Genomic DNA, 144,179 nt, shown 5'->3' on the forward strand with positions numbered 1-144,179 from the left:
TGCGATGAAACAAGTTTCAGGTCGCTAGCATGTATAGAAAAAAAGTTACCTACCGATATCTGAAAAACAAACAAACGGACTTCGACTTCGTGTTTCGAGCAATATCAAAACAAAGACGGCCGTTTCCGGCGTAATTTGACGCGCTGAATGCGATAAAACAAGTTTTAGGTCGCTAGCATGTATAGAAAAAAAGTTACTCACCGATATCCACGAAACAAACGAACGGAATTCGACTTCGTGTTTCAAGCAATATCAAAACAAAGACGACCGTTTCCGGCGTAATTTGACGCGCTGAATGCGATGAAACAAGTTTTAGGTCGCTAGCATGTATAGAAAAAAAGTTACCTACCGATATCTGAAAAACAAACAAACGGACTTCGACTTCGTGTTTCGAGCAATATCAAAACAAAGACGGCCGTTTCCGGCGTAATTTGACGCGCTGAACGCGATAAAACAAGTTTTAGGTCGCTAGCATGTATAGAAAAAAAGATACTCACCGATATCCACGAAACAAACGAACGGAATTCGACTTCGTGTTTTAAGCAATATCAAAACAAATACGACCGTTTCCGGCGTAATTTGACGCGCTGAATGCGATAAAACAAGTTTTAGGTCGCTAGCATGTATAGAAAAAAAGTTACTCACCGATATCCACGGAACAAACAAACGGAATTCGACTCCGTGTTTTGAGCAATATCAGAACAAAGACGACCGTTTCCGGCGTGATTTGACGCGCTGAATGCGATAAAACAAGTTTTAGGTCGCTAGCATGTATAGAAAAAAAGTTACCAACCGATATCTGAAAAACAAACAAACGGACTTCGACTTCGTGTTTTAAGCAATATCAAAACAAAGACGACCGTTTCCGGCGTAATTTGACGCGCTGAATGCGATAAAACAAGTTTTAGGTCGCTAGCATGTATAGAAAAAAAGTTACTCACCGATATCCACGAAACAAACAAACGGAATTCGACTCCGTGTTTTGAGCAATATCAGAACAAAGACGACCGTTTACGGCGTAATTTGACGCGCTGAATGCGATAAAACAAGTTTCAGGTCGCTAGCATGTGTAGAAAAAAAGTTACCAACCGATATCTGAAAAACAAACAAACGGTCTTCGACTTCGTGTTTTAAGCAATATCAAAACAAAGACGACCGTTTCCGGCGTAATTTGACGCGCTGAATGCGATAAAACAAGTTTTAGGTCGCTAGCATGTATAGAAAAAAAGTTACTCACAGATATCCACGAAACAAACGAACGGAATTCGACTCCGTGTTTTAAGCAATCTCAAAACAAAGACGACCGTTTCCGGCGTAATTTGACGCGCTGAATGCGATAAAACAAGTTTTAGGTCGCTAGCATGTATAGAAAAAAAGTTACTCACCGATATCCACGAAACAAACGAACGGAATTCGACTTCGTGTTTTAAGCAATATCAAAACGAAGACGACCGTTTCCGGCGTAATTTGACGCGCTGAATGCGATAAAACAAGTTTGAGGTCGCTAGTATGTATAGAAAAGAAGTTACTCACCGATCTCCACGAAACAAACAAACGGAATTCGACTCCGTGTTTTGAGCAATATCAGAACAAAGACGACCGTTTCCGGCGTAATTTGACGCGCTGAATGCGATAAAACAAGTTTTAGGTCGCTAGCATGTATAGAAAAAAAGTTACTCACCGATATCCACGAAACAAACGAACGGAATTCGACTTCGTGTTTTAAGCAATATCAAAACGAAGACGACCGTTTCCGGCGTAATTTGACGCGCTGAATGCGATAAAACAAGTTTGAGGTCGCTAGTATGTATAGAAAAGAAGTTACTCACCGATCTCCACGAAACAAACAAACGGAATTCGACTCCGTGTTTTGAGCAAAATCAGAACAAAGACGACCGTTTCCGGCGTAATTTGACGCGCTGAATGCGATAAAACAAGTTTTAGGTCGCTAGCATGTATAGAAAAAAAGTTACTTACCGATATCCACGAAACAAACAAACGGAATTCGACTCCGTGTTTTGAGCAATATCAGAACAAAGACGACCGTCTCCGGCGTAATTTGACGCGCTGAATGCGATAAAACAAGTTTTAGGTCGCTAGCATGTATAGAAAAAAAGTTACTCACCGATATCCACGAAACAAACGAACGGAATTCGACTTCGTGTTTTAAGCAATATCAAAACAAAGACGACCGTTTCCGGCGTAATTTGACGCGCTGAATGCGATAAAACAAGTTCTAGGTCGCTAGCATGTATAGAAAAAAAGTTACTCACCGATATCCACGAAACAAACAAACGGAATTCGACTCCGTGTTTTGAGCAATATCAGAACAAAGACGACCGTTTCCGGCGTAATTTGACGCGCTGAATGCGATAAAACAAGTTTTAGGTCGCTAGCATGTATAGAAAAAAAGTTACCAACCGATATCTGAAAAACAAACAAACGGACTTCGACTTCGTGTTTCGAGCAATATCAAAACAAAGACAGCCGTTTTCGGCGTAATTTGACGCGCTGAATGCGATAAAACAAGTTTTAGGTCGCTAGCATGTATAGAAAAAAAGTTACTCACCGATATCCACGGAACAAACAAACGGAATTCGACTCCGTGTTTTGAGCAATATCACAACAAAGACGACCGTTTCCGGCGTAATTTGACGCGCTGAATGCGATGAAACAAGTTTGAGGTCGCTAGCATGTATAGAAAAAAAGGAACTTACCGATATCCACGAAACAAACGAACGGAATTCGACTTCGTGTTTTGAGCAATATCAAAACGAAGACGACCGTTTCCGGCGTAATTTGACGCGCTGAATGCGATAAAACAAGTTTTAGGTCGCTAGCATGTATAGAAAAAAAGTTACCTACCGATATCTGAAAAACAAACAAACGGACTTCGACTTCGTGTTTCGAGCAATATCAAAACAAAGACGGCCGTTTCCGGCGTAATTTGACGCGCTGAATGCGATAAAACAAGTTTAAGGTCGCTAGCATGTATAGAAAAAAAGTTACTCACCGATATCCACGAAACAAACAAACGGAATTCGACTCCGTGTTTTGAGCAATATCAGAACAAAGACGACCGTTTCCGGCGAGATTTGACGCGCTGAATGCGATGAAACAAGTTTTAGGTCGCTAGCATGTATAGAAAAAAAGTTACCAACCGATATCTGAAAAACAAACAAACGGACTTCGACTTCGTGTTTTAAGCAATATCAAAACAAAGACGACCGTTTCCGGCGTAATTTGACGCGCTGAATGCGATAAAACAAGTTTTAGGTCGCTAGCATGTATAGAAAAAAAGTTACTCACCGATATCCACGAAACAAACAAACGGAATTCGACTCCGTGTTTTGAGCAATATTACAACAAAGACGACCGTTTCCGGCGTAATTTGACGCCCTGAATGCGATAAAACGAGTTTTAGGTCGCTAGCATGTATAGAAAAAAAGGTACTCACCGATATCCACGAAACAAACAAACGGAATTCGACTTCGTGTTTTAAGCAATATCAAAACAAAGACGGCCGTTTCCGGCGTAATTTGACGCGCTGAATGCGATAAAACAAGTTTTAGGTCGCTAGCATGTATAGAAAAAAAGTTACTCACCGATATCCACGGAACAAACAAACGGAATTCGACTCCGTGTTTTGAGCAATATCACAACAAAGACGACCGTTTCCGGCGTAATTTGACGCGCTGAATGCGATAAAACAAGTTTTAGGTCGCTAGCATGTATAGAAAAAAGGAACTTACCGATATCCACGAAACAAACGAACGGAATTCGACTTCGTGTTTTAAGCAATATCAAAACAAAGACGACCGTTTCCGGCGTAATTTGACGCGCTGAATGCGATGAAACAAGTTTTAGGTCGCTAGCATGTATAGAAAAAAAGTAACTCACCGATATCCACGGAACAAACAAACGGAATTCGACTCCGTGTTTTGAGCAATATCACAACAAAGACGACCGTTTCCGGCGTAATTTGACGCGCTGAATGCGATGAAACAAGTTTCAGGTCGCTAGCATGTATAGAAAAAAAGGAACTTACCGATATCCACGTAACAAACGAACGGAATTCGACTTCGTGTTTTAAGCAATATCAAAACAAAGACGACCGTTTCCGGCGTAATTTGACGCGCTGAATGCGATGAAACAAGTTTTAGGTCGCTAGCATGTATAGAAAAAAAGTTACCTACCGATATCTGAAAAACAAACAAACGGACTTCGACTTCGTGTTTCGAGCAATATCAAAACAGAGACGGCCGTTTCCGGCGTAATTTGACGCGCTGAATGCGATAAAACAAGTTTTAGGTCGCTAGCATGTATAGAAAAAAAGTTACTCACCGATATCCACGAAACAAACAAACGGAATTCGACTCCGTGTTTTGAGCAATATCAGAACAAAGACGACCGTTTCCGGCGTGATTTGACGCGCTGAATGCGATAAAACAAGTTTTAGGTCGCTAGCATGTCTAGAAAAAAAGTTACTCACCGATATCCACGAAACAAACAAACGGAATTCGACTCCGTGATTTGAGCAATATCAGAACAAAGACGACCGTTTCCGGCGTAATTTGACGCGCTGAATGCGATAAAACAAGTTTTAGGTCGCTAGCATGTATAGAAAAAAAGTTACTTACCGATATCCACGAAACAAACGAACCGAATTCGACTTCGTGTTTCGAGCAATATTAAAACAAAGACGGCCGTTTCCGGCGTAATTTGACGCGCTGAATGCGATAAAACAAGTTTTAGGTCGCTAGCATGTATAGAAAAAAAGTTACTCACCGATATCTGAAAAACAAACAAACGGACTTCGACTTCGTGTTTTGAGCAATATCAAAACAAAGACGACCGTTTCCGGCGTAATTTGACGCGCTGAATGCGATAAAACAAGTTTTAGGTCGCTAGCATGTATAGAAAAAAAGTTACTCACCGATATCCACGAAACAAACAAACGGAATTCGACTCCGTGTTTTAAGCAATATCAAAACAAAGACGACCGTTTCCGGCGTAATTTGACGCGCTGAATGCGATAAAACAAGTTTTAGGTCGCTAGCATGTATAGAAAAAAAGTTACTCACCGATATCCACAAAACAAACAAACGGAATTCGACTCCGTGTTTTGAGCAATATCAGAACAAAGACGACCGTTTCCGGCGTGATTTGACGCGCTGAATGCGATAAAAAGTTTCAGGTCACTAGCATGTATAGAAAAAAAGTTACTCACCAATATTCACGAAACAAACGAACGGAATTCGACTCCGTGTTTTGAGCAATATCAGAACGAAGACGACCGTTTCCGGCGTAATTTGACGCGCTGAATGCGATAAAACAAGTTTTAGGTCGCTAGCATGTAAAAAAAAAAGTTACTCACCGATATCCACGAAACAAACGAACGGAATTCGACTTCGTGTTTTGAGCAATATCAAAACGAAGACGACCGTTTCCGGCGTAATTTGACGCGCTGAATGCGATAAAACAACTTTTAGGTCGCTAGCATGTATAGAAAAAAAGTTACTCACCGATCTCCACGAAACAAACAAACGGAATTCGACTCCGTGTTTTGAGCAATATCAGAACAAAGACGACCGTTTCCGGCGTAATTTGACGCGCTGAATGCGATAAAACAAGTTTTAGGTCGCTAGCATGTATAGAAAAAAAGTTACTCACCGATATCCACGAAACAAACAAACGGAATTCGACTCCGTGTTTCGAGCAATATCAGAACAAAGACGACCGTTTCCGGCGTAATTTGACGCGCTGAATGCGATAAAACAAGTTTTAGGTCGCTAGCATGTATAGAAAAAAAGTTACCAACCGATATCTGAAAAACAAACAAACGGACTTCGACTTCGTGTTTTGAGCAATATCAAAACAAAGACGACCGTTTCCGGCGTAATTTGACGCGCTGAATGCGATAAAACAAGTTTTAGGTCGCTAGCATGTATAGAAAAAAAGTTACTCACCGATATCCACGAAACAAACAAACGGAATTCGACTCCGTGATTTGAGCAATATCAGAACAAAGACGACCGTTTCCGGCGTAATTTGACGCGCTGAATGCGATAAAACAAGTTTCAGGTCGCTAGCATGTATAGAAAAAAAGTTACTCACCGATATCCACGAAACAAACGAACGGAATTCGACTTCGTGTTTCAAGCAATATCAAAACAAAGACGACCGTTTCCGGCGTAATTTGACGCGCTGAATGCGATAAAACAAGTTTTAGGTCGCTAGCATGTATAGAAAAAAAGTTACTCACCGATATCCACGAAACAAACAAACGGAATTCGACTCCGTGTTTCGAGCAATATCAGAACAAAGACGACCGTTTCCGGCGTAATTTGACGCGCTGAATGCGATAAAACAAGTTTTAGGTCGCTAGCATGTATAGAAAAAAAGTTACCAACCGATATCTGAAAAACAAACAAACGGACTTCGACTTTGTGTTTTGAGCAATATCAAAACAAAGACGACCGTTTCCGGCGTAATTTGACGCGCTGAATGCGATAAAACAAGTTTTAGGTCGCTAGCATGTATAGAAAAAAAGTTACTCACCGATATCCACGAAACAAACAAACGGAATTCGACTCCGTGTTTTGAGCAATATCACAACAAAGACGACTGTTTCCGGCGTAATTTGACGCGCTGAATGCGATAAAACAAGTTTTAGGTCGCTAGCATGTATAGAAAAAAAGTTACTCACCGATATCCACGAAACAAACAAACGGAATTCGACTCCGTGATTTGAGCAATATCAGAACAAAGACGACCGTTTCCGGCGTAATTTGACGCGCTGAATGCGATAAAACAAGTTTCAGGTCGCTAGCATGTATACAAAAAAAGTTACTCACCGATATCCACGAAACAAACGAACGGAATTCGACTTCGTGTTTTAAGCAATATCAAAACAAAGACGACCGTTTCCGGCGTAATTTGACGCGCTGGATGCGATAAAACAAGTTTTAGGTCGCTAGCATGTATAGAAAAAAAGTTACCAACCGATATCTGAAAAACAAACAAACGGACTTCGACTTCGTGTTTTAAGCAATATCAAAACAAAGACGACCGTTTCCGGCGTAATTTGACGCGCTGAATGCGATAAAACAAGTTTTAGGTCGCTAGCATGTATAGAAAAAAAGTTACTCACCGATATCCACGAAACAAACAAACGGAATTCGACTCCGTGTTTCGAGCAATATCAGAACAAAGACGACCGTTTCCGGCGTAATTTGACGCGCTGAATGCGATAAAACAAGTTTTAGGTCGCTAGCATGTATAGAAAAAAAGTTACCAACCGATATCTGAAAAACAAACAAACGGACTTCGACTTCGTGTTTTGAGCAATATCAAAACAAAGACGACCGTTTCCGGCGTAATTTGACGCGCTGAATGCGATAAAACAAGTTTTAGGTCGCTAGCATGTATAGAAAAAAAGTTACTCACCGATATCCACGAAACAAACAAACGGAATTCGACTCCGTGATTTGAGCAATATCAGAACAAAGACGACCGTTTCCGGCGTAATTTGACGCGCTGAATGCGATAAAACAAGTTTTAGGTCGCTAGCATGTATAGAAAAAAAGTTACTCACCGATATCCACGAAACAAACAAACGGAATTCGACTCCGTGATTTGAGCAATATCAGAACAAAGACGACCGTTTCCGGCGTAATTTGACGCGCTGAATGCGATAAAACAAGTTTCAGGTCGCTAGCATGTATAGAAAAAAAGTTACTCACCGATATCCACGAAACAAACGAACGGAATTCGACTTCGTGTTTTAAGCAATATCAAAACAAAGACGACCGTTTCCGGCGTAATTTGACGCGCTGGATGCGATAAAACAAGTTTTAGGTCGCTAGCATGTATAGAAAAAAAGTTACCAACCGATATCTGAAAAACAAACAAACGGACTTCGACTTCGTGTTTTAAGCAATATCAAAACAAAGACGACCGTTTCCGGCGTAATTTGACGCGCTGAATGCGATAAAACAAGTTTTAGGTCGCTAGCATGTATAGAAAAAAAGTTACTCACCGATATCCACGAAACAAACAAACGGAATTCGACTCCGTGTTTCGAGCAATATCAGAACAAAGACGACCGTTTCCGGCGTAATTTGACGCGCTGAATGCGATAAAACAAGTTTTAGGTCGCTAGCATGTATAGAAAAAAAGTTACCAACCGATATCTGAAAAACAAACAAACGGACTTCGACTTCGTGTTTTGAGCAATATCAAAACAAAGACGACCGTTTCCGGCGTAATTTGACGCGCTGAATGCGATAAAACAAGTTTTAGGTCGCTAGCATGTATAGAAAAAAAGTTACTCACCGATATCCACGAAACAAACAAACGGAATTCGACTCCGTGATTTGAGCAATATCAGAACAAAGACGACCGTTTCCGGCGTAATTTGACGCGCTGAATGCGATAAAACAAGTTTCAGGTCGCTAGCATGTATAGAAAAAAAGTTACTCACCGATATCCACGAAACAAACGAACGGAATTCGACTTCGTGTTTTAAGCAATATCAAAACAAAGACGACCGTTTCCGGCGTAATTTGACGCGCTGGATGCGATAAAACAAGTTTTAGGTCGCTAGCATGTATAGAAAAAAAGTGACTCACCGATATCCACGAAACAAACAAACGGAATTCGACTCCGTGTTTCGAGCAATATCAGAACAAAGACGACCGTTTCCGGCGTAATTTGACGCGCTGAATGCGATAAAACAAGTTTTAGGTCGCTAGCATGTATAGAAAAAAAGTTACTCACCGATATCCACGAAACAAACAAACGGAATTCGACTCCGTGTTTCGAGCAATATCAGAACAAAGACGACCGTTTCCGGCGTAATTTGACGCGCTGAATGCGATAAAACAAGTTTTAGGTCGCTAGCATGTATAGAAAAAAAGTTACCAACCGATATCTGAAAAACAAACAAACGGACTTCGACTTCGTGTTTTGAGCAATATCAAAACAAAGACGACCGTTTCCGGCGTAATTTGACGCGCTGAATGCGATAAAACAAGTTTTAGGTCGCTAGCATGTATAGAAAAAAAGTTACTCACCGATATCCACGAAACAAACGAACGGAATTCGACTTCGTGTTTTAAGCAATATCAAAACAAAGACGACCGTTTCCGGCGTAATTTGACGCGCTGGATGCGATAAAACAAGTTTTAGGTCGCTAGCATGTATAGAAAAAAAGTTACTCACCGATATCCACGAAACAAACAAACGGAATTCGACTCCGTGTTTCGAGCAATATCAGAACAAAGACGACCGTTTCCGGCGTAATTTGACGCGCTGAATGCGATAAAACAAGTTTTAGGTCGCTAGCATGTATAGAAAAAAAGTTACCGACCGATATCTGAAAAACAAACAAACGGACTTCGACTTCGTGTTTTGAGCAATATCAAAACAAAGACGACCGTTTCCGGCGTAATTTGACGCGCTGAATGCGATAAAACAAGTTTTAGGTCGCTAGCATGTATAGAAAAAAAGTTACTCACCGATATCCACGAAACAAACGAACGGAATTCGACTTCGTGTTTTAAGCAATATCAAAACAAAGACGACCGTTTCCGGCGTAATTTGACGCGCTGAATGCGATAAAACAAGTTTTAGGTCGCTAGCATGTATAGAAAAAAAGTTACTCACCGATATCCACGAAACAAACAAACGGAATTCGACTCCGTGTTTTGAGCAATATCACAACAAAGACGACTGTTTCCGGCGTAATTTGACGCGCTGAATGCGATAAAACAAGTTTTAGGTCGCTAGCATGTATAGAAAAAAAGTTACTCACCAATATCCACGAAACAAACAAACGGAATTCGACTCCGTGATTTGAGCAATATCAGAACAAAGACGACCGTTTCCGGCGTAATTTGACGCGCTGAATGCGATAAAACAAGTTTCAGGTCGCTAGCATGTATAGAAAAAAAGTTACTCACCGATATCCACGAAACAAACGAACGGAATTCGACTTCGTGTTTTAAGCAATATCAAAACAAAGACGACCGTTTCCGGCGTAATTTGACGCGCTGGATGCGATAAAACAAGTTTTAGGTCGCTAGCATGTATAGAAAAAAAGTTACCAACCGATATCTGAAAAACAAACAAACGGACTTCGACTTCGTGTTTTAAGCAATATCAAAACAAAGACGACCGTTTCCGGCGTAATTTGACGCGCTGAATGCGATAAAACAAGTTTTAGGTCGCTAGCATGTATAGAAAAAAAGTTACTCACCGATATCCACGAAACAAACAAACGGAATTCGACTCCGTGTTTCGAGCAATATCAGAACAAAGACGACCGTTTCCGGCGTAATTTGACGCGCTGAATGCGATAAAACAAGTTTTAGGTCGCTAGCATGTATAGAAAAAAAGTTACCAACCGATATCTGAAAAACAAACAAACGGACTTCGACTTCGTGTTTTGAGCAATATCAAAACAAAGACGACCGTTTCCGGCGTAATTTGACGCGCTGAATGCGATAAAACAAGTTTCAGGTCGCTAGCATGTATAGAAAAAAAGTTACTCACCGATATCCACGAAACAAACGAACGGAATTCGACTTCGTGTTTTAAGCAATATCAAAACAAAGACAACCGTTTCCGGCGTAATTTGACGCGCTGGATGCGATAAAACAAGTTTTAGGTCGCTAGCATGTATAGAAAAAAAGTGACTCACCGATATCCACGAAACAAACAAACGGAATTCGACTCCGTGTTTCGAGCAATATCAGAACAAAGACGACCGTTTCCGGCGTAATTTGACGCGCTGAATGCGATAAAACAAGTTTTAGGTCGCTAGCATGTATAGAAAAAAAGTTACTCACCGATATCCACGAAACAAACAAACGGAATTCGACTCCGTGTTTCGAGCAATATCAGAACAAAGACGACCGTTTCCGGCGTAATTTGACGCGCTGAATGCGATAAAACAAGTTTTAGGTCGCTAGCATGTATAGAAAAAAAGTTACCAACCGATATCTGAAAAACAAACAAACGGACTTCGACTTCGTGTTTTGAGCAATATCAAAACAAAGACGACCGTTTCCGGCGTAATTTGACGCGCTGAATGCGATAAAACAAGTTTTAGGTCGCTAGCATGTATAGAAAAAAAGTTACTCACCGATATCCACGAAACAAACGAACGGAATTCGACTTCGTGTTTTAAGCAATATCAAAACAAAGACGACCGTTTCCGGCGTAATTTGACGCGCTGAATGCGATAAAACAAGTTTTAGGTCGCTAGCATGTATAGAAAAAAAGTTACTCACCGATATCCACGAAACAAACAAACGGAATTCGACTCCGTGTTTTGAGCAATATCACAACAAAGACGACTGTTTCCGGCGTAATTTGACGCGCTGAATGCGATAAAACAAGTTTTAGGTCGCTAGCATGCATAGAAAAAAAGTTACTCACCGATATCCACGAAACAAACAAACGGAATTCGACTCCGTGATTTGAGCAATATCAGAACAAAGACGACCGTTTCCGGCGTAATTTGACGCGCTGAATGCGATAAAACAAGTTTCAGGTCGCTAGCATGTATAGAAAAAAAGTTACTCACCGATATCCACGAAACAAACAAACGGAATTCGACTCCGTGTTTCGAGCAATATCAGAACAAAGACGACCGTTTCCGGCGTAATTTGACGCGCTGGATGCGATAAAACAAGTTTTAGGTCGCTAGCATGTATAGAAAAAAAGTTACCAACCGATATCTGAAAAACAAACAAACGGACTTCGACTTCGTGTTTTGAGCAATATCAAAACAAAGACGACCGTTTCCGGCGTAATTTGACGCGCTGAATGCGATAAAACAAGTTTTAGGTCGCTAGCATGTATAGAAAAAAAGTTACTCACCGATATCCACGAAACAAACGAACGGAATTCGACTTCGTGTTTTAAGCAATATCAAAACAAAGACGACCGTTTCCGGCGTAATTTGACGCGCTGAATGCGATAAAACAAGTTTTAGGTCGCTAGCATGTATAGAAAAAAAGTTACTCACCGATATCCACGAAACAAACGAACGGAATTCGACTTCGTGTTTTAAGCAATATCAAAACAAAGACGACCGTTTCCGGCGTAATTTGACGCGCTGAATGCGATAAAACAAGTTTTAGGTCGCTAGCATGTATAGAAAAAAAGTTACTCACCGATATCCACGAAACAAACAAACGGAATTCGACTCCGTGTTTTGAGCAATATCACAACAAAGACGACTGTTTCCGGCGTAATTTGACGCGCTGAATGCGATAAAACAAGTTTTAGGTCGCTAGCATGTATAGAAAAAAAGTTACTCACCGATATCCACGAAACAAACAAACGGAATTCGACTCCGTGATTTGAGCAATATCAGAACAAAGACGACCGTTTCCGGCGTAATTTGACGCGCTGAATGCGATAAAACAAGTTTCAGGTCGCTAGCATGTATAGAAAAAAAGTTACTCACCGATATCCACGAAACAAACGAACGGAATTCGACTTCGTGTTTTAAGCAATATCAAAACAAAGACGACCGTTTCCGGCGTAATTTGACGCGCTGGATGCGATAAAACAAGTTTTAGGTCGCTAGCATGTATAGAAAAAAAGTTACCAACCGATATCTGAAAAACAAACAAACGGACTTCGACTTCGTGTTTTAAGCAATATCAAAACAAAGACGACCGTTTCCGGCGTAATTTGACGCGCTGAATGCGATAAAACAAGTTTTAGGTCGCTAGCATGTATAGAAAAAAAGTTACTCACCGATATCCACGAAACAAACAAACGGAATTCGACTCCGTGTTTCGAGCAATATCAGAACAAAGACGACCGTTTCCGGCGTAATTTGACGCGCTGAATGCGATAAAACAAGTTTTAGGTCGCTAGCATGTATAGAAAAAAAGTTACCAACCGATATCTGAAAAATAAACAAACGGACTTCGACTTCGTGTTTTGAGCAATATCAAAACAAAGACGACCGTTTCCGGCGTAATTTGACGCGCTGAATGCGATAAAACAAGTTTTAGGTCGCTAGCATGTATAGAAAAAAAGTTACTCACCGATATCCACGAAACAAACAAACGGAATTCGACTCCGTGATTTGAGCAATATCAGAACAAAGACGACCGTTTCCGGCGTAATTTGACGCGCTGAATGCGATAAAACAAGTTTCAGGTCGCTAGCATGTATAGAAAAAAAGTTACTCACCGATATCCACGAAACAAACGAACGGAATTCGACTTCGTGTTTTAAGCAATATCAAAACAAAGACGACCGTTTCCGGCGTAATTTGACGCGCTGGATGCGATAAAACAAGTTTTAGGTCGCTAGCATGTATAGAAAAAAAGTTACTCACCGATATCCACGAAACAAACAAACGGAATTCGACTCCGTGTTTCGAGCAATATCAGAACAAAGACGACCGTTTCCGGCGTAATTTGACGCGCTGAATGCGATAAAACAAGTTTTAGGTCGCTAGCATGTATAGAAAAAAAGTTACTCACCGATATCCACAAAACAAACAAACGGAATTCGACTCCGTGTTTCGAGCAATATCAGAACAAAGACGACCGTTTCCGGCGTAATTTGACGCGCTGAATGCGATAAAACAAGTTTTAGGTCGCTAGCATGTATAGAAAAAAAGTTACCAACCGATATCTGAAAAACAAACAAACGGACTTCGACTTCGTGTTTTGAGCAATATCAGAACAAAGACGACCGTTTCCGGCGTAATTTGACGCGCTGAATGCGATAAAACAAGTTTTAGGTCGCTAGCATGTATAGAAAAAAAGTTACTCACCGATATCCACGAAACAAACGAACGGAATTCGACTTCGTGTTTCAAGCAATATCAAAACAAAGACGACCGTTTCCGGCGTAATTTGACGCGCTGAATGCGATAAAACAAGTTTTAGGTCGCTAGCATGTATAGAAAAAAAGTTACTCACCGATATCCACGAAACAAACAAACGGAATTCGACTCCGTGTTTTGAGCAATATCACAACAAAGACGACTGTTTCCGGCGTAATTTGACGCGCTGAATGCGATAAAACAAGTTTTAGGTCGCTAGCATGTATAGAAAAAAAGTTACTCACCGATATCCACGAAACAAACAAACGGAATTCGACTCCGTGATTTGAGCAATATCAGAACAAAGACGACCGTTTCCGGCGTAATTTGACGCGCTGAATGCGATAAAACAAGTTTCAGGTCGCTAGCATGTATAGAAAAAAAGTTACTCACCGATATCCACGAAACAAACGAACGGAATTCGACTTCGTGTTTTAAGCAATATCAAAACAAAGACGACCGTTTCCGGCGTAATTTGACGCGCTGGATGCGATAAAACAAGTTTTAGGTCGCTAGCATGTATAGAAAAAAAGTTACCAACCGATATCTGAAAAACAAACAAACGGACTTCGACTTCGTGTTTTAAGCAATATCAAAACAAAGACGACCGTTTCCGGCGTAATTTGACGCGCTGAATGCGATAAAACAAGTTTTAGGTCGCTAGCATGTATAGAAAAAAAGTTACTCACCGATATCCACGAAACAAACAAACGGAATTCGACTCCGTGTTTCGAGCAATATCAGAACAAAGACGACCGTTTCCGGCGTAATTTGACGCGCTGAATGCGATAAAACAAGTTTTAGGTCGCTAGCATGTATAGAAAAAAAGTTACTCACCGATATCCACGAAACAAACAAACGGAATTCGACTCCGTGTTTCGAGCAATATCAGAACAAAGACGACCGTTTCCGGCGTAATTTGACGCGCTGAATGCGATAAAACAAGTTTTAGGTCGCTAGCATGTATAGAAAAAAAGTTACCAACCGATATCTGAAAAACAAACAAACGGACTTCGACTTCGTGTTTTGAGCAATATCAAAACAAAGACGACCGTTTCCGGCGTAATTTGACGCGCTGAATGCGATAAAACAAGTTTTAGGTCGCTAGCATGTATAGAAAAAAAGTTACTCACCGATATCCACGAAACAAACAAACGGAATTCGACTCCGTGATTTGAGCAATATCAGAACAAAGACGACCGTTTCCGGCGTAATTTGACGCGCTGAATGCGATAAAACAAGTTTCAGGTCGCTAGCATGTATAGAAAAAAAGTTACTCACCGATATCCACGAAACAAACGAACGGAATTCGACTTCGTGTTTTAAGCAATATCAAAACAAAGACGACCGTTTCCGGCGTAATTTGACGCGCTGAACGCGATAAAACAAGTTTTAGGTCGCTAGCATGTATAGAAAAAAAGTTACTCACCGATATCCACGAAACAAACAAACGGAATTCGACTCCGTGTTTTGAGCAATATCACAACAAAGACGACTGTTTCCGGCGTAATTTGACGCGCTGAACGCGATAAAACAAGTTTTAGGTCGCTAGCATGTATAGAAAAAAAGTTACTCACCGATATCCACGAAACAAACAAACGGAATTCGACTCCGTGATTTGAGCAATATCAGAACAAAGACGACCGTTTTCGGCGTAATTTGACGCGCTGAATGCGATAAAACAAGTTTCAGGTCGCTAGCATGTATAGAAAAAAAGTTACTCACCGATATCCACGAAACAAACGAACGGAATTCGACTTCGTGTTTTAAGCAATATCAAAACAAAGACGACCGTTTCCGGCGTAATTTGACGCGCTGGATGCGATAAAACAAGTTTTAGGTCGCTAGCATGTATAGAAAAAAAGTTACCAACCGATATCTGAAAAACAAACAAACGGACTTCGACTTCGTGTTTTAAGCAATATCAAAACAAAGACGACCGTTTCCGGCGTAATTTGACGCGCTGGATGCGATAAAACAAGTTTTGGGTCGCTAGCATGTATAGAAAAAAAGTTACTCACCGATATCCACGAAACAAACAAACGGAATTCGACTCCGTGTTTCGAGCAATATCAGAACAAAGACGACCGTTTCCGGCGTAATTTGACGCGCTGAATGCGATAAAACAAGTTTCAGGTCGCTAGCATGTATAGAAAAAAAGTTACTCACCGATATCCACGGAACAAACAAACGGAATTCGACTCCGTGTTTCGAGCAATATCAGAACAAAGACGACCGTTTCCGGCGTAATTTGACGCGCTGAATGCGATAAAACAAGTTTTAGGTCGCTAGCATGTATAGAAAAAAAGTTACTCACCGATATCCACGAAACAAACAAACGGAATTCGACTCCGTGTTTCGAGCAATATCAGAACAAAGACGACCGTTTCCGGCGTAATTTGACGCGCTGAATGCGATAAAACAAGTTTTAGGTCGCTAGCATGTATAGAAAAAAAGTTACCAACCGATATCTGAAAAACAAACAAACGGACTTCGACTTCGTGTTTTGAGCAATATCAAAACAAAGACGACCGTTTCCGGCGTAATTTGACGCGCTGAATGCGATAAAACAAGTTTTAGGTCGCTAGCATGTATAGAAAAAAAGTTACTCACCGATATCCACGAAACAAACAAACGGAATTCGACTCCGTGATTTGAGCAATATCAGAACAAAGACGACCGTTTCCGGCGTAATTTGACGCGCTGAATGCGATAAAACAAGTTTCAGGTCGCTAGCATGTATAGAAAGAAAGTTACTCACCGATATCCACGAAACAAACAAACGGAATTCGACTCCGTGTTTTGAGCAATATCACAACAAAGACGACTGTTTCCGGCGTAATTTGACGCGCTGAATGCGATGAAACAAGTTTTAGGTCGCTAGCATGTATAGAAAAAAAGTTACTTACCGATATCCACGAAACAAACGAACCGAATTCGACTTCGTGTTTTAAGCAATATCAAAACAAAGACGACCGTTTCCGGCGTCATTTGACGCGCTGAATGCGATAAAACAAGTTTTAGGTCGCTAGCATGTATAGAATAAAAGTTACTCACCGATATCCACGAAACAAACGAACGGAATTCGACTTCGTGTTTTAAGCAATATCAAAACAAAGACGACCGTTTCCGGCGTAATTTGACGCGCTGAATGCGATAAAACAAGTTTTAGGTCGCTAGCATGTATAGAAAAAAAGTTACTCACCGATATCCACGAAACAAACAAACGGAATTCGACTCCGTGTTTTGAGCAATATCACAACAAAGACGACTGTTTCCGGCGTAATTTGACGCGCTGAATGCGATAAAACAAGTTTTAGGTCGCTAGCATGTATAGAAAAAAAGTTACTTACCGATATCCACGAAACAAACGAACCGAATTCGACTTCGTGTTTTAAGCAATATCAAAACAGAGACGACCGTTTCCGGCGTCATTTGACGCGCTGAATGCGATAAAACAAGTTTTAGGTCGCTAGCATGTATAGAAAAAAAGTTACTCACCGATATCCACGAAACAAACAAACGGAATTCGACTCCGTGTTTTGAGCAATATCACAACAAAGACGACTGTTTCCGGCGTAATTTGACGCGCTGAATGCGATAAAACAAGTTTTAGGTCGCTAGCATGTATAGAAAAAAAGTTACTTACCGATATCCACGAAACAAACGAACCGAATTCGACTTCGTGTTTTAAGCAATATCAAAACAGAGACGACCGTTTCCGGCGTCATTTGACGCGCTGAATGCGATAAAACAAGTTTTAGGTCGCTAGCATGTATAGAAAAAAAGTTACTCACCGATATCCACGAAACAAACAAACGGAATTCGACTTCGTGTTTTAAGCAATATCAAAACAAAGACGACCGTTTCCGGCGTAATTTGACGCGCTGAATGCGATAAAACAAGTTTTAGGTCGCTAGCATGTATAGAAAAAAAGTTACTCACCGATATCCACGAAACAAACAAACGGAATTCGACTCCGTGTTTTGAGCAATATCAGAACAAAGACGACCGTTTCCGGCGTAATTTGACGCGCTGAATGCGATAAAACAAGTTTTAGGTCGCTAGCATGTATAGAAAAAAAGTTACTCACCGATATCCACGAAACAAACAAACGGAATTCGACTCCGTGATTTGAGCAATATCAGAACAAAGACGACCGTTTCCGGCGTAATTTGACGCGCTGAATGCGATAAAACAAGTTTCAGGTCGCTAGCATGTATAGAAAGAAAGTTACTCACCGATATCCACGAAACAAACAAACGGAATTCGACTCCGTGTTTTGAGCAATATCACAACAAAGACGACTGTTTCCGGCGTAATTTGACGCGCTGAATGCGATAAAACAAGTTTTAGGTCGCTAGCATGTATAGAAAAAAAGTTACTTACCGATATCCACGAAACAAACGAACCGAATTCGACTTCGTGTTTTAAGCAATATCAAAACAAAGACGACCGTTTCCGGCGTCATTTGACGCGCTGAATGCGATAAAACAAGTTTTAGGTCGCTAGCATGTATAGAATAAAAGTTACTCACCGATATCCACGAAACAAACGAACGGAATTCGACTTCGTGTTTTAAGCAATATCAAAACAAAGACGACCGTTTCCGGCGTAATTTGACGCGCTGAATGCGATAAAACAAGTTTTAGGTCGCTAGCATGTATAGAAAAAAAGTTACTCACCGATATCCACGAAACAAACAAACGGAATTCGACTCCGTGTTTTGAGCAATATCACAACAAAGACGACTGTTTCCGGCGTAATTTGACGCGCTGAATGCGATAAAACAAGTTTTAGGTCGCTAGCATGTATAGAAAAAAAGTTACTTACCGATATCCACGAAACAAACGAACCGAATTCGACTTCGTGTTTTAAGCAATATCAAAACAGAGACGACCGTTTCCGGCGTCATTTGACGCGCTGAATGCGATAAAACAAGTTTTAGGTCGCTAGCATGTATAGAAAAAAAGTTACTCACCGATATCCACGAAACAAACAAACGGAATTCGACTCCGTGTTTTGAGCAATATCACAACAAAGACGACTGTTTCCGGCGTAATTTGACGCGCTGAATGCGATAAAACAAGTTTTAGGTCGCTAGCATGTATAGAAAAAAAGTTACTTACCGATATCCACGAAACAAACGAACCGAATTCGACTTCGTGTTTTAAGCAATATCAAAACAGAGACGACCGTTTCCGGCGTCATTTGACGCGCTGAATGCGATAAAACAAGTTTTAGGTCGCTAGCATGTATAGAAAAAAAGTTACTCACCGATATCCACGAAACAAACAAACGGAATTCGACTTCGTGTTTTAAGCAATATCAAAACAAAGACGACCGTTTCCGGCGTAATTTGACGCGCTGAATGCGATAAAACAAGTTTTAGGTCGCTAGCATGTATAGAAAAAAAGTTACTCACCGATATCCACGAAACAAACAAACGGAATTCGACTCCGTGTTTTGAGCAATATCAGAACAAAGACGACCGTTTCCGGCGTAATTTGACGCGCTGAATGCGATAAAACAAGTTTTAGGTCGCTAGCATGTATAGAAAAAAAGTTACTCACCGATATCCACGAAACAAACAAACGGAATTCGACTCCGTGATTTGAGCAATATCAGAACAAAGACGACCGTTTCCGGCGTAATTTGACGCGCTGAATGCGATAAAACAAGTTTCAGGTCGCTAGCATGTATAGAAAGAAAGTTACTCACCGATATCCACGAAACAAACAAACGGAATTCGACTCCGTGTTTTGAGCAATATCACAACAAAGACGACTGTTTCCGGCGTAATTTGACGCGCTGAATGCGATAAAACAAGTTTTAGGTCGCTAGCATGTATAGAAAAAAAGTTACTTACCGATATCCACGAAACAAACGAACCGAATTCGACTTCGTGTTTTAAGCAATATCAAAACAAAGACGACCGTTTCCGGCGTCATTTGACGCGCTGAATGCGATAAAACAAGTTTTAGGTCGCTAGCATGTATAGAATAAAAGTTACTCACCGATATCCACGAAACAAACGAACGGAATTCGACTTCGTGTTTTAAGCAATATCAAAACAAAGACGACCGTTTCCGGCGTAATTTGACGCGCTGAATGCGATAAAACAAGTTTTAGGTCGCTAGCATGTATAGAAAAAAAGTTACTCACCGATATCCACGAAACAAACAAACGGAATTCGACTCCGTGTTTTGAGCAATATCACAACAAAGACGACTGTTTCCGGCGTAATTTGACGCGCTGAATGCGATAAAACAAGTTTTAGGTCGCTAGCATGTATAGAAAAAAAGTTACTTACCGATATCCACGAAACAAACGAACCGAATTCGACTTCGTGTTTTAAGCAATATCAAAACAGAGACGACCGTTTCCGGCGTCATTTGACGCGCTGAATGCGATAAAACAAGTTTTAGGTCGCTAGCATGTATAGAAAAAAAGTTACTCACCGATATCCACGAAACAAACAAACGGAATTCGACTCCGTGTTTTGAGCAATATCACAACAAAGACGACTGTTTCCGGCGTAATTTGACGCGCTGAATGCGATAAAACAAGTTTTAGGTCGCTAGCATGTATAGAAAAAAAGTTACTTACCGATATCCACGAAACAAACGAACCGAATTCGACTTCGTGTTTTAAGCAATATCAAAACAGAGACGACCGTTTCCGGCGTCATTTGACGCGCTGAATGCGATAAAACAAGTTTTAGGTCGCTAGCATGTATAGAAAAAAAGTTACTCACCGATATCCACGAAACAAACAAACGGAATTCGACTTCGTGTTTTAAGCAATATCAAAACAAAGACGACCGTTTCCGGCGTAATTTGACGCGCTGAATGCGATAAAACAAGTTTTAGGTCGCTAGCATGTATAGAAAAAAAGTTACTCACCGATATCCACGAAACAAACAAACGGAATTCGACTCCGTGTTTTGAGCAATATCACAACAAAGACGACTGTTTCCGGCGTAATTTGACGCGCTGAATGCGATAAAACAAGTTTTAGGTCGCTAGCATGTATAGAAAAAAAGTTACTTACCGATATCCACGAAACAAACGAACCGAATTCGACTTCGTGTTTTAAGCAATATCAAAACAGAGACGACCGTTTCCGGCGTCATTTGACGCGCTGAATGCGATAAAACAAGTTTTAGGTCGCTAGCATGTATAGAAAAAAAGTTACTCACCGATATCCACGAAACAAACAAACGGAATTCGACTTCGTGTTTTAAGCAATATCAAAACAAAGACGACCGTTTCCGGCGTAATTTGACGCGCTGAATGCGATAAAACAAGTTTTAGGTCGCTAGCATGTATAGAAAAAAAGTTACTCACCGATATCCACGAAACAAACAAACGGAATTCGACTCCGTGTTTTGAGCAATATCAGAACAAAGACGACCGTTTCCGGCGTAATTTGACGCGCTGAATGCGATAAAACAAGTTTTAGGTCGCTAGCATGTATAGAAAAAAAGTTACTCACCGATATCCACGAAACAAACAAACGGAATTCGACTCCGTGATTTGAGCAATATCAGAACAAAGACGACCGTTTCCGGCGTAATTTGACGCGCTGAATGCGATAAAACAAGTTTCAGGTCGCTAGCATGTATAGAAAGAAAGTTACTCACCGATATCCACGAAACAAACAAACGGAATTCGACTCCGTGTTTTGAGCAATATCACAACAAAGACGACTGTTTCCGGCGTAATTTGACGCGCTGAATGCGATAAAACAAGTTTTAGGTCGCTAGCATGTATAGAAAAAAAGTTACTTACCGATATCCACGAAACAAACGAACCGAATTCGACTTCGTGTTTTAAGCAATATCAAAACAAAGACGACCGTTTCCGGCGTCATTTGACGCGCTGAATGCGATAAAACAAGTTTTAGGTCGCTAGCATGTATAGAATAAAAGTTACTCACCGATATCCACGAAACAAACGAACGGAATTCGACTTCGTGTTTTAAGCAATATCAAAACAAAGACGACCGTTTCCGGCGTAATTTGACGCGCTGAATGCGATAAAACAAGTTTTAGGTCGCTAGCATGTATAGAAAAAAAGTTACTCACCGATATCCACGAAACAAACAAACGGAATTCGACTCCGTGTTTTGAGCAATATCACAACAAAGACGACTGTTTCCGGCGTAATTTGACGCGCTGAATGCGATAAAACAAGTTTTAGGTCGCTAGCATGTATAGAAAAAAAGTTACTTACCGATATCCACGAAACAAACGAACCGAATTCGACTTCGTGTTTTAAGCAATATCAAAACAGAGACGACCGTTTCCGGCGTCATTTGACGCGCTGAATGCGATAAAACAAGTTTTAGGTCGCTAGCATGTATAGAAAAAAAGTTACTCACCGATATCCACGAAACAAACAAACGGAATTCGACTCCGTGTTTTGAGCAATATCACAACAAAGACGACTGTTTCCGGCGTAATTTGACGCGCTGAATGCGATAAAACAAGTTTTAGGTCGCTAGCATGTATAGAAAAAAAGTTACTTACCGATATCCACGAAACAAACGAACCGAATTCGACTTCGTGTTTTAAGCAATATCAAAACAGAGACGACCGTTTCCGGCGTCATTTGACGCGCTGAATGCGATAAAACAAGTTTTAGGTCGCTAGCATGTATAGAAAAAAAGTTACTCACCGATATCCACGAAACAAACAAACGGAATTCGACTTCGTGTTTTAAGCAATATCAAAACAAAGACGACCGTTTCCGGCGTAATTTGACGCGCTGAATGCGATAAAACAAGTTTTAGGTCGCTAGCATGTATAGAAAAAAAGTTACTCACCGATATCCACGAAACAAACAAACGGAATTCGACTCCGTGTTTTGAGCAATATCAGAACAAAGACGACCGTTTCCGGCGTGATTTGACGCGCTGAATGCGATAAAACAAGTTTCAGGTCGCTAGCATGTATAGAAAAAAAGTTACTCACCGATATCCACGAAACAAACGAACGGAATTCGACTCCGTGTTTTGAGCAATATCAGAACAAAGACGACCGTTTCCGGCGTAATTTGACGCGCTGAATGCGATAAAACAAGTTTTAGGTCGCTAGCATGTATAGAAAAAAAGTTACTTACCGATATCTGAAAAACAAACAAACGGACTTCGACTCCGTGTTTCGAGCAATATCAGAACAAAGACGACCGTTTCCGGCGTAATTTGACGCGCTGAATGCGATAAAACAAGTTTGAGGTCGCTAGCATGTATAGAAAAAAAGTTACTCACCGATATCCACGAAACAAACAAACGGAATTCGACTCCGTGATTTGAGCAATATCAGAACAAAGACGACCGTTTCCGGCGTAATTTGACGCGCTGAATGCGATAAAACAAGTTTCAGGTCGCTAGCATGTATAGAAAAAAAGTTACTCACCGATATCCACGAAACAAACGAACGGAATTCGACTTCGTGTTTTAAGCAATATCAAAACAAAGACGACCGTTTCCGGCGTAATTTGACGCGCTGAATGCGATAAAACAAGTTTTAGGTCGCTAGCATGTATAGAAAAAAAGTTACCAACCGATATCTGAAAAACAAACAAACGGACTTCGACTTCGTGTTTCGAGCAATATTAAAACAACGACGGCCGTTTCCGGCGTAATTTGACGCGCTGAATGCGATAAAACAAGTTTTAGGTCGCTAGCATGTATAGAAAAAAAGTTACTCACCGATATCCACGAAACAAACAAACGGAATTCGACTCCGTGTTTTGAGCAATATCAGAACAAAGACGACCGTTTCCGGCGTAATTTGACGCGCTGAATGCGATTAAACAAGTTTTAGGTCGCTAGCATGTATAGAAAAAAGGTACTCACCGATATCCACGAAACAAACGAACGGAATTCGACTTCGTGTTTTAAGCAATATCAAAACAAAGACGACCGTTTCCGGCGTGATTTGACGCGCTGAATGCGATAAAACAAGTTTCAGGTCGCTAGCATGTATAGAAAAAAAGTTACTCACCGATATCCACGAAACAAACGAACGGAATTCGACTCCGTGTTTTGAGCAATATCAGAACAAAGACGACCGTTTCCGGCGTAATTTGACGCGCTGAATGCGATAAAACAAGTTTTAGGTCGCTAGCATGTATAAAAAAAAAGTTACTCACCGAAATCCACGAAACAAACGAACGGAATTCGACTTCGTGTTTTGAGCAATATCAAAACGAAGACGACCGTTTCCGGCGTAATTTGACGCGCTGAATGCGATAAACCAAGTTTTAGGTCGCTAGCATGTATAGAAAAAAAGTTACTCACCGATCTCCACGAAACAAACAAACGGAATTCGACTCCGTGTTTTGAGCAATATCAGAACAAAGACGACCGTTTCCGGCGTAATTTGACGCGCTGAATGCGATCAAACAAGTTTTAGGTCGCTAGCATGTATAGAAAAAAAGTTACTCACCGATATCCACGAAACAAACAAACGGAATTCGACTCCGTGTTTCGAGCAATATCAGAACAAAGACGACCGTTTCCGGCGTAATTTGACGCGCTGAATGCGATAAAACAAGTTTTAGGTCGCTAGCATGTATAGAAAAAAAGTTACTCACCGATATCCACGAAACAAACGAACGGAATTCGACTTCGTGTTTTAAGCAATATCAAAACAAAGACGACCGTTTCCGGCGTAATTTGACGCGCTGAATGCGATAAAACAAGTTTTAGGTCGCTAGCATGTATAGAAAAAAAGTTACTCACCGATATCCACGAAACAAACAAACGGAATTCGACTCCGTGTTTTGAGCAATATCAGAACAAAGACGACCGTTTCCGGCGTGATTTGACGCGCTGAATGCGATAAAACAAGTTTCAGGTCGCTAGCATGTATAGAAAAAAAGTTACTCACCGATATCCACGAAACAAACCAACGGAATTCGACTCCGTGTTTTGAGCAATATCAGAACAAAGACGACCGTTTCCGGCGTAATTTGACGCGCTGAATGCGATAAAACAAGTTTTAGGTCGCTAGCATGTATAAAAAAAAAGTTACTCACCGATATCCACGAAACAAACGAACGGAATTCGACTTCGTGTTTTGAGCAATATCAAAACAAAGACGACCGTTACCGGCGTAATTTGACGCGCTGAATGCGATAAAACAAGTTTTAGGTCGCTAGCATGTATAGAAAAAAAGTTACTCACCGATCTCCACGAAACAAACAAACGGAATTCGACTCCGTGTTTTGAGCAATATCAGAACAAAGACGACCGTTTCCGGCGTAATTTGACGCGCTGAATGCGATAAAACAAGTTTTAGGTCGCTAGCATGTATAGAAAAAAAGTTACTCACCGATATCCACGAAACAAACAAACGGAATTCGACTCCGTGTTTCGAGCAATATCAGAACCAAGACGACCGTTTCCGGCGTAATTTGACGCGCTGAATGCGATAAAACAAGTTTTAGGTCGCTAGCATGTATAGAAAAAAAGTTACCAACCGATATCTGAAAAACAAACAAACGGACTTCGACTTCGTGTTTTAAGCAATATCAAAACAAAGACGACCGTTTCCGGCGTAATTTGACGCGCTGAATGCGATAAAACAAGTTTTAGGTCGCTAGCATGTATAGAAAAAAAGTTACTCACCGATATCCACGAAACAAACAAACGGAATTCGACTCCGTGATTTGAGCAATATCAGAACAAAGACGACCGTTTCCGGCGTCATTTGACGCGCTGAATGCGATAAAACAAGTTTCAGGTCGCTAGCATGTATAGAAAAAAAGTTACTCACCGATATCCACGAAACAAACGAACGGAATTCGACTTCGTGTTTTAAGCAATATCAAAACAAAGACGACAGTTTCCGGCGTAATTTGACGCGCTGGATGCGATAAAACAAGTTTTAGGTCGCTAGCATGTATAGAAAAAAAGTTACTCACCGATATCCACGAAACAAACAAACGGAATTCGACTCCGTGATTTGAGCAATATCAGAACAAAGACGACCGTTTCCGGCGTAATTTGACGCGCTGAATGCGATAAAACAAGTTTCAGGTCGCTAGCATGTATAGAAAAAAAGTTACTCACCGATATCCACGAAACAAACGAACGGAATTCGACTTCGTGTTTTAAGCAATATCAAAACAAAGACGACCGTTTCCGGCGTAATTTGACGCGCTGAATGCGATAAAACAAGTTTTAGGTCGCTAGCATGTATAGAAAAAAAGTTACCAACCGATATCTGAAAAACAAACAAACGGAATTCGACTTCGTGTTTTAAGCAATATCAAAACAAAGACGACCGTTTCCGGCGTGATTTGACGCGCTGAATGCGATAAAACAAGTTTCAGGTCGCTAGCATGTATAGAAAAAAAGTTACTCACCGATATCCACGAAACAAACGAACGGAATTCGACTCCGTGTTTCGAGCAATATCAGAACAAAGACGACCGTTTCCGGCGTAATTTGACGCGCTGAATGCGATAAAACAAGTTTTAGGTCGCTAGCATGTATAAAAAAAAAGTTACTCACCGAAATCCACGAAACAAACGAACGGAATTCGACTTCGTGTTTTGAGCAATATCAAAACGAAGACGACCGTTTCCGGCGTAATTTGACGCGCTGAATGCGATAAACCAAGTTTTAGGTCGCTAGCATGTATAGAAAAAAAGTTACTAACCGATCTCCACGAAACAAACAAACGGAATTCGACTCCGTGTTTTGAGCAATATCAGAACAAAGACGACCGTTTCCGGCGTAATTTGACGCGCTGAATGCGATAAAACAAGTTTTAGGTCGCTAGCATGTATAGAAAAAAAGTTACTCACCGATATCCACGAAACAAACAAACGGAATTCGACTCCGTGTTTCGAGCAATATCAGAACAAAGACGACCGTTTCCGGCGTAATTTGACGCGCTGAATGCGATAAAACAAGTTTTAGGTCGCTAGCATGTATAGAAAAAAAGTTACTCACCGATATCCACGAAACAAACGAACGGAATTCGACTTCGTGTTTTAAGCAATATCAAAACAAAGACGACCGTTTCCGGCGTAATTTGACGCGCTGAATGCGATAAAACAAGTTTTAGGTCGCTAGCATGTATAGAAAAAAAGTTACTCACCGATATCCACGAAACAAACAAACGGAATTCGACTCCGTGTTTTGAGCAATATCAGAACAAAGACGACCGTTTCCGGCGTAATTTGACGCGCTGAATGCGATAAAACAAGTTTTAGGTCGCTAGCATGTATAAAAAAAAAGTTACTCACCGATATCCACGAAACAAACGAACGGAATTCGACTTCGTGTTTTGAGCAATATCAAAACAAAGACGACCGTTACCGGCGTAATTTGACGCGCTGAATGCGATAAAACAAGTTTTAGGTCGCTAGCATGTATAGAAAAAAAGTTACTCACCGATCTCCACGAAACAAACAAACGGAATTCGACTCCGTGTTTTGAGCAATATCAGAACAAAGACGACCGTTTCCGGCGTAATTTGACGCGCTGAATGCGATAAAACAAGTTTTAGGTCGCTAGCATGTATAGAAAAAAAGTTACTCACCGATATCCACGAAACAAACAAACGGAATTCGACTCCGTGTTTCGAGCAATATCAGAACAAAGACGACCGTTTCCGGCGTAATTTGACGCGCTGAATGCGATAAAACAAGTTTTAGGTCGCTAGCATGTATAGAAAAAAAGTTACCAACCGATATCTGAAAAACAAACAAACGGACTTCGACTTCGTGTTTTAAGCAATATCAAAACAAAGACGACCGTTTCCGGCGTAATTTGACGCGCTGAATGCGATAAAACAAGTTTTAGGTCGCTAGCATGTATAGAAAAAAAGTTACTCACCGATATCCACGAAACAAACAAACGGAATTCGACTCCGTGATTTGAGCAATATCAGAACAAAGACGACCGTTTCCGGCGTCATTTGACGCGCTGAATGCGATAAAACAAGTTTCAGGTCGCTAGCATGTATAGAAAAAAAGTTACTCACCGATATCCACGAAACAAACGAACGGAATTCGACTTCGTGTTTTAAGCAATATCAAAACAAAGACGACAGTTTCCGGCGTAATTTGACGCGCTGGATGCGATAAAACAAGTTTTAGGTCGCTAGCATGTATAGAAAAAAAGTTACTCACCGATATCCACGAAACAAACAAACGGAATTCGACTCCGTGATTTGAGCAATATCAGAACAAAGACGACCGTTTCCGGCGTAATTTGACGCGCTGAATGCGATAAAACAAGTTTCAGGTCGCTAGCATGTATAGAAAAAAAGTTACTCACCGATATCCACGAAACAAACGAACGGAATTCGACTTCGTGTTTTAAGCAATATCAAAACAAAGACGACCGTTTCCGGCGTAATTTGACGCGCTGAATGCGATAAAACAAGTTTTAGGTCGCTAGCATGTATAGAAAAAAAGTTACTCACCGATATCCACGAAACAAACAAACGGAATTCGACTCCGTGTTTCGAGCAATATCAGAACAAAGACGACCGTTTCCGGCGTAATTTGACGCGCTGAATGCGATAAAACAAGTTTTAGGTCGCTAGCATGTATAGAAAAAAAGTTACCAACCGATATCTGAAAAACAAACAAACGGACTTCGACTTCGTGTTTTAAGCAATATCAAAACAAAGACGACCGTTTCCGGCGTAATTTGACGCGCTGAATGCGATAAAACAAGTTTTAGGTCGCTAGCATGTATAGAAAAAAAGTTACTCACCGATATCCACGAAACAAACAAACGGAATTCGACTCCGTGATTTGAGCAATATCAGAACAAAGACGACCGTTTCCGGCGTCATTTGACGCGCTGAATGCGATAAAACAAGTTTCAGGTCGCTAGCATGTATAGAAAAAAAGTTACTCACCGATATCCACGAAACAAACAAACGGAATTCGACTCCGTGTTTCGAGCAATATCAGAACAAAGACGACCGTTTCCGGCGTAATTCGACGCGCTGAATGCGATAAAACAAGTTTTAGGTCGCTAGCATGTATAGAAAAAAAGTTACTCACCGATATCCACGGAACAAACAAACGGAATTCGACTCCGTGTTTCGAGCAATATCAGAACAAAGACGACCGTTTCCGGCGTAATTTGACGCGCTGAATGCGATAAAACAAGTTTTAGGTCGCTAGCATGTATAGAAAAAAAGTTACTCACCGATATCCACGAAACAAACAAACGGAATTCGACTCCGTGTTTCGAGCAATATCAGAACAAAGACGACCGTTTCCGGCGTAATTTGACGCGCTGGATGCGATAAAACAAGTTTTAGGTCGCTAGCATGTATAGAAAAAAAGTTACTCACCGATATCCACGAAACAAACAAACGGAATTCGACTCCGTGATTTGAGCAATATCAGAACAAAGACGACCGTTTCCGGCGTAATTTGACGCGCTGAATGCGATAAAACAAGTTTCAGGTCGCTAGCATGTATAGAAAAAAAGTTACTCACCGATATCCACGAAACAAACGAACGGAATTCGACTTCGTGTTTTAAGCAATATCAAAACAAAGACGACCGTTTCCGGCGTAATTTGACGCGCTGAATGCGATAAAACAAGTTTTAGGTCGCTAGCATGTATAGAAAAAAAGTTACCAACCGATATCTGAAAAACAAACGAACGGACTTCGACTTCGTGTTTCGAGCAATAATAAAACAACGACGGCCGTTTCCGGCGTAATTTGACGCGCTGAATGCGATAAAACAAGTTTTAGGTCGCTAGCATGTATAGAAAAAAAGTTACTCACCGATATCCACGAAACAAACAAACGGAATTCGACTCCGTGTTTTGAGCAATATCAAAACAAAGACGACCGTTTCCGGCGTAATTTGACGCGCTGAATGCGATAAAACAAGTTTTAGGTCGCTAGCATGTATAGAAAAAAAGTTACTCACCGATATCCACGAAACAAACAAACGGAATTCGACTCCGTGATTTGAGCAATATCAGAACAAAGACGACCGTTTCCGGCGTAATTTGACGCGCTGAATGCGATAAAACAAGTTTCAGGTCGCTAGCATGTATAGAAAGAAAGTTACTCACCGATATCCACGAAACAAACAAACGGAATTCGACTCCGTGTTTTGAGCAATATCACAACAAAGACGACTGTTTCCGGCGTAATTTGACGCGCTGAATGCGATAAAACAAGTTTTAGGTCGCTAGCATGTATAGAAAAAAAGTTACTTACCGATATCCACGAAACAAACGAACCGAATTCGACTTCGTGTTTTAAGCAATATCAAAACAAAGACGACCGTTTCCGGCGTCATTTGACGCGCTGAATGCGATAAAACAAGTTTTAGGTCGCTAGCATGTATAGAAAAAAAGTTACTCACCGATATCCACGAAACAAACGAACGGAATTCGACTTCGTGTTTTAAGCAATATCAAAACAAAGACGACCGTTTCCGGCGTAATTTGACGCGCTGAATGCGATAAAACAAGTTTTAGGTCGCTAGCATGTATAGAAAAAAAGTTACTCACCGATATCCACGAAACAAACAAACGGAATTCGACTCCGTGTTTTGAGCAATATCACAACAAAGACGACTGTTTCCGGCGTAATTTGACGCGCTGAATGCGATAAAACAAGTTTTAGGTCGCTAGCATGTATAGAAAAAAAGTTACTTACCGATATCCACGAAACAAACGAACCGAATTCGACTTCGTGTTTTAAGCAATATCAAAACAAAGACGACCGTTTCCGGCGTCATTTGACGCGCTGAATGCGATAAAACAAGTTTTAGGTCGCTAGCATGTATAGAAAAAAAGTTACTCACCGATATCCACGAAACAAACAAACGGAATTCGACTCCGTGTTTTGAGCAATATCACAACAAAGACGACTGTTTCCGGCGTAATTTGACGCGCTGAATGCGATAAAACAAGTTTTAGGTCGCTAGCATGTATAGAAAAAAAGTTACTTACCGATATCCACGAAACAAACGAACCGAATTCGACTTCGTGTTTTAAGCAATATCAAAACAAAGACGACCGTTTCCGGCGTCATTTGACGCGCTGAATGCGATAAAACAAGTTTTAGGTCGCTAGCATGTATAGAAAAAAAGTTACTCACCGATATCCACGAAACAAACGAACGGAATTCGACTTCGTGTTTTAAGCAATATCAAAACAAAGACGACCGTTTCCGGCGTAATTTGACGCGCTGAATGCGATAAAACAAGTTTTAGGTCGCTAGCATGTATAGAAAAAAAGTTACTCACCGATATCCACGAAACAAACAAACGGAATTCGACTCCGTGTTTTGAGCAATATCACAACAAAGACGACTGTTTCCGGCGTAATTTGACGCGCTGAATGCGATAAAACAAGTTTTAGGTCGCTAGCATGTATAGAAAAAAAGTTACTTACCGATATCCACGAAACAAACGAACCGAATTCGACTTCGTGTTTTAAGCAATATCAAAACAAAGACGACCGTTTCCGGCGTCATTTGACGCGCTGAATGCGATAAAACAAGTTTTAGGTCGCTAGCATGTATAGAAAAAAAGTTACTCACCGATATCCACGAAACAAACGAACGGAATTCGACTTCGTGTTTTAAGCAATATCAAAACAAAGACGACCGTTTCCGGCGTAATTTGACGCGCTGAATGCGATAAAACAAGTTTTAGGTCGCTAGCATGTATAGAAAAAAAGTTACTCACCGATATCCACGAAACAAACAAACGGAATTCGACTCCGTGTTTTGAGCAATATCAGAACAAAGACGACCGTTTCCGGCGTAATTTGACGCGCTGAATGCGATAAAACAAGTTTCAGGTCGCTAGCATGTATAGAAAAAAAGTTACTCACCGATATCCACGAAACAAACGAACGGAATTCGACTCCGTGTTTTGAGCAATATCAGAACAAAGACGACCGTTTCCGGCGTAATTTGACGCGCTGAATGCGATAAAACAAGTTTTAGGTCGCTAGCATGTATAGAAAAAAAGTTACTCACCGATCTCCACGAAACAAACAAACGGAATTCGACTCCGTGTTTTGAGCAATATCAGAACAAAGACGACCGTTTCCGGCGTAATTTGACGCGCTGAATGCGATAAAACAAGTTTTAGGTCGCTAGCATGTATAGAAAAAAAGTTACTCACCGATATCCACGAAACAAACAAACGGAATTCGACTCCGTGTTTTGAGCAATATCACAACAAAGACGACTGTTTCCGGCGTAATTTGACGCGCTGAATGCGATTAAACAAGTTTTAGGTCGCTAGCATGTATAAAAAAAAAGTTACTCACCGATATCCACGAAACAAACGAACCGAATTCGACTTCGTGTTTTAAGCAATATCAAAACAAAGACGACCGTTTCCGGCGTAATTTGACGCGCTGAATGCGATAAAACAAGTTTTAGGTCGCTAGCATGTATAGAAAAAAAGTTACTCACCGATATCCACGAAACAAACGAACGGAATTCGACTTCGTGTTTTAAGCAATATCGAAACAAAGACGACCGTTTCCGGCGTAATTTGACGCGCTGAATGCGATAAAACAAGTTTTAGGTCGCTAGCATGTATAGAAAAAAAGTTACTCACCGATATCCACGAAACAAACAAACGGAATTCGACTCCGTGTTTTGAGCAATATCAGAACAAAGACGACCGTTTCCGGCGTGATTTGACGCGCTGAATGCGATAAAACAAGTTTCAGGTCGCTAGCATGTATAGAAAAAAAGTTACTCACCGATATCCACGAAACAAACGAACGGAATTCGACTCCGTGTTTTGAGCAATATCAGAACAAAGACGACCGTTTCCGGCGTAATTTGGCGCGCTGAATGCGATAAAACAAGTTTTAGGTCGCTAGCATGTATAAAAAAAAAGTTACTCACCGATATCCACGAAACAAACGAACGGAATTCGACTTCGTGTTTTGAGCAATATCAGAACAAAGACGACCGTTTCCGGCGTAATTTGACGCGCTGAATGCGATAAAACAAGTTTTAGGTCGCTAGCATGTATAGAAAAAAAGTTACTTACCGATATCTGAAAAACGAACAAACGGACTTCGACTCCGTGTTTCGAGCAATATCAGAACAAAGACGACCGTTTCCGGCGTAATTTGACGCGCTGAATGCGATAAAACAAGTTTTAGGTCGCTAGCATGTATAGAAAAAAAGTTACCAACCGATATCTGAAAAACAAACAAACGGACTTCGACTTCGTGTTTTAAGCAATATCAAAACAGAGACGACCGTTGCCGGCGTAATTTGACGCGCTGAATGCGATAAAACAAGTTTTAGGTCGCTAGCATGTATAGAAAAAAAGTTACTCACCGATATCCACGAAACAAACAAACGGAATTCGACTCCGTGATTTGAGCAATATCAGAACAAAGACGACCGTTTCCGGCGTAATTTGACGCGCTGAATGCGATAAAACAAGTTTTAGGTCGCTAGCATGTATAGAAAAAAAGTTACTCACCGATATCCACGAAACAAACAAACGGAATTCGACTCCGTGTTTCGAGCAATATCAGAACAAAGACGACCGTTTCCGGCGTAATTTGACGCGCTGAATGCGATAAAACAAGTTTTAGGTCGCTAGCATGTATAGAAAAAAAGTTACCAACCGATATCTGAAAAACAAACAAACGGACTTCGACTTCGTGTTTTACGCAACATCAAAACAAAGACGACCGTTTCCGGCGTAATTTGACGCGCTGAATGCGATAAAACAAGTTTTAGGTCGCTAGCATGTATAAAAAAAAAGTTACTCACCGATATCCACGAAACAAACGAACGGAATTCGACTTCGTGTTTTGAGCAATATCAGAACAAAGACGACCGTTTCCGGCGTAATTTGACGCGCTGAATGCGATAAAACAAGTTTTAGGTCGCTAGCATGTATAGAAAAAAAGTTACTTACCGATATCTGAAAAACAAACAAACGGACTTCGACTCCGTGTTTCGAGCAATATCAGAACAAAGACGACCGTTTCCGGCGTAATTTGACGCGCTGAATGCGATAAAACAAGTTTTAGGTCGCTAGCATGTATAGAAAAAAAGTTACCAACCGATATCTGAAAAACAAACAAACGGACTTCGACTTCGTGTTTTAAGCAATATCAAAACAAAGACGACCGTTTCCGGCGTAATTTGACGCGCTGAATGCGATAAAACAAGTTTTAGGTCGCTAGCATGTATAGAAAAAAAGTTACTCACCGATATCCACGAAACAAACGAACGGAATTCGACTTCGTGTTTTAAGCAATATCGAAACAAAGACGACCGTTTCCGGCGTAATTTGACGCGCTGAATGCGATAAAACAAGTTTTAGGTCGCTAGCATGTATAGAAAAAAAGTTACTCACCGATATCCACGAAACAAACAAACGGAATTCGACTCCGTGTTTTGAGCAATATCAGAACAAAGACGACCGTTTCCGGCGTGATTTGACGCGCTGAATGCGATAAAACAAGTTTCAGGTCGCTAGCATGTATAGAAAAAAAGTTACTCACCGATATCCACGAAACAAACGAACGGAATTCGACTCCGTGTTTTGAGCAATATCAGAACAAAGACGACCGTTTCCGGCGTAATTTGACGCGCTTAATGCGATAAAACAAGTTTTAGGTCGCTAGCATGTATAAAAAAAAAGTTACTCACCGATATCCACGAAACAAACGAACGGAATTCGACTTCGTGTTTTGAGCAATATCAGAACAAAGACGACCGTTTCCGGCGTAATTTGACGCGCTGAATGCGATAAAACAAGTTTTAGGTCGCTAGCATGTATAGAAAAAAAGTTACTTACCGATATCTGAAAAACAAACAAACGGACTTCGACTCCGTGTTTCGAGCAATATCAGGACAAAGACGACCGTTTCCGGCGTAATTTGACGCGCTGAATGCGATAAAACAAGTTTTAGGTCGCTAGCATGTATAGAAAAAAAGTTACCAACCGATATCTGAAAAACAAACAAACGGACTTCGACTTCGTGTTTTAAGCAATATCAAAACAAAGACGACCGTTGCCGGCGTAATTTGACGCGCTGAATGCGATAAAACAAGTTTTAGGTCGCTAGCATGTATAGAAAAAAAGTTACTCACCGATATCCACGAAACAAACAAACGGAATTCGACTCCGTGATTTGAGCAATATCAGAACAAAGACGACCGTTTCCGGCGTAATTTGACGCGCTGAATGCGATAAAACAAGTTTTAGGTCGCTAGCATGTATAGAAAAAAAGTTACTCACCGATATCCACGAAACAAACAAACGGAATTCGACTCCGTGTTTCGAGCAATATCAGAACAAAGACGACCGTTTCCGGCGTAATTTGACGCGCTGAATGCGATAAAACAAGTTTTAGGTCGCTAGCATGTATAGAAAAAAAGTTACCAACCGATATCTGAAAAACAAACAAACGGACTTCGACTTCGTGTTTTACGCAATATCAAAACAAAGACGACCGTTTCCGGCGTAATTTGACGCGCTGAATGCGATAAAACAAGTTTTAGGTCGCTAGCATGTATAGAAAAAAAGTTACTCACCGATATCCACGAAACAAACGAACCGAATTCGACTTCGTGTTTTAAGCAATATCAAAACAAAGACGACCGTTTCCGGCGTAATTTGACGCGCTGAATGCGATAAAACGAGTTTTAGGTCGCTAGCATGTATAGAAAAAAAGTTACTCACCGATATCCACGAAACAAACGAACGGAATTCGACTTCGTGTTTTAAGCAATATCAAAACAAAGACGACCGTTTCCGGCGTAATTTGACGCGCTGAATGCGATAAAACAAGTTTTAGGTCGCTAGCATGTATAGAAAAAAAGTTACTCACCGATATCCACGAAACAAACAAACGGAATTCGACTCCGTGTTTTGAGCAATATCGGAACAAAGACGACCGTTTCCGGCGTGATTTGACGCGCTGAATGCGATAAAACAAGTTTCAGGTCGCTAGCATGTATAGAAAAAAAGTTACTCACCGATATCCACGAAACAAACGAACGGAATTCGACTCCGTGTTTTGAGCAATATCAGAACAAAGACGACCGTTTCCGGCGTAATTTGACGCGCTGAATGCGATAAAACAAGTTTTAGGTCGCTAGCATGTATAAAAAAAAAGTTACTCACCGATATCCACGAAACAAACGAACGGAATTCGACTTCGTGTTTTGAGCAATATCAAAACGAAGACGACCGTTTCCGGCGTAATTTGACGCGCTGAATGCGATAAAACAAGTTTTAGGTCGCTAGCATGTATAGAAAAAAAGTTACTCACCGATCTCCACGAAACAAACAAACGGAATTCGACTCCGTGTTTTGAGCAATATCAGAACAAAGACGACCGTTTCCGGCGTAATTTGACGCGCTGAATGCGATAAAACAAGTTTTAGGTCGCTAGCATGTATAGAAAAAAAGTTACTCACCGATATCCACGAAACAAACAAACGGAATTCGACTCCGTGTTTCGAGCAATATCAGAACAAAGACGACCGTTTCCGGCGTAATTTGACGCGCTGAATGCGATAAAACAAGTTTGAGGTCGCTAGCATGTATAGAAAAAAAGTTACCCACCGATATCCACGAAACAAACAAACGGAATTCGACTCCGTGATTTGAGCAATATCAGAACAAAGACGACCGTTTCCGGCGTAATTTGACGCGCTGAATGCGATAAAACAAGTTTCAGGTCGCTAGCATGTATAGAAAAAAAGTTACTCACCGATATCCACGAAACAAACGAACGGAATTCGACTTCGTGTTTTAAGCAATATCAAAACAAAGACGACCGTTTCCGGCGTAATTTGACGCGCTGAATGCGATAAAACAAGTTTTAGGTCGCTAGCATGTATAGAAAAAAAGTTACCAACCGATATCTGAAAAACAAACAAACGGACTTCGACTTCGTGTTTCGAGCAATATTAAAACAACGACGGCCGTTTCCGGCGTAATTTGACGCGCTGAATGCGATAAAACAAGTTTTAGGTCGCTAGCATGTATAGAAAAAAAGTTACTCACCGATATCCACGAAACAAACAAACGGAATTCGACTCCGTGTTTTGAGCAATATCAGAACAAAGACGACCGTTTCCGGCGTAATTTGACGCGCTGAATGCGATTAAACAAGTTTTAGGTCGCTAGCATGTATAGAAAAAAGGTACTCACCGATATCCACGAAACAAACGAACGGAATTCGACTTCGTGTTTTAAGCAATATCAAAACAAAGACGACCGTTTCCGGCGTGATTTGACGCGCTGAATGCGATAAAACAAGTTTCAGGTCGCTAGCATGTATAGAAAAAAAGTTACTCACCGATATCCACGAAACAAACGAACGGAATTCGACTCCGTGTTTTGAGCAATATCAGAACAAAGACGACCGTTTCCGGCGTAATTTGACGCGCTGAATGCGATAAAACAAGTTTTAGGTCGCTAGCATGTATAAAAAAAAAGTTACTCACCGATATCCACGAAACAAACGAACGGAATTCGACTTCGTGTTTTGAGCAATATCAAAACGAAGACGACCGTTTCCGGCGTAATTTGACGCGCTGAATGCGATAAACCAAGTTTTAGGTCGCTAGCATGTATAGAAAAAAAGTTACTCACCGATCTCCACGAAACAAACAAACGGAATTCGACTCCGTGTTTTGAGCAATATCAGAACAAAGACGACCGTTTCCGGCGTAATTTGACGCGCTGAATGCGATAAAACAAGTTTTAGGTCGCTAGCATGTATAGAAAAAAAGTTACTCACCGATATCCACGAAACAAACAAACGGAATTCGACTCCGTGTTTCGAGCAATATCAGAACAAAGACGACCGTTTCCGGCGTAATTTGACGCGCTGAATGCGATAAAACAAGTTTTAGGTCGCTAGCATGTATAGAAAAAAAGTTACCAACCGATATCTGAAAAACAAACAAACGGACTTCGACTTCGTGTTTTACGCAATATCAAACCAAAGACGACCGTTTCCGGCGTAATTTGACGCGCTGAATGCGATAAAACAAGTTTTAGGTCGCTAGCATGTATAGAAAAAAAGTTACTCACCGATATCCACGAAACAAACGAACCGAATTCGACTTCGTGTTTTAAGCAATATCAAAACAAAGACGACCGTTTCCGGCGTAATTTGACGCGCTGAATGCGATAAAACAAGTTTTAGGTCGCTAGCATGTATAGAAAAAAAGTTACTCACCGATATCCACGAAACAAACGAACGGAATTCGACTTCGTGTTTTAAGCAATATCAAAACAAAGACGACCGTTTCCGGCGTAATTTGACGCGCTGAATGCGATAAAACAAGTTTTAGGTCGCTAGCATGTATAGAAAAAAAGTTACCAACCGATATCTGAAAAACAAACAAACGGACTTCGACTTCGTGTTTTACGCAATATCAAAACAAAGACGACCGTTTCCGGCGTAATTTGACGCGCTGAATGCGATAAAACAAGTTTTAGGTCGCTAGCATGTATAGAAAAAAAGTTACTCACCGATATCCACGAAACAAACGAACCGAATTCGACTTCGTGTTTTAAGCAATATCAAAACAAAGACGACCGTTTCCGGCGTAATTTGACGCGCTGAATGCGATAAAACAAGTTTTAGGTCGCTAGCATGTATAGAAAAAAAGTTACTCACCGATATCCACGAAACAAACGAACGGAATTCGACTTCGTGTTTTAAGCAATATCAAAACAAAGACGACCGTTTCCGGCGTAATTTGACGCGCTGAATGCGATAAAACAAGTTTTAGGTCGCTAGCATGTATAGAAAAAAAGTTACTCACCGATATCCACGAAACAAACAAACGGAATTCGACTCCGTGTTTTGAGCAATATCAGAACAAAGACGACCGTTTCCGGCGTGATTTGACGCGCTGAATGCGATAAAACAAGTTTCAGGTCGCTAGCATGTATAGAAAAAAAGTTACTCACCGATATCCACGAAACAAACCAACGGAATTCGACTCCGTGTTTTGAGCAATATCAGAACAAAGACGACCGTTTCCGGCGTAATTTGACGCGCTGAATGCGATAAAACAAGTTTTAGGTCGCTAGCATGTATAAAAAAAAAGTTACTCACCGATATCCACGAAACAAACGAACGGAATTCGACTTCGTGTTTTGAGCAATATCAAAACGAAGACGACCGTTACCGGCGTAATTTGACGCGCTGAATGCGATAAAACAAGTTTTAGGTCGCTAGCATGTATAGAAAAAAAGTTACTCACCGATCTCCACGAAACAAACAAACGGAATTCGACTCCGTGTTTTGAGCAATATCAGAACAAAGACGACCGTTTCCGGCGTAATTTGACGCGCTGAATGCGATAAAACAAGTTTTAGGTCGCTAGCATGTATAGAAAAAAAGTTACTCACCGATATCCACGAAACAAACAAACGGAATTCGACTCCGTGTTTCGAGCAATATCAGAACAAAGACGACCGTTTCCGGCGTAATTTGACGCGCTGAATGCGATAAAACAAGTTTTAGGTCGCTAGCATGTATAGAAAAAAAGTTACCAACCGATATCTGAAAAACAAACAAACGGACTTCGACTTCGTGTTTTAAGCAATATCAAAACAAAGACGACCGTTTCCGGCGTAATTTGACGCGCTGAATGCGATAAAACAAGTTTTAGGTCGCTAGCATGTATAGAAAAAAAGTTACTCACCGATATCCACGAAACAAACAAACGGAATTCGACTCCGTGATTTGAGCAATATCAGAACAAAGACGACCGTTTCCGGCGTCATTTGACGCGCTGAATGCGATAAAACAAGTTTCAGGTCGCTAGCATGTATAGAAAAAAAGTTACTCACCGATATCCACGAAACAAACGAACGGAATTCGACTTCGTGTTTTAAGCAATATCAAAACAAAGACGACAGTTTCCGGCGTAATTTGACGCGCTGGATGCGATAAAACAAGTTTTAGGTCGCTAGCATGTATAGAAAAAAAGTTACTCACCGATATCCACGAAACAAACAAACGGAATTCGACTCCGTGATTTGAGCAATATCAGAACAAAGACGACCGTTTCCGGCGTAATTTGACGCGCTGAATGCGATAAAACAAGTTTCAGGTCGCTAGCATGTATAGAAAAAAAGTTACTCACCGATATCCACGAAACAAACGAACGGAATTCGACTTCGTGTTTTAAGCAATATCAAAACAAAGACGACCGTTTCCGGCGTAATTTGACGCGCTGAATGCGATAAAACAAGTTTTAGGTCGCTAGCATGTATAGAAAAAAAGTTACCAACCGATATCTGGAAAACAAACAAACGGACTTCGACTTCGTGTTTTACGCAATATCAAAACAAAGACGACCGTTTCCGGCGTAATTTGACGCGCTGAATGCGATAAAACAAGTTTTAGGTCGCTAGCATGTATAGAAAAAAAGTTACTCACCGATATCCACGAAACAAACGAACCGAATTTGACTTCGTGTTTTAAGCAATATCAAAACAAAGACGACCGTTTCCGGCGTAATTTGACGCGCTGAATGCGATAAAACAAGTTTTAGGTCGCTAGCATGTATAGAAAAAAAGTTACTCACCGATATCCACGAAACAAACGAACGGAATTCGACTTCGTGTTTTAAGCAATATCAAAACAAAGACGACCGTTTCCGGCGTAATTTGACGCGCTGAATGCGATAAAACAAGTTTTAGGTCGCTAGCATGTATAGAAAAAAAGTTACTCACCGATATCCACGAAACAAACAAACGGAATTCGACTCCGTGTTTTGAGCAATATCAGAACAAAGACGACCGTTTCCGGCGTGATTTGACGCGCTGAATGCGATAAAACAAGTTTCAGGTCGCTAGCATGTATAGAAAAAAAGTTACTCACCGATATCCACGAAACAAACGAACGGAATTCGACTTCGTGTTTTAAGCAATATCAAAACAAAGACGACCGTTTCCGGCGTAATTTGACGCGCTGAATGCGATAAAACAAGTTTTAGGTCGCTAGCATGTATAGAAAAAAAGTTACTCACCGATATCCACGAAACAAACAAACGGAATTCGACTCCGTGATTTGAGCAATATCAGAACAAAGACGACCGTTTCCGGCGTAATTTGACGCGCTGAATGCGATAAAACAAGTTTCAGGTCGCTAGCATGTATAGAAAAAAAGTTACTCACCGATATCCACGAAACAAACGAACGGAATTCGACTTCGTGTTTTAAGCAATATCAAAACAAAGACGACCGTTTCCGGCGTAATTTGACGCGCTGAATGCGATAAAACAAGTTTTAGGTCGCTAGCATGTATAGAAAAAAAGTTACCAACCGATATCTGAAAAACAAACAAACGGACTTCGACTTCGTGTTTCGAGCAATATTAAAACAACGACGGCCGTTTCCGGCGTAATTTGACGCGCTGAATGCGATAAAACAAGTTTTAGGTCGCTAGCATGTATAGAAAAAAAGTTACTCACCGATATCCACGAAACAAACAAACGGAATTCGACTCCGTGTTTTGAGCAATATCAGAACAAAGACGACCGTTTCCGGCGTAATTTGACGCGCTGAATGCGATTAAACAAGTTTTAGGTCGCTAGCATGTATAGAAAAAAGGTACTCACCGATATCCACGAAACAAACGAACGGAATTCGACTTCGTGTTTTAAGCAATATCAAAACAAAGACGACCGTTTCCGGCGTAATTTGACGCGCTGAATGCGATAAAACAAGTTTCAGGTCGCTAGCATGTATAGAAAAAAAGTTACTCACCGATATCCACGAAACAAACAAACGGAATTCGACTCCGTGTTTTGAGCAATATCAGAACAAAGACGACCGTTTCCGGCGTAATTTGACGCGCTGAATGCGATAAAACAAGTTTCAGGTCGCTAGCATGTATAGAAAAAAAGTTACCAACCGATATCTGAAAAACAAACAAACGGACTTCGACTTCGTGTTTTAAGCAATATCAAAACAAAGACGACCGTTTCCGGCGTAATTTGACGCGCTGAATGCGATAAAACAAGTTTTAGGTCGCTAGCATGTATAGAAAAAAAGTTACTCACCGATATCCACGAAACAAACAAACGGAATTCGACTCCGTGATTTGAGCAATATCAGAACAAAGACGACCGTTTCCGGCGTAATTTGACGCGCTGAATGCGATAAAACAAGTTTCAGGTCGCTAGCATGTATAGAAAAAAAGTTACTTACCGATATCCACGAAACAAACGAACCGAATTCGACTTCGTGTTTCGAGCAATATTAAAACAAAGACGGCCGTTTCCGGCGTAATTTGACGCGCTGAATGCGATAAAACAAGTTTTAGGTCGCTAGCATGTATAGAAAAAAAGTTACCAACCGATATCTGAAAAACAAACAAACGGACTTCGACTTCGTGTTTTAAGCAATATCAAAACAAAGACGACCGTTTCCGGCGTAATTTGACGCGCTGAATGCGATAAAACAAGTCTTAGGTCGCTAGCATGTATAGAAAAAAAGTTACTCACCGATATCCACGAAACAAACAAACGGAATTCGACTCCGTGTTTCGAGCAATATCAGAACAAAGACGACCGTTTCCGGCGTAATTTGACGCGCTGAATGCGATAAAACAAGTTTTAGGTCGCTAGCATGTATAGAAAAAAAGTTACCAACCGATATCTGAAAAACAAACAAACGGACTTCGACTTCGTGTTTTACGCAATATCAAAACAAAGACGACCGTTTCCGGCGTAATTTGACGCGCTGAATGCGATAAAACAAGTTTTAGGTCGCTAGCATGTATAGAAAAAAAGTTACCAACCGATATCTGAAAAACAAACAAACGGACTTCGACTTCGTGTTTTAAGCAATATCAAAACAAAGACGACCGTTTCCGGCGTAATTTGACGCGCTGAATGCGATAAAACAAGTTTCAGGTCGCTAGCATGTATAGAAAAAAAGTTACTTACCGATATCCACGAAACAAACAAACGGAATTCGACTCCGTGTTTTGAGCAATATCAGAACAAAGACGACCGTTTCCGGCGTAATTTGACGCGCTGAATGCGATAAAACAAGTTTTAGGTCGCTAGCATGTATAGAAAAAAAGTTACCAACCGATATCTGAAAAACAAACAAACGGACTTCGACTTCGTGTTTTAAGCAATATCAAAACAAAGACGACCGTTTCCGGCGTAATTTGACGCGCTGAATGCGATAAAACAAGTTTTAGGTCGCTAGCATGTATAGAAAAAAAGTTACTCACCGATATCCACGAAACAAACAAACGGAATTCGACTCCGTGATTTGAGCAATATCAGAACAAAGACGACCGTTTCCGGCGTAATTTGACGCGCTGAATGCGATAAAACAAGTTTCAGGTCGCTAGCATGTATAGAAAAAAAGTTACTTACCGATATCCACGAAACAAACGAACCGAATTCGACTTCGTGTTTCGAGCAATATTAAAACAAAGACGGCCGTTTCCGGCGTAATTTGACGCGCTGAATGCGATAAAACAAGTTTTAGGTCGCTAGCATGTATAGAAAAAAAGTTACCAACCGATATCTGAAAAACAAACAAACGGACTTCGACTTCGTGTTTTAAGCAATATCAAAACAAAGACGACCGTTTCCGGCGTAATTTGACGCGCTGAATGCGATAAAACAAGTTTTAGGTCGCTAGCATGTATAGAAAAAAAGTTACTCACCGATATCCACGAAACAAACAAACGGAATTCGACTCCGTGTTTCGAGCAATATCAGAACAAAGACGACCGTTTCCGGCGTAATTTGACGCGCTGAATGCGATAAAACAAGTTTTAGGTCGCTAGCATGTATAGAAAAAAAGTTACCAACCGATATCTGAAAAACAAACAAACGGACTTCGACTTCGTGTTTTACGCAATATCAAAACAAAGACGACCGTTTCCGGCGTAATTTGACGCGCTGAATGCGATAAAACAAGTTTTAGGTCGCTAGCATGTATAGAAAAAAAGTTACTCACCGATATCCACGAAACAAACGAACCGAATTCGACTTCGTGTTTTAAGCAATATCAAAACAAAGACGACCGTTTCCGGCGTAATTTGACGCGCTGAATGCGATAAAACAAGTTTTAGGTCGCTAGCATGTATAAAAAAAAAGTTACTCACCGATATCCACGAAACAAACAAACGGAATTCGACTCCGTGTTTTGAGCAATATCAGAACAAAGACGACCGTTTCCGGCGTGATTTGACGCGCTGAATGCGATAAAACAAGTTTCAGGTCGCTAGCATGTATAGAAAAAAAGTTACTCACCGATATCCACGAAACAAACGAACGGAATTCGACTCCGTGTTTTGAGCAATATCAGAACAAAGACGACCGTTTCCGGCGTAATTTGACGCGCTGAATGCGATAAAACAAGTTTTAGGTCGCTAGCATGTATAAAAAAAAAGTTACTCACCGATATCCACGAAACAAACGAACGGAATTCGACTTCGTGTTTTGAGCAATATCAAAACAAAGACGACCGTTTCCGGCGTAATTTGACGCGCTGAATGCGATAAAACAAGTTTTAGGTCGCTAGCATGTATAAAAAAAAAGTTACTCACCGATATCCACGAAACAAACAAACGGAATTCGACTCCGTGTTTTGAGCAATATCAGAACAAAGACGACCGTTTCCGGCGTGATTTGACGCGCTGAATGCGATAAAACAAGTTTCAGGTCGCTAGCATGTATAGAAAAAAAGTTACTCACCGATATCCACGAAACAAACAAACGGAATTCGACTCCGTGTTTTGAGCAATATCAGAACAAAGACGACCGTTTCCGGCGTGATTTGACGCGCTGAATGCGATAAAACAAGTTTCAGGTCGCTAGCATGTATAGAAAAAAAGTTACTCACCGATATCCACGAAACAAACGAACGGAATTCGACTCCGTGTTTTGAGCAATATCAGAACAAAGACGACCGTTTCCGGCGTAATTTGACGCGCTGAATGCGATAAAACAAGTTTTAGGTCGCTAGCATGTATAAAAAAAAAGTTACTCACCGATATCCACGAAACAAACGAACGGAATTCGACTTCGTGTTTTGAGCAATATCAAAACGAAGACGACCGTTTCCGGCGTAATTTGACGCGCTGAATGCGATAAACCAAGTTTTAGGTCGCTAGCATGTATAGAAAAAAAGTTACTCACCGATCTCCACGAAACAAACAAACGGAATTCGACTCCGTGTTTTGAGCAATATCAGAACAAAGACGACCGTTTCCGGCGTAATTTGACGCGCTGAATGCGATAAAACAAGTTTCAGGTCGCTAGCATGTATAGAAAAAAAGTTACTTACCGATATCCACGAAACAAACAAACGGAATTCGACTCCGTGTTTTGAGCAATATCAGAACAAAGACGACCGTTTCCGGCGTAATTTGACGCGCTGAATGCGATAAAACAAGTTTTAGGTCGCTAGCATGTATAGAAAAAAAGTTACCAACCGATATCTGAAAAACAAACAAACGGACTTCGACTTCGTGTTTTAAGCAATATCAAAACAAAGACGACCGTTTCCGGCGTAATTTGACGCGCTGAATGCGATAAAACAAGTTTTAGGTCGCTAGCATGTATAGAAAAAAAGTTACTCACCGATATCCACGAAACAAACAAACGGAATTCGACTCCGTGATTTGAGCAATATCAGAACAAAGACGACCGTTTCCGGCGTAATTTGACGCGCTGAATGCGATAAAACAAGTTTCAGGTCGATAGCATGTATAGAAAAAAAGTTACTTACCGATATCCACGAAACAAACGAACCGAATTCGACTTCGTGTTTCGAGCAATATTAAAACAAAGACGGCCGTTTCCGGCGTAATTTGACGCGCTGAATGCGATAAAACAAGTTTTAGGTCGCTAGCATGTATAGAAAAAAAGTTACCAACCGATATCTGAAAAACAAACAAACGGACTTCGACTTCGTGTTTTAAGCAATATCAAAACAAAGACGACCGTTTCCGGCGTAATTTGACGCGCTGAATGCGATAAAACAAGTTTTAGGTCGCTAGCATGTATAGAAAAAAAGTTACTCACCGATATCCACGAAACAAACAAACGGAATTCGACTCCGTGTTTCGAGCAATATCAGAACAAAGACGACCGTTTCCGGCGTAATTTGACGCGCTGAATGCGATAAAACAAGTTTTAGGTCGCTAGCATGTATAGAAAAAAAGTTACCAACCGATATCTGAAAAACAAACAAACGGACTTCGACTTCGTGTTTTACGCAATATCAAAACAAAGACGACCGTTTCCGGCGTAATTTGACGCGCTGAATGCGATAAAACAAGTTTTAGGTCGCTAGCATGTATAGAAAAAAAGTTACTCACCGATATCCACGAAACAAACGAACCGAATTCGACTTCGTGTTTTAAGCAATATCAAAACAAAGACGACCGTTTCCGGCGTAATTTGACGCGCTGAATGCGATAAAACAAGTTTTAGGTCGCTAGCATGTATAAAAAAAAAGTTACTCACCGATATCCACGAAACAAACAAACGGAATTCGACTCCGTGTTTTGAGCAATATCAGAACAAAGACGACCGTTTCCGGCGTGATTTGACGCGCTGAATGCGATAAAACAAGTTTCAGGTCGCTAGCATGTATAGAAAAAAAGTTACTCACCGATATCCACGAAACAAACGAACGGAATTCGACTCCGTGTTTTGAGCAATATCAGAACAAAGACGACCGTTTCCGGCGTAATTTGACGCGCTGAATGCGATAAAACAAGTTTTAGGTCGCTAGCATGTATAAAAAAAAAGTTACTCACCGATATCCACGAAACAAACGAACGGAATTCGACTTCGTGTTTTGAGCAATATCAAAACAAAGACGACCGTTTCCGGCGTAATTTGACGCGCTGAATGCGATAAAACAAGTTTTAGGTCGCTAGCATGTATAAAAAAAAAGTTACTCACCGATATCCACGAAACAAACAAACGGAATTCGACTCCGTGTTTTGAGCAATATCAGAACAAAGACGACCGTTTCCGGCGTGATTTGACGCGCTGAATGCGATAAAACAAGTTTCAGGTCGCTAGCATGTATAGAAAAAAAGTTACTCACCGATATCCACGAAACAAACAAACGGAATTCGACTCCGTGTTTTGAGCAATATCAGAACAAAGACGACCGTTTCCGGCGTGATTTGACGCGCTGAATGCGATAAAACAAGTTTCAGGTCGCTAGCATGTATAGAAAAAAAGTTACTCACCGATATCCACGAAACAAACGAACGGAATTCGACTCCGTGTTTTGAGCAATATCAGAACAAAGACGACCGTTTCCGGCGTAATTTGACGCGCTGAATGCGATAAAACGAGTTTTAGGTCGCTAGCATGTATAAAAAAAAAGTTACTCACCGATATCCACGAAACAAACGAACGGAATTCGACTTCGTGTTTTGAGCAATATCAAAACGAAGACGACCGTTTCCGGCGTAATTTGACGCGCTGAATGCGATAAACCAAGTTTTAGGTCGCTAGCATGTATAGAAAAAAAGTTACTCACCGATCTCCACGAAACAAACAAACGGAATTCGACTCCGTGTTTTGAGCAATATCAGAACAAAGACGACCGTTTCCGGCGTAATTTGACGCGCTGAATGCGATAAAACAAGTTTTAGGTCGCTAGCATGTATAGAAAAAAAGTTACTCACCGATATCCACGAAACAAACAAACGGAATTCGACTCCGTGTTTCGAGCAATATCAGAACAAAGACGACCGTTTCCGGCGTAATTTGACGCGCTGAATGCGATAAAACAAGTTTTAGGTCGCTAGCATGTATAGAAAAAAAGTTACCAACCGATATCTGAAAAACAAACAAACGGACTTCGACTTCGTGTTTTACGCAATATCAAAACAAAGACGACCGTTTCCGGCGTAATTTGACGCGCTGAATGCGATGAAACAAGTTTTAGGTCGCTAGCATGTATAGAAAAAAAGTTACTCACCGATATCCACGAAACAAACGAACCGAATTCGACTTCGTGTTTTAAGCAATATCAAAACAAAGACGACCGTTTCCGGCGTAATTTGACGCGCTGAATGCGATAAAACAAGTTTTAGGTCGCTAGCATGTATAAAAAAAAAGTTACTCACCGATATCCACGAAACAAACAAACGGAATTCGACTCCGTGTTTTGAGCAATATCAGAACAAAGACGACCGTTTCCGGCGTGATTTGACGCGCTGAATGCGATAAAACAAGTTTCAGGTCGCTAGCATGTATAGAAAAAAAGTTACTCACCGATATCCACGAAACAAACGAACGGAATTCGACTCCGTGTTTTGAGCAATATCAGAACAAAGACGACCGTTTCCGGCGTAATTTGACGCGCTGAATGCGATAAAACAAGTTTTAGGTCGCTAGCATGTATAAAAAAAAAGTTACTCACCGATATCCACGAAACAAACGAACGGAATTCGACTTCGTGTTTTGAGCAATATCAAAACGAAGACGACCGTTTCCGGCGTAATTTGACGCGCTGAATGCGATAAACCAAGTTTTAGGTCGCTAGCATGTATAGAAAAAAAGTTACTCACCGATCTCCACGAAACAAACAAACGGAATTCGACTCCGTGTTTTGAGCAATATCAGAACAAAGACGACCGTTTCCGGCGTAATTTGACGCGCTGAATGCGATAAAACAAGTTTTAGGTCGCTAGCATGTATAGAAAAAAAGTTACTCACCGATATCCACGAAACAAACAAACGGAATTCGACTCCGTGTTTCGAGCAATATCAGAACAAAGACGACCGTTTCCGGCGTAATTTGACGCGCTGAATGCGATAAAACAAGTTTTAGGTCGCTAGCATGTATAGAAAAAAAGTTACCAACCGATATCTGAAAAACAAACAAACGGACTTCGACTTCGTGTTTTACGCAATATCAAAACAAAGACGACCGTTTCCGGCGTAATTTGACGCGCTGAATGCGATAAAACAAGTTTTAGGTCGCTAGCATGTATAGAAAAAAAGTTACTCACCGATATCCACGGAACAAACGAACCGAATTCGACTTCGTGTTTTAAGCAATATCAAAACAAAGACGACCGTTTCCGGCGTAATTTGACGCGCTGAATGCGATAAAACAAGTTTCAGGTCGCTAGCATGTATAGAAAAAAAGTTACTCACCGATATCCACGAAACAAACGAACGGAATTCGACTTCGTGTTTTAAGCAATATCAAAACAAAGACGACCGTTTCCGGCGTAATTTGACGCGCTGAATGCGATAAAACAAGTTTTAGGTCGCTAGCATGTATAGAAAAAAAGTTACTCACCGATATCCACGAAACAAACAAACGGAATTCGACTCCGTGATTTGAGCAATATCAGAACAAAGACGACCGTTTCCGGCGTAATTTGACGCGCTGAATGCGATAAAACAAGTTTCAGGTCGCTAGCATGTATAGAAAAAAAGTTACTCACCGATATCCACGAAACAAACGAACGGAATTCGACTTCGTGTTTTAAGCAATATCAAAACAAAGACGACCGTTTCCGGCGTAATTTGACGCGCTGAATGCGATAAAACAAGTTTTAGGTCGCTAGCATGTATAGAAAAAAAGTTACCAACCGATATCTGAAAAACAAACAAACGGACTTCGACTTCGTGTTTCAAGCAATATTAAAACAACGACGGCCGTTTCCGGCGTAATTTGACGCGCTGAATGCGATAAAACAAGTTTTAGGTCGCTAGCATGTATAGAAAAAAAGTTACTCACCGATATCCACGAAACAAACAAACGGAATTCGACTCCGTGTTTTGAGCAATATCAGAACAAAGACGACCGTTTCCGGCGTAATTTGACGCGCTGAATGCGATTAAACAAGTTTTAGGTCGCTAGCATGTATAGAAAAAAGGTACTCACCGATATCCACGAAACAAACGAACGGAATTCGACTTCGTGTTTTAAGCAATATCAAAACAAAGACGACCGTTTCCGGCGTAATTTGACGCGCTGAATGCGATAAAACAAGTTTCAGGTCGCTAGCATGTATAGAAAAAAAGTTACTCACCGATATCCACGAAACAAACAAACGGAATTCGACTCCGTGTTTTGAGCAATATCAGAACAAAGACGACCGTTTCCGGCGTAATTTGACGCGCTGAATGCGATAAAACAAGTTTTAGGTCGCTAGCATGTATAGAAAAAAAGTTACCAACCGATATCTGAAAAACAAACAAACGGACTTCGACTTCGTGTTTTAAGCAATATCAAAACAAAGACGACCGTTTCCGGCGTAATTTGACGCGCTGAATGCGATAAAACAAGTTTTAGGTCGCTAGCATGTATAGAAAAAAAGTTACTCACCGATATCCACGAAACAAACAAACGGAATTCGACTCCGTGATTTGAGCAATATCAGAACAAAGACGACCGTTTCCGGCGTAATTTGACGCGCTGAATGCGATTAAACAAGTTTTAGGTCGCTAGCATGTATAGAAAAAAGGTACTCACCGATATCCACGAAACAAACGAACGGAATTCGACTCCGTGTTTTAAGCAATATCAAAACAAAGACGACCGTTTCCGGCGTAATTTGACGCGCTGAATGCGATAAAACAAGTTTCAGGTCGCTAGCATGTATAGAAAAAAAGTTACTCACCGATATCCACGAAACAAACAAACGGAATTCGACTCCGTGTTTTGAGCAATATCAGAACAAAGACGACCGTTTCCGGCGTAATTTGACGCGCTGAATGCGATAAAACAAGTTTTAGGTCGCTAGCATGTATAGAAAAAAAGTTACCAACCGATATCTGAAAAACAAACAAACGGACTTCGACTTCGTGTTTTAAGCAATATCAAAACAAAGACGACCGTTTCCGGCGTAATTTGACGCGCTGAATGCGATAAAACAAGTTTTAGGTCGCTAGCATGTATAGAAAAAAAGTTACTCACCGATATCCACGAAACAAACAAACGGAATTCGACTCCGTGATTTGAGCAATATCAGAACAAAGACGACCGTTTCCGGCGTAATTTGACGCGCTGAATGCGATAAAACAAGTTTTAGGTCGCTAGCATGTATAGAAAAAAAGTTACTTACCGATATCCACGAAACAAACGAACCGAATTCGACTTCGTGTTTCGAGCAATATTAAAACAAAGACGGCCGTTTCCGGCGTAATTTGACGCGCTGAATGCGATAAAACAAGTTTTAGGTCGCTAGCATGTATAGAAAAAAAGTTACCAACCGATATCTGAAAAACAAACAAACGGACTTCGACTTCGTGTTTTAAGCAATATCAAAACAAAGACGACCGTTTCCGGCGTAATTTGACGCGCTGAATGCGATAAAACAAGTTTTAGGTCGCTAGCATGTATAGAAAAAAAGTTACTCACCGATATCCACGAAACAAACAAACGGAATTCGACTCCGTGATTTGAGCAATATCAGAACAAAGACGACCGTTTCCGGCGTAATTTGACGCGCTGAATGCGATAAAACAAGTTTTAGGTCGCTAGCATGTATAGAAAAAAAGTTACTTACCGATATCCACGAAACAAACGAACCGAATTCGACTTCGTGTTTCGAGCAATATTAAAACAAAGACGGCCGTTTCCGGCGTAATTTGACGCGCTGAATGCGATAAAACAAGTTTTAGGTCGCTAGCATGTATAGAAAAAAAGTTACTCACCGATATCCACGAAACAAACAAACGGAATTCGACTCCGTGTTTCGAGCAATATCAGAACAAAGACGACCGTTTTCGGCGTAATTTGACGCGCTGAATGCGATAAAACAAGTTTTAGGTCGCTAGCATGTATAGAAAAAAAGTTACCAACCGATATCTGAAAAACAAACAAACGGACTTCGACTTCGTGTTTTACGCAATATCAAAACAAAGACGACCGTTTCCGGCGTAATTTGACGCGCTGAATGCGATAAAACAAGTTTTAGGTCGCTAGCATGTATAGAAAAAAAGTTACTCACCGATATCCACGAAACAAACGAACCGAATTCGACTTCGTGTTTTAAGCAATATCAAAACAAAGACGACCGTTTCCGGCGTAATTTGACGCGCTGAATGCGATAAAACAAGTTTTAGGTCGCTAGCATGTATAGAAAAAAAGTTACTCACCGATATCCACGAAACAAACGAACGGAATTCGACTTCGTGTTTTAAGCAATATCAAAACAAAGACGACCGTTTCCGGCGTAATTTGACGCGCTGAATGCGATAAAACAAGTTTTAGGTCGCTAGCATGTATAGAAAAAAAGTTACCTACCGATATCTGAAAAACAAACGAACGGAATTCGACTACGTGTTTTAAGCAATATCAAAACAAAGACGACCGTTTCCGGCGTAATTTGACGCGCTGAATGCGATAAAACAAGTTTTAGGTCGCTAGCATGTATAGAAAAAAAGTTACCAACCGATATCTGAAAAACAAACGAACGGACTTCGACTTCGTGTTTCGAGCAATATTAAAACAACGACGGCCGTTTCCGGCGTAATTTGACGCGCTGAATGCGATAAAACAAGTTTTAGGTCGCTAGCATGTATAGAAAAAAAGTTACTCACCGATATCCACGAAACAAACAAACGGAATTCGACTCCGTGTTTTGAGCAATATCAGAACAAAGACGACCGTTTCCGGCGTCATTTGACGCGCTGAATGCGATAAAACAAGTTTTAGGTCGCTAGCATGTATAGAAAAAAAGTTACCAACCGATATCTGAAAAACAAACAAACGGACTTCAACTTTGTGTTTTAAGCAATATCAAAACAAAGACGACCGTTTCCGGCGTAATTTGACGCGCTGAATGCGATAAAACAAGTTTTAGGTCGCTAGCATGTATAGAAAAAAAGTTACTCACCGATATCCACGAAACAAACGAACGGAATTCGACTTCGTGTTTTAAGCAATATCAAAACAAAGACGACCGTTTCCGGCGTAATTTGACGCGCTGAATGCGATAAACAAGTTTTAGGTCGCTAGCATGTATAGAAAAAAAGGTACTCACCGATATCCACGAAACAAACGAACGGAATTCGACTTCGTGTTTTAAGCAATATCAAAACAAAGACGACCGTTTCCGGCGTAATTTGACGCGCTGAATGCGATAAAACAAGTTTCAGGTCGCTAGCATGTATAGAAAAAAAGTTACTCACCGATATCCACGAAACAAACGAACGGAATTCGACTTCGTGTTTTAAGCAATATCAAAACAAAGACGACCGTTTCCGGCGTAATTTGACGCGCTGAATGCGATAAAACAAGTTCTAGGTCGCTAGCATGTATAGAAAGTAAGTTACTCACCGATATCCACGAAACAAACGAACGGAATTCGACTTCGTGTTTTAAGCAATATCAAAACAAAGACGACCGTTTACGGCGTAATTTGACGCGCTGAATGCGATCAAACAAGTTTTAGGTCGCTAGCATGTATAGAAAAAAAGTTACCTACCGATATCTGAAAAACAAACAAACGGACTTCGACTTCGTGTTTCGAGCAATATTAAAACAACGACGGCCGTTTCCGGCGTAATTTGACGCGCTGAATGCGATAAAACAAGTTTCAGGTCGCTAGCATGTATAGAAAAAAAGTTACTCACCGATATCCACGAAACAAACAAACGGAATTCGACTCCGTGTTTTGAGCAATATCAGAACAAAGACGACCGTTTCCGGCGTAATTTGACGCGCTGAATGCGATAAAACAAGTTTTAGGTCGCTAGCATGTATAGAAAAAAGGTACTCACCGATATCCACGAAACAAACGAACGGAATTCGACTTCGTGTTTTAAGCAATATCAGAACAAAGACGACCGTTTCCGGCGTAATTTGACGCGCTGAATGCGATAAACAAGTTTTAGGTCGCTAGCATGTATAGAAAAAAAGGTACTCACCGATATCCACGAAACAAACGAACGGAATTCGACTTCGTGTTTTAAGCAATATCAAAACAAAGACGACCGTTTTCGGCGTAATTTGACGCGCTGAATGCGATAAAACAAGTTTCAGGTCGCTAGCATGTATAGAAAAAAAGTTACTCACCGATATCCACGAAACAAACGAACGGAATTCGACTTCGTGTTTTAAGCAATATCAAAACAAAGACGACCGTTTCTGGCGTAATTTGACGCGCTGAATGCGATAAAACAAGTTTTAGGTCGCTAGCATGTATAGAAAGTAAGTTACTCACCGATATCCACGAAACAAACGAACGGAATTCGACTTCGTGTTTTAAGCAATATCAAAACAAAGACGACCGTTTCCGGCGTAATTTGACGCGCTGAATGCGATAAAACAAGTTTTAGGTCGCTAGCATGTATAGAAAAAAAGTTACCTACCGATATCTGAAAAACAAACGAACGGAATTCGACTACGTGTTTTAAGCAATATCAAAACAAAGACGACCGTTTCCGGCGTAATTTGACGCGCTGAATGCGATAAAACAAGTTTTAGGTCGCTAGCATGTATAGAAAAAAAGTTACCAACCGATATCTGAAAAACAAACGAACGGACTTCGACTTCGTGTTTCGAGCAATATTAAAACAACGACGGCCGTTTCCGGCGTAATTTGACGCGCTGAATGCGATAAAACAAGTTTTAGGTCGCTAGCATGTATAGAAAAAAAAGTTACTCACCGATATCCACGAAACAAACAAACGGAATTCGACTCCGTGTTTTGAGCAATATCAGAACAAAGACGACCGTTTCCGGCGTCATTTGACGCGCTGAATGCGATAAAACAAGTTTTAGGTCGCTAGCATGTATAGAAAAAAAGTTACCAACCGATATCTGAAAAACAAACAAACGGACTTCAACTTCGTGTTTTAAGCAATATCAAAACAAAGACGACCGTTTCCGGCGTAATTTGACGCGCTGAATGCGATAAAACAAGTTTCAGGTCGCTAGCATGTATAGAAAAAAAGTTACTCACCGATATCCACGAAACAAACGAACGGAATTCGACTTCGTGTTTTAAGCAATATCAAAACAAAGACGACCGTTTCCGGCGTAATTTGACGCGCTGAATGCGATAAAACAAGTTTTAGGTCGCTAGCATGTATAGAAAGTAAGTTACTCACCGATATCCACGAAACAAACGAACGGAATTCGACTTCGTGTTTTAAGCAATATCAAAACAAAGACGACCGTTTCCGGCGTAATTTGACGCGCTGAATGCGATAAAACAAGTTTTAGGTCGCTAGCATGTATAGAAAAAAAGTTACCTACCGATATCTGAAAAACAAACGAACGGAATTCGACTACGTGTTTTAAGCAATATCAAAACAAAGACGACCGTTTCCCGCGTAATTTGACGCGCTGAATGCGATGAAACAAGTTTTAGGTCGCTAGCATGTATAGAAAAAAAGTTACCAACCGATATCTGAAAAACAAACGAACGGACTTCGACTTCGTGTTTCGAGCAATATTAAAACAACGACGGCCGTTTCCGGCGTAATTTGACGCGCTGAATGCGATAAAACAAGTTTTAGGTCGCTAGCATGTATAGAAAAAAAGTTACTCACCGATATCCACGAAACAAACAAACGGAATTCGACTCCGTGTTTTGAGCAATATCAGAACAAAGACGACCGTTTCCGGCGTCATTTGACGCGCTGAATGCGATAAAACAAGTTTTAGGTCGCTAGCATGTATAGAAAAAAAGTTACCAACCGATATCTGAAAAACAAACAAACGGACTTCAACTTCGTGTTTTAAGCAATATCAAAACAAAGACGACCGTTTCCGGCGTAATTTGACGCGCTGAATGCGATAAAACAAGTTTTAGGTCGCTAGCATGTATAGAAAAAAAGTTACTCACCGATATCCACGAAACAAACAAACGGAATTCGACTCCGTGTTTTGAGCAATATCAGAACAAAGACGACCGTTTCCGGCGTAATTTGACGCGCTGAATGCGATAAAACAAGTTTTAGGTCGCTAGCATGTATAGAAAAAAGGTACTCACCGATATCCACGAAACAAACGAACGGAATTCGACTTCGTGTTTTAAGCAATATCAGAACAAAGACGACCGTTTCCAGCGTAATTTGACGCGCTGAATGCGATAAAACAAGTTTCAGGTCGCTAGCATGTATAGAAAAAAAGTTACTCACCGATATCCACGAAACAAACGAACGGACTTCGACTTCGTGTTTCGAGCAATATCAAAACAAAGACGGCCGTTTCCGGCGTAATTTGACGCGCTGAATGCGATAAAACAAGTTTTAGGTCGCTAGCATGTATAGAAAAAAAGTTACTCACCGATATCCACGAAACAAACGAACGGAATTCGACTTCGTGTTTTAAGCAATATCAAAACAAAGACGACCGTTTCCGGCGTAATTTGACGCGCTGAATGCGATAAAACAAGTTTTAGGTCGCTAGCATGTATAGAAAAAAAGTTACTTACCGATATCCACGAAACAAACGAACGGAATTCGACTTCGTGTTTTAAGCAATATCAAAACAAAGACGACCGTTTCCGGCGTAATTTGACGCGCTGAATGCGATAAAACAAGTTTTAGGTCGCTAGCATGTATAGAAAAAAAGTTACCTACCGATATCTGAAAAACAAACGAACGGAATTCGACTTCGTGTTTTAAGCAATATCAAAACAAAGACGACCGTTTCCGGCGTAATTTGACGCGCTGAATGCGATAAAACAAGTTTTAGGTCGCTAGCATGTATAGAAAAAAAGTTACCAACCGATATCTGAAAAACAAACAAACGGACTTCAACTTCGTGTTTTAAGCAATATCAAAACAAAGACGACCGTTTCCGGCGTAATTTGACGCGCTGAATGCGATAAAACAAGTTTTAGGTCGCTAGCATGTATAGAAAAAAAGTTACTCACCGATATCCACGAAACAAACGAACGGAATTCGACTTCGTGTTTTAAGCAATATCAAAACAAAGACGACCGTTTCCGGCGTAATTTGACGCGCTGAATGCGATAAACAAGTTTTAGGTCGCTAGCATGTATAGAAAAAAAGGTACTCACCGATATCCACGAAACTAACGAACGGAATTCGACTTCGTGTTTTAAGCAATATCAAAACAAAGACGACCGTTTCCGGCGTAATTTGACGCGCTGAATGCGATAAAACAAGTTTCAGGTCGCTAGCATGTTTAGAAAAAAAGTTACTCACCGATATCCACGAAACAAACGAACGGAATTCGACTTCGTGTTTTAAGCAATATCAAAACAAAGACGACCGTTTCCGGCGTAATTTGACGCGCTGAATGCGATAAAACAAGTTTTAGGTCGCTAGCATGTATAGAAAGTAAGTTACTCACCGATATCCACGAAACAAACGAACGGAATTCGACTTCGTGTTTTAAGCAATATCAAAACAAAGACGACCGTTTCCGGCGTAATTTGACGCGCTGAATGCGATAAAACAAGTTTTAGGTCGCTAGCATGTATAGAAAAAAAGTTACCTACCGATATCTGAAAAACAAACGAACGGAATTCGACTACGTGTTTTAAGCAATATCAAAACAAAGACGACCGTTTCCGGCGTAATTTGACGCGCTGAATGCGATAAAACAAGTTTTAGGTCGCTAGCATGTATAGAAAAAAAGTTACCAACCGATATCTGAAAAACAAACGAACGGACTTCGACTTCGTGTTTCGAGCAATATTAAAACAACGACGGCCGTTTCCGGCGTAATTTGACGCGCTGAATGCGATAAAACAAGTTTTAGGTCGCTAGCATGTATAGAAAAAAAGTTACTCACCGATATCCACGAAACAAACAAACGGAATTCGACTCCGTGTTTTGAGCAATATCAGAACAAAGACGACCGTTTCCGGCGTCATTTGACGCGCTGAATGCGATAAAACAAGTTTTAGGTCGCTAGCATGTATAGAAAAAAAGTTACCAACCGATATCTGAAAAACAAACAAACGGACTTCAACTTCGTGTTTTAAGCAATATCAAAACAAAGACGACCGTTTCCGGCGTAATTTGACGCGCTGAATGCGATAAAACAAGTTTTAGGTCGCTAGCATGTATAGAAAAAAAGTTACTCACCGATATCCACGAAACAAACAAACGGAATTCGACTCCGTGTTTTGAGCAATATCAGAACAAAGACGACCGTTTCCGGCGTAATTTGACGCGCTGAATGCGATAAAACAAGTTTCAGGTCGCTAGCATGTATAGAAAAAAGGTACTCACCGATATCCACGAAACAAACGAACGGAATTCGACTTCGTGTTTTGAGCAATATCAGAACAAAGACGACCGTTTTCGGCGTCATTTGACGCGCTGAATGCGATAAAACAAGTTTTAGGTCGCTAGCATGTATAGAAAAAAAGTTACCAACCGATATCTGAAAAACAAACAAACGGACTTCAACTTCGTGTTTTAAGCAATATCAAAACAAAGACGACCGTTTCCGGCGTAATTTGACGCGCTGAATGCGATAAAACAAGTTTTAGGTCGCTAGCATGTATAGAAAAAAAGTTACTCACCGATATCTGAAAAACAAACAAACGGACTTCGACTTCGTGTTTCGAGCAATATTAAAACAACGACGGCCGTTTCCGGCGTAATTTGACGCGCTGAATGCGATAAAACAAGTTTCAGGTCGCTAGCATGTATAGAAAAAAAGTTACTCACCGATATCCACGAAACAAACAAACGGAATTCGACTCCGTGTTTTGAGCAATATCAGAACAAAGACGACCGTTTCCGGCGTAATTTGACGCGCTGAATGCGATAAAACAAGTTTCAGGTCGCTAGCATGTATAGAAAAAAGGTACTCACCGATATCCACGAAACAAACGAACGGAATTCGACTTCGTGTTTTAAGCAATATCAGAACAGAGACGACCGTTTCCGGCGTAATTTGACGCGCTGAATGCGATAAAACAAGTTTTAGGTCGCTAGCATGTATAGAAAAAAAGTTACTCACCGATATCCACGAAACAAACAAACGGAATTCGACTCCGTGTTTTGAGCAATATCAGAACAAAGACGACCGTTTCCGGCGTAATTTGACGCGCTGAATGCGATAAAACAAGTTTTAGGTCGCTAGCATGTATAGAAAAAAAGTTACCAACCGATATCTGAAAAACAAACAAACGGACTTCAACTTCGTGTTTTAAGCAATATCAAAACAAAGACGACCGTTTCCGGCGTAATTTGACGCGCTGAATGCGATAAAACAAGTTTTAGGTCGCTAGCATGTATAGAAAAAAAGTTACCCACCGATATCCACGAAACAAACGAACGGAATTCGACTTCGTGTTTTAAGCAATATCAAAACAAAGACGACCGTTTCCGGCGTAATTTGACGCGCTGAATGCGATAAACAAGTTTTAGGTCGCTAGCATGTATAGAAAAAAAGGTACTCACCGATATCCACGAAACAAACGAACGGAATTCGACTTCGTGTTTTAAGCAATATCAAAACAAAGACGACCGTTTCCGGCGTAATTTGACGCGCTGAATGCGATAAAACAAGTTTCAGGTCGCTAGCATGTATAGAAAAAAAGTTACTCACCGATATCCACGAAACAAACGAACGGAATTCGACTTCGTGTTCTAAGCAATATCAAAACAAAGACGACCGTTTCCGGCGTAATTTGACGCGCTGAATGCGATAAAACAAGTTTCAGGTCGCTAGCATGTATAGAAAAAAGGTACTCACCGATATCCACGAAACAAACGAACGGAATTCGACTTCGTGTTTTAAGCAATATCAGAACAGAGACGACCGTTTCCGACGTAATTTGACGCGCTGAATGCGATAAAACAAGTTTTAGGTCGCTAGCATGTATAGAAAAAAAGTTACTCACCGATATCCACGAAACAAACAAACGGAATTCGACTCCGTGTTTTGAGCAATATCAGAACAAAGACGACCGTTTCCGGCGTAATTTGACGCGCTGAATGCGATAAAACAAGTTTTAGGTCGCTAGCATGTATAGAAAAAAAGTTACCAACCGATATCTGAAAAACAAACAAACGGACTTCAACTTCGTGTTTTAAGCAATATCAAAACAAAGACGACCGTTTCCGGCGTAATTTGACGCGCTGAATGCGATAAAACAAGTTTTAGGTCGCTAGCATGTATAGAAAAAAAGTTACTCACCGATATCCACGAAACAAACAAACGGAATTCGACTCCGTGTTTTGAGCAATATCAGAACAAAGACGACCGTTTCCGGCGTAATTTGACGCGCTGAATGCGATAAACAAGTTTTAGGTCGCTAGCATGTATAGAAAAAAAGTTACTCACCGATATCCACGAAACAAACGAACGGAATTCGACTTCGTGTTTTAAGCAATATCAAAACAAAGACGACCGTTTCCGGCGTAATTTGACGCGCTGAATGCGATAAAACAAGTTTCAGGTCGCTAGCATGTATAGAAAAAAAGTTACCAACCGATATCTGAAAAACAAACGAACGGAATTCGACTTCGTGTTCTAAGCAATATCAAAACAAAGACGACCGTTTCCGGCGTAATTTGACGCGCTGAATGCGATAAAACAAGTTTTAGGTCGCTAGCATGTATAGAAAAAAAGTTACCCACCGATATCCACGAAACAAACGAACGGAATTCGACTTCGTGTTTTAAGCAATATCAAAACAAAGACGACCGTTTCCGGCGTAATTTGACGCGCTGAATGCGATAAACAAGTTTTAGGTCGCTAGCATGTATAGAAAAAAAGTTACTCACCGATATCCACGAAACAAACGAACGGAATTCGACTTCGTGTTCTAAGCAATATCAAAACAAAGACGACCGTTTCCGGCGTAATTTGACGCGCTGAATGCGATAAAACAAGTTTCAGGTCGCTAGCATGTATAGAAAAAAGGTACTCACCGATATCCACGAAACAAACGAACGGAATTCGACTTCGTGTTTTAAGCAATATCAGAACAGAGACGACCGTTTCCGACGTAATTTGACGCGCTGAATGCGATAAAACAAGTTTTAGGTCGCTAGCATGTATAGAAAAAAAGTTACTCACCGATATCCACGAAACAAACAAACGGAATTCGACTCCGTGTTTTGAGCAATATCAGAACAAAGACGACCGTTTCCGGCGTAATTTGACGCGCTGAATGCGATAAAACAAGTTTTAGGTCGCTAGCATGTATAGAAAAAAAGTTACCGACCGATATCTGAAAAACAAACAAACGGACTTCAACTTCGTGTTTTAAGCAATATCAAAACAAAGACGACCGTTTCCGGCGTAATTTGACGCGCTGAATGCGATAAAACAAGTTTTAGGTCGCTAGCATGTATAGAAAAAAAGTTACTCACCGATATCCACGAAACAAACAAACGGAATTCGACTCCGTGTTTTGAGCAATATCAGAACAAAGACGACCGTTTCCGGCGTAATTTGACGCGCTGAATGCGATAAACAAGTTTTAGGTCGCTAGCATGTATAGAAAAAAAGGTACTCACCGATATCCACGAAACAAACGAACGGAATTCGACTTCGTGTTTTAAGCAATATCAAAACAAAGACGACCGTTTCCGGCGTAATTTGACGCGCTGAATGCGATAAAACAAGTTTCAGGTCGCTAGCATGTATAGAAAAAAAGTTACTCACCGATATCCACGAAACAAACGAACGGAATTCGACTTCGTGTTCTAAGCAATATCAAAACAAAGACGACCGTTTCCGGCGTAATTTGACGCGCTGAATGCGATAAAACAAGTTTTAGGTCGCTAGCATGTATAGAAAGTAAGTTACTCACCGATATCCACGAAACAAACGAACGGAATTCGACTTCGTGTTTTGAGCAATATCAAAACAAAGACGACCGTTTCCGGCGTAATTTGACGCGCTGAATGCGATAAAACAAGTTTTAGGTCGCTAGCATGTATAGAAAAAAAGTTACCTACCGATATCTGAAAAACAAACGAACGGAATTCGACTACGTGTTTTAAGCAATATCAAAACAAAGACGACCGTTTCCGGCGTAATTTGACGCGCTGAATGCGATAAAACAAGTTTTAGGTCGCTAGCATGTATAGAAAAAAAGTTACCAACCGATATCTGAAAAACAAACGAACGGACTTCGACTTCGTGTTTCGAGCAATATTGAAACAACGACGGCCATTTCCGGCGTGATTTGACGCGCTGAATGCGATAAAACAAGTTTTAGGTCGCTAGCATGTATAGAAAAAAAGTTACCTACCGATATCTGAAAAACAAACGAACGGAATTCGACTACGTGTTTTAAGCAATATCAAAACAAAGACGACCGTTTCCGGCGTAATTTGACGCGCTGAATGCGATAAAACAAGTTTTAGGTCGCTAGCATGTATAGAAAAAAAGTTACCAACCGATATCTGAAAAACAAACGAACGGACTTCGACTTCGTGTTTCGAGCAATATTGAAACAACGACGGCCGTTTCCGGCGTAATTTGACGCGCTGAATGCGATAAAACAAGTTTTAGGTCGCTAGCATGTATAGAAAAAAAGTTACTCACCGATATCCACGAAACAAACAAACGGAATTCGACTCCGTGTTTTGAGCAATATCAGAACAAAGACGACCGTTTCCGGCGTCATTTGACGCGCTGAATGCGATAAAACAAGTTTTAGGTCGCTAGCATGTATAGAAAAAAAGTTACCAACCGATATCTGAAAAACAAACAAACGGACTTCAACTTCGTGTTTTAAGCAATATCAAAACAAAGACGACCGTTTCCGGCGTAATTTGACGCGCTGAATGCGATAAAACAAGTTTTAGGTCGCTAGCATGTATAGAAAAAAAGTTACTCACCGATATCCACGAAACAAACGAACGGAATTCGACTTCGTGTTTTAAGCAATATCAAAACAAAGACGACCGTTTCCGGCGTAATTTGACGCGCTGTATGCGATCAAACAAGTTTCAGGTCGCTAGCATGTATAGAAAAAAAGTTACTCACCGATATCCACGAAACAAACGAACGGAATTCGACTTCGTGTTTTAAGCAATATCAAAACAAAGACGACCGTTTCCGGCGTAATTTGACGCGCTGAATGCGATAAAACAAGTTTTAGGTCGCTAGCATGTATAGAAAGTAAGTTACTCACCGATATCCACGGAACAAACGAACGGAATTCGACTTCGTGTTTTAAGCAATATCAAAACAAAGACGACCGTTTACGGCGTAATTTGACGCGCTGAATGCGATAAAACAAGTTTTAGGTCGCTAGCATGTATAGAAAAAAAGTTACCTACCGATATCTGAAAAACAAACAAACGGACTTCGACTTCGTGTTTCGAGCAATATTAAAACAACGACGGCCGTTTCCGGCGTAATTTGACGCGCTGAATGCGATAAAACGAGTTTCAGGTCGCTAGCATGTATAGAAAAAAAGTTACTCACCGATATCCACGAAACAAACAAACGGAATTCGACTCCGTGTTTTGAGCAATATCAGAACAAAGACGACCGTTTCCGGCGTAATTTGACGCGCTGAATGCGATAAAACAAGTTTTAGGTCGCTAGCATGTATAGAAAAAAGGTACTCACCGATATCCACGAAACAAACGAACGGACTTCGACTTCGTGTTTCGAGCAATATCAAAACAAAGACGGCCGTTTCCGGCGTAATTTGACGCGCTGAATGCGATAAAACAAGTTTTAGGTCGCTAGCATGTATAGAAAAAAAGTTACTCACCGATATCCACGAAACAAACGAACGGAATTCGACTTCGTGTTTTAAGCAATATCAAAACAAAGACGACCGTTTCCGGCGTAATTTGACGCGCTGAATGCGATAAAACAAGTTTTAGGTCGCTAGCATGTATAGAAAAAAAGTTACTTACCGATATCCACGAAACAAACGAACGGAATTCGACTTCGTGTTTTAAGCAATATCAAAACAAAGACGACCGTTTCCGGCGTAATTTGACGCGCTGAATGCGATAAAACAAGTTTTAGGTCGCTAGCATGTATAGAAAAAAAGTTACTTACCGATATCCACGAAACAAACGAACGGAATTCGACTTCGTGTTTTAAGCAATATCAAAACAAAGACGACCGTTTCCGGCGTAATTTGACGCGCTGAATGCGATAAAACAAGTTTTAGGTCGCTAGCATGTATAGAAAAAAAGTTACCTACCGATATCTGAAAAACAAACGAACGGAATTCGACTTCGTGTTTTAAGCAATATCAAAACAAAGACGACCGTTTCCGGCGTAATTTGACGCGCTGAATGCGATAAAACAAGTTTTAGGTCGCTAGCATGTATAGAAAAAAAGTTACCAACCGATATCTGAAAAACAAACAAACGGACTTCGACTTCGTGTTTTAAGCAATATCAAAACAAAGACGACCGTTTCCGGCGTAATTTGACGCGCTGAATGCGATAAAACAAGTTTCAGGTCGCTAGCATGTATAGAAAAAAAGTTACTCACCGATATCCACGAAACAAACAAACGGAATTCGACTCCGTGTTTTAAGCAATATCAGAACAAAGACGACCGTTTCCGGCGTAATTTGACGCGCTGAATGCGATAAAACAAGTTTCAGGTCGCTAGCATGTATAGAAAAAAAGTTACTCACCGATATCCACGAAACAAACGAACGGACTTCGACTTCGTGTTTCGAGCAATATCAAAACAAAGACGGCCGTTTCCGGCGTAATTTGACGCGCTGAATGCGATAAAACAAGTTTTAGGTCGCTAGCATGTATAGAAAAAAAGTTACTCACCGATATCCACGAAACAAACGAACGGAATTCGACTTCGTGTTTTAAGCAATATCAAAACAAAGACGACCGTTTCCGGCGTAATTTGACGCGCTGAATGCGATAAAACAAGTTTTAGGTCGCTAGCATGTATAGAAAAAAAGTTACTTACCGATATCCACGAAACAAACGAACGGAATTCGACTTCGTGTTTTAAGCAATATCAAAACAAAGACGACCGTTTCCGGCGTAATTTGACGCGCTGAATGCGATAAAACAAGTTTTAGGTCGCTAGCATGTATAGAAAAAAAGTTACTTACCGATATCCACGAAACAAACGAACGGAATTCGACTTCGTGTTTTAAGCAATATCAAAACAAAGACGACCGTTTCCGGCGTAATTTGACGCGCTGAATGCGATAAAACAAGTTTTAGGTCGCTAGCATGTATAGAAAAAAAGTTACCTACCGATATCTGAAAAACAAACGAACGGAATTCGACTTCGTGTTTTAAGCAATATCAAAACAAAGACGACCGTTTCCGGCGTAATTTGACGCGCTGAATGCGATAAAACAAGTTTTAGGTCGCTAGCATGTATAGAAAAAAAGTTACCAACCGATATCTGAAAAACAAACAAACGGACTTCGACTTCGTGTTTTAAGCAATATCAAAACAAAGACGACCGTTTCCGGCGTAATTTGACGCGCTGAATGCGATAAAACAAGTTTTAGGTCGCTAGCATGTATAGAAAAAAAGTTACTCACCGATATCCACGAAACAAACAAACGGAATTCGACTTCGTGTTTTAAGCAATATCGAAACAAAGACGACCGTTTCCGGCGTAATTTGACGCGCTGAATGCGATGAAACAAGTTTCAGGTCGCTAGCATGTATAGAAAAAAAGTTACTCACCGATATCCACGAAACAAACGAACGGAATTCGACTTCGTGTTTTAAGCAATATCAAAACAAAGACGACCGTTTCCGGCGTAATTTGACGCGCTGAATGCGATAAAACAAGTTTTAGGTCGCTAGCATGTATAGAAAGTAAGTTACTCACCGATATCCACGAAACAAACGAACGGAATTCGACTTCGTGTTTTAAGCAATATCAAAACAAAGACGACCGTTTCCGGCGTAATTTGACGCGCTGAATGCGATAAAACAAGTTTTAGGTCGCTAGCATGTATAGAAAAAAAGTTACCTACCGATATCTGAAAAACAAACGAACGGAATTCGACTACGTGTTTTAAGCAATATCAAAACAAAGACGACCGTTTCCGGCGTAATTTGACGCGCTGAATGCGATAAAACAAGTTTTAGGTCGCTAGCATGTATAGAAAAAAAGTTACCAACCGATATCTGAAAAACAAACGAACGGACTTCGACTTCGTGTTTCGAGCAATATTGAAACAACGACGGCCGTTTCCGGCGTAATTTGACGCGCTGAATGCGATAAAACAAGTTTTAGGTCGCTAGCATGTATAGAAAAAAAGTTACTCACCGATATCCGTGAAACAAACAAACGGAATTCGACTCCGTGTTTTGAGCAATATCAGAACAAAGACGACCGTTTCCGGCGTCATTTGACGCGCTGAATGCGATAAAACAAGTTTTAGGTCGCTAGCATGTATAGAAAAAAAGTTACCAACCGATATCTGAAAAACAAACAAACGGACTTCAACTTCGTGTTTTAAGCAATATCAAAACAAAGACGACCGTTTCCGGCGTAATTTGACGCGCTGAATGCGATAAAACAAGTTTTAGGTCGCTAGCATGTATAGAAAAAAAGTTACTCACCGATATCCACGAAACAAACGAACGGAATTCGACTTCGTGTTTTAAGCAATATCAAAACAAAGACGACCGTTTCCGGCGTAATTTGACGCGCTGAATGCGATCAAACAAGTTTCAGGTCGCTAGCATGTATAGAAAAAAAGTTACTCACCGATATCCACGAAACAAACGAACGGAATTCGACTTCGTGTTTTAAGCAATATCAAAACAAAGACGACCGTTTCCGGCGTAATTTGACGCGCTGAATGCGATAAAACAAGTTTTAGGTCGCTAGCATGTATAGAAAGTAAGTTACTCACCGATATCCACGGAACAAACGAACGGAATTCGACTTCGTGTTTTAAGCAATATCAAAACAAAGACGACCGTTTACGGCGTAATTTGACGCGCTGAATGCGATAAAACAAGTTTTAGGTCGCTAGCATGTATAGAAAAAAAGTTACCTACCGATATCTGAAAAACAAACAAACGGACTTCGACTTCGTGTTTCGAGCAATATTAAAACAACGACGGCCGTTTCCGGCGTAATTTGACGCGCTGAATGCGATAAAACAAGTTTCAGGTCGCTAGCATGTATAGAAAAAAAGTTACTCACCGATATCCACGAAACAAACAAACGGAATTCGACTCCGTGTTTTGAGCAATATCAGAACAAAGACGACCGTTTCCGGCGTAATTTGACGCGCTGAATGCGATAAAACAAGTTTTAGGTCGCTAGCATGTATAGAAAAAAAGTTACTCACCGATATCCACGAAACAAACGAACGGAATTCGACTTCGTGTTTTAAGCAATATCAAAACAAAGACGACCGTTTCCGGCGTAATTTGACGCGCTGAATGCGATCAAACAAGTTTCAGGTCGCTAGCATGTATAGAAAAAAAGTTACTCACCGATATCCACGAAACAAACGAACGGAATTCGACTTCGTGTTTTAAGCAATATCAAAACAAAGACGACCGTTTCCGGCGTAATTTGACGCGCTGAATGCGATAAAACAAGTTTTAGGTCGCTAGCATGTATAGAAAGTAAGTTACTCACCGATATCCACGGAACAAACGAACGGAATTCGACTTCGTGTTTTAAGCAATATCAAAACAAAGACGACCGTTTACGGCGTAATTTGACGCGCTGAATGCGATAAAACAAGTTTTAGGTCGCTAGCATGTATAGAAAAAAAGTTACCTACCGATATCTGAAAAACAAACAAACGGACTTCGACTTCGTGTTTCGAGCAATATTAAAACAACGACGGCCGTTTCCGGCGTAATTTGACGCGCTGAATGCGATAAAACAAGTTTCAGGTCGCTAGCATGTATAGAAAAAAAGTTACTCACCGATATCCACGAAACAAACAAACGGAATTCGACTCCGTGTTTTGAGCAATATCAGAACAAAGACGACCGTTTCCGGCGTAATTTGATGCGCTGAATGCGATAAAACAAGTTTTAGGTCGCTAGCATGTATAGAAAAAAGGTACTCACCGATATCCACGAAACAAACGAACGGAATTCGACTTCGTGTTTTAAGCAATATCAGAACAAAGACGACCGTTTCCGGCGTAATTTGACGCGCTGAATGCGATAAAACAAGTTTCAGGTCGCTAGCATGTATAGAAAAAAAGTTACTCACCGATATCCACGAAACAAACGAACGGACTTCGACTTCGTGTTTCGAGCAATATCAAAACAAAGACGGCCGTTTCCGGCGTAATTTGACGCGCTGAATGCGATAAAACAAGTTTTAGGTCGCTAGCATGTATAGAAAAAAAGTTACTCACCGATATCCACGAAACAAACGAACGGAATTCGACTTCGTGTTTTAAGCAATATCAAAACAAAGACGACCGTTTCCGGCGTAATTTGACGCGCTGAATGCGATAAAACAAGTTTTAGGTCGCTAGCATGTATAGAAAAAAAGTTACTTACCGATATCCACGAAACAAACGAACGGAATTCGACTTCGTGTTTTAAGCAATATCAAAACAAAGACGACCGTTTCCGGCGTAATTTGACGCGCTGAATGCGATAAAACAAGTTTTAGGTCGCTAGCATGTATAGAAAAAAAGTTACTTACCGATATCCACGAAACAAACGAACGGAATTCGACTTCGTGTTTTAAGCAATATCAAAACAAAGACGACCGTTTCCGGCGTAATTTGACGCGCTGAATGCGATAAAACAAGTTTTAGGTCGCTAGCATGTATAGAAAAAAAGTTACCTACCGATATCTGAAAAACAAACGAACGGAATTCGACTTCGTGTTTTAAGCAATATCAAAACAAAGACGACCGTTTCCGGCGTAATTTGACGCGCTGAATGCGATAAAACAAGTTTTAGGTCGCTAGCATGTATAGAAAAAAAGTTACCAACCGATATCTGAAAAACAAACAAACGGACTTCGACTTCGTGTTTTAAGCAATATCAAAACAAAGACGACCGTTTCCGGCGTAATTTGACGCGCTGAATGCGATAAAACAAGTTTTAGGTCGCTAGCATGTATAGAAAAAAAGTTACTCACCGATATCCACGAAACAAACGAACGGAATTCGACTTCGTGTTTTAAGCAATATCAAAACAAAGACGACCGTTTCCGGCGTAATTTGACGCGCTGAATGCGATCAAACAAGTTTCAGGTCGCTAGCATGTATAGAAAAAAAGTTACTCACCGATATCCACGAAACAAACGAACGGAATTCGACTTCGTGTTTTAAGCAATATCAAAACAAAGACGACCGTTTCCGGCGTAATTTGACGCGCTGAATGCGATAAAACAAGTTTTAGGTCGCTAGCATGTATAGAAAGTAAGTTACTCACCGATATCCACGGAACAAACGAACGGAATTCGACTTCGTGTTTTAAGCAATATCAAAACAAAGACGACCGTTTACGGCGTAATTTGACGCGCTGAATGCGATAAAACAAGTTTTAGGTCGCTAGCATGTATAGAAAAAAAGTTACCTACCGATATCTGAAAAACAAACAAACGGACTTCGACTTCGTGTTTCGAGCAATATTAAAACAACGACGGCCGTTTCCGGCGTAATTTGACGCGCTGAATGCGATAAAACAAGTTTCAGGTCGCTAGCATGTATAGAAAAAAAGTTACTCACCGATATCCACGAAACAAACAAACGGAATTCGACTCCGTGTTTTGAGCAATATCAGAACAAAGACGACCGTTTCCGGCGTAATTTGACGCGCTGAATGCGATAAAACAAGTTTTAGGTCGCTAGCATGTATAGAAAAAAAGTTACTTACCGATATCCACGAAACAAACGAACGGAATTCGACTTCGTGTTTTAAGCAATATCAAAACAAAGACGACCGTTTCCGGCGTAATTTGACGCGCTGAATGCGATAAAACAAGTTTTAGGTCGCTAGCATGTATAGAAAAAAAGTTACCTACCGATATCTGAAAAACAAACGAACGGAATTCGACTTCGTGTTTTAAGCAATATCAAAACAAAGACGACCGTTTCCGGCGTAATTTGACGCGCTGAATGCGATAAAACAAGTTTTAGGTCGCTAGCATGTATAGAAAAAAAGTTACCAACCGATATCTGAAAAACAAACAAACGGACTTCGACTTCGTGTTTTAAGCAATATCAAAACAAAGACGACCGTTTCCGGCGTAATTTGACGCGCTGAATGCGATAAAACAAGTTTTAGGTCGCTAGCATGTATAGAAAAAAAGTTACTCACCGATATCCACGAAACAAACGAACGGAATTCGACTTCGTGTTTTAAGCAATATCAAAACAAAGACGACCGTTTCCGGCGTAATTTGACGCGCTGAATGCGATCAAACAAGTTTCAGGTCGCTAGCATGTATAGAAAAAAAGTTACTCACCGATATCCACGAAACAAACGAACGGAATTCGACTTCGTGTTTTAAGCAATATCAAAACAAAGACGACCGTTTCCGGCGTAATTTGACGCGCTGAATGCGATAAAACAAGTTTTAGGTCGCTAGCATGTATAGAAAGTAAGTTACTCACCGATATCCACGGAACAAACGAACGGAATTCGACTTCGTGTTTTAAGCAATATCAAAACAAAGACGACCGTTTACGGCGTAATTTGACGCGCTGAATGCGATAAAACAAGTTTCAGGTCGCTAGCATGTATAGAAAAAAAGTTACCTACCGATATCTGAAAAACAAACAAACGGACTTCGACTTCGTGTTTCGAGCAATATTAAAACAACGACGGCCGTTTCCGGCGTAATTTGACGCGCTGAATGCGATAAAACAAGTTTCAGGTCGCTAGCATGTATAGAAAAAAAGTTACTCACCGATATCCACGAAACAAACAAACGGAATTCGACTCCGTGTTTTGAGCAATATCAGAACAAAGACGACCGTTTCCGGCGTAATTTGACGCGCTGAATGCGATAAAACAAGTTTTAGGTCGCTAGCATGTATAGAAAAAAGGTACTCACCGATATCCACGAAACAAACGAACGGAATTCGACTTCGTGTTTTAAGCAATATCAGAACAAAGACGACCGTTTCCGGCGTAATTTGACGCGCTGAATGCGATAAAACAAGTTTCAGGTCGCTAGCATGTATAGAAAAAAAGTTACTCACCGATATCCACGAAACAAACGAACGGACTTCGACTTCGTGTTTCGAGCAATATCAAAACAAAGACGGCCGTTTCCGGCGTAATTTGACGCGCTGAATGCGATAAAACAAGTTTTAGGTCGCTAGCATGTATAGAAAAAAAGTTACTCACCGATATCCACGAAACAAACGAACGGAATTCGACTTCGTGTTTTAAGCAATATCAAAACAAAGACGACCGTTTCCGGCGTAATTTGACGCGCTGAATGCGATAAAACAAGTTTTAGGTCGCTAGCATGTATAGAAAAAAAGTTACTTACCGATATCCACGAAACAAACGAACGGAATTCGACTTCGTGTTTTAAGCAATATCAAAACAAAGACGACCGTTTCCGGCGTAATTTGACGCGCTGAATGCGATAAAACAAGTTTTAGGTCGCTAGCATGTATAGAAAAAAAGTTACTTACCGATATCCACGAAACAAACGAACGGAATTCGACTTCGTGTTTTAAGCAATATCAAAACAAAGACGACCGTTTCCGGCGTAATTTGACGCGCTGAATGCGATAAAACAAGTTTTAGGTCGCTAGCATGTATAGAAAAAAAGTTACCTACCGATATCTGAAAAACAAACGAACGGAATTCGACTTCGTGTTTTAAGCAATATCAAAACAAAGACGACCGTTTCCGGCGTAATTTGACGCGCTGAATGCGATAAAACAAGTTTTAGGTCGCTAGCATGTATAGAAAAAAAGTTACCAACCGATATCTGAAAAACAAACAAACGGACTTCGACTTCGTGTTTTAAGCAATATCAAAACAAAGACGACCGTTTCCGGCGTAATTTGACGCGCTGAATGCGATAAAACAAGTTTTAGGTCGCTAGCATGTATAGAAAAAAAGTTACTCACCGATATCCACGAAACAAACAAACGGAATTCGACTTCGTGTTTTAAGCAATATCGAAACAAAGATGACCGTTTCCGGCGTAATTTGACGCGCTGAATGCGATGAAACGAGTTTCAGGTCGCTAGCATGTATAGAAAAAAAGTTACTCACCGATATCCACGAAACAAACAAACGGAATTCGACTCCGTGTTTTGAGCAATATCAGAACAAAGACAATCGTTTACGGCGTAATTTGACGCGCTGAATGCGATAAAACAAGTTTTAGGTCGCTAGCATGAATAGAAAAAAAGTTACCAACCGATATCTGAAAAACAAACGAACGGACTTCGACTTCGTGTTTCGAGCAATAATAAAACAACGACGGCCGTTTCCGGCGTAATTTGACGCGCTGAATGCGATAAAACAAGTTTTAGGTCGCTAGCATGTATAGAAAAAAAGTTACTCACCGATATCCACGAAACAAACAAACGGAATTCGACTCCGTGTTTTGAGCAATATCAGAACAAAGACGACCGTTTCCGGCGTCATTTGACGCGCTGAATGCGATAAAACAAGTTTTAGGTCGCTAGCATGTATAGAAAAAAAGTTACCAACCGATATCTGAAAAACAAACAAACGGACTTCGACTTCGTGTTTTAAGCAATATCAAAACAAAGACGACCGTTTCCGGCGTAATTTGACGCGCTGAATGCGATAAAACAAGTTTTAGGTCGCTAGCATGTATAGAAAAAAAGTTACCAACCGATATCTGAAAAACAAACAAACGGACTTCGACTTCGTGTTTTAAGCAATATCAAAACAAAGACGACCGTTTCCGGCGTAATTTGACGCGCTGAATGCGATAAAACAAGTTTTAGGTCGCTAGCATGTATAGAAAAAAAGTTACTCACCGATATCCACGAAACAAACAAACGGAATTCGACTTCGTGTTTTAAGCAATATCGAAACAAAGACGACCGTTTCCGGCGTAATTTGACGCGCTGAATGCGATGAAACGAGTTTTAGGTCGCTAGCATGTATAGAAAAAAAGTTACTCACCGATATCCACGAAACAAACAAACGGAATTCGACTCCGTGTTTTGAGCAATATCAGAACAAAGACGACCGTTTACGGCGTAATTTGACGCGCTGAATGCGATAAAACAAGTTTTAGGTCGCTAGCATGTATAGAAAAAAAGTTACCAACCGATATCTGAAAAACAAACGAACGGACTTCGACTTCGTGTTTCGAGCAATAATAAAACAACGACGGCCGTTTCCGGCGTAATTTGACGCGCTGAATGCGATAAAACAAGTTTTAGGTCGCTAGCATGTATAGAAAAAAAGTTACTCACCGATATCCACGAAACAAACAAACGGAATTCGACTCCGTGTTTTGAGCAATATCAGAACAAAGACGACCGTTTTCGGCGTCATTTGACGCGCTGAATGCGATAAAACAAGTTTTAGGTCGCTAGCATGTATAGAAAAAAAGTTACCAACCGATATCTGAAAAACAAACAAACGGACTTCGACTTCGTGTTTTAAGCAATATCAAAACAAAGACGACCGTTTCCGGCGTAATTTGACGCGCTGAATGCGATAAAACAAGTTTTAGGTCGCTAGCATGTATAGAAAAAAAGTTACTCACCGATATCCACGAAACAAACGAACGGAATTCGACTTCGTGTTTTAAGCAATATCAAAACAAAGACGACCGTTTCCGGCGTAATTTGACGCGCTGAATGCGATAAACAAGTTTTAGGTCGCTAGCATGTATAGAAAAAAAGGTACTCACCGATATCCACGAAACAAACGAACGGAATTCGACTTCGTGTTTTAAGCAATATCAAAACAAAGACGACCGTTTCCGGCGTAATTTAACGCGCTGAATGCGATAAAACAAGTTTCAGGTCGCTAGCATGTATAGAAAAAAAGTTACTCACCGATATCCACGAAACAAACGAACGGAATTCGACTTCGTGTTTTAAGCAATATCAAAACAAAGACGACCGTTTCCGGCGTAATTTGACGCGCTGAATGCGATAAAACAAGTTTTAGGTCGCTAGCATGTATAGAAAAAAAGTTACTCACCGATATCCACGAAACAAACGAACGGAATTCGACTTTGTGTTTTAAGCAATATCAAAACAAAGACGACCGTTTACGGCGTAATTTGACGCGCTGAATGCGATAAAACAAGTTTTAGGTCGCTAGCATGTATAGAAAAAAAGTTACCTACCGATATCTGAAAAACAAACAAACGGACTTTGACTTCGTGTTTTAAGCAATATCAAAACAAAGACGACCGTTTCCGGCGTAATTTGACGCGCTGAATGCGATAAACAAGTTTTAGGTCGCTAGCATGTATAGAAAAAAAGGTACTCACCGATATCCACGAAACAAACGAACGGAATTCGACTCCGTGTTTTAAGCAATATCAAAACAAAGACGACCGTTTCCGGCGTGATTTAACGCGCTGAATGCGATAAAACAAGTTTCAGGTCGCTAGCATGTATAGAAAAAAAGTTACTCACCGATATCCACGAAACAAACGAACGGAATTCGACTTCGTGTTTTAAGCAATATCAAAACAAAGACGACCGTTTCCGGCGTAATTTGACGCGCTGAATGCGATAAAACAAGTTTTAGGTCGCTAGCATGTATAGAAAAAAAGTTACTCACCGATATCCACGAAACAAACGAACGGAATTCGACTTCGTGTTTTAAGCAATATCAAAACAAAGACGACCGTTTACGGCGTAATTTGACGCGCTGAATGCGATAAAACAAGTTTCAGGTCGCTAGCATGTATAGAAAAAAAGTTACCTACCGATATCTGAAAAACAAACAAACGGACTTCGACTTCGTGTTTCGAGCAATATTAAAACAACGACGGCCGTTTCCGGCGTAATTTGACGCGCTGAATGCGATAAAACAAGTTTCAGGTCGCTAGCATGTATAGAAAAAAAGTTACTCACCGATATCCACGAAACAAACAAACGGACTTTGACTTCGTGTTTTAAGCAATATCAAAACAAAGACGACCGTTTCCGGCGTAATTTGACGCGCTGAATGCGATAAACAAGTTTTAGGTCGCTAGCATGTATAGAAAAAAAGGTACTCACCGATATCCACGAAACAAACGAACGGAATTCGACTCCGTGTTTTAAGCAATATCAAAACAAAGACGACCGTTTCCGGCGTGATTTAACGCGCTGAATGCGATAAAACAAGTTTCAGGTCGCTAGCATGTATAGAAAAAAAGTTACTCACCGATATCCACGAAACAAACGAACGGAATTCGACTTCGTGTTTTAAGCAATATCAAAACAAAGACGACCGTTTCCGGCGTAATTTGACGCGCTGAATGCGATAAAACAAGTTTTAGGTCGCTAGCATGTATAGAAAAAAAGTTACTCACCGATATCCACGAAACAAACGAACGGAATTCGACTTCGTGTTTTAAGCAATATCAAAACAAAGACGACCGTTTACGGCGTAATTTGACGCGCTGAATGCGATAAAACAAGTTTCAGGTCGCTAGCATGTATAGAAAAAAAGTTACCTACCGATATCTGAAAAACAAACAAACGGACTTCGACTTCGTGTTTCGAGCAATATTAAAACAACGACGGCCGTTTCCGGCGTAATTTGACGCGCTGAATGCGATAAAACAAGTTTCAGGTCGCTAGCATGTATAGAAAAAAAGTTACTCACCGATATCCACGAAACAAACAAACGGAATTCGACTCCGTGTTTTGAGCAATATCAGAACAAAGACGACCGTTTCCGGCGTAATTTGACGCGCTGAATGCGATAAAACAAGTTTTAGGTCGCTAGCATGTATAGAAAAAAAGTTACCTACCGATATCTGGAAAACAAACGAACGGAATTCGACTTCGTGTTTTAAGCAATATCAAAACAAAGACGACCGTTTCCGGCGTAATTTGACGCGCTGAATGCGATAAAACAAGTTTTAGGTCGCTAGCATGTATAGAAAAAAAGTTACTCACCGATATCCACGAAACAAACGAACGGAATTCGACTTCGTGTTTTAAGCAATATCAAAACAAAGACGACCGTTTCCGGCGTAATTTGACGCGCTGAATGCGATAAACAAGTTTTAGGTCGCTAGCATGTATAGAAAAAAAGGTACTCACCGATATCCACGAAACAAACGAACGGAATTCGACTTCGTGTTTTAAGCAATATCAAAACAAAGACGACCGTTTCCGGCGTAATTTAACGCGCTGAATGCGATAAAACAAGTTTCAGGTCGCTAGCATGTATAGAAAAAAAGTTACTCACCGATATCCACGAAACAAACGAACGGAATTCGACTTCGTGTTTTAAGCAATATCAAAACAAAGACGACCGTTTCCGGCGTAATTTGACGCGCTGAATGCGATAAAACAAGTTTTAGGTCGCTAGCATGTATAGAAAAAAAGTTACTCACCGATATCCACGAAACAAACGAACGGAATTCGACTTTGTGTTTTAAGCAATATCAAAACAAAGACGACCGTTTACGGCGTAATTTGACGCGCTGAATGCGATAAAACAAGTTTTAGGTCGCTAGCATGTATAGAAAAAAAGTTACCTACCGATATCTGAAAAACAAACAAACGGACTTTGACTTCGTGTTTTAAGCAATATCAAAACAAAGACGACCGTTTCCGGCGTAATTTGACGCGCTGAATGCGATAAAACAAGTTTTAGGTCGCTAGCATGTATAGAAAAAAAGTTGGCAACCGATATCTGAAAAACAAACGAACGGACTTCGACTTCGTGTTTCGAGCAATATTAAAACAACGACGACCGTTTCCGGCGTAATTTGACGCGCTGAATGCGATAAAACAAGTTTTAGGTCGCTAGCATGTATAGAAAAAAAGTTACCAACCGATATCTGAAAAACAAACGAACGGACTTCGACTTCGTGTTTCGAGCAATATTAAAACAACGACGGCCGTTTCCGGCGTAATTTGACGCGCTGAATGCGATAAAACAAGTTTTAGGTCGCTAGCATGTATAGAAAAAAAGGTACTCACCGATATCCACGAAACAAACGAACGGAATTCGACTTCGTGTTTTAAGCAATATCAAAACAAAGACGACCGTTTCCGGCGTAATTTAACGCGCTGAATGCGATAAAACAAGTTTCAGGTCGCTAGCATGTATAGAAAAAAAGTTACTCACCGATATCCACGAAACAAACAAACGGAATTCGACTCCGTGTTTTAAGCAATATCAAAACAAAGACGACCGTTTCCGGCGTAATTTAACGCGCTGAATGCGATAAAACAAGTTTCAGGTCGCTAGCATGTATAGAAAAAAAGTTACTCACCGATATCCACGAAACAAACAAACGGAATTCGACTCCGTGTTTTGAGCAATATCAGAACAAAGACGACCGTTTCCGGCGTAATTTGACGCGCTGAATGCGATAAAACAAGTTTTAGGTCGCTAGCATGTATAGAAAAAAAAATACCTACCGATATCTGAAAAACAAACGAACGGAATTCGACTTCGTGTTTTAAGCAATATCAAAACAAAGACGACCGTTTCCGGCGTAATTTGACGCGCTGAATGCGATAAAACAAGTTTTAGGTCGCTAGCATGTATAGAAAAAAAGTTACTCACCGATATCCACGAAACAAACGAACGGAATTCGACTTCGTGTTTTAAGCAATATCAAAACAAAGACGACCGTTTCCGGCGTAATTTGACGCGCTGAATGCGATAAACAAGTTTTAGGTCGCTAGCATGTATAGAAAAAAAGGTACTCACCGATATCCACGAAACAAACGAACGGAATTCGACTTCGTGTTTTAAGCAATATCAAAACAAAGACGACCGTTTCCGGCGTAATTTAACGCGCTGAATGCGATAAAACAAGTTTCAGGTCGCTAGCATGTATAGAAAAAAAGTTACTCACCGATATCCACGAAACAAACGAACGGAATTCGACTTCGTGTTTTAAGCAATATCAAAACAAAGACGACCGTTTCCGGCGTAATTTGACGCGCTGAATGCGATAAAACAAGTTTTAGGTCGCTAGCATGTATAGAAAAAAAGTTACTCACCGATATCCACGAAACAAACGAACGGAATTCGACTTCGTGTTTTAAGCAATATCAAAACAAAGACGACCGTTTCCGGCGTAATTTGACGCGCTGAATGCGATAAACAAGTTTTAGGTCGCTAGCATGTATAGAAAAAAAGGTACTCACCGATATCCACGAAACAAACGAACGGAATTCGACTTCGTGTTTTAAGCAATATCAAAACAAAGACGACCGTTTCCGGCGTAATTTAACGCGCTGAATGCGATAAAACAAGTTTCAGGTCGCTAGCATGTATAGAAAAAAAGTTACTCACCGATATCCACGAAACAAACGAACGGAATTCGACTTCGTGTTTTAAGCAATATCAAAACAAAGACGACCGTTTCCGGCGTAATTTGACGCGCTGAATGCGATAAAACAAGTTTTAGGTCGCTAGCATGTATAGAAAAAAAGTTACTCACCGATATCCACGAAACAAACGAACGGAATTCGACTTTGTGTTTTAAGCAATATCAAAACAAAGACGACCGTTTACGGCGTAATTTGACGCGCTGAATGCGATAAAACAAGTTTTAGGTCGCTAGCATGTATAGAAAAAAAGTTACCTACCGATATCTGAAAAACAAACAAACGGACTTTGACTTCGTGTTTTAAGCAATATCAAAACAAAGACGACCGTTTCCGGCGTAATTTGACGCGCTGAATGCGATAAACAAGTTTTAGGTCGCTAGCATGTATAGAAAAAAAGGTACTCACCGATATCCACGAAACAAACGAACGGAATTCGACTCCGTGTTTTAAGCAATATCAAAACAAAGACGACCGTTTCCGGCGTGATTTAACGCGCTGAATGCGATAAAACAAGTTTCAGGTCGCTAGCATGTATAGAAAAAAAGTTACTCACCGATATCCACGAAACAAACGAACGGAATTCGACTTCGTGTTTTAAGCAATATCAAAACAAAGACGACCGTTTCCGGCGTAATTTGACGCGCTGAATGCGATAAAACAAGTTTTAGGTCGCTAGCATGTATAGAAAAAAAGTTACTCACCGATATCCACGAAACAAACGAACGGAATTCGACTTCGTGTTTTAAGCAATATCAAAACAAAGACGACCGTTTCCGGCGTAATTTGACGCGCTGAATGCGATAAACAAGTTTTAGGTCGCTAGCATGTATAGAAAAAAAGGTACTCACCGATATCCACGAAACAAACGAACGGAATTCGACTTCGTGTTTTAAGCAATATCAAAACAAAGACGACCGTTTCCGGCGTAATTTAACGCGCTGAATGCGATTAAACAAGTTTCAGGTCGCTAGCATGTATAGAAAAAAAGTTACTCACCGATATCCACGAAACAAACGAACGGAATTCGACTTCGTGTTTTAAGCAATATCAAAACAAAGACGACCGTTTCCGGCGTAATTTGACGCGCTGAATGCGATAAAACAAGTTTTAGGTCGCTAGCATGTATAGAAAAAAAGTTACTCACCGATATCCACGAAACAAACGAACGGAATTCGACTTCGTGTTTTAAGCAATATCAAAACAAAGACGACCGTTTCCGGCGTAATTTGACGCGCTGAATGCGATAAACAAGTTTTAGGTCGCTAGCATGTATAGAAAAAAAGGTACTCACCGATATCCACGAAACAAACGAACGGAATTCGACTTCGTGTTTTAAGCAATATCAAAACAAAGACGACCGTTTCCGGCGTAATTTAACGCGCTGAATGCGATAAAACAAGTTTCAGGTCGCTAGCATGTATAGAAAAAAAGTTACTCACCGATATCCACGAAACAAACGAACGGAATTCGACTTCGTGTTTTAAGCAATATCAAAACAAAGACGACCGTTTCCGGCGTAATTTGACGCGCTGAATGCGATAAAACAAGTTTTAGGTCGCTAGCATGTATAGAAAAAAAGTTACTCACCGATATCCACGAAACAGACGAACGGAATTCGACTTTGTGTTTTAAGCAATATCAAAACAAAGACGACCGTTTACGGCGTAATTTGACGCGCTGAATGCGATAAAACAAGTTTTAGGTCGCTAGCATGTATAGAAAAAAAGTTACCTACCGATATCTGAAAAACAAACAAACGGACTTTGACTTCGTGTTTTAAGCAATATCAAAACAAAGACGACCGTTTCCGGCGTAATTTGACGCGCTGAATGCGATAAACAAGTTTTAGGTCGCTAGCATGTATAGAAAAAAAGGTACTCACCGATATCCACGAAACAAACGAACGGAATTCGACTCCGTGTTTTAAGCAATATCAAAACAAAGACGACCGTTTCCGGCGTGATTTAACGCGCTGAATGCGATAAAACAAGTTTCAGGTCGCTAGCATGTATAGAAAAAAAGTTACTCACCGATATCCACGAAACAAACGAACGGAATTCGACTTCGTGTTTTAAGCAATATCAAAACAAAGACGACCGTTTCCGGCGTAATTTGACGCGCTGAATGCGATAAAACAAGTTTTAGGTCGCTAGCATGTATAGAAAAAAAGTTACTCACCGATATCCACGAAACAAACGAACGGAATTCGACTTCGTGTTTTAAGCAATATCAAAACAAAGACGACCGTTTACGGCGTAATTTGACGCGCTGAATGCGATAAAACAAGTTTCAGGTCGCTAGCATGTATAGAAAAAAAGTTACCTACCGATATCTGAAAAACAAACAAACGGACTTCGACTTCGTGTTTCGAGCAATATTAAAACAACGACGGCCGTTTCCGGCGTAATTTGACGCGCTGAATGCGATAAAACAAGTTTCAGGTCGCTAGCATGTATAGAAAAAAAGTTACTCACCGATATCCACAAAACAAACAAACGGAATTCGACTCCGTGTTTTGAGCAATATCAGAACAAAGACGACCGTTTCCGGCGTAATTTGACGCGCTGAATGCGATAAAACAAGTTTTAGGTCGCTAGCATGTATAGAAAAAAAGTTACCTACCGATATCTGAAAAACAAACGAACGGAATTCGACTTCGTGTTTTAAGCAATATCAAAACAAAGACGACCGTTTCCGGCGTAATTTGACGCGCTGAATGCGATAAAACAAGTTTTAGGTCGCTAGCATGTATAGAAAAAAAGTTGGCAACCGATATCTGAAAAACAAACGAACGGACTTCGACTTCGTGTTTCGAGCAATATTAAAACAACGACGACCGTTTCCGGCGTAATTTGACGCGCTGAATGCGATAAAACAAGTTTTAGGTCGCTAGCATGTATAGAAAAAAAGTTACCAACCGATATCTGAAAAACAAACGAACGGACTTCGACTTCGTGTTTCGAGCAATATTAAAACAACGACGGCCGTTTCCGGCGTAATTTGACGCGCTGAATGCGATAAAACAAGTTTTAGGTCGCTAGCATGTATAGAAAAAAAGTTACTCACCGATATCCACGAAACAAACAAACGGAATTCGACTCCGTGTTTTGAGCAATATCAAAACAAAGTCGACCGTTTCCGGCGTAATTTGACGCGCTGAATGCGATAAAACAAGTTTTAGGTCGCTAGCATGTATAGAAAAAAAGTTACTCACCGATATCCACGAAACAAACGAACGGAATTCGACTTCGTGTTTTAAGCAATATCAAAACAAAGACGACCGTTTCCGGCGTAATTTGACGCGCTGAATGCGATAAACAAGTTTTAGGTCGCTAGCATGTATAGAAAAAAAGGTACTCACCGATATCCACGAAACAAACGAACGGAATTCGACTTCGTGTTTTAAGCAATATCAAAACAAAGACGACCGTTTCCGGCGTAATTTGACGCGCTAAATGCGATAAAACAAGTTTCAGGTCGCTAGCATGTATAGACAAAAAGTTACTCACCGATATCCACGAAACAAACGAACGGAATTCGACTTCGTGTTTTAAGCAATATCAAAACAAAGACGACCGTTTCCGGCGTAATTTGACGCGCTGAATGCGATAAAACAAGTTTTAGGTCGCTAGCATGTATAGAAAAAAAGTTACTTACCGATATCCACGAAACAAACGAACGGAATTCGACTTCGTGTTTTGAGCAATATCAAAACAAAGACGACCGTTTCCGGCGTAATTTGACGCGCTGAATGCGATAAAACAAGTTTTAGGTCGCTAGCATGTATAGAAAAAAAGTTACCAACCGATATCTGAAAAACAAACGAACGGACTTCGACTTCGTGTTTCGAGCAATATTAAAACAACGACGGCCGTTTCCGGCGTAATTTGACGCGCTGAATGCGATAAAACAAGTTTTAGGTCGCTAGCATGTATAGAAAAAAAGTTACTCACCGATATCCACGAAACAAACAAACGGAATTCGACTCCGTGTTTTGAGCAATATCAGAACAAAGACGACCGTTTCCGGCGTCATTTGACGCGCTGAATGCGATGAAACAAGTTTTAGGTCGCTAGCATGTATAGAAAAAAAGTTACCAACCGATATCTGAAAAACAAACAAACGGACTTCGACTTCGTGTTTTAAGCAATATCAAAACAAAGTCGACCGTTTCCGGCGTAATTTGACGCGCTGAATGCGATAAAACCAGTTTCAGGTCGCTAGCATGTATAGAAAAAAAGTTACTCACCGATATTCACGAAACAAACGAACGGAATTCGACTTCGTGTTTTAAGCAATATCAAAACAAAGACGACCGTTTCCGGCGTAATTTGACGCGCTGAATGCGATAAACAAGTTTTAGGTCGCTAGCATGTATAGAAAACAAGGTACTCACCGATATCCACGAAACAAACGAACGGAATTCGACTTCGTGTTTTGAGCAATATCAAAACAAAGACGACCGTTTCCGGCGTAATTTGACGCGCTGAATGCGATAAAACAAGTTTCAGGTCGCTAGCATGTATAGAAAAAAAGTTACTTACCGATATCCACGAAACAAACGAACGGAATTCGACTTCGTGTTTTAAGCAATATCAAAACAAAGACGACCGTTTCCGGCGTAATTTGACGCGCTGAATGCGATAAAACAAGTTTTAGGTCGCTAGCATGTATAGAAAAAAAGTTACCTACCGATATCTGAAAAACAAACGAACGGAATTCGACTTCGTGTTTTAAGCAATATCAAGACAAAGACGACCGTTTCCGGCGTAATTTGACGCGCTGAATGCGATAAAACAAGTTTCAAGTCGCAAGCATGTATAGAAAAAAAGTTACTCACCGATATCCACAAAACAAACAAACGGAATTCGACTCCGTGTTTTGAGCAATATCAGAACAAAGACGACCGTTTCCGGCGTAATTTGACGCGCTGAATGCGATAAAACAAGTTTTAGGTCGCTAGCATGTATAGAAAAAAAGTTACCTACCGATATCTGAAAAACAAACGAACGGAATTCGACTTCGTGTTTTAAGCAATATCAAAACAAAGACGACCGTTTCCGGCGTAATTTGACGCGCTGAATGCGATAAAACAAGTTTTAGGTCGCTAGCATGTATAGAAAAAAAGTTGGCAACCGATATCTGAAAAACAAACGAACGGACTTCGACTTCGTGTTTCGAGCAATATTAAAACAACGACGACCGTTTCCGGCGTAATTTGACGCGCTGAATGCGATAAAACAAGTTTTAGGTCGCTAGCATGTATAGAAAAAAAGTTACCAACCGATATCTGAAAAACAAACGAACGGACTTCGACTTCGTGTTTCGAGCAATATTAAAACAACGACGGCCGTTTCCGGCGTAATTTGACGCGCTGAATGCGATGAAACAAGTTTTAGGTCGCTAGCATGTATAGAAAAAAAGTTACTCACCGATATCCACGAAACAAACAAACGGAATTCGACTCCGTGTTTTGAGCAATATCAAAACAAAGTCGACCGTTTCCGGCGTAATTTGACGCGCTGAATGCGATAAAACAAGTTTTAGGTCGCTAGCATGTATAGAAAAAAAGTTACTCACCGATATCCACGAAACAAACGAACGGAATTCGACTTCGTGTTTTAAGCAATATCAAAACAAAGACGACCGTTTCCGGCGTAATTTGACGCGCTGAATGCGATAAACAAGTTTTAGGTCGCTAGCATGTATAGAAAAAAAGGTACTCACCGATATCCACGAAACAAACGAACGGAATTCGACTTCGTGTTTTAAGCAATATCAAAACAAAGACGACCGTTTCCGGCGTAATTTGACGCGCTGAATGCGATAAAACAAGTTTCAGGTCGCTAGCATGTATAGACAAAAAGTTACTCACCGATATCCACGAAACAAACGAACGGAATTCGACTTCGTGTTTTAAGCAATATCAAAACAAAGACGACCGTTTCCGGCGTAATTTGACGCGCTGAATGCGATAAAACAAGTTTTAGGTCGCTAGCATGTATAGAAAAAAAGTTACTTACCGATATCCACGAAACAAACGAACGGAATTCGACTTCGTGTTTTGAGCAATATCAAAACAAAGACGACCGTTTCCGGCGTAATTTGACGCGCTGAATGCGATAAAACAAGTTTTAGGTCGCTAGCATGTATAGAAAAAAAGTTACCAACCGATATCTGAAAAACAAACGAACGGACTTCGACTTCGTGTTTCGAGCAATATTAAAACAACGACGGCCGTTTCCGGCGTAATTTGACGCGCTGAATGCGATAAAACAAGTTTTAGGTCGCTAGCATGTATAGAAAAAAAGTTACTCACCGATATCCACGAAACAAACAAACGGAATTCGACTCCGTGTTTTGAGCAATATCAGAACAAAGACGACCGTTTCCGGCGTCATTTGACGCGCTGAATGCGATGAAACAAGTTTTAGGTCGCTAGCATGTATAGAAAAAAAGTTACCAACCGATATCTGAAAAACAAACAAACGGACTTCGACTTCGTGTTTTAAGCAATATCAAAACAAAGTCGACCGTTTCCGGCGTAATTTGACGCGCTGAATGCGATAAAACAAGTTTCAGGTCGCTAGCATGTATAGAAAAAAAGTTACTCACCGATATTCACGAAACAAACGAACGGAATTCGACTTCGTGTTTTAAGCAATATCAAAACAAAGACGACCGTTTCCGGCGTAATTTGACGCGCTGAATGCGATAAACAAGTTTTAGGTCGCTAGCATGTATAGAAAACAAGGTACTCACCGATATCCACGAAACAAACGAACGGAATTCGACTTCGTGTTTTAAGCAATATCAAAACAAAGACGACCGTTTCCGGCGTAATTTGACGCGCTGAATGCGATAAAACAAGTTTCAGGTCGCTAGCATGTATAGAAAAAAAGTTACTTACCGATATCCACGAAACAAACGAACGGAATTCGACTTCGTGTTTTAAGCAATATCAAAACAAAGACGACCGTTTCCGGCGTAATTTGACGCGCTGAATGCGATAAAACAAGTTTTAGGTCGCTAGCATGTATAGAAAAAAAGTTACCTACCGATATCTGAAAAACAAACGAACGGAATTCGACTTCGTGTTTTAAGCAATATCAAGACAAAGACGACCGTTTCCGGCGTAATTTGACGCGCTGAATGCGATAAAACAAGTTTTAAGTCGCAAGCATGTATAGAAAAAAAGTTACCAACCGATATCTGAAAAACAAACGAACGGACTTCGACTTCGTGTTTCGAGCAATAATAAAACAACGACGGCCGTTTTCGGCGTAATTTGACGCGCTGAATGCGATAAAACAAGTTTTAGGTCGCTAGCATGTATAGAAAAAAAGTTACTCACCGATATCCACGAAACAAACAAACGGAATTCGACTCCGTGTTTTGAGCAATATCAGAACAAAGACGACCGTTTCCGGCGTCATTTGACGCGCTGAATGCGATAAAACAAGTTTTAGGTCGCTAGCATGTATAGAAAAAAAGTTACCAACCGATATCTGAAAAACAAACAAACGGACTTCGACTTCGTGTTTTAAGCAATATCAAAACAAAGACGACCGTTTCCGGCGTAATTTGACGCGCTGAATGCGATAAAACAAGTTTCAGGTCGCTAGCATGTATAGACAAAAAGTTACTCACCGATATCCACGAAACAAACGAACGGAATTCGACTTCGTGTTTTAAGCAATATCAAAACAAAGACGACCGTTTCCGGCGTAATTTGACGCGCTGAATGCGATAAAACAAGTTTTAGGTCGCTAGCATGTATAGAAAAAAAGTTACTTACCGATATCCACGAAACAAACGAACGGAATTCGACTTCGTGTTTTGAGCAATATCAAAACAAAGACGACCGTTTCCGGCGTAATTTGACGCGCTGAATGCGATAAAACAAGTTTTAGGTCGCTAGCATGTATAGAAAAAAAGTTACCAACCGATATCTGAAAAACAAACGAACGGACTTCGACTTCGTGTTTCGAGCAATATTAAAACAACGACGGCCGTTTCCGGCGTAATTTGACGCGCTGAATGCGATAAAACAAGTTTTAGGTCGCTAGCATGTATAGAAAAAAAGTTACTCACCGATATCCACGAAACAAACAAACGGAATTCGACTCCGTGTTTTGAGCAATATCAGAACAAAGACGACCGTTTCCGGCGTCATTTGACGCGCTGAATGCGATGAAACAAGTTTTAGGTCGCTAGCATGTATAGAAAAAAAGTTACTCACCGATATCCACGAAACAAACAAACGGAATTCGACTCCGTGTTTTGAGCAATATCAGAACAAAGACGACCGTTTCCGGCGTAATTTGACGCGCTGAATGCGATAAAACAAGTTTTAGGTCGCTAGCATGTATAGAAAAAAAGTTACCAACCGATATCTGAAAAACAAACGAACGGACTTCGACTTCGTGTTTCGAGCAATATTAAAACAACGACGGCCGTTTCCGGCGTAATTTGACGCGCTGAATGCGATAAAACAAGTTTTAGGTCGCTAGCATGTATAGAAAAAAAGTTACTCACCGATATCCACGAAACAAACAAACGGAATTCGACTCCGTGTTTTGAGCAATATCAGAACAAAGACGACCGTTTCCGGCGTCATTTGACGCGCTGAATGCGATGAAACAAGTTTTAGGTCGCTAGCATGTATAGAAAAAAAGTTACCAACCGATATCTGAAAAACAAACAAACGGACTTCGACTTCGTGTTTTAAGCAATATCAAAACAAAGTCGACCGTTTCCGGCGTAATTTGACGCGCTGAATGCGATAAAACAAGTTTCAGGTCGCTAGCATGTATAGAAAAAAAGTTACTCACCGATATTCACGAAACAAACGAACGGAATTCGACTTCGTGTTTTAAGCAATATCAAAACAAAGACGACCGTTTCCGGCGTAATTTGACGCGCTGAATGCGATAAACAAGTTTTAGGTCGCTAGCATGTATAGAAAACAAGGTACTCACCGATATCCACGAAACAAACGAACGGAATTCGACTTCGTGTTTTAAGCAATATCAAAACAAAGACGACCGTTTCCGGCGTAATTTGACGCGCTGAATGCGATAAAACAAGTTTCAGGTCGCTAGCATGTATAGAAAAAAAGTTACTTACCGATATCCACGAAACAAACAAACGGAATTCGACTCCGTGTTTTGAGCAATATCAGAACAAAGACGACCGTTTCCGGCGTAATTTGACGCGCTGAATGCGATAAAACAAGTTTTAGGTCGCTAGCATGTATAGAAAAAAAGTTACCAACCGATATCTGAAAAACAAACGAACGGACTTCGACTTCGTGTTTTAAGCAATATCAAGACAAAGACGACCGTTTCCGGCGTAATTTGACGCGCTGAATGCGATAAAACAAGTTTTAAGTCGCAAGCATGTATAGAAAAAAAGTTACCAACCGATATCTGAAAAACAAACGAACGGACTTCGACTTCGTGTTTCGAGCAATAATAAAACAACGACGGCCGTTTTCGGCGTAATTTGACGCGCTGAATGCGATAAAACAAGTTTTAGGTCGCTAGCATGTATAGAAAAAAAGTTACTCACCGATATCCACGAAACAAACAAACGGAATTCGACTCCGTGTTTTGAGCAATATCAGAACAAAGACGACCGTTTCCGGCGTCATTTGACGCGCTGAATGCGATAAAACAAGTTTTAGGTCGCTAGCATGTATAGAAAAAAAGTTACCAACCGATATCTGAAAAACAAACGAACGGACTACGACTTCGTGTTTCGAGCAATAATAAAACAACGACGGCCGTTTTCGGCGTAATTTGACGCGCTGAATGCGATAAAACAAGTTTTAGGTCGCTAGCATGTATAGAAAAAAAGTTACTCACCGATATCCACGAAACAAACAAACGGAATTCGACTCCGTGTTTTGAGCAATATCAGAACAAAGACGACCGTTTCCGGCGTCATTTGACGCGCTGAATGCGATAAAACAAGTTTTAGGTCGCTAGCATGTATAGAAAAAAAGTTACCAACCGATATCTGAAAAACAAACAAACGGACTTCGACTTCGTGTTTTAAGCAATATCAAAACAAAGACGACCGTTTCCGGCGTAATTTGACGCGCTGAATGCGATAAAACAAGTTTTAGGTCGCTAGCATGTATAGAAAAAAAGTTACTCACCGATATCCACGAAACAAACGAACGGAATTCGACTTCGTGTTTTGAGCAATATCAAAACAAAGACGACCGTTTCCGGCGTAATTTGACGCGCTGAATGCGATAAACAAGTTTTAGGTCGCTAGCATGTATAGAAAAAAAGGTACTCACCGATATCCACGAAACAAACGAACGGAATTCGACTTCGTGTTTTAAGCAATATCAAAACAAAGACGACCGTTTCCGGCGTAATTTAACGCGCTGAATGCGATAAAACAAGTTTCAGGTCGCTAGCATGTATAGAAAAAAAGTTACTCACCGATATCCACGAAACAAACGAACGGAATTCGACTTCGTGTTTTAAGCAATATCAAAACAAAGACGACCGTTTCCGGCGTAATTTGACGCGCTGAATGCGATAAAACAAGTTTTAGGTCGCTAGCATGTATAGAAAAAAAGTTACCAACCGATATCTGAAAAACAAACGAACGGACTTCGACTTCGTGTTTCGAGCAATATTAAAACAACGACGGCCGTTTCCGGCGTAATTTGACGCGCTGAATGCGATAAAACAAGTTTTAGGTCGCTAGCATGTATAGAAAAAAAGTTACTCACCGATATCCACGAAACAAACAAACGGAATTCGACTCCGTGTTTTGAGCAATATCAGAACAAAGACGACCGTTTCCGGCGTCATTTGACGCGCTGAATGCGATAAAACAAGTTTCAGGTCGCTAGCATGTATAGACAAAAAGTTACTCACCGATATCCACGAAACAAACGAACGGAATTCGACTTCGTGTTTTAAGCAATATCAAAACAAAGACGACCGTTTCCGGCGTAATTTGACGCGCTGAATGCGATAAAACAAGTTTTAGGTCGCTAGCATGTATAGAAAAAAAGTTACTCACCGATATCCACGAAACAAACGAACGGAATTCGACTTCGTGTTTTAAGCAATATCAAAACAAAGACGACCGTTTACGGCGTAATTTGACGCGCTGAATGCGATAAAACAAGTTTCAGGTCGCTAGCATGTATAGAAAAAAAGTTACCTACCGATATCTGAAAAACAAACAAACGGACTTCGACTTCGTGTTTCGAGCAATATTAAAACAACGACGGCCGTTTCCGGCGTAATTTGACGCGCTGAATGCGATAAAACAAGTTTCAGGTCGCTAGCATGTATAGAAAAAAAGTTACTCACCGATATCCACGAAACAAACAAACGGAATTCGACTCCGTGTTTTGAGCAATATCAGAACAAAGACGACCGTTTCCGGCGTAATTTGACGCGCTGAATGCGATAAAACAAGTTTTAGGTCGCTAGCATGTATAGAAAAAAAGTTACCTACCGATATCTGAAAAACAAACGAACGGAATTCGACTTCGTGTTTTAAGCAATATCAAAACAAAGACGACCGTTTCCGGCGTAATTTGACGCGCTGAATGCGATAAAACAAGTTTTAGGTCGCTAGCATGTATAGAAAAAAAGTTGGCAACCGATATCTGAAAAACAAACGAACGGACTTCGACTTCGTGTTTCGAGCAATATTAAAACAACGACGACCGTTTCCGGCGTAATTTGACGCGCTGAATGCGATAAAACAAGTTTTAGGTCGCTAGCATGTATAGAAAAAAAGTTACCAACCGATATCTGAAAAACAAACGAACGGACTTCGACTTCGTGTTTCGAGCAATATTAAAACAACGACGGCCGTTTCCGGCGTAATTTGACGCGCTGAATGCGATAAAACAAGTTTTAGGTCGCTAGCATGTATAGACAAAAAGTTACTCACCGATATCCACGAAACAAACGAACGGAATTCGACTTCGTGTTTTAAGCAATATCAAAACAAAGACGACCGTTTCCGGCGTAATTTGACGCGCTGAATGCGATAAAACAAGTTTTAGGTCGCTAGCATGTATAGAAAAAAAGTTACTCACCGATATCCACGAAACAAACGAACGGAATTCGACTTCGTGTTTTAAGCAATATCAAAACAAAGACGACCGTTTACGGCGTAATTTGACGCGCTGAATGCGATAAAACAAGTTTCAGGTCGCTAGCATGTATAGAAAAAAAGTTACCTACCGATATCTGAAAAACAAACAAACGGACTTCGACTTCGTGTTTCGAGCAATATTAAAACAACGACGGCCGTTTCCGGCGTAATTTGACGCGCTGAATGCGATAAAACAAGTTTCAGGTCGCTAGCATGTATAGAAAAAAAGTTACTCACCGATATCCACGAAACAAACAAACGGAATTCGACTCCGTGTTTTGAGCAATATCAGAACAAAGACGACCGTTTCCGGCGTAATTTGACGCGCTGAATGCGATAAAACAAGTTTTAGGTCGCTAGCATGTATAGAAAAAAAGTTACCTACCGATATCTGAAAAACAAACGAACGGAATTCGACTTCGTGTTTTAAGCAATATCAAAACAAAGACGACCGTTTCCGGCGTAATTTGACGCGCTGAATGCGATAAAACAAGTTTTAGGTCGCTAGCATGTATAGAAAAAAAGTTGGCAACCGATATCTGAAAAACAAACGAACGGACTTCGACTTCGTGTTTCGAGCAATATTAAAACAACGACGACCGTTTCCGGCGTAATTTGACGCGCTGAATGCGATAAAACAAGTTTTAGGTCGCTAGCATGTATAGAAAAAAAGTTACCAACCGATATCTGAAAAACAAACGAACGGACTTCGACTTCGTGTTTCGAGCAATATTAAAACAACGACGGCCGTTTCCGGCGTAATTTGACGCGCTGAATGCGATAAAACAAGTTTTAGGTCGCTAGCATGTATAGAAAAAAAGTTACTCACCGATATCCACGAAACAAACAAACGGAATTCGACTCCGTGTTTTGAGCAATATCAGAACAAAGTCGACCGTTTCCGGCGTAATTTGACGCGCTGAATGCGATAAACAAGTTTTAGGTCGCTAGCATGTATAGAAAAAAAGGTACTCACCGATATCCACGAAACAAACGAACGGAATTCGACTTCGTGTTTTAAGCAATATCAAAACAAAGACGACCGTTTCCGGCGTAATTTGACGCGCTGAATGCGATAAAACAAGTTTCAGGTCGCTAGCATGTATAGACAAAAAGTTACTCACCGATATCCACGAAACAAACGAACGGAATTCGACTTCGTGTTTTAAGCAATATCAAAACAAAGACGACCGTTTCCGGCGTAATTTGACGCGCTGAATGCGATAAAACAAGTTTTAGGTCGCTAGCATGTATAGAAAAAAAGTTACTTACCGATATCCACGAAACAAACGAACGGAATTCGACTTCGTGTTTTGAGCAATATCAAAACAAAGACGACCGTTTCCGGCGTAATTTGACGCGCTGAATGCGATAAAACAAGTTTTAGGTCGCTAGCATGTATAGAAAAAAAGTTACCAACCGATATCTGAAAAACAAACGAACGGACTTCGACTTCGTGTTTCGAGCAATATTAAAACAACGACGGCCGTTTCCGGCGTAATTTGACGCGCTGAATGCGATAAAACAAGTTTTAGGTCGCTAGCATGTATAGAAAAAAAGTTACTCACCGATATCCACGAAACAAACAAACGGAATTCGACTCCGTGTTTTGAGCAATATCAGAACAAAGACGACCGTTTCCGGCGTCATTTGACGCGCTGAATGCGATGAAACAAGTTTTAGGTCGCTAGCATGTATAGAAAAAAAGTTACCAACCGATATCTGAAAAACAAACAAACGGACTTCGACTTCGTGTTTTAAGCAATATCAAAACAAAGTCGACCGTTTCCGGCGTAATTTGACGCGCTGAATGCGATAAAACAAGTTTCAGGTCGCTAGCATGTATAGAAAAAAAGTTACTCACCGATATCCACGAAACAAACGAACGGAATTCGACTTCGTGTTTTAAGCAATATCAAAACAAAGACGACCGTTTCCGGCGTAATTTGACGCGCTGAATGCGATAAACAAGTTTTAGGTCGCTAGCATGTATAGAAAACAAGGTACTCACCGATATCCACGAAACAAACGAACGGAATTCGACTTCGTGTTTTAAGCAATATCAAAACAAAGACGACCGTTTCCGGCGTAATTTGACGCGCTGAATGCGATAAAACAAGTTTCAGGTCGCTAGCATGTATAGAAAAAAAGTTACTTACCGATATCCACGAAACAAACGAACGGAATTCGACTTCGTGTTTTAAGCAATATCAAAACAAAGACGACCGTTTCCGGCGTAATTTGACGCGCTGAATGCGATAAAACAAGTTTTAGGTCGCTAGCATGTATAGAAAAAAAGTTACCAACCGATATCTGAAAAACAAACAAACGGACTTCGACTTCGTGTTTTAAGCAATATCAAAACAAAGTCGACCGTTTCCGGCGTAATTTGACGCGCTGAATGCGATAAAACAAGTTTCAGGTCGCTAGCATGTATAGAAAAAAAGTTACTCACCGATATCCACGAAACAAACGAACGGAATTCGACTTCGTGTTTTAAGCAATATCAAAACAAAGACGACCGTTTCCGGCGTAATTTGACGCGCTGAATGCGATAAACAAGTTTTAGGTCGCTAGCATGTATAGAAAAAAAGTTACCAACCGATATCTGAAAAACAAACAAACGGACTTCGACTTCGTGTTTTAAGCAATATCAAAACAAAGTCGACCGTTTCCGGCGTAATTTGACGCGCTGAATGCGATGAAACAAGTTTCAGGTCGCTAGCATGTATAGAAAAAAAGTTACTCACCGATATCCACGAAACAAACGAACGGAATTCGACTTCGTGTTTTAAGCAATATCAAAACAAAGACGACCGTTTCCGGCGTAATTTGACGCGCTGAATGCGATAAACAAGTTTTAGGTCGCTAGCATGTATAGAAAACAAGGTACTCACCGATATCCACGAAACAAACGAACGGAATTCGACTTCGTGTTTTAAGCAATATCAAAACAAAGACGACCGTTTCCGGCGTAATTTGACGCGCTGAATGCGATAAAACAAGTTTCAGGTCGCTAGCATGTATAGAAAGAAAGTTACTTACCGATATCCACGAAACAAACGAACGGAATTCGACTTCGTGTTTTAAGCAATATCAAAACAAAGACGACCGTTTCCGGCGTAATTTGACGCGCTGAATGCGATAAAACAAGTTTTAGGTCGCTAGCATGTATAGAAAAAAAGTTACCTACCGATATCTGAAAAACAAACGAACGGAATTCGACTTCGTGTTTTGAGCAATATCAAAACAAAGACGACCGTTTCCGGCGTAATTCGACGCGCTGAATGCGATAAAACAAGTTTTAGGTCGCTAGCATGTATAGAAAAAAAGTTGGCAACCGATATCTGAAAAACAAACGAACGGACTTCGACTTCGTGTTTCGAGCAATATTAAAACAACGACGACCGTTTCCGGCGTAATTTGACGCGCTGAATGCGATAAAACAAGTTTTAGGTCGCTAGCATGTATAGAAAAAAAGTTACCAACCGATATCTGAAAAACAAACGAACGGACTTCGACTTCGTGTTTCGAGCAATATTAAAACAACGACGGCCGTTTCCGGCGTAATTTGACGCGCTGAATGCGATAAAACAAGTTTTAGGTCGCTAGCATGTATAGAAAAAAAGTTACTCACCGATATCCACGAAACAAACAAACGGAATTCGACTCCGTGTTTTGAGCAATATCAGAACAAAGTCGACCGTTTCCGGCGTAATTTGACGCGCTGAATGCGATAAAACAAGTTTTAGGTCGCTAGCATGTATAGAAAAAAAGTTACTCACCGATATCCACGAAACAAACGAACGGAATTCGACTTCGTGTTTTAAGCAATATCAAAACAAAGACGACCGTTTCCGGCGTAATTTGACGCGCTGAATGCGATAAACAAGTTTTAGGTCGCTAGCATGTATAGAAAAAAAGGTACTCACCGATATCCACGAAACAAACGAACGGAATTCGACTTCGTGTTTTAAGCAATATCAAAACAAAGACGACCGTTTCCGGCGTAATTTGACGCGCTGAATGCGATAAAACAAGTTTCAGGTCGCTAGCATGTATAGACAAAAAGTTACTCACCGATATCCACGAAACAAACGAACGGAATTCGACTTCGTGTTTTAAGCAATATCAAAACAAAGACGACCGTTTCCGGCGTAATTTGACGCGCTGAATGCGATAAAACAAGTTTTAGGTCGCTAGCATGTATAGAAAAAAAGTTACTTACCGATATCCACGAAACAAACGAACGGAATTCGACTTCGTGTTTTGAGCAATATCAAAACAAAGACGACCGTTTCCGGCGTAATTTGACGCGCTGAATGCGATAAAACAAGTTTGAGGTCGCTAGCATGTATAGAAAAAAAGTTACCAACCGATATCTGAAAAACAAACGAACGGACTTCGACTTCGTGTTTCGAGCAATATTAAAACAACGACGGCCGTTTCCGGCGTAATTTGACGCGCTGAATGCGATAAAACAAGTTTTAGGTCGCTAGCATGTATAGAAAAAAAGTTACTCACCGATATCCACGAAACAAACAAACGGAATTCGACTCCGTGTTTTGAGCAATATCAGAACAAAGACGACCGTTTCCGGCGTCATTTGACGCGCTGAATGCGATGAAACAAGTTTTAGGTCGCTAGCATGTATAGAAAAAAAGTTACCAACCGATATCTGAAAAACAAACAAACGGACTTCGACTTCGTGTTTTAAGCAATATCAAAACAAAGTCGACCGTTTCCGGCGTAATTTAACGCGCTGAATGCGATAAAACAAGTTTCAGGTCGCTAGCATGTATAGAAAAAAAGTTACTCACCGATATCCACGAAACAAACGAACGGAATTCGACTTCGTGTTTTAAGCAATATCAAAACAAAGACGACCGTTTCCGGCGTAATTTGACGCGCTGAATGCGATAAACAAGTTTTAGGTCGCTAGCATGTATAGAAAACAAGGTACTCACCGATATCCACGAAACAAACGAACGGAATTCGACTTCGTGTTTTAAGCAATATCAAAACAAAGACGACCGTTTCCGGCGTAATTTGACGCGCTGAATGCGATAAAACAAGTTTCAGGTCGCTAGCATGTATAGAAAAAAAGTTACTTACCGATATCCACGAAACAAACGAACGGAATTCGACTTCGTGTTTTAAGCAATATCAAAACAAAGACGACCGTTTCCGGCGTAATTTGACGCGCTGAATGCGATAAAACAAGTTTTAGGTCGCTAGCATGTATAGATAAAAAGTTACCTACCGATATCTGAAAAACAAACGAACGGAATTCGACTTCGTGTTTTAAGCAATATCAAGACAAAGACGACCGTTTCCGGCGTAATTTGACGCGCTGAATGCGATAAAACAAGTTTTAGGTCGCAAGCATGTATAGAAAAAAAGTTACCAACCGATATCTGAAAAACAAACGAACGGACTTCGACTTCGTGTTTCGAGCAATAATAAAACAACGACGGCCGTTTTCGGCGTAATTTGACGCGCTGAATGCGATAAAACAAGTTTTAGGTCGCTAGCATGTATAGAAAAAAAGTTACTCACCGATATCCACGAAACAAACAAACGGAATTCGACTCCGTGTTTTGAGCAATATCAGAACAAAGACGACCGTTTCCGGCGTCATTTGACGCGCTGAATGCGATAAAACAAGTTTTAGGTCGCTAGCATGTATAGAAAAAAAGTTACCAACCGATATCTGAAAAACAAACAAACGGACTTCGACTTCGTGTTTTAAGCAATATCAAAACAAAGACGACCGTTTCCGGCGTAATTTGACGCGCTGAATGCGATAAAACAAGTTTTAGGTCGCTAGCATGTATAGAAAAAAAGTTACTCACCGATATCCACGAAACAAACAAACGGAATTCGACTCCGTGTTTTGAGCAATATCAGAACAAAGACGACCGTTTCCGGCGTCATTTGACGCGCTGAATGCGATGAAACAAGTTTTAGGTCGCTAGCATGTATAGAAAAAAAGTTACCAACCGATATCTGAAAAACAAACAAACGGACTTCGACTTCGTGTTTTAAGCAATATCAAAACAAAGTCGACCGTTTCCGGCGTAATTTGACGCGCTGAATGCGATAAAGCAAGTTTCAGGTCGCTAGCATGTATAGAAAAAAAGTTACTCACCGATATCCACGAAACAAACGAACGGAATTCGACTTCGTGTTTTAAGCAATATCAAAACAAAGACGACCGTTTCCGGCGTAATTTGACGCGCTGAATGCGATAAACAAGTTTTAGGTCGCTAGCATGTATAGAAAAAAAGTTACCAACCGATATCTGAAAAACAAACAAACGGACTTCGACTTCGTGTTTTAAGCAATATCAAAACAAAGTCGACCGTTTCCGGCGTAATTTGACGCGCTGAATGCGATAAAACAAGTTTCAGGTCGCTAGCATGTATAGAAAAAAAGTTACTCACCGATATCCACGAAACAAACGAACGGAATTCGACTTCGTGTTTTAAGCAATATCAAAACAAAGACGACCGTTTCCGGCGTAATTTGACGCGCTGAATGCGATAAACAAGTTTTAGGTCGCTAGCATGTATAGAAAACAAGGTACTCACCGATATCCACGAAACAAACGAACGGAATTCGACTTCGTGTTTTAAGCAATATCAAAACAAAGACGACCGTTTCCGGCGTAATTTGACGCGCTGAATGCGATAAAACAAGTTTCAGGTCGCTAGCATGTATAGAAAAAAAGTTACTTACCGATATCCACGAAACAAACGAACGGAATTCGACTTCGTGTTTTAAGCAATATCAAAACAAAGACGACCGTTTCCGGCGTAATTTGACGCGCTGAATGCGATAAAACAAGTTTTAGGTCGCTAGCATGTATAGAAAAAAAGTTACCTACCGATATCTGAAAAACAAACGAACGGAATTCGACTTCGTGTTTTAAGCAATATCAAGACAAAGACGACCGTTTCCGGCGTAATTTGACGCGCTGAATGCGATAAAACAAGTTTTAGGTCGCAAGCATGTATAGAAAAAAAGTTACCAACCGATATCTGAAAAACAAACGAACGGACTTCGACTTCGTGTTTCGAGCAATAATAAAACAACGACGGCCGTTTTCGGCGTAATTTGACGCGCTGAATGCGATAAAACAAGTTTTAGGTCGCTAGCATGTATAGAAAAAAAGTTACTCACCGATATCCACGAAACAAACAAACGGAATTCGACTCCGTGTTTTGAGCAATATCAGAACAAAGACGACCGTTTCCGGCGTCATTTGACGCGCTGAATGCGATAAAACAAGTTTTAGGTCGCTAGCATGTATAGAAAAAAAGTTACCAACCGATATCTGAAAAACAAACAAACGGACTTCGACTTCGTGTTTTAAGCAATATCAAAACAAAGACGACCGTTTCCGGCGTAATTTGACGCGCTGAATGCGATAAAACAAGTTTTAGGTCGCTAGCATGTATAGAAAAAAAGTTACTCACCGATATCCACGAAACAAACAAACGGAATTCGACTCCGTGTTTTGAGCAATATCAGAACAAAGACGACCGTTTCCGGCGTCATTTGACGCGCTGAATGCGATGAAACAAGTTTTAGGTCGCTAGCATGTATAGAAAAAAAGTTACCAACCGATATCTGAAAAACAAACAAACGGACTTCGACTTCGTGTTTTAAGCAATATCAAAACAAAGTCGACCGTTTTCGGCGTAATTTGACGCGCTGAATGCGATAAAACAAGTTTCAGGTCGCTAGCATGTATAGAAAAAAAGTTACTCACCGATATCCACGAAACAAACGAACGGAATTCGACTTCGTGTTTTAAGCAATATCAAAACAAAGACGACCGTTTCCGGCGTAATTTGACGCGCTGAATGCGATAAACAAGTTTTAGGTCGCTAGCATGTATAGAAAACAAGGTACTCACCGATATCCACGAAACAAACGAACGGAATTCGACTTCGTGTTTTAAGCAATATCAAAACAAAGACGACCGTTTCCGGCGTAATTTGACGCGCTGAATGCGATAAAACAAGTTTCAGGTCGCTAGCATGTATAGAAAAAAAGTTACTTACCGATATCCACGAAACAAACGAACGGAATTCGACTTCGTGTTTTAAGCAATATCAAGACAAAGACGACCGTTTCCGGCGTAATTTGACGCGCTGAATGCGATAAAACAAGTTTTAGGTCGCTAGCATGTATAGAAAAAAAGTTACCTACCGATATCTGAAAAACAAACGAACGGAATTCGACTTCGTGTTTTAAGCAATATCAAGACAAAGACGACCGTTTCCGGCGTAATTTGACGCGCTGAATGCGATAAAACAAGTTTTAGGTCGCAAGCATGTATAGAAAAAAAGTTACCAACCGATATCTGAAAAACAAACGAACGGACTTCGACTTCGTGTTTCGAGCAATAATAAAACAACGACGGCCGTTTTCGGCGTAATTTGACGCGCTGAATGCGATAAAACAAGTTTTAGGTCGCTAGCATGTATAGAAAAAAAGTTACTCACCGATATCCACGAAACAAACAAACGGAATTCGACTCCGTGTTTTGAGCAATATCAGAACAAAGACGACCGTTTCCGGCGTCATTTGACGCGCTGAATGCGATAAAACAAGTTTTAGGTCGCTAGCATGTATAGAAAAAAAGTTACCAACCGATATCTGAAAAACAAACAAACGGACTTCGACTTCGTGTTTTAAGCAATATCAAAACAAAGACGACCGTTTCCGGCGTAATTTGACGCGCTGAATGCGATAAAACAAGTTTTAGGTCGCTAGCATGTATAGAAAAAAAGTTACTCACCGATATCCACGAAACAAACGAACGGAATTCGACTTCGTGTTTTAAGCAATATCAAAACAAAGACGACCGTTTCCGGCGTAATTTGACGCGCTGAATGCGATAAACAAGTTTTAGGTCGCTAGCATGTATAGAAAAAAAGGTACTCACCGATATCCACGAAACAAACGAACGGAATTCGACTTCGTGTTTTAAGCAATATCAAAACAAAGACGACCGTTTCCGGCGTAATTTAACGCGCTGACTGCGATAAAACAAGTTTCAGGTCGCTGGCATGTATAGAAAAAAAGGTACTCACCGATATCCACGAAACAAACGAACGGAATTCGACTTCGTGTTTTAAGCAATATCAAAACAAAGACGACCGTTTCCGGCGTAATTTGACGCGCTGAATGCGATAAAACAAGTTTTAGGTCGCTAGCATGTATAGAAAAAAAGTTACTCACCGATATCCACGAAACAAACGAACGGAATTCGACTTCGTGTTTTAACCAATATCAAAACAAAGACGACCGTTTACGGCGTAATTTGACGCGCTGAATGCGATAAAACAAGTTTTAGGTCGCTAGCATGTATAGAAAAAAAGTTACCTACCGATATCTAAAAAACAAACAAACGGACTTCGACTTCGTGTTTCGAGCAATATTAAAACAACGACGGCCGTTTCCGGCGTAATTTGACGCGCTGAATGCGATAAAACAAGTTTCAGGTCGCTAGCATGTATAGAAAAAAAGTTACTCACCGATATCCACGAAACAAACAAACGGAATTCGACTCCGTGTTTTGAGCAATATCAGAACAAAGACGACCGTTTCCGGCGTAATTTGACGCGCTGAATGCGATAAAACAAGTTTTAGGTCGCTAGCATGTATAGAAAAAAAGTTACCAACCGATATCTGAAAAACAAACGAACGGACTTCGACTTCGTGTTTCGAGCAATATTGAAACAACGACGGCCGTTTCCGGCGTAATTTGACGCGCTGAATGCGATAAAACAAGTTTTAGGTCGCTAGCATGTATAGAAAAAAAGTTACTCACCGATATCCACGAAACAAACGAACGGAATTCGACTTCGTGTTTTAAGCAATATCAAAACAAAGACGACCGTTTCCGGCGTCATTTGACGCGCTGAATGCGATGAAACAAGTTTTAGGTCGCTAGCATGTATAGAAAAATAGTTACCAACCGATATCTGAAAAACAAACAAACGGACTTCGACTTCGTGTTTTAAGCAATATCAAAACAAAGTCGACCGTTTCCGGCGTAATTTGACGCGCTGAATGCGATAAAACAAGTTTTAGGTCGCTAGCATGTATAGAAAAAAAGTTACTCACCGATATCCACGAAACAAACGAACGGAATTCGACTTCGTGTTTTAAGCAATATCAAAACAAAGACGACCGTTTCCGGCGTAATTTGACGCGCTGAATGCGATAAACAAGTTTTAGGTCGCTAGCATGTATAGAAAAAAAGGTACTCACCGATATCCACGAAACAAACGAACGGAATTCGACTTCGTGTTTTAAGCAATATCAAAACAAAGACGACCGTTTCCGGCGTAATTTGACGCGCTGAATGCGATGAAACAAGTTTCAGGTCGCTAGCATGTATAGAAAAAAAGTTACTTACCGATATCCACGAAACAAACGAACGGAATTCGACTTCGTGTTTTAAGCAATATCAAAACAAAGACGACCGTTTCCGGCGTAATTTGACGCGCTGAATGCGATAAAACAAGTTTTAGGTCGCTAGCATGTATGGAAAAAAAGTTACCTACCGATATCTGAAAAACAAACGAACGGAATTCGACTTCGTGTTTTAAGCAATATCAAAACAAAGACGACCGTTTCCGGCGTAATTTGACGCGCTGAATGCGATAAAACAAGTTTTAGGTCGCTAGCATGTATAGAAAAAAAGTTACCAACCGATATCTGAAAAACAAACGAACGGACTTCGACTTCGTGTTTCGAGCAATAATAAAACAACGACGGCCGTTTCCGGCGTAATTTGACGCGCTGAATGCGATAAAACAAGTTTTAGGTCGCTAGCATGTATAGAAAAAAAGTTACTCACCGATATCCACGAAACAAACAAACGGAATTCGACTCCGTGTTTTGAGCAATATCAAAACAAAGACGACCGTTTCCGGCGTAATTTGACGCGCTGAATGCGATAAAACAAGTTTTAGGTCGCTAGCATGTATAGAAAAAAAGTTACTCACCGATATCCACGAAACAAACAAACGGAATTCGACTTCGTGTTTTAAGCAATATCAAAACAAAGACGACCGTTTCCGGCGTAATTTGACGCGCTGAATGCGATAAAACAAGTTTTAGGTCGCTAGCATGTATAGAAAAAAAGTTACCAACCGATATCTGAAAAACAAACGAACGGACTTCGACTTCGTGTTTCGAGCAATAATAAAACAACGACGGCCGTTTCCGGCGTAATTTGACGCGCTGAATGCGATAAAACAAGTTTTAGGTCGCTAGCATGTATAGAAAAAAAGTTACTCACCGATATCCACGAAACAAACAAACGGAATTCGACTCCGTGTTTTGAGCAATATCAAAACAAAGACGACCGTTTCCGGCGTAATTTGACGCGCTGAATGCGATAAAACAAGTTTTAGGTCGCTAGCATGTATAGAAAAAAAGTTACCAACCGATATCTGAAAAACAAACAAACGGACTTCGACTTCGTGTTTTAAGCAATATCAAAACAAAGACGACCGTTTCCGGCGTAATTTGACGCGCTGAATGCGATAAAACAAGTTTTAGGTCGCTAGCATGTATCGAAAAAAAGTTACTCACCGATATCCACGAAACAAACGAACGGAATTCGACTTCGTGTTTTGAGCAATATCAAAACAAAGACGACCGTTTCCGGCGTAATTTGACGCGCTGAATGCGATAAACAAGTTTTAGGTCGCTAGCATGTATAGAAAAAAAGGTACTCACCGATATCCACGAAACAAACGAACGGAATTCGACTTCGTGTTTTAAGCAATATCAAAACAAAGACGACCGTTTCCGGCGTAATTTAACGCGCTGAATGCGATAAAACAAGTTTCAGGTCGCTAGCATGTATAGAAAAAAAGTTACTCACCGATATCCACGAAACAAACGAACGGAATTCGACTTCGTGTTTTAAGCAATATCAAAACAAAGACGACCGTTTCCGGCGTAATTTGACGCGCTGATTGCGATAAAACAAGTTTTAGGTCGCTAGCATGTATAGAAAAAAAGTTACTCACCGATATCCACGAAACAAACGAACGGAATTCGACTTCGTGTTTTAAGCAATATCAAAACAAAGACGACCGTTTACGGCGTAATTTGACGCGCTGAATGCGATAAAACAAGTTTTAGGTCGCTAGCATGTATAGAAAAAAAGTTACCTACCGATATCAAAAAAACAAACAAACGGACTTCGACTTCGTGTTTCGAGCAATATTAAAACAACGACGGCCGTTTCCGGCGTAATTTGACGCGCTGAATGCGATAAAACAAGTTTCAGGTCGCTAGCATGTATAGAAAAAAAGTTACTCACCGATATCCACGAAACAAACAAACGGAATTCGACTCCGTGTTTTGAGCAATATCGGAACAAAGACGACCGTTTCCGGCGTAATTTGACGCGCTGAATGCGATAAAACAAGTTTTAGGTCGCTAGCATGTATAGAAAAAAAGTTACTCACCGATATCCACGAAACAAACGAACGGAATTCGACTTCGTGTTTTGAGCAATATCAAAACAAAGACGACCGTTTCCGGCGTAATTTGACGCGCTGAATGCGATAAACAAGTTTTAGGTCGCTAGCATGTATAGAAAAAAAGGTACTCACCGATATCCACGAAACAAACGAACGGAATTCGACTTCGTGTTTTAAGCAATATCAAAACAAAGACGACCGTTTCCGGCGTAATTTAACGCGCTGAATGCGATAAAACAAGTTTCAGGTCGCTAGCATGTATAGAAAAAAAGTTACTCACCGATATCCACGAAACAAACGAACGGAATTCGACTTCGTGTTTTAAGCAATATCAAAACAAAGACGACCGTTTCCGGCGTAATTTGACGCGCTGAATGCGATAAAACAAGTTTTAGGTCGCTAGCATGTATAGAAAAAAAGTTACCTACCGATATCTAAAAAACAAACAAACGGACTTCGACTTCGTGTTTCGAGCAATATTAAAACAACGACGGCCGTTTCCGGCGTAATTTGACGCGCTGAATGCGATAAAACAAGTTTCAGGTCGCTAGCATGTATAGAAAAAAAGTTACTCACCGATATCCACGAAACAAACAAACGGAATTCGACTCCGTGTTTTGAGCAATATCGGAACAAAGACGACCGTTTTCGGCGTAATTTGACGCGCTGAATGCGATAAAACAAGTTTTAGGTCGCTAGCATGTATAGAAAAAAAGTTACCAACCGATATCTGAAAAACAAACAAACGGACTTCGACTTCGTGTTTCGAGCAATATTAAAACAACGACGGCCGTTTCCGGCGCAATTTGACGCGCTGGATGCGATAAAACAAGTTTTAGGTCGCTAGCATGTATAGAAAAAAAGTTACTCACCGATATCCACGAAACAAACAAACGGAATTCGACTCCGTGTTTTGAGCAATATCAGAACAAAGACGACCGTTTCCGGCGTAATTTGACGCGCTGAATGCGATAAAACAAGTTTTAGGTCGCTAGCATGTATAGAAAAAAAGTTACCAACCGATATCTGAAAAACAAACGAACGGACTTCGACTTCGTGTTTCGAGCAATAATAAAACAACGACGGCCGTTTCCGGCGTAATTTGACGCGCTGAATGCGATAAAACAAGTTTTAGGTCGCTAGCATGTATAGAAAAAAAGTTACTCACCGATATCCACGAAACAAACAAACGGAATTCGACTCCGTGTTTTGAGCAATATCAGAACAAAGACGACCGTTTCCGGCGTCATTTGACGCGCTGAATGCGATAAAACAAGTTTTAGGTCGCTAGCATGTATAGAAAAAAAGTTACCAACCGATATCTGAAAAACAAACAAACGGACTTCGACTTCGTGTTTTAAGCAATATCAAAACAAAGACGACCGTTTCCGGCGTAATTTGACGCGCTGAATGCGATAAAACAAGTTTTAGGTCGCTAGCATGTATCGAAAAAAAGTTACTCACCGATATCCACGAAACAAACGAACGGAATTCGACTTCGTGTTTTGAGCAATATCAAAACAAAGACGACCGTTTCCGGCGTAATTTGACGCGCTGAATGCGATAAACAAGTTTTAGGTCGCTAGCATGTATAGAAAAAAAGGTACTCACCGATATCCACGAAACAAACGAACGGAATTCGACTTCGTGTTTTAAGCAATATCAAAACAAAGACGACCGTTTCCGGCGTAATTTAACGCGCTGAATGCGATAAAACAAGTTTCAGGTCGCTAGCATGTATAGAAAAAAAGTTACTCACCGATATCCACGAAACAAACGAACGGAATTCGACTTCGTGTTTTAAGCAATATCAAAACAAAGACGACCGTTTCCGGCGTAATTTGACGCGCTGATTGCGATAAAACAAGTTTTAGGTCGCTAGCATGTATAGAAAAAAAGTTACTCACCGATATCCACGAAACAAACGAACGGAATTCGACTTCGTGTTTTAAGCAATATCAAAACAAAGACGACCGTTTACGGCGTAATTTGACGCGCTGAATGCGATAAAACAAGTTTTAGGTCGCTAGCATGTATAGAAAAAAAGTTACCTACCGATATCAAAAAAACAAACAAACGGACTTCGACTTCGTGTTTCGAGCAATATTAAAACAACGACGGCCGTTTCCGGCGTAATTTGACGCGCTGAATGCGATAAAACAAGTTTCAGGTCGCTAGCATGTATAGAAAAAAAGTTACTCACCGATATCCACGAAACAAACAAACGGAATTCGACTCCGTGTTTTGAGCAATATCGGAACAAAGACGACCGTTTCCGGCGTAATTTGACGCGCTGAATGCGATAAAACAAGTTTTAGGTCGCTAGCATGTATAGAAAAAAAGTTACTCACCGATATCCACGAAACAAACGAACGGAATTCGACTTCGTGTTTTGAGCAATATCAAAACAAAGACGACCGTTTCCGGCGTAATTTGACGCGCTGAATGCGATAAACAAGTTTTAGGTCGCTAGCATGTATAGAAAAAAAGGTACTCACCGATATCCACGAAACAAACGAACGGAATTCGACTTCGTGTTTTAAGCAATATCAAAACAAAGACGACCGTTTCCGGCGTAATTTAACGCGCTGAATGCGATAAAACAAGTTTCAGGTCGCTAGCATGTATAGAAAAAAAGTTACTCACCGATATCCACGAAACAAACGAACGGAATTCGACTTCGTGTTTTAAGCAATATCAAAACAAAGACGACCGTTTCCGGCGTAATTTGACGCGCTGAATGCGATAAAACAAGTTTTAGGTCGCTAGCATGTATAGAAAAAAAGTTACCTACCGATATCTAAAAAACAAACAAACGGACTTCGACTTCGTGTTTCGAGCAATATTAAAACAACGACGGCCGTTTCCGGCGTAATTTGACGCGCTGAATGCGATAAAACAAGTTTCAGGTCGCTAGCATGTATAGAAAAAAAGTTACTCACCGATATCCACGAAACAAACAAACGGAATTCGACTCCGTGTTTTGAGCAATATCGGAACAAAGACGACCGTTTTCGGCGTAATTTGACGCGCTGAATGCGATAAAACAAGTTTTAGGTCGCTAGCATGTATAGAAAAAAAGTTACCAACCGATATCTGAAAAACAAACAAACGGACTTCGACTTCGTGTTTCGAGCAATATTAAAACAACGACGGCCGTTTCCGGCGCAATTTGACGCGCTGGATGCGATAAAACAAGTTTTAGGTCGCTAGCATGTATAGAAAAAAAGTTACTCACCGATATCCACGAAACAAACAAACGGAATTCGACTCCGTGTTTTGAGCAATATCAGAACAAAGACGACCGTTTCCGGCGTAATTTGACGCGCTGAATGCGATAAAACAAGTTTTAGGTCGCTAGCATGTATAGAAAAAAAGTTACCAACCGATATCTGAAAAACAAACGAACGGACTTCGACTTCGTGTTTCGAGCAATAATAAAACAACGACGGCCGTTTCCGGCGTAATTTGACGCGCTGAATGCGATAAAACAAGTTTTAGGTCGCTAGCATGTATAGAAAAAAAGTTACTCACCGATATCCACGAAACAAACAAACGGAATTCGACTCCGTGTTTTGAGCAATATCAGAACAAAGACGACCGTTTCCGGCGTCATTTGACGCGCTGAATGCGATAAAACAAGTTTTAGGTCGCTAGCATGTATAGAAAAAAAGTTACCAACCGATATCTGAAAAACAAACAAACGGACTTCGACTTCGTGTTTTAAGCAATATCAAAACAAAGACGACCGTTTCCGGCGTAATTTGACGCGCTGAATGCGATAAAACAAGTTTTAGGTCGCTAGCATGTATCGAAAAAAAGTTACTCACCGATATCCACGAAACAAACGAACGGAATTCGACTTCGTGTTTTGAGCAATATCAAAACAAAGACGACCGTTTCCGGCGTAATTTGACGCGCTGAATGCGATAAACAAGTTTTAGGTCGCTAGCATGTATAGAAAAAAAGGTACTCACCGATATCCACGAAACAAACGAACGGAATTCGACTTCGTGTTTTAAGCAATATCAAAACAAAGACGACCGTTTCCGGCGTAATTTAACGCGCTGAATGCGATAAAACAAGTTTCAGGTCGCTAGCATGTATAGAAAAAAAGTTACTCACCGATATCCACGAAACAAACGAACGGAATTCGACTTCGTGTTTTAAGCAATATCAAAACAAAGACGACCGTTTCCGGCGTAATTTGACGCGCTGATTGCGATAAAACAAGTTTTAGGTCGCTAGCATGTATAGAAAAAAAGTTACTCACCGATATCCACGAAACAAACGAACGGAATTCGACTTCGTGTTTTAAGCAATATCAAAACAAAGACGACCGTTTACGGCGTAATTTGACGCGCTGAATGCGATAAAACAAGTTTTAGGTCGCTAGCATGTATAGAAAAAAAGTTACCTACCGATATCAAAAAAACAAACAAACGGACTTCGACTTCGTGTTTCGAGCAATATTAAAACAACGACGGCCGTTTCCGGCGTAATTTGACGCGCTGAATGCGATAAAACAAGTTTCAGGTCGCTAGCATGTATAGAAAAAAAGTTACTCACCGATATCCACGAAACAAACAAACGGAATTCGACTCCGTGTTTTGAGCAATATCGGAACAAAGACGACCGTTTCCGGCGTAATTTGACGCGCTGAATGCGATAAAACAAGTTTTAGGTCGCTAGCATGTATAGAAAAAAAGTTACTCACCGATATCCACGAAACAAACGAACGGAATTCGACTTCGTGTTTTAAGCAATATCAAAACAAAGACGACCGTTTCCGGCGTAATTTGACGCGCTGAATGCGATAAACAAGTTTCAGGTCGCTAGCATGTATAGAAAAAAAGTTACCTACCGATATCTAAAAAACAAACAAACGGACTTCGACTTCGTGTTTCGAGCAATATTAAAACAACGACGGCCGTTTCCGGCGTAATTTGACGCGCTGAATGCGATAAAACAAGTTTCAGGTCGCTAGCATGTATAGAAAAAAAGTTACTCACCGATATCCACGAAACAAACAAACGGAATTCGACTCCGTGTTTTGAGCAATATCGGAACAAAGACGACCGTTTTCGGCGTAATTTGACGCGCTGAATGCGATAAAACAAGTTTTAGGTCGCTAGCATGTATAGAAAAAAAGTTACCAACCGATATCTGAAAAACAAACAAACGGACTTCGACTTCGTGTTTCGAGCAATATTAAAACAACGACGGCCGTTTCCGGCGCAATTTGACGCGCTGGATGCGATAAAACAAGTTTTAGGTCGCTAGCATGTATAGAAAAAAAGTTACTCACCGATATCCACGAAACAAACAAACGGAATTCGACTCCGTGTTTTGAGCAATATCAGAACAAAGACGACCGTTTCCGGCGTAATTTGACGCGCTGAATGCGATAAAACAAGTTTTAGGTCGCTAGCATGTATAGAAAAAAAGTTACCAACCGATATCTGAAAAACAAACGAACGGACTTCGACTTCGTGTTTCGAGCAATAATAAAACAACGACGGCCGTTTCCGGCGTAATTTGACGCGCTGAATGCGATAAAACAAGTTTGAGGTCGCTAGCATGTATAGAAAAAAAGTTACTCACCGATATCCACGAAACAAACAAACGGAATTCGACTCCGTGTTTTGAGCAATATCAGAACAAAGACGACCGTTTCCGGCGTCATTTGACGCGCTGAATGCGATAAAACAAGTTTTAGGTCGCTAGCATGTATAGAAAAAAAGTTACCAACCGATATCTGAAAAACAAACAAACGGACTTCGACTTCGTGTTTTAAGCAATATCAAAACAAAGACGACCGTTTCCGGCGTAATTTGACGCGCTGAATGCGATAAAACAAGTTTTAGGTCGCTAGCATGTATAGAAAAAAAGTTACCAACCGATATCTGAAAAACAAACGAACGGACTTCGACTTCGTGTTTCGAGCAATATTAAAACAACGACGGCCGTTTCCGGCGTAATTTGACGCGCTGAATGCGATAAAACAAGTTTTAGGTCGCTAGCATGTATAGAAAAAAAGTTACTCACCGATATCCACGAAACAAACAAACGGAATTCGACTCCGTGTTTTGAGCAATATCAGAACAAAGACGACCGTTTCCGGCGTCATTTGACGCGCTGAATGCGATAAAACAAGTTTTAGGTCGCTAGCATGTATAGAAAAAAAGTTACCAACCGATATCTGAAAAACAAACAAACGGACTTCGACTTCGTGTTTTAAGCAATATCAAAACAAAGTCGACCGTTTCCGGCGTAATTTGACGCGCTGAATGCGATAAAACAAGTTTTAGGTCGCTAGCATGTATAGAAAAAAAGTTACTCACCGATATCCACGAAACAAACGAACGGAATTCGACTTCGTGTTTTAAGCAATATCAAAACAAAGACGACCGTTTCCGGCGTAATTTGACGCGCTGAATGCGATAAACAAGTTTTAGGTCGCTAGCATGTATAGAAAAAAAGGTACTCACCGATATCCACGAAACAAACGAACGGAATTCGACTTCGTGTTTTAAGCAATATCAAAACAAAGACGACCGTTTCCGGCGTAATTTAACGCGCTGAATGCGATAAAACAAGTTTCAGGTCGCTAGCATGTATAGAAAAAAAGTGACTCACCGATATCCACGAAACAAACGAACGGAATTCGACTTCGTGTTTTAAGCAATATCAAAACAAAGACGACCGTTTCCGGCGTAATTTGACGCGCTGAATGCGATAAAACAAGTTTTAGGTCGCTAGCATGTATAGAAAAAAAGTTACTCACCGATATCCACGAAACAAACGAACGGAATTCGACTTCGTGTTTTAAGCAATATCAAAACAAAGACGACCGTTTACGGCGTAATTTGACGCGCTGAATGCGATAAAACAAGTTTTAGGTCGCTAGCATGTATAGAAAAAAAGTTACCTACCGATATCTAAAAAACAAACAAACGGACTTCGACTTCGTGTTTCGAGCAATATTAAAACAACGACGGCCGTTTCCGGCGTAATTTGACGCGCTGAATGCGATAAAACAAGTTTCAGGTCGCTAGCATGTATAGAAAAAAAGTTACTCACCGATATCCACGAAACAAACAAACGGAATTCGACTCCGTGTTTTGAGCAATATCGGAACAAAGACGACCGTTTCCGGCGTAATTTGACGCGCTGAATGCGATAAAACAAGTTTTAGGTCGCTAGCATGTATAGAAAAAAAGTTACCTACCGATATCTGAAAAACAAACGAACGGAATTCGACTTCGTGTTTTAAGCAATATCAAAACAAAGACGACCGTTTCCGGCGTAATTTGACGCGCTGAATGCGATAAAACAAGTTTTAGGTCGCTAGCATGTATAGAAAAAAAGTTACCAACCGATATCTGAAAAACAAACGAACGGACTTCGACTTCGTGTTTCGAGCAATATTAAAACAACGACGGCCGTTTCCGGCGTAATTTGACGCGCTGAATGCGATAAAACAAGTTTTAGGTCGCTAGCATGTATAGAAAAAAAGTTACTCACCGATATCCACGAAACAAACAAACGGAATTCGACTCCGTGTTTTGAGCAATATCAGAACAAAGACGACCATTTCCGGCGTCATTTGACGCGCTGAATGCGATGAAACAAGTTTTAGGTCGCTAGCATGTATAGAAAAAAAGTTACCAACCGATATCTGAAAAACAAACAAACGGACTTCGACTTCGTGTTTTAAGCAATATCAAAACAAAGTCGACCGTTTCCGGCGTCATTTGACGCGCTGAATGCGATGAAACAAGTTTTAGGTCGCTAGCATGTATAGAAAAAAAGTTACCAACCGATATCTGAAAAACAAACAAACGGACTTCGACTTCGTGTTTTAAGCAATATCAAAACAAAGTCGACCGTTTCCGGCGTAATTTGACGCGCTGAATGCGATAAAACAAGTTTTAGGTCGCTAGCATGTATAGAAAAAAAGTTACTCACCGATATCCACGAAACAAACGAACGGAATTCGACTTCGTGTTTTAAGCAATATCAAAACAAAGACGACCGTTTCCGGCGTAATTTGACGCGCTGAATGCGATAAAACAAGTTTTAGGTCGCTAGCATGTATAGAAAAAAAGTTACTCACCGATATCCACGAAACAAACGAACGGAATTCGACTTCGTGTTTTAAGCAATATCAAAACAAAGACGACCGTTTGCGGCGTAATTTGACGCGCTGAATGCGATAAAACAAGTTTTAGGTCGCTAGCATGTATAGAAAAAAAGTTACCTACCGATATCTGAAAAACAAACAAACGGACTTCGACTTCGTGTTTCGAGCAATATTAAAACAACGACGGCCGTTTCCGGCGTAATTTGACGCGCTGAATGCGATAAAACAAGTTTCAGGTCGCTCGCATGTATAGAAAAAAAGTTACTCACCGATATCCACGAAACAAACAAACGGAATTCGACTCCGTGTTTTGAGCAATATCAGAACAAAGACGACCGTTTCCGGCGTAATTTGACGCGCTGAATGCGATAAAACAAGTTTTAGGTCGCTAGCATGTATAGAAAAAAGGTACTCACCGATATCCACGAAACAAACGAACGGAATTCGACTTCGTGTTTTAAGCAATATCAAAACAAAGACGACCGTTTCCGGCGTAATTTGACGCGCTGAATGCGATAAAACAAGTTTTAGGTCGCTAGCATGTATAGAAAAGAAGTTACTTACCGATATCCACGAAACAAACGAACGGAATTCGACTTCGTGTTTTAAGCAATATCAAAACAAAGACGACCGTTTCCGGCGTAATTTGACGCGCTGAATGCGATAAAACAAGTTTTAGGTCGCTAGCATGTATAGAAAAAAAGGAACTTACCGATATCCACGAAACAAACGAACGGAATTCGACTTCGTGTTTTAAGCAATATCAAAACAAAGACGACCGTTTCCGGCGTAATTTGACGCGCTGAATGCGATAAAACAAGTTTTAGGTCGCTAGCATGTATAGAAAAAAAGGAACTTACCGATATCCACGAAACAAACGAACGGAATTCGACTTCGTGTTTTAAGCAATATCAAAACAAAGACGACCGTTTCCGGCGTAATTTGACGCGCTGAATGCGATGAAACAAGTTTTAGGTCGCTAGCATGTATAGAAAAAAAGTTACCTACCGATATCTGAAAAACAAACAAACGGACTTCGACTTCGTGTTTCGAGCAATATCAAAACAAAGACGGCCGTTTCCGGCGTAATTTGACGCGCTGAATGCGATAAAACAAGTTTTAGGTCGCTAGCATGTATAGAAAAAAAGTTACTCACCGATATCCACGAAACAAACGAACGGAATTCGACTTCGTGTTTTGAGCAATATCAAAACAAAGACGACCGTTTCCGGCGTAATTTGACGCGCTGAATGCGATAAAACAAGTTTTAGGTCGCTAGCATGTATAGAAAAAAAGTTACTCACCGATATCCACGAAACAAACGAACGGAATTCGACTTCGTGTTTTAAGCAATATCAAAACAAAGACGACCGTTTCCGGCGTAATTTGACGCGCTGAATGCGATAAAACAAGTTTTAGGTCGCTCGCATGTATAGAAAAAAAGTTACCAACCGATATCCACGAAACAAACGAACGGAATTCGACTTCGTGTTTTAAGCAATATCAAAACAAAGACGACCGTTTCCGGCGTAATTTGACGCGCTGAATGCGATAAAACAAGTTTCAGGTCGCTAGCATGTATAGAAAAAAAGTTACTCACCGATATCCACGAAACAAACAAACGGAATTCGACTTCGTGTTTTAAGCAATATCAGAACGAAGACGACCGTTTCCGGCGTAATTTGACGCGCTGGATGCGATAAAACAAGTTTTAGGTCGCTAGCATGTATAGAAAAAAAGTTACCAACCGATATCTGAACAACAAACAAACGGTCTTCGACTTCGTGTTTTAAGCAATATCAAAACAAAGACGACCGTATTCGGCGTAATTTGACGCGCTGAATGCGATAAAACAAGTTTCAGGTCGCTAGCATGTATAGAAAAAAAGTTACCAACCGATATCCACGAAACAAACGAACGGAATTCGACTCCGTGTTTTAAGCAATATCAAAACAAAGACGACCGTTTCCGGCGTAATTTGACGCGCTGAATGCGATAAAACAAGTTTTAGGTCGCTAGCATGTATAGAAAAAAAGTTACTCACCGATATCCACGAAACAAACAAACGGAATTCGACTCCGTGTTTTGAGCAATATCATAACAAAGACGACCGTTTCCGGCGTAATTTGACGCGCTGAATGCGATAAAACAAGTTTTAGGTCGCTAGCATGTATAGAAAAGAAGTTACCAATCGATATCTGAAAAACAAACAAACGGACTTCGACTTCGTGTTTTAAGCAATATCAAAACAAAGACGACCGTTTCCGGCGTAATTTGACGCGCTGAATGCGATAAAACAAGTTTTAGGTCGCTAGCATGTATAGAAAAAAAGTTACTCACCGATATCCACGAAACAAACAAACGGAATTCGACTCCGTGTTTTGAGCAATATCAGAACAAAGACGACCGTTTCCGGCGTAATTTGACGCGCTGAATGCGATAAAACAAGTTTTAGGTCGCTAGCATGTATAGAAAAAAAGTTACCTACCGATATCTGAAAAACAAACAAACGGACTTCGACTTCGTGTTTCGAGCAATATTAAAACAACGACGGCCGTTTCCGGCGTAATTTGACGCGCTGAATGCGATAAAACAAGTTTCAGGTCGCTCGCATGTATAGAAAAAAAGTTACTCACCGATATCCACGAAACAAACAAACGGAATTCGACTCCGTGTTTTGAGCAATATCAGAACAAAGACGACCGTTTCCGGCGTAATTTGACGCGCTGAATGCGATAAAACAAGTTTTAGGTCGCTAGCATGTATAGAAAAAAGGTACTCACCGATATCCACGAAACAAACGAACGGAATTCGACTTCGTGTTTTAAGCAATATCAAAACAAAGACGACCGTTTCCGGCGTAATTTGACGCGCTGAATGCGATAAAACAAGTTTTAGGTCGCTAGCATGTATAGAAAAGAAGTTACTTACCGATATCCACGAAACAAACGAACGGAATTCGACTTCGTGTTTTAAGCAATATCAAAACAAAGACGACCGTTTCCGGCGTAATTTGACGCGCTGAATGCGATAAAACAAGTTTTAGGTCGCTAGCATGTATAGAAAAAAAGGAACTTACCGATATCCACGAAACAAACGAACGGAATTCGACTTCGTGTTTTCAGCAATATCAAAACAAAGACGACCGTTTCCGGCGTAATTTGACGCGCTGAATGCGATAAAACAAGTTTTAGGTCGCTAGCATGTATAGAAAAAAAGGAACTTACCGATATCCACGAAACAAACGAACGGAATTCGACTTCGTGTTTTAAGCAATATCAAAACAAAGACGACCGTTTCCGGCGTAATTTGACGCGCTGAATGCGATGAAACAAGTTTTAGGTCGCTAGCATGTATAGAAAAAAAGTTACCTACCGATATCTGAAAAACAAACAAACGGACTTCGACTTCGTGTTTCGAGCAATATCAAAACAAAGACGGCCGTTTCCGGCGTAATTTGACGCGCTGAATGCGATAAAACAAGTTTTAGGTCGCTAGCATGTATAGAAAAAAAGTTACTCACCGATATCCACGAAACAAACGAACGGAATTCGACTTCGTGTTTTGAGCAATATCAAAACAAAGACGACCGTTTCCGGCGTAATTTGACGCGCTGAATGCGATAAAACAAGTTTTAGGTCGCTAGCATGTATAGAAAAAAAGTTACTCACCGATATCCACGAAACAAACGAACGGAATTCGACTTCGTGTTTTAAGCAATATCAAAACAAAGACGACCGTTTCCGGCGTAATTTGACGCGCTGAATGCGATAAAACAAGTTTTAGGTCGCTCGCATGTATAGAAAAAAAGTTACCAACCGATATCCACGAAACAAACGAACGGAATTCGACTTCGTGTTTTAAGCAATATCAAAACAAAGACGACCGTTTCCGGCGTAATTTGACGCGCTGAATGCGATAAAACAAGTTTCAGGTCGCTAGCATGTATAGAAAAAAAGTTACTCACCGATATCCACGAAACAAACAAACGGAATTCGACTTCGTGTTTTAAGCAATATCAGAACGAAGACGACCGTTTCCGGCGTAATTTGACGCGCTGGATGCGATAAAACAAGTTTTAGGTCGCTAGCATGTATAGAAAAAAAGTTACCAACCGATATCTGAACAACAAACAAACGGTCTTCGACTTCGTGTTTTAAGCAATATCAAAACAAAGACGACCGTATTCGGCGTAATTTGACGCGCTGAATGCGATAAAACAAGTTTCAGGTCGCTAGCATGTATAGAAAAAAAGTTACCAACCGATATCCACGAAACAAACGAACGGAATTCGACTCCGTGTTTTAAGCAATATCAAAACAAAGACGACCGTTTCCGGCGTAATTTGACGCGCTGAATGCGATAAAACAAGTTTTAGGTCGCTAGCATGTATAGAAAAAAAGTTACTCACCGATATCCACGAAACAAACAAACGGAATTCGACTCCGTGTTTTGAGCAATATCATAACAAAGACGACCGTTTCCGGCGTAATTTGACGCGCTGAATGCGATAAAACAAGTTTTAGGTCGCTAGCATGTATAGAAAAGAAGTTACCAATCGATATCTGAAAAACAAACAAACGGACTTCGACTTCGTGTTTTAAGCAATATCAAAACAAAGACGACCGTTTCCGGCGTAATTTGACGCGCTGAATGCGATAAAACAAGTTTTAGGTCGCTAGCATGTATAGAAAAAAAGTTACTCACCGATATCCACGAAACAAACAAACGGAATTCGACTCCGTGTTTTGAGCAATATCAGAACAAAGACGACCGTTTCCGGCGTAATTTGACGCGCTGAATGCGATAAAACAAGTTTTAGGTCGCTAGCATGTATAGAAAAAAAGTTACTCACCGATATCCACGAAACAAACGAACGGAATTCGACTCCGTGTTTTAAGCAATATCAAAACAAAGACGACCGTTTCCGGCGTAATTTGACGCGCTGAATGCGATAAAACAAGTTTTAGGTCGCTAGCATGTATAGAAAAAAAGTTACTCACCGATATCCACGAAACAAACAAACGGAATTCGACTCCGTGTTTTGAGCAATATCATAACAAAGACGACCGTTTCCGGCGTAATTTGACGCGCTGAATGCGATAAAACAAGTTTTAGGTCGCTAGCATGTATAGAAAAAAAGTTACTCACCGATATCCACGAAACAAACGAACGGAATTCGACTTCGTGTTTTAAGCAATATCAAAACGAAGACGACCGTTCCCGGCGTAATTTGACGCGCTGAATGCGATAAAACAAGTTTTAGGTCGCTAGCATGTATAGAAAAAAAGTTACTCACCGATCTCCACGAAACAAACAAACGGAATTCGACTCCGTGTTTTGAGCAATATCAGAACAAAGACGACCGTTTCCGGCGTAATTTGACGCGCTGAATGCGATAAAACAAGTTTTAGGTCGCTAGCATGTATAGAAAAAAAGTTACTCACCGATATCCACGAAACAAACAAACGGAATTCGACTCCGTGTTTCGAGCAATATCAAAACAACGACGGCCGTTTCCGGCGTAATTTGACGCGCTGAATGCGATAAAACAAGTTTTAGGTCGCTAGCATGTATAGAAAAAAAGTTACTCACCGATATCCACGAAACAAACGAACGGAATTCGACTTCGTGTTTTAAGCAATATCAAAACGAAGACGACCGTTCCCGGCGTAATTTGACGCGCTGAATGCGATAAAACAAGTTTTAGGTCGCTAGCATGTATAGAAAAAAAGGAACTTACCGATATCCACGAAACAAACAAACGGAATTCGACTCCGTGTTTTGAGCAATATCAGAACAAAGACGACCGTTTCCGGCGTAATTTGACGCGCTGAATGCGATAAAACAAGTTTTAGGTCGCTAGCATGTATAGAAAAAAAGTTACCAATCGATATCTGAAAAACAAACAAACGGACTTCGACTTCGTGTTTTAAGCAATATCAAAACAAAGACGACCGTTTTCGGCGTTATTTGACGCGCTGAATGCGATAAAACAAGTTTTAGGTCGCTAGCATGTATAGAAAAAAAGTTACTCACCGATATCCACGAAACAAACAAACGGAATTCGACTCCGTGTTTTGAGCAATATCAGAACAAAGACGACCGTTTCCGGCGTAATTTGACGCGCTGAATGCGATAAAACAAGTTTTAGGTCGCTAGCATGTATAGAAAAAAAGTTACCAATCGATATCTGAAAAACAAACAAACGGACTTCGACTTCGTGTTTTAAGCAATATCAAAACAAAGACGACCGTTTCCGGCGTAATTTGACGCGCTGAATGCGATAAAACAAGTTTTAGGTCGCTAGCATGTATAGAAAAAAAGGAACTTACCGATATCCACGAAACAAACAAACGGAATTCGACTCCGTGTTTTGAGCAATATCAGAACAAAGACGACCGTTTCCGGCGTAATTTGACGCGCTGAATGCGATAAAACAAGTTTTAGGTCGCTAGCATGTATAGAAAAAAAGTTACTCACCGATATCCACGAAACAAACAAACGGAATTCGACTCCGTGTTTTGAGCAATATCAGAACAAAGACGACCGTTTCCGGCGTAATTTGACGCGCTGAATGCGATAAAACAAGTTTTAGGTCGCTAGCATGTATAGAAAAAAAGTTACCAATCGATATCTGAAAAACAAACAAACGGACTTCGACTTCGTGTTTTAAGCAATATCAAAACAAAGACGACCGTTTCCGGCGTAATTTGACGCGCTGAATGCGATAAAACAAGTTTTAGGTCGCTAGCATGTATAGAAAAAAAGGAACTTACCGATATCCACGAAACAAACAAACGGAATTCGACTCCGTGTTTTGAGCAATATCAGAACAAAGACGACCGTTTCCGGCGTAATTTGACGCGCTGAATGCGATAAAACAAGTTTTAGGTCGCTAGCATGTATAGAAAAAAAGTTACCAATCGATATCTGAAAAACAAACAAACGGACTTCGACTTCGTGTTTTAAGCAATATCAAAACAAAGACGACCGTTTCCGGCGTAATTTGACGCGCTGAATGCGATAAAACAAGTTTTAGGTCGCTAGCATGTATAGAAAAAAAGGAACTTACCGATATCCACGAAACAAACAAACGGAATTCGACTCCGTGTTTTGAGCAATATCAGAACAAAGACGACCGTTTCCGGCGTAATTTGACGCGCTGAATGCGATAAAACAAGTTTTAGGTCGCTAGCATGTATAGAAAAAAAGTTACCAATCGATATCTGAAAAACAAACAAACGGACTTCGACTTCGTGTTTTAAGCAATATCAAAACAAAGACGACCGTTTTCGGCGTTATTTGACGCGCTGAATGCGATAAAACAAGTTTTAGGTCGCTAGCATGTATAGAAAAAAAGTTACTCACCGATATCCACGAAACAAACGAACGGAATTCGACTTCGTGTTTTAAGCAATATCAAAACGAAGACGACCGTTCCCGGCGTAATTTGACGCGCTGAATGCGATAAAACAAGTTTTAGGTCGCTAGCATGTATAGAAAAAAAGTTACCAATCGATATCTGAAAAACAAACAAACGGACTTCGACTTCGTGTTTTAAGCAGTATCAAAACAAAGACGACCGTTTCCGGCGTAATTTGACGCGCTGAATGCGATAAAACAAGTTTTAGGTCGCTAGCATGTATAGAAAAAAAGTTACTCACCGATATCCACGAAACAAACAAACGGAATTCGACTCCGTGTTTTGAGCAATATCACAACAAAGACGACCGTTTCCGGCGTAATTTGACGCGCTGAATGCGATAAAACAAGTTTTAGGTCGCTAGCATGTATAGAAAAAAAGTGACCTACCGATATCTGAAAAACAAACAAACGGACTTCGACTTCGTGTTTCGAGCAATATCAAAACAAAGACGGCCGTTTCCGGCGTAATTTGACGCGCTGAATGCGATAAAACAAGTTTTAGGTCGCTAGCATGTATAGAAAAAAAGTTACTCACCGATATCCACGAAACAAACGAACGGAATTCGACTTCGTGTTTTAAGCAATATCAAAACAAAGACGACCGTTTCCGGCGTAATTTGACGCGCTGAATGCGATAAAACAAGTTTTAGGTCGCTAGCATGTATAGAAAAAAAGTTACTCACCGATATCCACGAAACAAACGAACGGAATTCGACTTCGTGTTTTCAGCAATATCAAAACAAAGACGACCGTTTCCGGCGTAATTTGACGCGCTGAATGCGATAAAACAAGTTTTAGGTCGCTAGCATGTATAGAAAAAAAGTTACCAACCGATATCCACGAAACAAACGAACGGAATTCGACTCCGTGTTTTGAGCAATATCAGAACAAAGACGACCGTTTCCGGCGTAATTTGACGCGCGGAATGCGATAAAACAAGTTTTAGGTCGCTAGCATGTATAGAAAAAAAGTTACTCACCGATATCCACGAAACAAACGAACGGAATTCGACTTCGTGTTTTAAGCAATATCAAAACAAAGACGACCGTTTCCGGCGTAATTTGACGCGCTGAATGCGATAAAACAAGTTTCAGGTCGCTAGCATGTATAGAAAAAAAGTTACCAACCGATATCTGAAAAACAAACAAACGGACTTCGACTTCGTGTTTTAAGCAATATCAAAACAAAGACGACCGTTTCCGGCGTAATTTGACGCGCTGAATGCGATAAAACAAGTTTTAGGTCGCTAGCATGTATAGAAAAAAAGGAACTTACCGATATCCACGAAACAAACGAACGGAATTCGACTTCGTGTTCTAAGCAATATCAAAACAAAGACGACCGTTTCCGGCGTAATTTGACGCGCTGAATGCGATGAAACAAGTTTTAGGTCGCTAGCATGTATAGAAAAAAAGTGACCTACCGATATCTGAAAAACAAACAAACGGACTTCGACTTCGTGTTTCGAGCAATATCAAAACAAAGACGGCCGTTTCCGGCGTAATTTGACGCGCTGAATGCGATGAAACAAGTTTAAGGTCGCTAGCATGTATAGAAAAAAAGTTACTCACCGATATCCACGAAACAAACGAACGGAATTCGACTTCGTGTTTTAAGCAATATCAAAACAAAGACGACCGTTTCCGGCGTAATTTGACGCGCTGAATGCGATAAAACAAGTTTTAGGTCGTTAGCATGTATAGAAAAAAAGTTACCAACCGATATCTGAAAAACAAACAAACGGACTTCGACTTCGTGTTTCGAGCAATATCAAAACAACGACGGCCGTTTCCGGCGTAATTTGACGCGCTGAATGCGATAAAACAAGTTTTAGGTCGCTAGCATGTATAGAAAAGAAGTTACCTACCGATATCTGAAAAACAAACAAACGGACTTCGACTTCGTGTTTCGAGCAATATCAAAACAAAGACGACCGTTTCCGGCGTAATTTGACGCGCTGAATGCGATAAAACAAGTTTTAGGTCGCTAGCATGTATAGAAAAAAAGTTACTCACCGATATCCACGAAACAAACAAACGGAATTCGACTCCGTGTTTTGAGCAATATCACAACAAAGACGACCGTTTCCGGCGTAATTTGACGCGCTGAATGCGATAAAACAAGTTTTACGTCGCTAGCATGTATAGAAAAAAAGGAACTTACCGATATCCACGAAACAAACGAACGGAATTCGACTTCGTGTTTTAAGCAATATCAAAACAAAGACGACCGTTTCCGGCGTAATTTGACGCGCTGAATGCGATAAAACAAGTTTTAGGTCGCTAGCATGTATAGAAAAAAAGGAACTTACCGATATCCACGAAACAAACGAACGGAATTCGACTTCGTGTTTTAAGCAATATCAAAACAAAGACGACCGTTTCCGGCGTAATTTGACGCGCTGAATGCGATGAAACAAGTTTTAGGTCGCTAGCATGTATAGAAAAAAAGTTACCTACCGATATCTGAAAAACAAACAAACGGACTTCGACTTCGTGTTTCGAGCAATATCAAAACAAAGACGGCCGTTTCCGGCGTAATTTGACGCGCTGAATGCGATAAAACAAGTTTTAGGTCGCTAGCATGTATAGAAAAGAAGTTACCAATCGATATCCACGAAACAAACGAACGGAATTCGACTTCGTGTTTCAAGCAATATCAAAACAAAGACGACCGTTTCCGGCGTAATTTGACGCGCTGAATGCGATAAAACAAGTTTTACGTCGCTAGCATGTATAGAAAAAAAGGAACTTACCGATATCCACGAAACAAACGAACGGAATTCGACTTCGTGTTTTAAGCAATATCAAAACAAAGACGACCGTTTCCGGCGTAATTTGACGCGCTGAATGCGATAAAACAAGTTTTAGGTCGCTAGCATGTATAGAAAAAAAGGAACTTACCGATATCCACGAAACAAACGAACGGAATTCGACTTCGTGTTTTAAGCAATATCAAAACAAAGACGACCGTTTCCGGCGTAATTTGACGCGCTGAATGCGATGAAACAAGTTTTAGGTCGCTAGCATGTATAGAAAAAAAGTTACCTACCGATATCTGAAAAACAAACAAACGGTCTTCGACTTCGTGTTTTAAGCAATATCAAAACAAAGACGACCGTATCCGGCGTAATTTGACGCGCTGAATGCGATAAAACAAGTTTTAGGTCGCTAGCATGTATAGAAAAAAAGTTACTCACCGATATCCACGAAACAAACAAACGGAATTCGACTCCGTGTTTTGAGCAATATCAGAACAAAGACGACCGTTTCCGGCGTAATTTGACGCGCTGAATGCGATAAAACAAGTTTTAGGTCGCTAGCATGTATAGAAAAAAAGTTACTCACCGATATCCACGAAACAAACGAACGGAATTCGACTCCGTGTTTTAAGCAATATCAAAACAAAGACGACCGTTTCCGGCGTAATTTGACGCGCTGAATGCGATAAAACAAGTTTTAGGTCGCTAGCATGTATAGAAAAAAAGTTACTCACCGATATCCACGAAACAAACAAACGGAATTCGACTCCGTGTTTTGAGCAATATCATAACAAAGACGACCGTTTCCGGCGTAATTTGACGCGCTGAATGCGATAAAACAAGTTTTAGGTCGCTAGCATGTATAGAAAAAAAGTTACTCACCGATATCCACGAAACAAACGAACGGAATTCGACTTCGTGTTTTAAGCAATATCAAAACGAAGACGACCGTTCCCGGCGTAATTTGACGCGCTGAATGCGATAAAACAAGTTTTAGGTCGCTAGCATGTATAGAAAAAAAGTTACTCACCGATCTCCACGAAACAAACAAACGGAATTCGACTCCGTGTTTTGAGCAATATCAGAACAAAGACGACCGTTTCCGGCGTAATTTGACGCGCTGAATGCGATAAAACAAGTTTTAGGTCGCTAGCATGTATAGAAAAAAAGTTACTCACCGATATCCACGAAACAAACAAACGGAATTCGACTCCGTGTTTTGAGCAATATCAGAACAAAGACGACCGTTTCCGGCGAAATTTGACGCGCTGAATGCGATAAAACAAGTTTTAGGTCGCTAGCATGTATAGAAAAAAAGTTACCAATCGATATCTGAAAAACAAACAAACGGACTTCGACTTCGTGTTTTAAGCAATATCAAAACAAAGACGACCGTTTTCGGCGTTATTTGACGCGCTGAATGCGATAAAACAAGTTTTAGGTCGCTAGCATGTATAGAAAAAAAGTTACTCACCGATATCCACGAAACAAACAAACGGAATTCGACTCCGTGTTTTGAGCAATATCAGAACAAAGACGACCGTTTCCGGCGTAATTTGACGCGCTGAATGCGATAAAACAAGTTTTAGGTCGCTAGCATGTATAGAAAAAAAGTTACCAATCGATATCTGAAAAACAAACAAACGGACTTCGACTTCGTGTTTTAGGCAATATCAAAACAAAGACGACCGTTTCCGGCGTAATTTGACGCGCTGAATGCGATAAAACAAGTTTTAGGTCGCTAGCATGTATAGAAAAAAAGTTACCAACCGATATCCACGAAACAAACGAACGGAATTCGACTTCGTGTTTTAAGCAATATCAAAACGAAGACGACCGTTTCCGGCGTAATTTGACGCGCTGAATGCGATGAAACAAGTTTTAGGTCGCTAGCATGTATAGAAAAAAAGTTACTCACCGATCTCCACGAAACAAACAAACGGAATTCGACTCCGTGTTTTGAGCAATATCAGAACAAAGACGACCGTTTCCGGCGTAATTTGACGCGCTGAATGCGATAAAACAAGTTTTAGGTCGCTAGCATGTGTAGAAAAAAAGTTACTCACCGATATCCACGAAACAAACAAACGGAATTCGACTCCGTGTTTTGAGCAATATCAGAACAAAGACGACCGTTTCCGGCGTAATTTGACGCGCTGAATGCGATAAAACAAGTTTTAGGTCGCTAGCATGTATAGAAAAAAAGTTACCAATCGATATCTGAAAAACAAACAAACGGACTTCGACTTCGTGTTTTAAGCAATATCAAAACAAAGACGACCGTTTTCGGCGTTATTTGACGCGCTGAATGCGATAAAACAAGTTTTAGGTCGCTAGCATGTATAGAAAAAAAGTTACTCACCGATATCCACGAAACAAACAAACGGAATTCGACTCCGTGTTTTGAGCAATATCAGAACAAAGACGACCGTTTCCGGCGTAATTTGACGCGCTGAATGCGATAAAACAAGTTTTAGGTCGCTAGCATGTATAGAAAAAAAGTTACCAATCGATATCTGAAAAACAAACAAACGGACTTCGACTTCGTGTTTTAAGCAATATCAAAACAAAGACGACCGTTTCCGGCGTAATTTGACGCGCTGAATGCGATAAAACAAGTTTTAGGTCGCTAGCATGTATAGAAAAAAAGGAACTTACCGATATCCACGAAACAAACAAACGGAATTCGACTCCGTGTTTTGAGCAATATCAGAACAAAGACGACCGTTTCCGGCGTAATTTGACGCGCTGAATGCGATAAAACAAGTTTTAGGTCGCTAGCATGTATAGAAAAAAAGTTACCAATCGATATCTGAAAAACAAACAAACGGACTTCGACTTCGTGTTTTAAGCAATATCAAAACAAAGACGACCGTTTTCGGCGTTATTTGACGCGCTGAATGCGATAAAACAAGTTTTAGGTCGCTAGCATGTATAGAAAAAAAGTTACTCACCGATATCCACGAAACAAACAAACGGAATTCGACTCCGTGTTTTGAGCAATATCAGAACAAAGACGACCGTTTCCGGCGTAATTTGACGCGCTGAATGCGATAAAACAAGTTTTAGGTCGCTAGCATGTATAGAAAAAAAGTTACCAATCGATATCTGAAAAACAAACAAACGGACTTCGACTTCGTGTTTTAAGCAATATCAAAACAAAGACGACCGTTTCCGGCGTAATTTGACGCGCTGAATGCGATAAAACAAGTTTTAGGTCGCTAGCATGTATAGAAAAAAAGGAACTTACCGATATCCACGAAACAAACAAACGGAATTCGACTCCGTGTTTTGAGCAATATCAGAACAAAGACGACCGTTTCCGGCGTAATTTGACGCGCTGAATGCGATAAAACAAGTTTTAGGTCGCTAGCATGTATAGAAAAAAAGTTACCAATCGATATCTGAAAAACAAACAAACGGACTTCGACTTCGTGTTTTAAGCAATATCAAAACAAAGACGACCGTTTTCGGCGTTATTTGACGCGCTGAATGCGATAAAACAAGTTTTAGGTCGCTAGCATGTATAGAAAAAAAGTTACTCACCGATATCCACGAAACAAACAAACGGAATTCGACTCCGTGTTTTGAGCAATATCAGAACAAAGACGACCGTTTCCGGCGTAATTTGACGCGCTGAATGCGATAAAACAAGTTTTAGGTCGCTAGCATGTATAGAAAAAAAGTTACCAATCGATATCTGAAAAACAAACAAACGGACTTCGACTTCGTGTTTTAAGCAATATCAAAACAAAGACGACCGTTTCCGGCGTAATTTGACGCGCTGAATGCGATAAAACAAGTTTTAGGTCGCTAGCATGTATAGAAAAAAAGGAACTTACCGATATCCACGAAACAAACAAACGGAATTCGACTCCGTGTTTTGAGCAATATCAGAACAAAGACGACCGTTTCCGGCGTAATTTGACGCGCTGAATGCGATAAAACAAGTTTTAGGTCGCTAGCATGTATAGAAAAAAAGTTACCAATCGATATCTGAAAAACAAACGAACGGACTTCGACTTCGTGTTTTAAGCAATATCAAAACAAAGACGACCGTTTTCGGCGTTATTTGACGCGCTGAATGCGATAAAACAAGTTTTAGGTCGCTAGCATGTATAGAAAAAAAGTTACTCACCGATATACACGAAACAAACAAACGGAATTCGACTCCGTGTTTTGAGCAATATCAGAACAAAGACGACCGTTTCCGGCGTAATTTGACGCGCTGAATGCGATAAAACAAGTTTTAGGTCGCTAGCATGTATAGAAAAAAAGTTACCAATCGATATCTGAAAAACAAACAAACGGACTTCGACTTCGTGTTTTAAGCAATATCAAAACAAAGACGACCGTTTCCGGCGTAATTTGACGCGCTGAATGCGATAAAACAAGTTTTAGGTCGCTAGCATGTATAGAAAAAAAGTTACTCACCGATATCCACGAAACAAACAAACGGAATTCGACTCCGTGTTTTGAGCAATATCACAACAAAGACGACCGTTTCCGGCGTAATTTGACGCGCTGAATGCGATAAAACAAGTTTTAGGTCGCTAGCATGTATAGAAAAAAAGGAACTTACCGATATCCACGAAACAAACGAACGGAATTCGACTTCGTGTTTTAAGCAATATCAAAACAAAGACGACCGTTTCCGGCGTAATTTGACGCGCTGAATGCGATGAAACAAGTTTTAGGTCGCTAGCATGTATAGAAAAAAAGTGACCTACCGATATCTGAAAAACAAACAAACGGACTTCGACTTCGTGTTTCGAGCAATATCAAAACAAAGACGGCCGTTTCCGGCGTAATTTGACGCGCTGAATGCGATAAAACAAGTTTTAGGTCGCTAGCATGTATAGAAAAAAAGTTACTCACCGATATCCACGAAACAAACGAACGGAATTCGACTTCGTGTTTTAAGCAATATCAAAACAAAGACGACCGTTTCCGGCGTAATTTGACGCGCTGAATGCGATAAAACAAGTTTTAGGTCGCTAGCATGTATAGAAAAAAAGTTACTCACCGATATCCACGAAACAAACGAACGGAATTCGACTTCGTGTTTTCAGCAATATCAAAACAAAGACGACCGTTTCCGGCGTAATTTGACGCGCTGAATGCGATAAAACAAGTTTTAGGTCGCTAGCATGTATAGAAAAAAAGTTACCAACCGATATCCACGAAACAAACGAACGGAATTCGACTCCGTGTTTTGAGCAATATCAGAACAAAGACGACCGTTTCCGGCGTAATTTGACGCGCGGAATGCGATAAAACAAGTTTTAGGTCGCTAGCATGTATAGAAAAAAAGTTACTCACCGATATCCACGAAACAAACGAACGGAATTCGACTTCGTGTTTTAAGCAATATCAAAACAAAGACGACCGTTTCCGGCGTAATTTGACGCGCTGAATGCGATAAAACAAGTTTCAGGTCGCTAGCATGTATAGAAAAAAAGTTACCAACCGATATCTGAAAAACAAACAAACGGACTTCGACTTCGTGTTTTAAGCAATATCAAAACAAAGACGACCGTTTCCGGCGTAATTTGACGCGCTGAATGCGATAAAACAAGTTTTAGGTCGCTAGCATGTATAGAAAAAAAGGAACTTACCGATATCCACGAAACAAACGAACGGAATTCGACTTCGTGTTTTAAGCAATATCAAAACAAAGACGACCGTTTCCGGCGTAATTTGACGCGCTGAATGCGATGAAACAAGTTTTAGGTCGCTAGCATGTATAGAAAAAAAGTGACCTACCGATATCTGAAAAACAAACAAACGGACTTCGACTTCGTGTTTCGAGCAATATCAAAACAAAGACGGCCGTTTCCGGCGTAATTTGACGCGCTGAATGCGATGAAACAAGTTTAAGGTCGCTAGCATGTATAGAAAAAAAGTTACTCACCGATATCCACGAAACAAACGAACGGAATTCGACTTCGTGTTTTAAGCAATATCAAAACAAAGACGACCGTTTCCGGCGTAATTTGACGCGCTGAATGCGATAAAACAAGTTTTAGGTCGTTAGCATGTATAGAAAAAAAGTTACCAACCGATATCTGAAAAACAAACAAACGGACTTCGACTTCGTGTTTCGAGCAATATTAAAACAACGACGGCCGTTTCCGGCGTAATTTGACGCGCTGAATGCGATAAAACAAGTTTTAGGTCGCTAGCATGTATAGAAAAAAAGTTACCTACCGATATCTGAAAAACAAACAAACGGACTTCGACTTCGTGTTTCGAGCAATATCAAAACAAAGACGGCCGTTTCCGGCGTAATTTGACGCGCTGAATGCGATAAAACAAGTTTTAGGTCGCTAGCATGTATAGAAAAAAAGGAACTTACCGATATCCACGAAACAAACGAACGGAATTCGACTTCGTGTTTTCAGCAATATCAAAACAAAGACGACCGTTTCCGGCGTAATTTGACGCGCTGAATGCGATGAAACAAGTTTTAGGTCGCTAGCATGTATAGAAAAAAAGTTACCTACCGATATCTGAAAAACAAACAAACGGACTTCGACTTCGTGTTTCGAGCAATATCAAAACAAAGACGACCGTTTCCGGCGTAATTTGACGCGCTGAATGCGATAAAACAAGTTTTAGGTCGCTAGCATGTATAGAAAAAAAGTTACTCACCGATATCCACGAAACAAACAAACGGAAATCGACTTCGTGTTTCAAGCAATATCAAAACAAAGACGACCGTATCCGGCGTAATTTGACGCGCTGAATGCGATAAAACAAGTTTTAGGTCGCTAGCATGTATAGAAAAAAAGAACTTACCGATATCCACGAAACAAACGAACGGAATTCGACTTCGTGTTTTAAGCAATATCAAAACAAAGACGACCGTTTCCGGCGTAATTTGACGCGCTGAATGCGATGAAACAAGTTTTAGGTCGCTAGCATGTATAGAAAAAAAGTTACCTACCGATATCTGAAAAACAAACAAACGGACTTCGACTTCGTGTTTCGAGCAATATCAAAACAAAGACGGCCGTTTCCGGCGTAATTTGACGCGCTGAATGCGATAAAACAAGTTTTAGGTCGCTAGCATGTATAGAAAAAAAGTTACTCACCGATATCCACGAAACAAACAAACGGAATTCGACTCCGTGTTTTGAGCAATATCACAACAAAGACGACCGTTTCCGGCGTAATTTGACGCGCTGAATGCGATAAAACAAGTTTCAGGTCGCTAGCATGTATAGAAAAAAAGGAACTTACCGATATCCACGAAACAAACGAACGGAATTCGACTTCGTGTTTTCAGCAATATCAAAACAAAGACGACCGTTTCCGGCGTAATTTGACGCGCTGAATGCGATGAAACAAGTTTTAGGTCGCTAGCATGTATAGAAAAAAAGTTACCTACCGATATCTGAAAAACAAACAAACGGACTTCGACTTCGTGTTTCGAGCAATATCAAAACAAAGACGGCCGTTTCCGGCGTAATTTGACGCGCTGAATGCGATAAATCAAGTTTTAGGTCGCTAGCATGTATAGAAAACAAGGTACTCACCGATATCCACGAAACAAACGAACGGAATTCGACTTCGTGTTTTAAGCAATATCAAAACAAAGACGACCGTTTCCGGCGTAATTTGACGCGCTGAATGCGATGAAACAAGTTTTAGGTCGCTAGCATGTATAGAAAAAAAGTTACTCACCGATATCCACGAAACAAACAAACGGAATTCGACTCCGTGTTTTGAGCAATATCAGAACAAAGACGACCGTTTTCGGCGTGATTTGACGCGCTGAATGCGATAAAACAAGTTTTAGGTCGCTAGCATGTATAGAAAAAAAGTTACCAACCGATATCTGAAAAACAAACAAACGGACTTCGACTTCGTGTTTCGAGCAATATTAAAACAAAGACGACCGTTTCCGGCGTAATTTGACGCGCTGAATGCGATAAAACAAATTTTAGGTCGCTAGCATGTATAGAAAAAAAGTTACCAACCGATATCTGAAAAACAAACAAACGGACTTCGACTTAGTGTTTCGAGCAATATTAAAACAACGACGGCCGTTTCCGGCGTAATTTGACGCGCTGGATGCGATAAAACAAGTTTTAGGTCGCTAGCATGTATAGAAGAAAAGTTAATCACCGATATCCACGAAACAAACAAACGGAATTCGACTTCGTGTTTTAAGCAATATCAAAACAAAGACGACCGTTTTCGGCGTAATTTGACGCGCTGAATGCGATAAAACAAGTTTTAGGTCGCTAGCATGTATAGAAAAAAAGTTACTCACCGATATCCACGAAACAAACAAACGGAATTCGACTTCGTGTTTTAAGCAATATCAAAACAAAGACGACCGTTTCCGGCGTAATTTGACGCGCTGAATGCGATAAAACAAGTTTTAGGTCGCTAGCATGTATAGAAAAAAGGAACTTACCGATATCCACGAAACAAACGAACGGAATTCGACTTCGTGTTTTAAGCAATATCAAAACAAAGACGACCGTTTCCGGCGTAATTTGACGCGCTGAATGCGATGAAACAAGTTTTAGGTCGCTAGCATGTATAGAAAAAAAGTTACTCACCGATATCCACGGAACAAACAAACGGAATTCGACTCCGTGTTTTGAGCAATATCAGAACAAAGACGACCGTTACCGGCGTAATTTGACGCGCTGAATGCGATGAAACAAGTTTTAGGTCGCTAGCATGTATAGAAAAAAAGTTACCTACCGATATCTGAAAAACAAACAAACGGACTTCGACTGCGTGTTTCGAGCAATATCAAAACAAAGACGGCCGTTTCCGGCGTAATTTGACGCGCTGAATGCGATAAAACAAGTTTTAGGTCGCTAGCATGTATAGAAAAAAAGTTACTCACCGATATCCACGAAACAAACAAACGGAATTCGACTCCGTGTTTTGAGCAATATCACAACAAAGACGACCGTTTCCGGCGTAATTTGACGCGCTGAATGCGATAAAACAAGTTTCAGGTCGCTAGCATGTATAGAAAAAAAGGAACTTACCGATATCCACGAAACAAACGAACGGAATTCGACTTCGTGTTTTCAGCAATATCAAAACAAAGACGACCGTTTCCGGCGTAATTTGACGCGCTGAATGCGATGAAACAAGTTTTAGGTCGCTAGCATGTATAGAAAAAAAGTTACCTACCGATATCTGAAAAACAAACAAACGGACTTCGACTTCGTGTTTCGAGCAATATCAAAACAAAGACGGCCGTTTCCGGCGTAATTTGACGCGCTGAATGCGATAAATCAAGTTTTAGGTCGCTAGCATGTATAGAAAACAAGGTACTCACCGATATCCACGAAACAAACGAACGGAATTCGACTTCGTGTTTTAAGCAATATCAAAACAAAGACGACCGTTTCCGGCGTAATTTGACGCGCTGAATGCGATGAAACAAGTTTTAGGTCGCTAGCATGTATAGAAAAAAAGTTACTCACCGATATCCACGAAACAAACAAACGGAATTCGACTCCGTGTTTTGAGCAATATCAGAACAAAGACGACCGTTTTCGGCGTGATTTGACGCGCTGAATGCGATAAAACAAGTTTTAGGTCGCTAGCATGTATAGGAAAAAAGTTACCAACCGATATCTGAAAAACAAACAAACGGACTTCGACTTCGTGTTTCGAGCAATATTAAAACAAAGACGACCGTTTCCGGCGTAATTTGACGCGCTGAATGCGATAAAACAAATTTTAGGTCGCTAGCATGTATAGAAAAAAAGTTACCAACCGATATCTGAAAAACAAACAAACGGACTTCGACTTAGTGTTTCGAGCAATATTAAAACAACGACGGCCGTTTCCGGCGTAATTTGACGCGCTGGATGCGATAAAACAAGTTTTAGGTCGCTAGCATGTATAGAAGAAAAGTTAATCACCGATATCCACGAAACAAACAAACGGAATTCGACTTCGTGTTTTAAGCAATATCAAAACAAAGACGACCGTTTTCGGCGTAATTTGACGCGCTGAATGCGATAAAACAAGTTTTAGGTCGCTAGCATGTATAGAAAAAAAGTTACTCACCGATATCCACGAAACAAACAAACGGAATTCGACTTCGTGTTTTAAGCAATATCAAAACAAAGACGACCGTTTCCGGCGTAATTTGACGCGCTGAATGCGATAAAACAAGTTTTAGGTCGCTAGCATGTATAGAAAAAAGGAACTTACCGATATCCACGAAACAAACGAACGGAATTCGACTTCGTGTTTTAAGCAATATCAAAACAAAGACGACCGTTTCCGGCGTAATTTGACGCGCTGAATGCGATGAAACAAGTTTTAGGTCGCTAGCATGTATAGAAAAAAAGTTACTCACCGATATCCACGGAACAAACAAACGGAATTCGACTCCGTGTTTTGAGCAATATCAGAACAAAGACGACCGTTACCGGCGTAATTTGACGCGCTGAATGCGATAAAACAAGTTTTAGGTCGCTAGCATGTATAGAAAAAAAGGTACTCACCGATATCCACGAAACAAACGAACGGAATTCGACTTCGTGTTTTAAGCAATATCAAAACAAAGACGACCGTTTCCGGCGTAATTTGACGCGCTGAATGCGATGAAACAAGTTTTAGGTCGCTAGCATGTATAGAAAAAAAGTTACTCACCGATATCCACGGAACAAACAAACGGAATTCGACTCCGTGTTTTGAGCAATATCAGAACAAAGACGACCGTTACCGGCGTAATTTGACGCGCTGAATGCGATGAAACAAGTTTTAGGTCGCTAGCATGTATAGAAAAAAAGTTACCTACCGATATCTGAAAAACAAACAAACGGACTTCGACTTCGTGTTTCGAGCAATATCAAAACAAAGACGGCCGTTTCCGGCGTAATTTGACGCGCTGAATGCGATAAAACAAGTTTTAGGTCGCTAGCATGTATAGAAAAAAAGTTACTCACCGATATCCACGAAACAAACAAACGGAATTCGACTCCGTGTTTTGAGCAATATCACAACAAAGACGACCGTTTCCGGCGTAATTTGACGCGCTGAATGCGATAAAACAAGTTTCAGGTCGCTAGCATGTATAGAAAAAAAGGAACTTACCGATATCCACGAAACAAACGAACGGAATTCGACTTCGTGTTTTCAGCAATATCAAAACAAAGACGACCGTTTCCGGCGTAATTTGACGCGCTGAATGCGATGAAACAAGTTTTAGGTCGCTAGCATGTATAGAAAAAAAGTTACCTACCGATATCTGAAAAACAAACAAACGGACTTCGACTTCGTGTTTCGAGCAATATCAAAACAAAGACGGCCGTTTCCGGCGTAATTTGACGCGCTGAATGCGATAAATCAAGTTTTAGGTCGCTAGCATGTATAGAAAACAAGGTACTCACCGATATCCACGAAACAAACGAACGGAATTCGACTTCGTGTTTTAAGCAATATCAAAACAAAGACGACCGTTTCCGGCGTAATTTGACGCGCTGAATGCGATGAAACAAGTTTTAGGTCGCTAGCATGTATAGAAAAAAAGTTACTCACCGATATCCACGAAACAAACAAACGGAATTCGACTCCGTGTTTTGAGCAATATCAGAACAAAGACGACCGTTTTCGGCGTGATTTGACGCGCTGAATGCGATAAAACAAGTTTTAGGTCGCTAGCATGTATAGGAAAAAAGTTACCAACCGATATCTGAAAAACAAACAAACGGACTTCGACTTCGTGTTTCGAGCAATATTAAAACAAAGACGACCGTTTCCGGCGTAATTTGACGCGCTGAATGCGATAAAACAAATTTTAGGTCGCTAGCATGTATAGAAAAAAAGTTACCAACCGATATCTGAAAAACAAACAAACGGACTTCGACTTAGTGTTTCGAGCAATATTAAAACAACGACGGCCGTTTCCGGCGTAATTTGACGCGCTGGATGCGATAAAACAAGTTTTAGGTCGCTAGCATGTATAGAAGAAAAGTTAATCACCGATATCCACGAAACAAACAAACGGAATTCGACTTCGTGTTTTAAGCAATATCAAAACAAAGACGACCGTTTTCGGCGTAATTTGACGCGCTGAATGCGATAAAACAAGTTTTAGGTCGCTAGCATGTATAGAAAAAAAGTTACTCACCGATATCCACGAAACAAACAAACGGAATTCGACTTCGTGTTTTAAGCAATATCAAAACAAAGACGACCGTTTCCGGCGTAATTTGACGCGCTGAATGCGATAAAACAAGTTTTAGGTCGCTAGCATGTATAGAAAAAAGGAACTTACCGATATCCACGAAACAAACGAACGGAATTCGACTTCGTGTTTCAAGCAATATCAAAACAAAGACGACCGTTTCCGGCGTAATTTGACGCGCTGAATGCGATGAAACAAGTTTTAGGTCGCTAGCATGTATAGAAAAAAAGTTACTCACCGATATCCACGGAACAAACAAACGGAATTCGACTCCGTGTTTTGAGCAATATCAGAACAAAGACGACCGTTACCGGCGTAATTTGACGCGCTGAATGCGATAAAACAAGTTTTAGGTCGCTAGCATGTATAGAAAAAAAGGTACTCACCGATATCCACGAAACAAACGAACGGAATTCGACTTCGTGTTTTAAGCAATATCAAAACAAAGACGACCGTTTCCGGCGTAATTTGACGCGCTGAATGCGATGAAACAAGTTTTAGGTCGCTAGCATGTATAGAAAAAAAGTTACTCACCGATATCCACGAAACAAACGAACGGAATTCGACTTCGTGTTTTAAGCAATATCAAAACAAAGACGACCGTTTCCGGCGTAATTTGACGCGCTGAATGCGATAAAACAAGTTTTAGGTCGCTAGCATGTATAGAAAAAAAGTTACTCACCGATATCCACGAAACAAACAAACGAAATTCGACTCCGTGTTTTGAGCAATATCAGAACAAAGACGACCGTTTCCGGCGTGATTTGACGCGCTGAATGCGATAAAACAAGTTTTAGGTCGCTAGCATGTATAGAAAAAAAGTTACCAACCGATATCTGAAAAACAAACAAACGGACTTCGACTTCGTGTTTCGAGCAATATTAGAACAAAGACGACCGTTTCCGGCGTAATTTGACGCGCTGAATGCGATAAAACAAATTTCAGGTCGCTAGCATGTATAGAAAAAAAGTTACCAACCGATATCTGAAAAACAAACAAACGGACTTCGACTTCGTGTTTCGAGCAATATCAAAACAAAGACGGCCGTTTCCGGCGTAATTTGACGCGCTGAATGCGATAAAACAAGTTTTAGGTCGCTAGCATGTATAGAAAAAAAGTTACTCACCGATATCCACGAAACAAACAAACGGAATTCGACTCCGTGTTTTGAGCAATATCACAACAAAGACGACCGTTTCCGGCGTAATTTGACGCGCTGAATGCGATAAAACAAGTTTCAGGTCGCTAGCATGTATAGAAAAAAAGGAACTTACCGATATCCACGAAACAAACGAACGGAATTCGACTTCGTGTTTTCAGCAATATCAAAACAAAGACGACCGTTTCCGGCGTAATTTGACGCGCTGAATGCGATGAAACAAGTTTTAGGTCGCTAGCATGTATAGAAAAAAAGTTACCTACCGATATCTGAAAAACAAACAAACGGACTTCGACTTCGTGTTTCGAGCAATATCAAAACAAAGACGGCCGTTTCCGGCGTAATTTGACGCGCTGAATGCGATAAATCAAGTTTTAGGTCGGTAGCATGTATAGAAAACAAGGTACTCACCGATATCCACGAAACAAACGAACGGAATTCGACTTCGTGTTTTAAGCAATATCAAAACAAAGACGACCGTTTCCGGCGTAATTTGACGCGCTGAATGCGATGAAACAAGTTTTAGGTCGCTAGCATGTATAGAAAAAAAGTTACTCACCGATATCCACGAAACAAACGAACGGAATTCGACTTCGTGTTTTAAGCAATATCAAAACAAAGACGACCGTTTCCGGCGTAATTTGACGCGCTGAATGCGATAAAACAAGTTTTAGGTCGCTAGCATGTATAGAAAAAAAGTTACTCACCGATATCCACGAAACAAACAAACGAAATTCGACTCCGTGTTTTGAGCAATATCAGAACAAAGACGACCGTTTCCGGCGTGATTTGACGCGCTGAATGCGATAAAACAAGTTTTAGGTCGCTAGCATGTATAGAAAAAAAGTTACCAACCGATATCTGAAAAACAAACAAACGGACTTCGACTTCGTGTTTCGAGCAATATTAGAACAAAGACGACCGTTTCCGGCGTAATTTGACGCGCTGAATGCGATAAAACAAATTTCAGGTCGCTAGCATGTATAGAAAAAAAGTTACCAACCGATATCTGAAAAACAAACAAACGGACTTCGACTTCGTGTTTCGAGCAATATCAAAACAAAGACGGCCGTTTCCGGCGTAATTTGACGCGCTGAATGCGATAAAACAAGTTTTAGGTCGCTAGCATGTATAGAAAAAAAGTTACTCACCGATATCCACGAAACAAACAAACGGAATTCGACTCCGTGTTTTGAGCAATATCACAACAAAGACGACCGTTTCCGGCGTAATTTGACGCGCTGAATGCGATAAAACAAGTTTCAGGTCGCTAGCATGTATAGAAAAAAAGGAACTTACCGATATCCACGAAACAAACGAACGGAATTCGACTTCGTGTTTTCAGCAATATCAAAACAAAGACGACCGTTTCCGGCGTAATTTGACGCGCTGAATGCGATGAAACAAGTTTTAGGTCGCTAGCATGTATAGAAAAAAAGTTACCTACCGATATCTGAAAAACAAACAAACGGACTTCGACTTCGTGTTTCGAGCAATATCAAAACAAAGACGGCCGTTTCCGGCGTAATTTGACGCGCTGAATGCGATAAATCAAGTTTTAGGTCGGTAGCATGTATAGAAAACAAGGTACTCACCGATATCCACGAAACAAACGAACGGAATTCGACTTCGTGTTTTAAGCAATATCAAAACAAAGACGACCGTTTCCGGCGTAATTTGACGCGCTGAATGCGATGAAACAAGTTTTAGGTCGCTAGCATGTATAGAAAAAAAGTTACTCACCGATATCCACGAAACAAACAAACGGAATTCGACTCCGTGTTTTGAGCAATATCAGAACAAAGACGACCGTTTTCGGCGTGATTTGACGCGCTGAATGCGATAAAACAAGTTTTAGGTCGCTAGCATGTATAGGAAAAAAGTTACCAACCGATATCTGAAAAACAAACAAACGGACTTCGACTTCGTGTTTCGAGCAATATTAAAACAAAGACGACCGTTTCCGGCGTAATTTGACGCGCTGAATGCGATAAAACAAATTTTAGGTCGCTAGCATGTATAGAAAAAAAGTTACCAACCGATATCTGAAAAACAAACAAACGGACTTCGACTTCGTGTTTCGAGCAATATTAAAACAACGACGGCCGTTTCCGGCGTAATTTGACGCGCTGGATGCGATAAAACAAGTTTTAGGTCGCTGGCATGTATAGAAGAAAAGTTAATCACCGATATCCACAAAACAAACAAACGGAATTCGACTTCGTGTTTTAAGCAATATCAAAACAAAGACGACCGTTTTCGGCGTAATTTGACGCGCTGAATGCGATAAAACAAGTTTTAGGTCGCTAGCATGTATAGAAAAAAAGTTACTCACCGATATCCACGAAACAAACAAACGGAATTCGACTTCGTGTTTTAAGCAATATCAAAACAAAGACGACCGTTTCCGGCGTAATTTGACGCGCTGAATGCGATAAAACAAGTTTTAGGTCGCTAGCATGTATAGAAAAAAGGAACTTACCGATATCCACGAAACAAACGAACGGAATTCAACTTCGTGTTTTAAGCAATATCAAAACAAAGACGACCGTTTCCGGCGTAATTTGACGCGCTGAATGCGATGAAACAAGTTTTAGGTCGCTAGCATGTATAGAAAAAAAGTTACTCACCGATATCCACGGAACAAACAAACGGAATTCGACTCCGTGTTTTGAGCAATATCAGAACAAAGACGACCGTTACCGGCGTAATTTGACGCGCTGAATGCGATAAAACAAGTTTTAGGTCGCTAGCATGTATAGAAAAAAAGGTACTCACCGATATCCACGAAACAAACGAACGGAATTCGACTTCGTGTTTTAAGCAATATCAAAACAAAGACGACCGTTTCCGGCGTAATTTGACGCGCTGAATGCGATGAAACAAGTTTTAGGTCGCTAGCATGTATAGAAAAAAAGTTACTCACCGATATCCACGAAACAAACGAACGGAATTCGACTTCGTGTTTTAAGCAATATCAAAACAAAGACGACCGTTTCCGGCGTAATTTGACGCGCTGAATGCGATAAAACAAGTTTTAGGTCGCTAGCATGTATAGAAAAAAAGTTACTCACCGATATCCACGAAACAAACAAACGAAATTCGACTCCGTGTTTTGAGCAATATCAGAACAAAGACGACCGTTTCCGGCGTGATCTGACGCGCTGAATGCGATAAAACAAGTTTTAGGTCGCTAGCATGTATAGAAAAAAAGTTACCAACCGATATCTGAAAAACAAACAAACGGACTTCGACTTCGTGTTTCGAGCAATATTAGAACAAAGACGACCGTTTCCGGCGTAATTTGACGCGCTGAATGCGATAAAACAAATTTTAGGTCGCTAGCATGTATAGAAAAAAAGTTACCAACCGATATCTGAAAAACAAACAAACGGACTTCGACTTCGTGTTTCGAGCAATATCAAAACAAAGACGGCCGTTTCCGGCGTAATTTGACGCGCTGAATGCGATAAAACAAGTTTTAGGTCGCTAGCATGTATAGAAAAAAAGTTACTCACCGATATCCACGAAACAAACAAACGGAATTCGACTCCGTGTTTTGAGCAATATCACAACAAAGACGACCGTTTCCGGCGTAATTTGACGCGCTGAATGCGATAAAACAAGTTTTAGGTCGCTAGCATGTATAGAAAAAAAGGAACTTACCGATATCCACGAAACAAACGAACGGAATTCGACTTCGTGTTTTCAGCAATATCAAAACAGAGACGACCGTTTCCGGCGTAATTTGACGCGCTGAATGCGATGAAACAAGTTTTAGGTCGCTAGCATGTATAGAAAAAAAGTTACTCACCGATATCCACGAAACAAACGAACGGAATTCGACTTCGTGTTTTAAGCAATATCAAAACAAAGACGACCGTTTCCGGCGTAATTTGACGCGCTGAATGCGATAAAACAAGTTTTAGGTCGCTAGCATGTATAGAAAAAAAGTTACTCACCGATATCCACGAAACAAACAAACGGAAATCGACTTCGTGTTTCAAGCAATATCAAAACAAAGACGACCGTTTCCGGCGTAATTTGACGCGCTGAATGCGATAAAACAAGTTTTAGGTCGCTAGCATGTATAGAAAAAACGGAACTTACCGATATCCACGAAACAAACGAACGGAATTCGACTTCGTGTTTTAAGCAATATCAAAACAAAGACGACCGTTTCCGGCGTAATTTGACGCGCTGAATGCGATGAAACAAGTTTTAGGTCGCTAGCATGTATAGAAAAAAAGTTACCTACCGATATCTGAAAAACAAACAAACGGACTTCGACTTCGTGTTTCGAGCAATATCAAAACAAAGACGGCCGTTTCCGGCGTAATTTGACGCGCTGAATGCGATAAAACAAGTTGTAGGTCGCTAGCATGTATAGAAAAAAAGTTACTCACCGATATCCACGAAACAAACAAACGGAATTCGACTCCGTGTTTTGAGCAATATCACAACAAAGACGACCGTTTCCGGCGTAATTTGACGCGCTAAATGCGATAAAACAAGTTTCAGGTCGCTAGCATGTATAGAAAAAAAGGAACTTACCGATATCCACGAAACAAACGAACGGAATTCGACTTCGTGTTTTCAGCAATATCAAAACAAAAACGACCGTTTCCGGCGTAATTTGACGCGCTGAATGCGATGAAACAAGTTTTAGGTCGCTAGCATGTATAGAAAAAAAGTTACCTACCGATATCTGAAAAACAAACAAACGGACTTCGACTTCGTGTTTCGAGCAATATCAAAACAAAGACGGCCGTTTCCGGCGTAATTTGACGCGCTGAATGCGATAAATCAAGTTTTAGGTCGCTAGCATGTATAGAAAACAAGGTACTCACCGATATCCACGAAACAAACGAACGGAATTCGACTTCGTGTTTTAAGCAATATCAAAACAAAGACGACCGTTTCCGGCGTAATTTGACGCGCTGAATGCGATGAAACAAGTTTTAGGTCGCTAGCATGTATAGAAAAAAAGTTACTCACCGATATCCACGAAACAAACAAACGGAATTCGACTCCGTGTTTTGAGCAATATCAGAACAAAGACGACCGTTTCCGGCGTGATTTGACGCGCTGAATGCGATGAAACAAGTTTTAGGTCGCTAGCAAGTATAGGAAAAAAGTTACCAACCGATATCTGAAAAACAAACAAACGGACTTCGACTTCGTGTTTCGAGCAATATTAAAACAAAGACGACCGTTTCCGGCGTAATTTGACGCGCTGAATGCGATAAAACAATATTTAGGTCGCTAGCATGTATAGAAAAAAAGTTACCAACCGATATCTGAAAAACAAACAAACGGACTTCGACTTCGTGTTTCGAGCAATATTAAAACAACGACGGCCGTTTCCGGCGTAATTTGACGCGCTGGATGCGATAAAACAAGTTTTAGGTCGCTAGCATGTATAGAAAAAAAGTTAATCACCGATATCCACGAAACAAACAAACGGAATTCGACTTCGTGTTTTAAGCAATATCAAAACAAAGACGACCGTTTTCGGCGTAATTTGACGCGCTGAATGCGATAAAACAAGTTTTAGGTCGCTAGCATGTATAGAAAAAAAGTTACTCACCGATATCCACGAAACAAACAAACGGAATTCGACTTCGTGTTTTAAGCAATATCAAAACAAAGACGACCGTTTCCGGCGTAATTTGACGCGCTGAATGCGATAAAACAAGTTTTAGGTCGCTAGCATGTATAGAAAAAAGGAACTTACCGATATCCACGAAACAAACGAACGGAATTCGACTTCGTGTTTTAACCAATATCAAAACAAAGACGACCGTTTCCGGCGTAATTTGACGCGCTGAATGCGATGAAACAAGTTTTAGGTCGCTAGCATGTATAGAAAAAAAGTTACTCACCGATATCCACGGAACAAACAAACGGAATTCGACTCCGTGTTTTGAGCAATATCAGAACAAAGACGACCGTTTCCGGCGTAATTTGACGCGCTGAATGCGATAAAACAAGTTTTAGGTCGCTAGCATGTATAGAAAAAAAGGTACTCACCGATATCCACGAAACAAACGAACGGAATTCGACTTCGTGTTTAGAGCAATATCAAAACAAAGACGACCGTTTCCGGCGTAATTTGACGCGCTGAATGCGATAAAACAAGTTTTAGGTCGCTAGCATGTATAGAAAAAAAGTTACTCACCGATATCCACGAAACAAACAAACGGAATTCGACTTCGTGTTTTAAGCAATATCAAAACAAAGACGACCGTTTCCGGCGTAATTTGACGCGCTGAATGCGATAAAACAAGTTTTAGGTCGCTAGCATGTATAGAAAAAAAGTTACTCACCGATATCCACGAAACAAACAAACGGAATTCGACTTCGTGTTTTAAGCAATATCAAAACAAAGACGACCGTTTCCGGCGTAATTTGACGCGCTGAATGCGATAAAACAAGTTTTAGGTCGCTAGCATGTATAGAAAAAAAGTTACCAACCGATATCTGAAAAACAAACAAACGGAATTCGACTTCGTGTTTTCAGCAATATCAAAACAAAGACGACCGTTTCCGGCGTAATTTGACGCGCTGAATGCGATGAAACAAGTTTTAGGTCGCTAGCATGTATAGAAAAAAAGTTACCAACCGATATCTGAAAAACAAACAAACGGACTTCGACTTCGTGTTTCGAGCAATATTAAAACAACGACGGCCGTTTCCGGCGTAATTTGACGCGCTGGATGCGATAAAACAAGTTTTAGGTCGCTAGCATGTATAGAAAAAAAGTTACTCACCGATATCCACGAAACAAACAAACGGAATTCGACTTCGTGTTTTAAGCAATATCAAAACAAAGACGACCGTTTTCGGCGTAATTTGACGCGCTGAATGCGATAAAACAAGTTTTAGGTCGCTAGCATGTATAGAAAAAAAGTTACTCACCGATATCCACGAAACAAACAAACGGAATTCGACTTCGTGTTTTAAGCAATATCAAAACAAAGACGACCGTTTCCGGCGTAATTCGACGCGCTGAATGCGATAAAACAAGTTTTAGGTCGCTAGCATGTATAGAAAAAAGGAACTTACCGATATCCACGAAACAAACGAACGGAATTCGACTTCGTGTTTTAAGCAATATCAAAACAAAGACGACCGCTTCCGGCGTAATTTGACGCGCTGAATGCGATGAAACAAGTTTTAGGTCGCTAGCATGTATAGAAAAAAAGTTACTCACCGATATCCACAGAACAAACAAACGGAATTCGACTCCGTGTTTTGAGCAATATCACAACAAAGACGACCGTTTCCGGCGTAATTTGACGCGCTGAATGCGATAAAACAAGTTTGAGGTCGCTAGCATGTATAGAAAAAAAGGTACTCACCGATATCCACGAAACAAACGAACGGAATTCGACTTCGTGTTTTAAGCAATATCAAAACAAAGACGACCGTTTCCGGCGTAATTTGACGCGCTGAATGCGATAAAACAAGTTTTAGGTCGCTAGCATGTATAGAAAAAAAGTTACTCACCGATATCCACGAAACAAACGAACGGAATTCGACTTCGTGTTTTAAGCAATATCAAAACAAGGACGACCGTTTCCGGCGTAATTTGACGCGCTGAATGCGATAAAACAAGTTTGAGGTCGCTAGCATGTATAGAAAAAAAGTTACCAACCGATATCTGAAAAACAAACAAACGGACTTCGACTTCGTGTTTTAAGCAATATCAAAACAAAGACGACCGTTTCCGGCGTAATTTGACGCGCTGAATGCGATAAAACAAGTTTTAGGTCGCTAGCATGTATAGAAAAAAAGTTACTCACCGATATCCACGAAACAAACAAACGGAATTCGACTCCGTGTTTTGAGCAATATCACAACAAAGACGACCGTTTCCGGCGTAATTTGACGCGCTGAATGCGATAAAACAAGTTTTAGGTCGCTAGCATGTATAGAAAAAAAGGAACTTACCGATATCCACGAAACAAACGAACGGAATTCGACTTCGTGTTTTCAGCAATATCAAAACAAAGACGACCGTTTCCGGCGTAATTTGACGCGCTGAATGCGATGAAACAAGTTTCAGGTCGCTAGCATGTATAGAAAAAAAGTTACCTACCGATATCTGAAAAACAAACAAACGGACTTCGACTTCGTGTTTCGAGCAATATCAAAACAAAGACGGCCGTTTCCGGCGTAATTTGACGCGCTGAATGCGATAAAACAAGTTTTAGGTCGCTAGCATGTATAGAAAAAAAGTTACTCACCGATATCCACGAAACAAACGAACGGAATTCGACTTCGTGTTTTAAGCAATATCAAAACAAAGACGACCGTTTTCGGCGTAATTTGACGCGCTGAATGCGATAAAACAAGTTTTAGGTCGCTAGCATGTATAGAAAAAAAGTTACCAACCGATATCTGAAAAACAAACAAACGGACTTCGACTTCGTGTTTCGAGCAATATTCAAACAACGACGGCCGTTTCCGGCGCAATTTGACGCGCTGGATGCGATAAAACAAGTTTTAGGTCGCTAGCATGTATAGAAAAAAAGTTACTCACCGATATCCACAAAACAAACAAACGGAATTCGACTCCGTGTTTTGAGCAATATCACAACAAAGACGACCGTTTCCGGCGTAATTTGACGCGCTGAATGCGATAAAACAAGTTTTAGGTCGCTAGCATGTATAGAAAAAAAGTTACCAATCGATATCTGAAAAACAAACAAACGGACTTCGACTTCGTGTTTTAAGCAATATCAAAACAAAGACGACCGTTTCCGGCGTAATTTGACGCGCTGAATGCGATAAAACAAGTTTTACGTCGCTAGCATGTATAGAAAAAAAGGAACTTACCGATATCCACGAAACAAACGAACGGAATTCGACTTCGTGTTTTAAGCAATATCAAAACAAAGACGACCGTTTCCGGCGTAATTTGACGCGCTGAATGCGATAAAACAAGTTTTAGGTCGCTAGCATGTATAGAAAAAAAGGAACTTACCGATATCCACGAAACAAACGAACGGAATTCGACTTCGTGTTTTAAGCAATATCAAAACAAAGACGACCGTTTCCGGCGTAATTTGACGCGCTGAATGCGATGAAACAAGTTTTAGGTCGCTAGCATGTATAGAAAAAAAGTTACCTACCGATATCTGAAAAACAAACAAACGGACTTCGACTTCGTGTTTCGAGCAATATCAAAACAAAGACGGCCGTTTCCGGCGTAATTTGACGCGCTGAATGCGATAAAACAAGTTTTAGGTCGCTAGCATGTATAGAAAAAAAGTTACTCACCGATATCCACGAAACAAACGAACGAAATTCGACTTCGTGTTTTGAGCAATATCAAAACAAAGACGACCGTTTCCGGCGTAATTTGACGCGCTGAATGCGATAAAACAAGTTTTAGGTCGCTAGCATGTATAGAAAAAAAGTTACTCACCGATATCCACGAAACAAACGAACGGAATTCGACTTCGTGTTTTAAGCAATATCAAAACAAAGACGACCGTTTCCGGCGTAATTTGACGCGCTGAATGCGATAAAACAAGTTTTAGGTCGCTCGCATGTATAGAAAAAAAGTTACCAACCGATATCCACGAAACAAACGAACGGAATTCGACTTCGTGTT

This window comes from Diprion similis, chromosome 11 (genome assembly GCF_021155765.1).
Source record: "Diprion similis isolate iyDipSimi1 chromosome 11, iyDipSimi1.1, whole genome shotgun sequence".
Classification (NCBI taxonomy): domain Eukaryota; kingdom Metazoa; phylum Arthropoda; class Insecta; order Hymenoptera; family Diprionidae; genus Diprion; species Diprion similis.